Source organism: Phocoena phocoena, chromosome 16 (assembly GCF_963924675.1).
Source record: "Phocoena phocoena chromosome 16, mPhoPho1.1, whole genome shotgun sequence".
NCBI classification, from domain to species: Eukaryota; Metazoa; Chordata; class Mammalia; order Artiodactyla; family Phocoenidae; genus Phocoena; species Phocoena phocoena.
In genome coordinates this window covers 48,135,444-48,239,743 of record NC_089234.1, presented here as the reverse complement: position 1 = coordinate 48,239,743, position 104,300 = coordinate 48,135,444, and the positions used below count along the sequence as shown (strand labels likewise).

General features: G+C 39.3%; 2 protein-coding genes across 2 annotated transcripts; one reads left to right on the top strand and one right to left on the bottom strand.

Annotated features, from left to right (window-relative positions):
* Positions 1 to 11,603: 11,603 nt before the first annotated feature.
* Positions 11,604 to 11,993, bottom strand: LOC136136035 (ubiquitin-like FUBI-ribosomal protein eS30 fusion protein). The gene has a single exon (XM_065893917.1). The coding sequence runs from the start codon at positions 11,991 to 11,993 to the stop codon at positions 11,604 to 11,606; it is 390 nt and encodes a 129-aa protein (XP_065749989.1).
* Positions 11,994 to 48,645: 36,652 nt separating this feature from the next.
* Positions 48,646 to 95,821, top strand: SHLD2 (shieldin complex subunit 2). Its single transcript, XM_065894424.1, has 8 exons — positions 48,646 to 50,173; positions 54,496 to 54,603; positions 69,442 to 69,636; positions 69,973 to 70,107; positions 76,443 to 76,649; positions 89,217 to 89,445; positions 92,810 to 92,925; positions 95,622 to 95,821. The coding sequence occupies exons 1-8, from the start codon at positions 48,646 to 48,648 to the stop codon at positions 95,819 to 95,821; spliced, it is 2,718 nt and encodes a 905-aa protein (XP_065750496.1).
* The last annotated feature ends 8,479 nt before the right edge of the window (positions 95,822 to 104,300 follow it).

The window sequence follows — 104,300 nt, the reverse complement described above, 5'->3', positions numbered from 1 at the left end:
AGAAACTATATCCAAGAAAAGGATCTGAAATTTTCAGGGTTTGTAGTCTTTTTCCTCTTAAAAAACTTCTTTTTTTCTTAATAAATCAAATGTCAGGTATATCTGCTTGGCTAGTTTGGCTAAGTTTTCATTTTGCTGTGTTGCTGAATAATATTCAACAAAGGTTTTATCAACTCTTGCTTAAGGGTTCTTTCCCTGTTATGAGTAAACATGAAAAATCATAGTAGGTTCTTTATCCCTTTAAGCATAGCACGCAAGAAACAGGTGAGGTCTCTTAAAAATTAACCGTTCTAAGGTAGGATTTTGAACTCACGTGTATGTAGTTCATTATATCTCTGTCTCTCTCTTTTTTTGTTGGTTTTTTTTTTTTTTTTTTTTTTTTTTGCTGTACGCGGGCCTCTCACTGTTGTGGCCTTTCCCGTTGCGGAGCACAAGCTCCGGACGCGCAGGCTCAGCGGCCATGGCTCATGGGCCCAGCCACTCCGCGGCATGTGGGATCTTCCCGGACCGGGACACGAACCCGTGTCCCCTGCATTGGCAGGTGGACTCTCAACCACTGCACCACCAGGGAAGCCCCTGTCTCTCTCTTTTTTTAAATTGATGTTAAGTTTTTTGCTTTCCTTACAGGTAAAAAGGATAGTACCTTGAGTTATTCATTATTCAAGATGCCTCACCATTCAGCTCCACTTATTGATGTATGTGGATGACCCTCTATAACAGCAAATCTTTATTCTATCTTTAGCATTTTCTCTCTGGAAATTTTAGATCAGTTGTGATTTCAATATGGAATTAGGGAAAAGAAAGAAAGAAATTATAAGCTAAAAATTGCAACACATTTCTGATGCTGTTAAAAGGAAACATAACTGAAAAATATACGGAAGAAGCAAAAAGTACCTTCCCGTTGGCCATCATGGAGAGTTGCAGAAGAAACAGACTTTACTGTGAAGCATAGATGTGTGTATAATTATACTGAGTTTGCTCCTTAGTGAAAGGCAGAAAAGAAAAACGTGAATGAAGCAAGTGGGATTAAGGTAGAGACACTGGTAATGTAAGCAGATGAGTTAAGGGGTCCCTGGAGAAAGAGAACCAGGAGTGTTTTTCTTGACATAAGAGAAGCCATTTTGTGATCTAAGCCTGGCCACAATGCTTGCCCTTGAACAAGTCTCAGTAATTTTGATCTTAAGGGAACTGAGGGAATGCAGGAACAGAGAAAAGCCAAACAATAGTGCAGTGATAAAGCAGAGTCCTAGTTCCTCCTCAGGGGATAGACATAATAATATATCTTTGAGTTCGGCAGGAACTGAAGTCCCATCCAGGTGGAGGATGGAATGATGTTGACCCTCCTGACTTCGAAACACTGAAGCTTGGACTCTGTTGACCTTTCCCTTAATTTGCCCCAGTTTGTTTTTGTTTTGTGTTTCTTTGGCCATGCATTATGCCATATTCTCCTCTGCTCAAGTGCCTACGTGAATATGCAAGTACCCTTACCTTAAGACTTCCCCACTTTTGCTGTTCTGGGAGACACTGCTTTGGGAAAGATCCCAGGTGTTCTCCTTACTTGCTGCAAGCAGTAATAAATCCTTCCTTCTCCCGATCTTTGGCTTGGTTGTGTCTATTGGCTGGATACCCACCCAGAGGCCAACCCAGTTTTCAAGTAACAGTAATGGCTGGAGTTGGCTTAGTGGCAACAATTTAACTTCCTGATCTGGATAGCATGCAATGAACAGATATTCGTTAGCATTGTTAGTTAGGATGCTTTGGCCCTCGAGTAACAATATCCAAATAAAGATGACTTAAACTAAAGCCATAAACTAACTAGTAACTGTTACTCAACAAGAAGTCCAGAGGCAAGGATGTTCATTGTTGGTACAGAGCTTAGTGATCCATTGCTTCAGGGACCTAGGGCTTTTCTCTGTGTTATTTTTAGCAACTTGGTGATATCTCTCCTCGTGGTTGCAAGATTGCTACAGTGATTCCAGGGGTCACATGCAGACACAACCAAGTATTATGTAGAAGAACAGCAGTTTCCTCCCATACATATCTCTTTATTGGTGAAGAAAACCTTTTCCAAAGGCCTGCCAGCCAGCTCAGCTGTCTTAGGCTCCAGTAGCTAGGATTGGTTATTTGCCCATGCTCTTGCTGTAAGGGAGGCTAGAAAGAGGACTTTCTGGCACTTTTACCTTTTGAAGTATAGGCAGGCTCTAATGGCAGGGGAGAGAGTTGTGGAAGGAATAACTGTTCAGTTGGCAGCCAACAGTGTTTACTGTATTTGCCATCAAAAGTAACATCCTCTCCATGCTATCTTATTGTGATAATACATTTTTTTAGAATACAAGTACAGTTTAAGAGGGGTGAAGCATTCTTAACCATGACACTAGGAATTGTGATGCTTATGGTTTCATGTTCTTTACATTGAGAAATCTGCAGAGTCTAGTTCCCTTTGAAACTATCGTCATTATGTTTCATGTTCTCCACACAGAAATTTGCAGAGTCTAGTTCCCTTTGAGACCTTATATAGTGATGATAGTTTTAAGATTATGCCTCCTTTTTTTGAACAGCTTTTTACCATTGACAGCTTGTGAGGCAATAACTCCATGCTGTGGTGTTTGCTCTGTTGCCACACAAGAGGACAGAACAGAAACCCATCCTCAACTTCTGGGAAAAAAATCTGGCATTTATAATGAAATATCAAGTGCTCAAATGATTTCAACAGATTTTCAGATGGAGCTGCCATCAGTAACTTAATTGTCATTGGTGTAACACATAGGCAAATGGCTTAAATAAGATGACTAATCTAGCATTTATGTTGAAATTAGAAGTTCTTCTTATCTTTGTCCTAAGGTTGGAAATGACAGCCTCATCATAGTCTCTGTTACAGTAACATACTGTCAGAAACACAGCTTGAGATAAGACTGTTTTGAAGATATATGGGTTAGCTATGTAAAGGTGCCCTCTACATAGTTTTGTCCTCCACAGTGTCTTCATCAACTGTAGAATCTTTATGATTGCATTCTTGTAGGCCATCTAAAACCAAAGAAACACAAAGGGATTACATCTTAGATTTTAGAAGTTGATATCTGCCAGCCATACACACTGAAAATTCCAGTCAGCTGTTTAAAAAAAAAGAAAAAAAGAATGAAGTATTGGTGAAAAGGTGTTAATACAGAAAGAACAAATATCTGGACTTCAAGAACATGGGGTATTTCTGATGAAAGGGTCAAATTAAAGCAAATATTTATCCTTCATGTGTTTTTTCTAGGTCAGGTATAAAATGAAATTATTTTGAATAATAATTATCTGGTATTTTTTTATGTCTACTTTAATGAATTATAGACTTTGACTGCCTTCTGTAATTTCATATTCTTTTCTGCCTTTTAAAAAAATACAATACAAACACCAGAAAAGTGAACCCAACCACATTCAGCAAGCAATCACAATTGGCTTTAAATTAATTAGAGAAAATTTAAGTGGAAAAACTAAAAAAACCAAGCCCTGAGAAGTTCCAATTCCTTGCCTCTTATGGTTTTCATTTATTTTAACACTTACTTAGGGAAGAATGAAAAAGTGTACAAATGAGAATAACAGAAGGACTACCCCTAAGTCCATGATACCTTTTTAACTACAGGTGTTCTTCACTGACCCAGCTCTTGGTGTCTGAACTCAGAAACAGGCTAGACAGGATAGCAAGGGTTGCTTAGATTTTATTCCTAACCTATTTCTATAGATTCATGTTGTTTCTAATCTAAATCACAATTTTTTCATATTGGTTCTCAATATGGGACATTTACGTTTTTCTAATTTTTCTCTATAGTTATCAGTGAAAGCAGAAATAACTGGCAAAAAATCAATTACAGGAAATTCCCTGGCAGTCCAGTGGTTAGGACTCAGCACTTCCATTGCAGGCGGCCCGGGTTCAATCCCTGGTTGGGGAACTAAGATCCTGCAAGCTGCACAGTGCAGACAAAAAAAAAAAAAAAAATCAATTAGAATTTTAAAAAGTAGGATAACACCTGAAAAATTTGAAATATGAAAGAATAATGCTTAAAAATATATATCTAGGATCATAAAAGCACTCCGTGATGTAATTAAGGTAGAATACAGGTATCCCCCACTTTTGGAAAGTTCACCTTACTCCATTTCGCTTTTATGAAAGACCTACATTAGTACCGGTTTTCAGTACCTAAAAGAAATCTGAAGAGGACTTTCACTTTATGAAAAAAGGTGAAAAGCAAAAATAGTGCTCGGCGTTTGTCTTGAAGGGAGCCAAGCTGTTATAGAGATGGTGCACCACCAAGCTCCTTCTCAGGAACCACACTCAGCATGTCAGCGTCAAACAGCCATAGCTTTGAACTGTTCCTGTGTGCATCTATGCTTTGTCTCAGTTTATTTTGTGCATCCATTAGCTAGATGTCTCCTAAGGTAATTGCTCTTCACTTTACACCATTTCAGCTTATGAAAGGTTTCATAGGAATGCTCTACTTTCGCATAGTGGGGGAGAACTGTAATTGGAAAAACAGAACCAAAAACAATGACTAGATATTTTCGATTTTTCCACTTTTGAAAATTGATTTTTTATTTATAATAATTTTTCTTGAAATAATTTTTGTTTAGAAATAATTTTAGATTTACAGAAGAGTTGTAAAGATACTACAGAGTTCCCTTCGACCATCTTTCCCTACTATCAACATCTTATATAGCCACGATGCATTTATCAAAACTAAGAAATCAATGTCGGTACAGGTGTATTTATTTTTGATTGTCATTTCAGCCAAATTATCATGTTGACCAACATGCTTTTTGCCAAATTACCTGTAGCTGTACTACGGATCTTAATCAAGATCACTGCTATGTCCTCATAGCAGGACATGCTTTCAGGTGGTCATGTGACCTTAATCCCTTGTTCCTCAGGCTACAGATGATTGATTGCCTTTCAAGAAGGTGCCTTTGGGCAGCAGGTGCCTTTTGGCCGGCCATGTCCAGTCTAAATGCTGGCCCAGAAACCTATGATGTGACTTGGTCAGAAAGATGACTTTCCAGTTTTAATTTCATTTCTCATCTATGTGTATCTTTATAATATCCTTGTCCCCCCTTCTAAATGTGGTCCAAGTGTTTTCTTTTTTTAAACAAAAGAACATCCTGGTCAAAATGGTATGAATTAGGTAGTACTGTCATAGTTCACTGTGGCTGGAGTGTGAGTGTATGTGTTGCGGGGGGAGGGGGAGAAGCAGGAGAAGAAATGGGAAGAGATCAGGTGGGACAGCTCACCAGATGGTGTGTCTCTTCAGAGAACCATTTCATTGGCTTTACTGATATCCTCTGTTGTATGTTCGTTCTTTGTGATTTTTGATTCGAGAGATGAGGATCTTTCATAGTTCTATGAGATTTTCAACTGTTACCTCTTCAAATACTGTCTCTACTCGGTTCTGTCATCTCTCACTTTATCTTCTATGTATCTTACCTATTCTTTTTATGCAACTTTTTATTTTTTTATGTTTTATTCTGTAGGTGCCTGGGGTCAGGCAAAGTGCCGCCTTAATCCAAGGTTTGTAATTCCCGGGACCATGACACAGTTGCAGACCTTGGTTATAGGACTTAAGGGACTGGTTTACTTTCAGATGACTGTTAGTGTGAGGATGTTGCCCTTTAGGGTTACAGATTATTGTGGGGATACTCTCTTACTAGACTCATCATTTTATGTGGGTCCTGTGCTTTGAATTGTGTTCCTCATACACTATGACATCATCAAACAAAAATTTATATTTTCCCTCATGAACAAATGCCCTCGGATCAAAAGCAGCTCCATTGCTAACTTACTCTAGGTTCCTGGTTTTCTCTTACAGTTTTAACTAGGTAATTCCTTACTATCTTGTTATGGCTTAGTGACTTTTAAGGATTTGTTCTTTATATTTCACCTAGTGTTTTTAGTTGTTTTCATAGGATGAGTTGGCTTGACTCTTGCTCATCACTTTGGAGAGCTGGAACTTATGTTGTTATTTACATATTTAAGTATGTCTAATATTGATCATTGTAAACACACACACACACAAGATCCTTTTGTATTCTACTTAAAGTTGCATTACAGTTATAGATTCATATGGGAAGAATTGATATCTTACATTATTGAACCATAAAAGTATGAAGCACCTTCCATTATATTCAAACAGCCTCTATTGTTCTTCACAGTTTTTATAGGCTAACTTTTATTCCTATGGACTTTATTTATTTTAATTTTTTTTTAAGTTTTTTTTTTTCCTGTGGACCATTTTTAAAGTCTTTATTGAATTTGTAACAATATTGCTTCTGTTTTATGTTTTGGTTTTTTGGCCATGAGGAATGTGGGATCTTAGCTCCCCGACCAGGGGATGAACCCATACCCCCTGCATAGGAAGGCATAGTCTTAACCACTGGACCACCAGGGAAGTCCCTATTTATTTTAATTTAAAAGAAACTTGTCTTGATTCTTTGCTGGATTTGTTTCTGTTTTGTGTTTCTGTTTTAAATGGCTTTAGCCTGGAGAAGGCACCCTATGAATTTACATAACTGTCTTTGTAAAACTCTGTAATTGCATTGTTCTTAAAATGGAAATAGGAACTTATTTATGGTCTTTTATTTGACTTTCATATCCAAATTAAAATGTGGGTGTCTACTTTAAATTTTTTTACTCCTTAATACTCAGATTTATTAGAAGATTTTAAGGTTTATTTTCTCTCTCACATTTTACTTAATTATTCATTCATTCATATAGAACTGTTTATTGAGCACCTCTTATTGACCAGAGTCTGCAGTGAACAAGACAGACAAGGACAGAGCTTGGGAAGTTAGATTGCAAGGAGTGCTAGAGAGGAAGTAACAGGGTGCTGTGCTGCTTTAGGTAGGGTGGCCAGAGAGCCCTTTTCAAGGAAGAAACATTTACATTGAAACTAAAGGCTAAGTTGGAGCAACCTATATAAAGAGCTGTGGGTACAAGTGAAGGAAACAGCATGTGGAGAAGCCATGAGAGAGGAAAGACCTCGACATATTTTAGGAATGGACAGAAACCAGTGTGATTTTGGAGAGATAGATTATGTCTGCAAGGGCTTTACCTTTTCACTTTTTGTTCAGTGAGAAACCCAATTGCAAGTGTAACGGGCATAAATTTTGTAAACTACAAATTTGAATGTGCAAACATGTAACTTTCATTATTTCTCTATGACTAAAACTTCCTTAACTCTGGAGCTTCTTATTTCTACTGGGTAATAGAAAACAATCTTGCCAATTTAGGATACAGTCAGTACCTTCTGGTCTAATTTGTTAGTTAATTCCAGGTTTACTCAGACCCTTGGGTAAATAATCAGTCCTTTGGATAAATGTTCAGTTTTTTCACATCCCCCCCCTTTTTTTTTCTGGGGTGGAAGGTATTCATAGAGAAGCCTTATAATATTTTCTGGCATTGAGGAAGTGGCCTCTCATCTTTGTGCCATCCTCTGCCCTTGGCCACTACTAGGTTGTACCTTGTACTGGCTTAATCTTGAGTGGCCCTGTCTGCTATGCTGCATCTGAGGCTGATGTCCCTGATGCTTCCATGGCCTCTGGTCAGCGGGTCTGTGTGTGCTGGGTCCTCCTTAAACCCAGGCTCTTTTGGGCCCACTGACCCAAGGCAAACTCCTTAATGGTTTCCACGTTTTGCTGGCATGCTTGGGACTCTGAGGTAGCTTTTCAGGAGTGTGGTCTGGGCATGTCATTGGTATTGCTCCCCTACTACATTGAGGTAGTGTTAGTTGCAAGCTTTTGCTAAAAGGCTTGCGGTTCCCTGGACCATAACTTGGGAAGGGGAGACATAATTATCTTGTATTCTTGGCCCTTCCCCACAAACATACTGGAGATCTTTCTCACCCTTCCTCACCCTGAGACTTAGCCCCAGATGAGACAGAAGGTAAGAATTTTGAACTTGTATCTAAACTATTTCTAATTCCTCTTGCTTTCTGCACTCCTCTCCCAGGTTTTTATGTCCGCTAAATTGCTGGGGAAGAATTGCATTTACGTCACCACCTGCTACTTCCTCTGTGCTGTAGTTTACAGTATAAACTCTGCCAGCAGAGTTTTCTTGCCGTGGGGTGTGATGTTTAAAGCCATGCTTTTAGAATTTAAAAAGCTCTTTTTACTCTTAAGCCTTCAGATACTGCCATTGAAATCCTTATCTTTCAAGAATTATGGTTTCAGTGGATTAAGGAGCTAACTGTAAGAGTCGAAGCTGTAAAAGTCTTAGAAAAAATGTAGGTATAAATATTTATGATCTTAGACTAGGCAGCAGTTCCTTAAATAGGACACCAAAAGCACAAATAGCCAAAGAAAAAATAGATAACGTTGGACTTTGTCAAAATTGAAAACTTTTGTGTATCAAAGGATATTATCAAGATAGTGAAATATCCAGGTACCAGTATCTTTTCATAGAGTAAAAGGGTCCAGAACTCCGGATAGAATTTTCAGCTGGAGATGTAAATTTTGTCATCATCAGTGAGTAGGTAATGTAAATACAGTCATCCTGGGGTGGATGTTAGAAGAGCAAAGAGAGGAGCCCTGGGGGAGTGTCAGAATCTAAGGGCTGAGTAGAGAAAGGAAGGAAGGATCTGAGAGGTTGAAATATGAGTATGAATTACCATAAAAGCTTCCCCAGCTCGATTTTAAGTTTCTTGAGGACTAAGACCATCATGTTCATCATTTTATCCACAGTTCTTACCATAAAGTAGGTTTTCAGTAAATGTCATTAAATGAAGACGGAGAAGTTTTAAGAAAAGAGTGGTCAGCAGTGTCAAATGTAGAAAACAGGTCAGCTACTATAACGACAGAGCAGCAAGTAGCTGATTGATCATCTTCTATAGAACAGTTTCAGTGGAATCTCCATGGTAGAGATAAATGCCAGGTTGCTGAGAACTAGAGTGAATAGTTGTGAGAGAGTGGAAGCAGTAAGTGCAGGCATTCTTTTCAAAAAGCTTGCAGAGATACAGGATCATAGGTAGAGGGCATATTCTATCAAGATGAGAGAAAGTTCAGCATGTTTATGTGCTAAACAGAAAGAGTCAGGAGGAACGGAGAAGCTGATGATACAGGAAGAAGGAGGTATGTGAGATTGATTGAACATTGTCCTTAAGAGTAGAGGGAACAGAGTGAGGATACTAGGTTTCAGTAGGAATAGGAATATTGTTTCCATTGAAGTAGGAATAAAGAAAGGATGGTGCAGATGGAGAAAAGTGTTTGGGTGGTAGGTGAGGAATTTGGGGTATCAGCACACTTGATGAATTTTTCAGTGAAGTGGGGGGATCACCTCATCAGCTGAGATTATAGAGGATGGTGATGGTGATTTTAGGGGAGAGTTTGAGGGGAAAGGGAGAATTTCATTGAGATAAATGAGAGGGCTAACTGAATGGGATTACTTAAAGGAATTGTAATAATTTTTCATGGCTCTGGTATATATAGTTTTGTGATGATTTTTCCCCCCTCTCTCAGGCCTCACCAGCCTGAGGGGCTGAGCAGACAAGTTGAACAACTGGATTGATTTTGGTTTGAGTTTTACAGGCCAGTGTGGCAGACAGAGTAAGGATGCAAGAAATGATAGTAGTTAGAGCATTTCAAGTTCTGGGCCATTGAGTCTAGGCTCAGTAGTGAACAAATGAAACCAGAAAGTAGCTGCTGGGATATGAAGTGGTCAAGACTGGATATTGGATTTTAAGATTAAATAGGAGCAGTTGCTGGTTATGACTGAATGCAACATCTGGCTATGGATGGGTTTCTGAAGTGGAGAGAAAGTGAAGGTTCCTGGAGTTGAGATAAGGGAACTGTAGAGCTAGAATTTTACAGGAGTCAGCTACACAGGAAATGAGTTGCTCAGACTGGTGGCAGAGCAAGGGGTGGAAAGATTTTGAACCAGGTTCCAAAGCCTTTAGTGAATGTGGGAGAGTGACCAAGACACCAGTGGATGACAAGGAGAGAGAGGTAGCAACAGATGACTTAAACCTCAAAAGACGTACCTTTATCTGAGGGTAAAGAACTGTGATGGTGAACAAGGCATAACTTCCATGCTTCACGTTTGCTGAGTGGGAGAGAATAGCTCGCACCCAGATTAGTTTAGAGAGCAAGACTGCTGGCAACCAATTTAAATTGGTTGGGGTTTAGGGAATTTGTTTGCAGTGAAACAGTGTAAAGGGCTATCAGGAAGTATAGCTATTGGAGGGTGTGTGATGGTCGAAGAGAGAGACAGTACAGAGCAGAAATGAGATCAGAGTGCAGCAGGAAAGAGGGATTAATTGTAGGGGCTTACATTTTGGTTGATTATAAGAATATGGTGATTTTAGCTAATCTCAAAATTTTTATTAATTTTGTGGGAAAAATGTGTTGATGCTGACAGAGGTTCTGGGTTATGCACAAAGCTAGATGAGTTCATTGTTTTCAGGTCTACTTGGCAGTGTTGAGCTGTCTGTGGCCTTTGCTCAGCATGTCATAAAGAACCCTAGCATGGGGCTGTTCTCTTTTTGGCAAGGCTTAGCCCTGGGAAAGGAGGAAGGCAGGGGTGGAAGCGATTGGTGCTCACTTGATTTTTTGGCCTAAGGGGTGGGCATATGGGTAGAGGTAACCCTGAGTCCATATTGGGTCTTGAGAAATCATTAGGTCTTCAGGCCTTTGCACAGCAGACGCCAGGTTAAGAGGGAGTGTAAAACTTTCTGAGTCACAAAAGGAGGGAATGGCAATATAAATAGTTCTTGATCTCTTTAAAGGCATGTAAATTTAGTAATATTGCAGCAATAGTTTAGCCATATTTGTTATAAAGTATAACCTGAAATACTACATGTTAAATGTGTTTTTTGTTTTTTTTTTTTTTTTTTTTGGCCAGACCGTGCAGCTTTCAGGATCTTAGTTCCTGCACCAGGGGTTGAACCTAGGCCACAGCAGTGAAAATAACAAGTCCTAACGGATGGACGGCCAGGGAATTCCCTAAATGTCTATTTTTGGACATTTAGAAAATGTATCAATTGATAAAGTTACAAAATAATATTCTGAGACTTTTACCTCTCCCAATATGCCTTAAAACCAAAGGTTACACTACATTAATATTTGGCATATTTTAAATGTGCTTTCAGACTTCCTCAAGTCACAAAATACTTAGAATCATGATGCATTGTGTTTTGGCAGAACCCTAAGAAATACTGATGTGTGTGATTTCATTGTACAAACTAAGAACAATTTTGCTAGCAGGTAATATGACTTCGTTGTATGTTTAACCATTTCTGCCTCTCACAAAACGATAAATAACCTTTGAAAGAAATCACATTTCATACTTTTCCCGTTTTTGACCACTAGGCCAGTTTGCTTTGTTTTGTCATCGAGTAGAACTTTAGCTCAGAAGGCAAGTGGTATCAAGTAAGAGTTAAGCAAAATTGACATACTCCATAAAAAAAACTTGGAAAATGTAGAGAAGTAGGAAGAAGGGTCACCTATGGCTCAAATCAACCATAGTTGACATTTGGGTGTTTGTTTATTTATTAATTTATTTTTTGTTTCTTGGTTTTTTTGGGGTTTTTTTTGGATTGGGCTAAGTGGCTTTATTAGAGAAAGCCAAGATTACAAAGGACTTAACAGTTGGCATTGGGGCCCTTCTTCTTGCTAAAAGTGGGCACAACATTGACAAAGCACTGGTTGTACTGCATACGCTTCTTGGCCCGGCCCATTTTCTTTTTCTCTTGTTTGGCCACCTTGGGAATCTGACCTCTTACTTTCCTGGCACGGGTCAGGGAACCATGGACTTTACCTCCAAACATGCGGCTGGCTACTTCCAGAGTGATCAGAGTGCTCACAGCCTCCACCCCACACTGGCCCAGGGTAGCCTCATCCTGCAGGAGCAGGACCTGATCTTCTGGAGTGAGGCCCTCCAACGAGGCTACGTGAGCCTTGATCTGGGCGACTGTCACCTGGCCGGTCACCTGGAGAGTGTGTAGCTCCTGCGCGCAGACAAACAGCTGCATGTTGGCAACTGAACAGCTTTACCACTGCCGCTAACGTGAAGATGGAGTTGAGAAAGGAAGGAATGAGGGTGTGCACGTCCTCTCCACCTGCTGTTGTCATGTCACTGGGTGTATTTTCATTTTTTTTATTTATTATTTTTTTTTAAGTTAATTAATTTATTTTTGGCTGCATTGGGTCTTCATTGTTGCCTTCGGGCTTTCCCTAGTTGTGGCGAGCGGGGACTACTCATCATTGCAGTGTGCGGGCTTCTCATTGCGGTGGCTTCTCTTGTTGCAGAGCATGGGCTCTAGGCTCACGGGCTTCAGTAGTTGTGGCACGAGGGCTCAGTATTTGTGGCTCGTGGGCTCTAGAGCGCAGGCTCAGTAGTTGTGGTGCACGGGCTTAGTTGCTCTGCGGCATGTGGGATCTTCCTGGACTAGGGTTTGAACCTGTGTCCCCTGCATTGGCAGGCGGATTCTTAACCATTGCGCCGCTAGGGAAGCCCTTGGCATATTTTTAATTTTAGTTTTTGTCTTAAATTTTGATTACTTGGTGTTTTGTTGGCTTGTTTTAGAAAATTATGCTTATACTACAAAAATAAACTAGTAACTTGCTTTTTCACATAGCATTATTCATAATCTTTCAAATATAATTTGTAATGACTATGTAATGCAAGTAATGTACCACTCTTTGTTTAATCCTTCCACTAAAATTAGACTTATTTATTTATTTATGGCTGCACCACTCAGCTTGCGGGATCTTAGTTCCTGGACCAGAGATGGAACCTGGGCCCTCAGCAGTGAGAGCTCTGAGTCCTAACCACTGGACCACCAGGGAATTCCCTAGACTTCTTTAGTATTTCTAATTTTCCACAATATTAAACAATGAGGCAATATGTGTATTTAAGGTTTTATCTTGTATTCTTATTTATTTCCATAGTATAGATTCTTGGAGATTTGATTTGTTTGATCAAAGGTTGTAAGCATTTCTGAAGATCCTGACACATACTGCTTAGAAAAAATTCTAAATGGAAGGGTAGCATGATCAGCATTCTGGTAATGACTGTAAATTTGCCAAATGGGCACAATAAATACCAAACGGAAAACACGCCATCATTTGAATATTGACTTCTATACAACAGACATGAGACTTAAATAGATGTATCTTGATAACGGAAACTATTCATGTCCTTATTCAAATGATTGCAGGCTGGGTGATGATGAATAGGTTCCACATAGTATCTTGGATAATTGAATGACTACTGTGATGAGATGTGATCACTTGAAGCCACTGAAGGCTATGAGAATGGAAAATAAAACAATGCTCTATTCTACTACATGTATAGGTTCCAGGCACTGAACCCATGTGCTGGAATCTGTAAGGAGATATTACTGGCTTATTAAGGATGCAACTCAGGAATAGCCAAGTGGAAGAGATGTGTAGGGCAAGGTATGGGGGAAGGGGTGTGGAGCTTCCCATGCCTTCTTCCACATGCCACCCTTCCTGCACCTCCATGTGTTCACCAACTGGGAAGTACTAAACTTGTATTTTTTTTAAACATTTAATTTTAGTGATGGAATTCTTTATTGTGTCTCATAGTGGTTTTTGTTTGTTTTGTTTTGATTTTAAAAGACATTAATCAGTCTTGAGGGATGGTCTGTGGAAAAGTGGGTTCTATCATATAAGTTTGGGAAACTGCATACTAGGTATATCCCTTGACTCCTTGGAGATTCATGATGAGCATCAACTTTTATCAGGTTAATAAAGGCTCAGGGAAATGATGTTACTACTAATAATTTAACATTTATCAGGCACTTATTATTTTAAGGCTCTGTTCTAAGAACCCCAGATTTTTTTTTTTAAAACATCTTTATTGGAGTATAATTGCTTTACAAAGGTGTGTTAGTTTCTGCTTTATAACAAAGTGAATCAGCTATACATATATCCCCATATCTCAACCCCAGATGTTTTAATCTTTCTAATTTTTACAACAAATCTGTCTTTGCAATTGTCTCCTTTTTTTTTTTTTTTAACAGGTGGGAAACCTGAGACCCAGAGTAGTGAAATAACATGTTCCAAATCTCATGGCTAGGCCAGGAGGTGGAAGAGCAGGGATTGAAACCCAGATAGTCTGACTTCCGCGGGCTCCGGGCACTATGTTGTACTGCTTGTAACCAGCAAAGAAACTGGTTTAGTGTTAAGTCCGGCATTTCTCAAACTTGTTTGACTGTGGAAACTCATTATCTTTCAATATTTTTATAGGGATTAGTCTTCCATGAAGTTAACTGTGAAAAATGCTGCTTCGAGCCAGCCTACGCTGGTGATCTGCAGTCTTTCAAAAAGTGTTGCTTTAGAATAGAACTATTTTTTTTTTAACTTGGTTCTCTTTTGATAATATTAAATGTATACTTATTTATTTGTTACTTTTTTTCTACTCAAAAGCCTAATATTTTGACTTGAAGGTATTTTATATTCTCTTTCACAGTCACCGTCATAGGAATTTTTAAAAGGGCAACATCACTCTTTAGTACTTTTGAGGTACTAAAACAGTTCATAATCCAAATCATTATTTTACTCTGCTTTCTTTGCTCTAATATTATCATAAAGTTTTAAAAATAAGAAACTGACAGGTATTTAGTGCCATGGAGCATTATAATAATTGACATCAGAGTTTGAATCTTGGCTCTGCCTTTTTATTAGCTATGTAATCTTTTTTTTTTTTTTTTTTTTGCGGTACGCGGGCCTCTCACTGTTGTGGCCTCTCCCGTTGCAGAGTACAGGCTCTGGACACGCAGGCTCAGTGGCCATGGCTCATGGGCCCAGCCACTCCGCAGCATGTGGGATCTTCCTGGACCGGGGCACGAACCGGTGTCCCCTGCATCGGCAAGCGGATTCTCAACCACTGCACCACCAGGGAAACCCTTAGTTATGTAATCTTAGAAAAGGTACTTCATTTCTCAAAACTTCTGTTTCTTCCTCTAAAAGGTTAAGGTGGCTGTGAGAATTAAAAGTAGTATCTGGCACATAGAAGGGTCACAGTAAATGTTAATTACCCTTCTTTTTTTCTTTTCTTAAGTTATCTCGATTCTATATACCATTAATGATTATGAAAATAGTTGGAAAAGAAAAATCAGTTTCAAATTTGAACTGTCTCAGCATTATGCTGATATCAGCTACATTTCTGATAAAGTGATGTTGTCATGATACAGGTTGTATGGGAGTTAAAACCAGTTTCCTTCTGGCTTTCCAACTGGCATAATAAGCAAAACCTGACTAGGCAAACATAGACCTATTTATTAGATCACTTATTATTAATGTTAAACTAGCTTTGGTGCTGACTTTTCCTGTTCTTTTTGAAATTTCACTGTTGTCATTTAAAATCTGACCTTCAAAAGCTTTGTAAAATGCTTAATGGTTTAAATTATCCTTCAGAACATAAGAAGTATATTTTCCAAAGTGGTGTTCTCTATCTAGCAATATGGTCAAAATCATGCAGGAGGACAGAACTGCTTATATTTTCACATTATCTGTTGGAGGCTTATTCAGTTTTTATGGCAATCAACTTCTGGCTTTAGGGACAGTACTTAACATGTATAACCAAAGCATGAATAATCATTTAAAACAAAGCTACTAAAAGAAAAATCTATGGGGATTTTTCAATTTCACAATGATTTACTGCCTAAGCAAAAAGAAGATGGGTTTCGTTTGAGCTGTATGTGGGAGATCTCTAATATTCTATTCTAAGTGCCTCGTATAGCCCTGGTACATAGTAAACACCCTCAGTAAATATTTACTGACTGACTGAATTTGGTTTCTAATCCCAACTATGTGCCTTGCAACTTCTGTAACCTTGGACCTTCTTGCACCTTCTAAACTTCAGTTTCTTATGTAAAAAAGGAGGCATCAATATTTACTTCCCAGTATTGTTGTAACAATTAAGTATTCATGCATTAAAATAGCCAGTCCAGCACATGGCACATAGTAGGCAAACAGTGCACTGCATGTTTCCCCAGGCACATCACTTCATTCTTCCGTAATGTTCTTTTCAAGCACTCTTTTTCTTTCTCATTACCTAAACATTTAGAAGCTGTATTAAAGAGATAAGATGAATGTTTGCCAATTAAATTGAAATTATATTCCTTTGTAGCCCACACTTGGAATGTTTTAGCAAAAATGATTGTATGTCTGACAGACCTTGGTTTGAATCCTGGCTTTGCAGTGTACTAGTGTTGTGACCTTAGGGAAGTACTTAACCTCTCTGTAAGGTATTGTGAGCAGAAATGAGTTAAATATATAAAGCCTCTATTTCCATTGCCTGGTTCGCATAGGCCCCAAATAGATGTTATTATTTTAAGTTGAAACTGTTATTTAATCTCATAATTTACATAATTAATTCATGTAGATTGAGAGCCTACTCTATTCAAATGCCATTAAGAGCAAGCAGGAAGATTGTGAATGGACATTGGGCAAATTATTATGTAGGCGACTGAATTTTACCTTGCCTAGAATCAGGTTCAGCAGAAGTGGTATTTTCTGTTATATTTGAGGTAAAATAAATTAATGGGCTATTATTGCATTTGGCATGGCCTTTTTTTTTTTTGGATGTTGCTTTTCTGTATTGAATATCAAAATTTAAAAAAATGAATGTCAGAGATAGCTTCATGAGGGCTAAAGCAGACCAGGTAAATTTTGCTGTCTAAAAACTTTTTCGGGGGACTTCCCTGGTAGTCCAGTGGTAAAGAATCTGCCATACAATGCAGGGAATGTGGTTTGATCCCTGGTCAGGGAACTAAGATCCCACATGCCACGGGACAACTAAGCCCGCGCGCCACAACTTCTGAGCTAGCACGCCACAACTTCTGAGCTAGTGCGTCTCAACTAGAGAGCCTGTGTGCCGCAAACTACAGAGCCCACGTGCCCTGAAGCCTGCGTACCACAACTAGAGAAGAAGAGAAAAAAAAAAAAAAGAAGAAGAAAAAAACTCTCATGCCACAACTAGGGAGAAGCCCACGCACCGCAACAAAGATCCCGTGTGCCGCAACTAAGACCCAACACAGCCAAGAATAAAGTAAATAAATCTTAAATAAATAAATAAATAATAAATAAAAAGTATTTTGGGACTTCCCTGGTGGCGCAGTGGTTAAGAATCCATCTGCCAGTGCAGGGGACACGGGTTCAAGCCCTGGTCTTGGGAGATCCCACATGCTGCGGAGCAACTAACCCCCTGAGCCACAACTACTGAGCCCACATGCCACAACTACTGAAGCCCATGCACCTAGAGCTTGTGCTCCACAACAAGAGAAGCCACCACAATGAGAAGCCCACGCACCACAAGAAAGGGTAGCCCCCACTCGCCACAACTAGAGAAAGTCCGCACACAGCAATGAAGACCCAGTGCAGCCAATAAATAAATAAATAAATAAATAAATAAATAAATAAAATAAAAGGTTTTTCATCTTTTGCTGATCTTCTTCATTAGAAATAAACATGTTCCTCTCCTGTACTAAAATTCAACATAGCGATATTGGTAAGCCAAATTTAATAAAACATTCTGCCTATTTTAAAACTCACTTGACTTGTTTAGATATTATATAAAATTGATTCCTACCTTGGCAGACTAAGCATTGCAAAGCTGGCAATAAAAGACTTTTATGCGAATTCCTGACAAATAGAAAAGCTTAAGGGTGGTATTGGGCATTATAGAAAAAGGTTTATTTCTGAAAATGTTTCTAGGGACTTCCCTGGTCGTCCAGTGGCTAAGACTCCATGCTCCCAACGCAGGGGGCCCAGGTTCGATCCCTGGTCAAGGAACTAGATCCCACATACTCAACTAAGAATTCGTATGCCACAACTAAAGATCCCGTATGCCACAGCTAAAGATCCTGTATGCTGCAGCAAAGATCCCGCACAAGGCGTGGAAGATCCTGCATGCCACAACTAAGACCTGGCACAACCAAAATAAATAAATATATAAATAAAAATGTTTCTAATGTCCATATCAAAGTAGCAATAAGATTTTTAAAGAAATACCAAAATAATCATCATTTATTTTGGAAGTTAACTTTCTCTGATAAGATGTTAACATCTGTTTTTGGTTTTGTAGGGTTTTTTTCATTAATTAAAGTATAATTCACATAGCACAAAAGTTTCAGTGGCTTTGACTATAATCAGTGTTGTGCAACCATCACCATTATCTAGTTCCAGAACTTTTTCATCGCCCTCAAAGGAAACCCCTCTTAAGTTTTCCCCCTTCTCCTATCCCCTGGCAGCCATATCTCTGTTTATATTTCTATGGAGTTGCCTATTCTGAGTAATTTATATAAATAGAATCATACGATATATTGCCTTATGTGTCTGGTTCCTTTAGTGTAACATGTTTTCAGAGTGTACCTGTGATGTGGCATATCAGTACTTTGTAGCTCTTCTGAGCTGAATAATATTCCGTTGTGAGGATATACCACATTTGGTTCATGCATTCATCAGTTGATGGATGTTTGGGTTATTTCCACTTTTTGACTGATAGGAATGATGCTGCTATGAGCATTCATTTACAGGTTTTTGTGGACGTATGTTTTCAATTCTCCTTGGTGTATACCTAGGACGTAATTACTGGGTTATATGATATCACTATGTTTAACTTTTTGAGGAACTGTCAAACAGTTTTTCCGAAGCAGCTGCATCATGTTATGTAGTTTTTAGTGTTATTTAAGACACTTGGAAGAAATGAGAAAAAAGTTTATGAAAATGTTAACCTAAGCATGTTAGTACTCATGAGAGTCATTCTGGCAAGCCAGGTGGAAGTCTCAATTTGCCTCATTTGCTTTTCAGAATGAAAACATTAAAATATAAACCTACACTATAGAAGTAGTGTGAGTTTTATTCTCTCTTGTTCCTTCACCCACCCACTTCTAAAAGTTTGGAAATGCTTGGAATTAATGCTGTTTACTTTCACCTAAGGATAGGTGTCTAAAAGTGACATATTAAGTTTCCTGCTTTGCTTTTCCTTAATGAGTTTCATATTTTATTATACAGTTTACTAAAGCAGAGAAACTGATCTGGTCTTTCTACAGAAAACATTCTTAATCAAAATTCAACATAAAAAACAATTAAAAATTAAAAGTAGATTTAATTGCTTATGTTTAAATTTTCTTGGATATAAAAATATTTTTCAAAAATACCACATAAAGACCTTACTTAAAAATCTTTGTGTAAAAAATGTTGTGTTAATGTAGTGGATTGCTTTAGAGATGCTTTTGTCTCCTCTGCTGATGATGCTATCCTTGTCTCTTGTTCTCACTAGTCATTATCAACTATTCAAACAAACTCCTAACAAATATTTATATAACCTTCATAAATTTACATGAAATGAAATCATTATAAAGAAATAAAGTATATTGGTTTCATTGGGGAAATAGACTTTCAAAGCAGAAAGGGTATTTATGGAGTAATTTCTAATGCTAGATTGGAGCTTACGTTCTTTTCATACCTTTCTCATTTAAGGTGACAATCTACATGAATTTTATGTTTGGAAGAAGAAATGTGATTATCAGTCATTCCATAAAGCTTGATGTGAACCCTGGCTCTCTAGGATAAATTAATCTTTACTCCTTTAAGGATGTATCATAGAGATTGAGTTGTTTTTTTGAGTAATGAAAAATTAAGGGGGTTCTTTTTTAGGTAAACTCAGGTTTGTTTCTTGGTTTTTTTTTTTTTTTGCGGTACGCAGGCCTCTCACTGTTGTGGCCTCTCCCGTTGCAGAGCACAGGCTCTGGACGCGCAGGCTCAGCAGCCATGGCTCACAAGCCTAGCCGCTCTGCGGCATGTGGGATCTTCCTGGGCCGGGGCATGAACCCATGTCCCCTGCATCGGCAGGCGGACTCTCAATCGCTACGCCACCAGGGAAGCCCTAAACTCAGGTTTTAAACTATGGAAGTCAGCTTTGCAATGTGGACGTCGAATTCATTGTTTACTAAATTCTGTAATGTTAACCTATAATTTTCAGTTGTTTTGCAGTTATTTTTGTTCTTAACATAATTTATGTTATTGGGTTGGGTAATTTTATCTACTTTCATTTCTGGAATGTCTAAGTATAGGTAGTTGGCATTTGAACTAGAGAAATGTTGGATTTTAAACAGAATTTCTCTCTGAATATTGAATCTTGGTTTTTTTTTTTTGGCCATGCCGCACCTGGCATCCAGGATCTTAGTTCCCTGACCAGGGATTGAACCTGTGCCCCCTGCAGTGGAAGCATGGAGTCTTAACCACTGGACCGCCAGGGAAGTCCCTGAGTATTGAATCTTTTAATAAGTGTTTTTTATTACATTTTTTGGTCCATTGTATTAATTTTTCAGTTGATAACCTTTGGTACTGACTAGAGGTAGTATAGAAACTGCTTTCTACCTCAAAAAAATTTTTAAATAAGTTTTAGATTAAAAAATCGACCTCAGAAAATTAAAAATAGAATTACTGTGTGATTCAGCAATTCCACTTTGGGGAACATATTCTAAAGAAGTGAAATCTCTGTCTTGAAGTGATATCTGCACCCCCATGTTCATTGTAGCATTATTTATAATAGCCAAGACATGGAAATAACCTAGGTGTTCATTGATGGCTGAATGGATAAAGAAAATGTGGTGTATGGGACTTCCCTGTGGTGCAGTGGTTAAGAATCCGCCTGCCAATGCAGGGTACACGGGTTTGAGCCCTGGTCTGGGAAGATCCCACATGCCGTGGAGCAACTAAGCCCGTGCACCACTACTGAGCCGGCGCTCTAGACCCTGAGAAACACATCTACTGAAACCTGTGCTCTGGAGCCTGCAAGCTACAACTACTGACCCCATGTGCCACAACTACTGAGCCTGCGTTCTAGAGCCTGTGAGCCACAACTACTGAGGCCCGCGCACCTAGAGCCTGTGCTCTGCAACAAGAGAAGCCACCACAATGAGAAGCCCACGTGCCACAATGAGAAGCCCACGCGCCACAACGAAGAGCAGACCCCACTTGATGCAACTAGAGAAAGCCCATGCGCAGCAACAAAGACCCAACACAGCCAAAAATAAATAAATAAATAACTTAATTAATTACAAAAAAAGAAAAAATACTGACTTGGACCTGGGAGGCCAAATCATTTTTAAAAAAAAGAAAATGTGGTGTGTATATATACAATGGGGTATTATTCAACCATAAAAATAAGGAAATCCTGCCATTTGCAACAACATGGATGGACCTCAAGGGCATTATGCTAAGTAAAGTAAGCCAGACCAAGAAAGACAAATACTTTATGATATCACTTAAATGTGGAATCTAAAAAAAACTGAAGGCACAGAAACAGAACAGATTGGTGGTTGTCAGAGGGGTGGGCCTGGGGAGATAGGGGAAGGTGCTCAAAAGGTACAGATGTCAGTTATAAGATAAATAAGTTCTGGAGATGTAATGTGCAGCATGGTGACTATAGTTAACAGTACTACATTAAATATTTAAAAATTGCGAACAGAGTAAATCTTAAGCGTTCTCATCACAAGAAAAACAATTTATAACTATGTGAGGTGATGGTTGTTAACTTATTGTGGTAATCATTTTGTAATATATTCATATATCAAATTATTATACCCTATACCTTAAACTAATGCAATGTTATATGTCAATTATATCTCAATAAAACTGGGGGGGGGAATCCTCCCAGATAAAATATTGATGGCTGCAATTTTTATATAAGATATTGGTGAAGGGAAAGAAGCAGGGAATTTTGGAGGTCAAGTTTTATATTATGAAACCCAACTTAGTGATTTATACATACTTCAAAACAGTAGGAGTGATCTGTGACCAAAATGTGATTTCTAGGAGAAATGACTATTATGTAGATGGAGTATCTGCCCAGGCTTTATTGTTCTTGGTGTTCAAACTCTGATCTTGTTGCCAAGATAAAGGAAAATGTTCCTTCAATTGCAAATTGTAGTGTATTTCTCCATAAAAAGAGTACAGTTCAAATAGTACTCTTAATTCTAGTTATTCATTTGTTAAATAAATATTTTAAGCTTCTAATAGAAGTCAGGTACTCTGTTACATACTGTTTATGTTTACAAAGATTCAAAGATGAATAAAACAAAGTGTGGGACAACTCTTAAGTAACTATTTTTTTGCTAGTTGTTAGAGCACAAGAGATTGAAAGCCACCTAACATGGTTATATTTATTCTTTTCTTTTTTCCACGGTTCTTAGGTATGTGTGGATTAAATTGGCCTTTATTTCTTGCCCAGGATCTGAACTTTATTTCATACTTTTTTCCTTTGGAAAAATGTTTCTCAGGTTTTATAACAAAGTAGAACTAAACTTGGAGAGCACAATCTGCATAAGTTGGAGACTTTATCTCTTTAGAAGTGGAAAAATGCTGGTCTCAGCATTATTGAGTTAATGCATAGTTAGGACCAAGTTTTCAGTTCTAATTGCTGACTTACTTAGTGAGTGAATGATTGATCATAATCAACTAAGAAGTGTAAGATAAAGCCTGGTATCCTGAGTAGTTTTCCAGGTGCAGTCAGTTCTTCAGAATGATAAGCATCTTTAGAGACAGCCTTCATTAATTGTTTTCTGTTTCTCTTGGGTCATCAGACAGTTTATCTTCTTCCCCCCACAGTGCCCCCCACCCTTTTTGGAGATATGGGAAAGGGTTAGAGGCCTTGATGTTTGAATAGACAAGGTAAGCATTCAAATAAACTTTTCAGTATCATTGTGACAATTAAGTTGAATGATTTGAAATAAAAAATAATTTCAGTTATTTAAAAAGAGTTAAAGTATTAACTGTGTTAATATTTATTTCTAACACTGCTGTAAGCACTTTATGTTCGTTATTGGGTTGAAGCCTCATTACAGTCTTGGGAGAGGGATACTGTTGCACACTATAGACGGGGGAACTGAAGCACAGAAACCTAGGGATTTCTGCTCTTGACGTCACGCATTTGACAAGAGTTATGATAGCACAGGCGTAATGTTGCTTTTTTCTTGCCCTTTTCCACCCATCAAATGCATTCGTTTGTGTTGTTTTCTATTTTGCAGGACAATTTTGTTAGACTTCTTGGTTTCCAGAGGTCACATTTAGTTGCCAAGATGGTTTTATGTCCTTGGGAAATCCTTAAGTACCCTATTTCCTTATCTTCCATATTTTTCTTCTTCAGAGTTATACAGTTTAATGAGCCAAGTAGTTTGTCAGGGATTGTCCAGACAGACAGTACTTCTTGGTCCCCACCTTCACTTCCCCTTCTCAGAGGCAACCACTCTCAGCTCCTAGCTGTTTTGTGTTTACCTGTGATTTTTCAAGTAATGTATTTGATGCTTTCAGTTTGGGACATAACTTGTTTATATGGCTTTTTGTGTCCTTATCACTAACTCAACTCAAAATTTGCTACCAGTTGCCCAAATTTCCTGTTTTCTTTCACATAATTTATTCTGTCAATGTCGTCATCTCAGAGAAGTCCCTCCAGAGTAACGTGCTCCAGTCTGGAGTGGTTTCCATTTTCTCATAGTGCCCAGCTATCATTCTAGGCATTTCCTTTTCTTCTGTTTCTTCTGTTCTATGTCTTCCTCTTTCTTGGTTTACTCCCACAATTTGCTGAAGAAAGGGTGAATGGGAGGCAAATTATTTGATATGTTGCATTTCTGAAAATGCCTTTATTTCCCTCTTAACCTTGATAAATAATTTGGCCTGAGTATAACATTCAGATTGGGAATCAATGCTGTTGTAAAGTTCTTAGAACAGGTTAAGTGGTACTGTCATTCTTTGTTATCCCGGGGGAGTGGTTCCAGGACCTCCCTTGGATACCAAAATCCTCAGATTTCTCAAGTCCATTATGTAAAATGGCACAGTATTTGTATGTAACCTATGCACATCCTCCTGTATACTTTAAGTCATCTCTAGATTATTTATAATACCTAATACAAGGTAAATGCTATGTAAATCGTTGTGAATACAATGTAAATGCTATGTTAATAGTTGCTGGCATGCAACAAATTTAAGTTTTGCTTTTTGGAACTTTCTGGGTTTTTTTTTTTTTTTTGATCTGCAGTTGGTTGAGTCTGCAGATATGGAACCCATGTATATGGCAGGCTGGCTGTATGTTATTTGAAGACTGTGTAAAGTTAAAGACGTAAATTGACAATCCTATAGCGATGGCTAAAAAACCAGTACAAAGCACAAATGAAACAAATAGTAGTGCCATTAAGCACTGTTTGGAGGGAAACATTGCATTAAATTCTTATATTAGGAAAGAAGAAAGCTCTCAAATCAATGGTCTAAACCAGAGATCAGCAAACTTCAGCTTGTAGGCCACATCCAGCCCATTACCTGTTTCTGTGTGGCTTGTGACCTAGAATGGTCTATATGTAATAAAATGGCTGAAAGAGAATCAAAAGGAGACTAATATTTTGTGACATGTGAAAGTAGGAAAATCAAATTTCGGTGACCGTAAAGTTTTATTGGAACATAGCCATGCTCATTTGTTTATGTATTGTCCATGGCTGCTTTCTTGCTACATCCACAGTGTACAGTAATTGTAACAGACTGTATGACCTGCAAAGCATAAAATACTTACTTTGTGACCTGTTGTAGAAAACATTTGCCAACCTTAGCTATGGATCCTAAAGATTTTAAAGCAGTAATATGGATATATATTTCTCTTTCATCACCTTTATTCAACATTGAACTAGTGGTCCTAGAAAGTGTAATAAGTCAAGAAAAAGAACATAAGTAAGCATAAAAATTAGAAAAGAAGTAAAACTGTTATTTACATATGACATGATTGTGTACATGGAAAACCCTATGGAATCTACAAAAAACAATTTTAATAAGTGAATTTAGCAAAATCACTATATGAAAATAATTTGTAGTTCTCAATATTAGCAATGAACTATTTGAAAACTGAAATAAAAACTGTTATTTCTGATAGCATAAAACAAAGTAAATACCTATGAATAAATCTAACTAAGGATATGCTCTCAACACTGAAAAGGTAGAAACATTGCTAATGTAAGTTTAAAAAAAACCCAGATAAATGGTGATATTCCATATTCACGGATTGGAAGACTCAACATTATTAAGATGGAATTCTCTCTAAATTGACCGATAGATTCAATTCAGTCTTCTTTAACATCCTAGTAGGCTTTGTTTGAAGAAATAGATAAGACAATTCTATAAACTTACCAAGATGTAAAGGTCTAAGAATAGCCAAAATAATTTTGAAAAAGACAGTTGGAGGACTTTTGTTTACTGATGTCAGGATTTTCCACAGAGCTACAGTAATCAAGACAGTGTAGTGTTGGCATAAGGATAGACATTTAGATCAGTGATACACGATAGAGATCTCAGAAATAGACTCATACATTTTCCCACCAAAGTGCCAAGTCAGTCCAATGGGAGAAAGAAAGACAAATGTTGCTCTAACTTGATATCTATATGGAAAACAATGAACTATCACCTCAACTCATTCCATACACAGAAACTAATTTGCAGTGGATCATATATCTAAAATGCAAAAGCAAAAACGATACAATTTCTGTATCATCTCTCACTTCATAACAAATTTCCCAATACTTCCTGGCTTAAAGTAACAAATATTTATTATGTTACAGTTAATCTGTGTCAGGAATACAGGAGGAATTTAGCTAGGTAGTTCTAGCACAGAGTCTCTCATCCAGTTGTAGCCAAGATTTTAGCAAGAATGTAATCATCTGAAGGCTTGACTGGGGCTGGAGAATCCCCTTCTAAGATGGCTTATGTCCCACGGCTATTGGCTAGAGGCCTCAGCTCTTCACTGGCTATTGGCTGGAGACTCAGTTCTTCACCACATGAGCCTATTCTTAGGGCTGTTTGAGTGCCCTCATAACATGGCAGCTGACTTCCCTCAGAGTAAGTGATCAAAGAGGGAGCACAAGGAGGAAGTGGCATTGCCTTTTATGACAAAGTCTTGGGAGTCACATACCATCACTTCCACCATATTCTACTCATTACTCCAGCCCATGTTTAAGGGTAGAGGAATTAAGCCTCACCTCCTGAAGGGAGGAGTATCAAATAATTTGTGGACATATTTTTAAAATGTCAAAGCTTCTAGAAGAAAAAAAAAGAGAATATCCCTATGACTTTGGAGTATTCAGATATTTATTGGATAAGATCCTAAAAGAAAAAAGATACATAAAAGAAAAAAAATTGATAAATTGGACCTCAACTAATGTAACATTACTGCCTTTTACAAGATAACACTAAGGGACTTCCCTGGTGGTCCAGTGGCTAAGGCTCCACACTTCCAATGCAGGGGGCCCAAGTTTGATCCCTGGTCAGGGAACTAGATCCCACATGCCACAACTAAGAGTTCTCATGCCACAACTAAAGATCCCCCATGCCACAACTAAGACCCGGCACAGCCAAATAAATAAATAAATATTTTAAAAAGTAATAAAAGATACCACTAAGAAAAAGAGTAGGTAAGTCCAGAGTAGGGAAAAAAAATTTCCAGCATATCTATCTGTCAAAGGACTTATATCTAGGGTATGTAAAGAAGTGCAATAACTCAATAGTAAAATGAGGAAAAGAGGAATAACCCAGTAACAGACTTCCCCAAAGAGGATATACTAATGACCAATAAGCACTTGCAAAGGTAGTCAACAACACTTAGTCAACAGGGAAATAATGCAAAGTAAATTCATAATAAGATATTGTCTCACACACTCTAGAGTGGCTAAAAAGAGAAAGGCTGAAGATACTAAATGTTGGGCATGATGTGATGCAACTGGAACTCATCCATTGCTCATGGGTGCGCCAGATAGTATAGCTACTTTGGAGAGACATTTGGCATTTTCTACTGAAGTTAAACATATATACATCCTATGCTTTAACATTCTACCCCTATATATTTAATTAAGAAAAATGAAAACATATTTCCTCAAAATTATGAATTCAAGAATGTTCATAGCAGTCTTATTCATAAAAGCCCCAAACTGGAAACAACTGAAATGTCCATGTACAGGAAAATGGATAAACAACTTGTGGTGTATTTTGTGTGTGTGTGTGGTGTATTCACAGTACCCAACACCTGATACACCCAACAACACAGGTGAATCTCAAAACCATTGTGTTAAGTGAAAGGAACTAGACATAAATGAGCATATACTGTATTGTTTATATGAAGTTCAAGAAAAGACAAAACTATTCTGTAGTGATAGAAATCAGAAGATAATTATAGGTTGGGAAGGGAAGGAAGCTGTTTAGAAAAAGACATGAAAGAACTTCCTGAGATCATGGGAATGTTCTGTATTTTGTTTTGGGTGATGGTTACATGGGTGTAGACCATTGTCAATAGTCATCGAACACAACTGTTAAGACCTGTGCCTATTATTGAATGTTTAATTATACTTCAAATTTTAAAAATAGTAAACAAGAGTCTAGGGGAAGAACGTTTAAGGCTGAGGGAACAGCTAGTGCACATAGATGCTGAGGTATACCTTGGGGTATTTAAGGTGAAAGGAAGAAAGTGGTTTAGGTCAGGCAAGTAGGTCTGTCATCTATGGTTTGTTACATTTACTCTGTATATTTTAACTTGCTAAGCAACAGGTTTTTATTTTTATTTATTTATTTATTTGGCTATGTTGTGGCATGTGGGATCTTAGTTCCTTGACCAGGGATCGAACCCATGCCCCCTACAGTGGAAGCGCAGAGTACTAACCACTGGACCACCAGGGAATTCCCAGCAACAGGTTTTTAAATTTGAATATTTAATGTCTAGGAAATTTATCATCCCATTGCCAGATGACTAAAGAGAGGGAGAGAGAGGGAGAGGGAGGGAGGGAGGGAGAGAGAGAGAAAATTTGTCAGATTTGAAGGAAGGTATTAAGAAAGAGAAAGAGAGAGAGGTCCTCTTAAAAGCTATTTATTATTCACTTCATTATTAACTTTACAGTAAACCTTCTAAGTGGAATTCTTTGATAATGTAGCTCCTTTATGTTGAAGTTCTTTTCTTACCTCTCTAGATAAGCCAGTGCTTTTTTAAAAAACATAAATTTATTTATTTTTGGCTGCATCGGGTCTTCATTGCTGTGCTCAGGCTTTCTCTAGTTGTGGCGAGAGAGGGGGCTATTCTTCGTTGTGGTGCACGGGCCTCTCATTGCGGTGGCTTCTCTTGTGGAGCACGGGTTCTAGGTGCGCGGGCTTTGGTAGTTGTGGCTCATGGGCTCTAAAGCAAAGCCTCAGTAGTTGTGACGTACGGGCTTAGTTGCTCCGAGGCATGTGGGATCTTCCTGGACCAGGGCTCAAACCCGTGTCCCCTGCATTGGCAGGCAGATTCTTAACCACTCTGCCACCAGGGAAGTTCCACCAGTGTTTTCTGAGTGTGTTTCATATGACTTAATGGCAGCGTTCCGGCTTGGATTCTAGCTCCACAGTTGTGCAAAGTCAAAAACCCAGAGAGGCAGTGTGGTAGAATGGTTAAGGTTTTACGCTCTGCAGTTTGATTTCCTCATTCCAGTCTTGGCTCCACTGCCTGCAGGCTGTGTGACCTGAGGCAAGTTCCCTTCACTTCTATAAACCTGTTTTCTGAGGAGGCAGTAGAATAAGAAGGAAAATCAGGTTACTGCAAATAATCCAGATGATGGTGATTTGAACCAGGGCAGGAGCAGGTGAAGGTGGAGAAAAGTGGTCAAGTTCTGAATGAATTTTAAAGGTAGGGCTAAAAGGATTTGATGACAAATTGGAAGTATGAGAGAAAGAGAGAAGTCAGAGAGGATACCAAGGTTTTTGGCTTGAGGAACTGGGAGAAAGAAGTTGCCATTTGCTGAGATGAACATGGACTTTTTACAAAGGAATGTCAGGACTGAAGTTGCAAAGTTTTTTTTTTTTCCTTGATTTTGTGTTTTTCACCTTTTTTAGGGGGTGGGTGGAGATAAGAGCAAGTAGAGGTGTTGGCAGGCAGACCCCTGGGACCCATGTTTTGCTTGAGATCATGATTACTAATCTTACAGTTTAGTTCTTTTGCAGTTACATAGTGTGGGAGATGGGGGAGTGAAGTGTGACATTTTAGGATTGCTCCTTTGACTTCCCTTAGGAAGGGTGAGTCTTGGATAAGTTGACATCTTGCTGTCTGAGATATTTTCTAGGAAGACTGGATCCAAAAGATTTTATACCTGTATCTGCAGCCTCATTACCCAGAACCTGAAGCTAGATTCTTTAGCTGCCAAGCAGATTAATTCTCTTTTCTACCTCATTTAATTCTTATCTGTGTTGTGAGATTTCTTAAATGCATATTATATATTTTAGATGCAATTCAGCCTTATTTCTATTAGTGTTTTATTTTTAAAAACTTGTTACAGGAAAATGAAAGAGTGTTTCTCTTTATTTCTTAAGTTGTTCCTAACTATTGTTATAATGTTTCTGATAAAATGTATTAGGAGGCACACTCTTCACTAATAGGACATTTATTCGTGTATTTATATGGTTCTTAACTAGGACACCATGTAATTTATTCCTAAACCGAGACATTTTTAAGAGTGAGAAGGGAGACCAACGAAACAGGACACCAGGATAGCATGCTTAAACTAGGACCATACTGGGCAGATCAGGATGTCCGGTCACCCTATTCTTTAAGGCAGAAGAGCAGCTAGATTAATGGTCACTTCCTGTTTAAATACTTACTGGTAGAAGGAAAATGCCTGGAATAGGGGCTGGGAGGAAGAAATTCCTACTGCATTGCAAGCAGGACTAAGAGGCTCACTGCACCGCACTAATCATAGGGTACCTCAGGTGGTGATGAGAACATGATTACAATCTCTCACTTGAAAAACCAAAGCCTGTCGCAAAGGAAATGAGAGCTTATGCAAAAAGATTTAAGAAATCAATTGTCTGCTTAAAGGTTTGTTTTAGTAGCTATTATTTTAGATACAAGAATGAGTAATAGCTTTAAACTTCAATTGATTTTGTTTTTGAGGGGCAGATGGTGTGTCTTATACCCTTTAGTGACATAAAATGTGGCAACATTCTATCTTTTTAAGTAGGAAATTCAGATACTAGCATTTAGTAACTATTGGGTATTTGTAAGAGTGACAAGTTTACCATGAATGTGCATAGTAGGTGGGTTACTAATATTCAATGTTATTTCTTAGCACAGTGAATTAAGATAAATTGGATTGATTGAATGAGGTTAAAGAATAGAACTATTTCTTTTTTGGCACCACTTGTATCAGTCACTATGGAGAACACGTGGAAACTGTAGAAATGGTTTCTAACTTCAATGTAAATAGTAGTAACCTGAATACTGTTTTTTTAAAATAAATTCATTTTATTTATTTTTATTTTTGGCTGTTGTGTCTTCATTGCTGTGCGCGGGCTTTCTCTAATTGCGGTGAGCAGGCTTCTCATTGTGGTGGCCTCTCTTGTTGTAGAGCATGGGCTCTAGGCATGTGGGCTTCAGTAGTTGTGGCATGTGGGCTCAGTAGTTGTGGCTCGCAGGCTCTAGAGCGCAGGCTCAGTAGTTGTGGCACACGGGTTTAGTTGCTCCGCTGCACGTGGAATCTTCCCAGAACAGGGCTTGAACCCGTGTCCCCTGCATTGGCAGGTGGATTCTCAACCACTGCACCACCAGGGAAGCCTCTGAATACTGTTTTTATTTTTTAATTTTTTTTGCAGTACGCGGGCCTCTCACTGTTGTGGCCTCTCCCGTTGCGGAGCACAGGCTCCGGACGCGCAGGCTCAGCGGCCATGGCTCACGGGCCCAGCCGCTCCGCGGCATGTGGGATCTTCCCGGACCGGGGCATGATCCTGTGTCCTCTGCATCGGTAGGCGGACTCTCAACCACTGCGCCACCAGGAAGCCCCTTGAATACTGTTTTTTAAAAAATAAATTAAAATAAAATCTTTCCATATATAATCTTCTATAGTCTCCTTGTTTTACATAGCAGTATATTAAGGAAAATTTTTTGTGGTAATACATATCTTCATGACTTTAAATGGCTATATAGTTTTGCCTTTGTATGGATGTGCCATAATTTATCAGACCTCAGTCGATGCACGTTTTCCTCACTTTTCTAACGTTTTACATGATACTGCTGTGAACATCCTTGTAGATAAATCTGTGAGAGTGTATACGATGTTTTTCTCTTTAGGTTAGATCCCTAGAAGTATAATTATGGGGTCAAAGGGATACAGAATTTTAAGACTTTTGGCATACATTCCCATATTGCCCTCCAGAAGGATTTTACTAGTTTAAACTCTTATTAGTATAAGCTATTGCCCTGCACCTTTGTACCCTTTTCATGAATCTTTGCAAGTTTGATAGGTAGAAATGTTTTCTCATTAATTTATAAAATTTTATTTCATTTTATTAGGAGGTTGAATGTTTTCTTTGTTTTTAACCATGTATTTTTTTCTGTGCTATAAACCTGGTTATCTACTTTTTTTATTTTTTGGCTGTACCATGCAGCTTGTGGGATCTTAGTTCCCATACCAGGGATTGAACCTGGATCCAAGGCGGTGAACACCCGCATCCTAACCACTGGACTGCCAGGGAATTCCCAACCTGGTTATCTTCTTAACCCATTTTTCTATTACTTTGTGTGTCTGTGTGCACATGCTTGCATATTCCCTATATATTAACAATTTTAATCCAAATGTAATTTAAAATTCACTATTTTTTCAATTTGGAAATAATTGGAGAAATGCAAATGAAACACCAGTGAAGTACCTCTATACCCTCACTAGTAAAATTACTTCTAAAAAATTCTATTTATTTATTTAGGCTGCACTGGGTCTTAGTTGTGGCATACATGGGGGATCTAGTTCCCAGACCAGTAGTCGAACCCGGGACCCCTGCATTGGGAACGTGGAGTCTTACCCACTGGACCACCAGGGAAGTCCCAAAATTACTTTTTAATATGCTAACAAAGTTGTGGTAAGACTGGAACTCTTGGCCATTGTTTGTGGTGTTATAAACTGTCCAGTTCTTTTGCAAACAACACGATAATAAATATTAAGAGCTATAACAATGTACATTATCTTTGACCCAATAATTCCATACCTGGGAATTTATCACAAGAAAATAATTGAAAGGAAATGCTAAATTCCTCAAATTATTTATTGCAGCAATGGCTATAATAGTGACAAGTTAGAAACAAATGAGTGAATTAGAGAGTAGTGCTGAACTAAATTAGATTCATTATGAAAATATTAAGCTAGCATTAAAATTGATTAGGAATGGGGCTTCCCTGGTGGCGCAGTGGTTGAGAGTCCGCCTGCCGATGCAGGGGACACGGGTTCGTGCCCCGGTCCGGGAAGATCCCACATGCCGCGGAACGGCTGCGCCCGTGAGCCATGGCTGCTGAGCCTGCGCGTCTGGAGCCTGTTGCTCCGCAACGGGAGAGGCCACAACAGTGAGAGGCCCACGTACCGCAAAAAAAAAAAAAAAAAAAAAAAAGATTAGGAATGGTTTCCCTGGTGGCGCAGTGGTTAAGATTCCGCCTGCCAATGAAGGGGACACGGGTCCCCTGGTCCGGGAGGATCCCACATGCTGTGGAGCAACTAAGCCCGTGCACCACAACTACTGAGCCTGTGCTCTGCAACAAAAGAAGCCACCACAATGAGAAGCCTGTGCACCAAAACGAAGAGTAGCCCCCGCTCACGGCAACTAGAGAAAGCCCACGCGCAGCAATGAAGACCCAACGCAGCCAAAAATAAATAAATAAATTTATTTTAAAAAAATGATTAAGAATTTATAGGTTGACATAAAAGAGTAGCATTACATGGACTGAAGCAGAATACAAAATTATTTCAATTTTATGGTTACAACTATGTAAAAATACACACCAAAAAAAACCCCTGAAATACAATGGGCTGGTTTTTATGTGTCACCAAGTATCAATATGTATGTGTAGAGTTCCTGAGGTTTAAGACTCAAATCTTTATTGAGTAAGTACTCTGTGCCCATCCCACAGCAACACTGTAAGATAGGGATGGATGTTATTCTCATTTGAAACATAAGGAGACAATTCTCACTGGACATATAAAGAAATTAATTTTGTTATTATGGATGTTTTCAACTATATACAAAAATATAAAGAATATGTGTATATATATATATATATATATATATATATATATATATATGTATCTCACCTAGCTTCAACAATTTCAAGTTTACATTTTTAGTAAGTTGCAGAGTAGGGTTTTAACCCATGTCTATCTTACTTCAAAACCCATACTTTTAATTACAATCCTATGCTGCCTCTTCATGTTGTCATTTGATGCTTTTGAGTAACTTTATGATGCTTGGGTTTTTTTTGGTAAAATTGACATGGAAATGCATTATAATGATGAGTTTTTAGGTTGGTAATAAGATGGAGAAAGCACTCCCTTTTAACCACATATATTTTGTAACAAGCATTTTTAGTTGCAGTGTTCTGCAAAGACAAATCTGCTGATATGGTTCATCCTGTTTTATAAATCTTTGACCCATTCATCAGACTCTGACCACTCTAAAGATAAAGGACTATGGTTGCATTGGTCTTTCTGACTAAAGTGGCCTTCTGCCGATTGAGAAATTGTATAATTATTAACTATGGTAATGGATATGTACTTGCAAGTTTCATCTGGTATCTTAATGAGCTTTAACCCTCTGAGTCCACCCAAAAGTTATCCAAGAATCATTGAAATATGTCAGTGTTCACAACTTAACTCTCAGTCAGTGTATTTTTGCTATAAATATTTTGTTTCCCTCTGGCCTCACCACATCGCATCCCCCTGCTCACAGACTCACAAATCCTATAAATTAAAGGAGTTACTAGTTGCAGCCTTAGATATAAAGACTTCTTTAAAAAATTACTCTCTTTTGAATTAACAGGACCATACTTTCACGTCAGTTTTTGTTTTTTTTCTTTTGAGCAGGAAGGGGGAGTCCCACACGTACACGGGTATATATTCAGACAAATAAGTGAAGGCAGACTAAAGTAATTGTTATATACAAATAACCTTGTATTTTATAGACCTTTAATTTATTTCAGACATCTCTCGTCCTGGGAGATCTTGTCTGAACTCTCAATACTGCTTCGTGTCACCCCTGTGTGCTTCAGCGACTTCCCCTGCCTAGAAGGCAAGGAGAGCTCTGAATCTTGGGAACCTGTGGCCTCTGGGCCTCATAACCTTCAACCCTACCAAACTTGAACCCAAGGACTATGGAATCTAGTCGGATATAGGGTCATTTAGTCAGATTTTCCCTTCAAGAAAGAGACTAAATAGAACATTGCTTTCTTTTTTTTAATTGAGGTATAGTTGATGTACAATATTATATGTTTTGTGTGTATGACATAGTGATTCATAATTTTTAAAGGCTATATTCCATTTATAGCCATTATAAAATATTGGCTATATTCCCTGAGTTGTATCCTTGTAGCTTATTTATTTATTTTATACATAATAGTGTGTACCTCTTTTTAAAAGAATTATTTATTTATTTATTTATTTATTTTTGGCTGTATTGGGTCTTCATTGCTGCGTGGGCTTTCTCTAGTTGTGGCGAGTGGGGTCTACTCTTTGTTGCAGTGTGCGGGTTTCTCATTGCGGTGGCTTCTCTTGTTGTGGAGCACGGGCTCTAGGCACGCAGGCTTCAGTAGTTGTGGCATGCGGGCTCAGTAGTTGTGTCTTGTGGGCTCTAGAGCACAGGCTCAGTAGTTGTGGCACACGGGCTTAGTTGCTCCGCGGCATGTAAGATCTTCCCGGATCAGGGCTTGAACCCGTGTCCCCTGCATTGGCAGGCAGATTCTTAACCACTGTGCCACCAGAGAAGTCCCTAGTGTGTACCTCTTAATCCCCTCCCCTTATCTTGTCCTTCTCCCCTTCCCACGCCCCACTGGTAACCACTTGTTTGTTCTCTATATCTGTGAGTCTGTTTCTTTTTTGTTATATTCACTAGTATGTTTTATTTTTTAGATTCCACATATAAGTGATACCTTATAGTATTTGTCTTTCTCTGTCTGACTTCATTTAGCATAATACTCTCCAAGTCCATCGATGTTGTTGCACATAGCAAATTTTCTTTCCTTTATTATGGCTGAGTAATATACCATTGTATATGTATACCACATCTTATTTATCCATTCATCTGTCAATGGACACTTAAGTTGCTTCCACATCTTGGCTATTGTAAATAATGCTGCTATGAACATTGGGGTGCATGTATCTTTTTGAATTAGTGTTTTTGTTGGTTTTAGATATATACCCAAGAGTGGAATTACTGGGTCATATGGTAGTTCTATTTTTAGGTTTCTGAGAAACCTCCATAATAACATTTCTTTTTTATCTACTGTGATTGTGTCAGATATAATGATACTAGAAATATAAGTCTGACGTTAGGGAGAGTGGTTGGTTCAATATAGCCTGGTAAAGCATAATTGGATATTTAGTAGTTAAATGAATGCAACTGGGTGGAATTCTGCAGCGTTGTATGGAATGAAAAGATGGGATGGCCCAACGAAAAAGAGAGAAAGGAAACCAGAGAGGTAGAAGAACTAGTCAGGAAAGAGTAGTGTTCTAGAAACTAAGGAAAGAGTTTCACAGTTGGAGTGGTGAAGTACTGTGGATACTTATTTGACAATTTGGGCTTCACTGTTGTCTTAATAGAGATAGAAAATAGAAGTCAGATTGCAGGACATTTAGGAGAAAATGTTAACTGAGGACCTAGAAGCAGTGAATGTCTTACACTCTTTTTAAACCTTTTGGAGATTACCTATTGCAGGTCTGTCCCTTGGGTAAGACAGTGGAGGCTGCTTTACTGGCTCCGGTGTTGGGATGGAGTGCAGGGATGCCTTGGGACTGTATTGTACTCCGTTTTTATGAATATTATTTAAATTCAGTTTCAAAATTTTGTCACTAAACGTAGTCCAGAGAGCCTATGAAAAATGCAGGTAATGGGCAGTCTTACTTGGTTGAGTTGCCCCAGGCTTCTCCCTCCTAGGGACACCCTGCATGTATTCCTGTGGTTACTCAATTTCTCTATTTTACAGTTGTCATTTTAGCTCTCCCATTAGACTATAAGCTCCTTAAAGCTCTTTATTATTGTTGTTGAATTCCCAGTGCTTAGCGTGATGCCTGGCACACACTACTGAGTATTTGTTATGTGAATGATTGAATTAATAAATCAATAGTTTTCTGGTTTTCTAAGCAGAAAAGAATTCTAATTTGATGGTCTCACAGAATCAAAAAAAGTAGAGTGTTTCAGGAAACAGGAATGATAAACAGTCTCAAATGGCAGTAAGATAAGTGTTAAAAACTGACCTTTGGATTTGGCTATTAGAGGTCATTGATTTCCATAGTAAAAAACGTTATAGCAAAATGATTGGAGTTAAGAGCCATATTTAAGTGGGTTGAAGAATAAATAGGAAGTGAGAACAAAGAAGCAACATGGAAGTTTGTTTTGTTTTTAAAGATTTGAGGCTAAAGGGAAGAAACTATTGGAGAAAAACCCAAAGATTCTAGAGAAGGAAGTTAGTTAGCATAGGAATTTTATGCACTTGATTTGAAAATATATCTAAGTGTTTCTACCTATGTGTCAGAATAATATATTCCTCCCTCTTCCACTTGGTTTTTTAAAATTTTTTTATTTTAATTTTTTTTACATCTTTATTGGAGTATAATTGCTTTACAATGGTGTGTTAGTTTCTGCTTTATAACAAAGTGAATCAGTTATACATATACATATGTTCCCATATCTCTTTCCTCTTGCGTCTCCCTCCCTCCCACCCTCCCTATCCCACCCCTCAAGGTGGTCACAAAGCACCGAGCTGATCTCCCTGTGCTATGCGGCTGCTTCCCACTAGCTATCGATTTTACATTTGGTAGTGTATATATGTCCATGCCACTCTCTCACTTTGTCACAGCTTACCCTTCCCCATCCCCATATCCTTACAGACCTCTCTGGTAGGTCTGTGTCTTTATTCCTGTCTTACCCCTAGGTTTTTCATGACATTTTTTTTTTCTTAAGTTCCATATATATGTGTTAGCATATGGTATTTGTCTTTCTCTTTCTGACGTACTTCACTCTGTATGACAGACTCTAGGTCCATCCACCTCATTACAAATAGCTCAATTTCCTTTCTTGGCTGAGTAATATTCCATTGTATATATGTGCCACATCTTCTTTATCCATTCATCTGATGATGGACACTTAGGTTGTTTCCATCTCCTGGCTATTGTAAATAGAGCTGCAATAAACATTATGGTACATGACTCTTTGAATTATGGTTATCTCAGGGTATACGCCCAGTAGTGGGATTGCTGGGTCATATGGTAGTTCTATTTGTAGTTTTTTAAGGAACCTCCATACTGTTCTCCATAGTGGCTGTAACAATTCATATTCCCACCGGCAGTGCAAGAGTGTTCCCTTTTCTCCACACCCTCTCCAGCATTTACTGTTTCTAGATTTTTTGATGATGGCCATTCTGACTGGTGTGAGATGATATCTCATTGTAGTTTTGATTTGCATTTCCCTAATGATTAATGATGTTGAGCATTCTTTCATGTGTTTGCTGGCAGTCTGTATATCTTCTTTGGAGAAATGTCTATTTAGGTCTATTGCCCATTTTTGGATTGGGCTGTTTGTTTTTTGGTTATTGAGCTACATGAGCTGCTTGTATATTTGGAGATTAATCCTTTGTCAGTTGCTTCATTTGCAAATATTCTCTCCCATTCTGAGGGTTGTCTTTTGGTCTTGTTTATGGTTTCCTTTGCTGTGCAAAAGCTTTGAAGTTTCATTAGGTCCCATTTGTTTATTTTTGTTTTTATTTCCACTTCTCTAGGAGGTGGGTCAAAAAGGATCTTGCTGTGATTTATGTCATAGAGTGTTCTGCCTATGTTTTCCTCTAAGAGTTTGATAGTTTCTGGCCTTACATTTAGGTCTTTAATCCATTTTGAGCTTATTTTTGTGTATGGTGTTAGGGAGTGATCTAATCTCATACTTTTACATGTACCTGTCCAGTTTTCCCAGCACCACTTATTGAAGAGGCTGTCCTTTCTCCACTGTACATTCCTGCCTCCTTTATCAAAGATAAGGTGACCATATGTGCGTAGGTTTATCTCTGGCCTTACTATCCTGTTCCATTGATCTATCTTTCTGTTTTTGTGCCAGTACCATACTGTCTTGATTACTGTAGCTTTGTAGTATAGTCTGAAGTCAGGGAGCCTGATTCCTCCAGCTCCGTTTTCTGTTCCCAAGATTGCTTTGGCTATTCGGGGTCTTTTGTGTTTCCATACAAATTGTGAAATTTTTTGTTCTAGTTCTGTGAAAAATGCCCGTGGTAGTTTGATAGGGATTGCATTGAATCTGTAGATTGCTTTGGGTAGTAGAGCCATTTTCACAATGTTGATTCTTCCAATCCAAGAACATGGTATATCTCTCCATCTATTTGTATCATCTTCAGTTTCTTTCATCAGTGTCTTATAATTTTCTGCATACAGGTCTTTTGTCTCCTTAGGTAGGTTTATTCCTAGATATTTTATTCTTTTTGTTGCAATGGTAAATGGGAGTGTTTTCTTGATTTCCCTTTCAGATTTTTCATCATTAGTGTATAGGATTGCCAGAGATTTCTGTGCATTAATTTTGTATCCTGCTACTTTACCAAATTCATTGATTAGCTCTAGTAGTTTTCTGGTAGCATCTTTAGGATTCTCTATATATAGTATCATGTCATCTGCAAACAGTGACAGCTTTACTTCTTCTTTTCCGATTTGGATTCGTTTTATTTCCTTTTCTTCTCTGACTGCTGTGGCTAAAACTTCCAAAACTATGTTGAATAAGAGTGGTGAGAGTGGGCAGCCTTGTCTTGTTCCTGATCTTAGTGGAAATGCTTTCAGTTTTTCACCATGGAGGACGATGTTGGCTGTGGGTTTGTCATATATGGCCTTTATTTTTTTTTATTTTTTATTTTTTTTAAAATTTATTTATTTATTTTTGGCAGTGTTGGTTCATCGTTTCTGTGCGAGGGCTTTCTCTAGGTGCGGCGAGCGGGGTCCACTCTTCATCGCGGTGCGCGGTGCGCAGGCCTTTCACTGTCTCGGCCTCTCTTGTTGCGGAGCACAGGCTCCAGACGCGCAGGCTCAGTAGTTGTGGCTCACGGGCCCAGTTGCTCCGCGGCATGTGGGATCTTCCCAGACCAGGGCTCGAACCCATGTTCCCTGCATTGGCAGGCAGGTTCTCAACCACGAGCGCCACCAGGGAAGCCCATGGCCTTTATTATGTTGGAGAAAGTTCCCTCTATGCCTGCTTTCTGGAGGGTTTTCTTTTTTGTTTTTGTTTTGTTTTGTTTTGTGTTTGTGGTACACGGGCCTCTCACTCTTATGGCCTCTCCCATTGCAGAGCACAGGCTCCAGACGTACAGGCTCAGCGGCCATGGCTCACGGGCCTAGCTGCTCCGCGGCATGTGGGATCTTCCCGGACCGGGGCACGAACCTGTGTCCCCTGCATTGGCAGGTGGACGCTCAACCACTGTGCCACCAGGGAAGCCTCTGGAGGGTTTTTATCTTAAATGGGTGTTGAATTTTGTCGAAAGCTTTCTCTGCATCTACTGAGATGACCATATGGTTTTTCTCCTTCAGTTTGTTAATATCGTGTATCACGTTGATTGATTTGCATATATTGAAGAATCCTTGCATTCCTGGAATAAACCCCACATGATCATGGTGTATGATCCTTTTAATGTGCTGTTGGGTTCTGTTTGCTAGTACTTTGTTGAAGATTTTTGCATCTATGTTCATCAGTGATACTGGCCTGTAGTTTTCTTTCTTTGTGACATCCTTGTCTGGTTTTGGTATCAGAGTGATGGTGGCCTCCTAGAATAAGTTTGGGAGTGTTTCTCCCTCTGCTATATTTTGGAAGAGTTTGAGAAGGATAGGTGTTAGCTCTTCTCTAAATTTTATAGAATTCGCCTGTGAAGCCATCTGCTCTTGAGCTTTTGTTTGTTGGAAGATTTTTAATCACAGTTTCAGTTTCAGTGCTTGTGATTGGTTTGTTCACATTTTCTATTTCTTCCTGATTCAGTCTTGGCAGGTTGTGCATTTCTAAGAATTTGTCCATTTCTTCCAGGTTGTCCATTTTATTGGCATAGAGTTGCTTGTCGTAATCTCTCATGATCCTTTTTATTTCTGCAGTGTCAGTTGTTACTTCTCCTTTTTCATTCTAATTCTATTGATTTGAGTCTTCTCCCTTTTTTTCTTGATGAGTCTGGCTAATGGTTTATCAATTTTATCTTCCTAAAGAACCAGCTTTCAGTTTTGTTGATCTTTGCTATTGTTTCCTTCATTTCTTTTTCATTTATTTCTGATCTGATCTTTATGATTTCTTTCCTTCTGCTAACTTTGGGGTTTTTTTTCTTCTTTCTCTAATTGCTTTAGGTGCAAGATAAGGTTGTTTATTCAAGATGTTTCCTATTTCTTAAGGTAGGATTGTATTGCTATAAAATTCCCTGTTAGCACTGCTTTTGCTGCATCCCATAGGTTTTGGGTTGTCGTGTCTCCATCGTCATTTGTTTCTAGGTATTTTTTGATGTCCTCTTTGATTTCTTAGTGATCACTTCGTTATTAAGTAATGTATTGTTTAGCCTCCATGTGTTTGTATTTTTTACAGATCTTTTCCTGTAATTGATATCTAGTCTCATAGCGTTGTGGTCGGAAAAGATACTTGAAACAATTTCAATTTTCTTAGATTTACCAAGGCTTGACTTGTGACCCAAGATATGATCTATCCTGGAGAATGTTCCATGAGCACTTGAGAAAAATGTGTATTCTGTTGTTTTTGGATGGAATGTCCTATAAATATCAATTAAGTCCATCTTGTTTAATGTATCATTTAAAGCTTGTGTTTCCTTATTTAGTTTCATTTTGGATGATCTGTCCATTGGTGAAAGTGGGGTGTTAAGTCCCCTATTATGAATGTGTTACTCTCGATTTTGCCTTTTATGACTGTTAGTATTTGCCTTATGTATTGAGGTGCTCCTACGTTGGGTGCATAAATATTTACAATTGTTATACCTTCTTCTTGGATCGATCCCTTGATCATTATGTAGTGTCCTTCTTTGTCTCTTCTAATAGTCTTTATTTTAAAGTCTATTTTGTCTGATATGAGAATTGCTACTCCAGCTTTCTTTTGGTTTCCATTTGCATGGAATAGCTTTTTCCATCCCCTTACTTTCAGTCTGTATGTGTCTCTAGGTCTGAAGGGGGTCTCTTGGAGACAGCATATATATGGATCTTGTTTTTGTATCCATTCATCCAGTCTGTGTCTTTTGGTGGGAGCATTTAATCCATTTACATTTAAGGTAATTATCGATATGTATGTTCCTATTCCCATTTTCTTAATTGTTTTCGGTTTGTTATTGTAGGTCTTTTCCTTCTCTTGTGTTTCTTGCCTAGAGAAGATCCTTTAGCATTTGTTGTAAAGCTGGTTTGGTGGTGCTGAACTCTCTCAGCTTTTGCTTTTCTGTAAAGGTTTTAATTTCTCCATTAAATCTGAATGAGATCCTTGCTGGGTAGAGTAATCTTGGTTGTAGGTTTTTCTCCTTCATCACTTTAAATGTATCCTGCCAGTCCCTTCTGGCTTGTAGAGTTTCTGCTGAAAGATCAGCTGTTAACCTTACAGGGATTCCCTTGTGTGTTATTTGTTGTTTTTCCCTTGCTGCTTTTAATATGTTTTCTTTGTATTTAATTTTTGACAGTTTGATTACTATGTGTCTTGGCGTCTTTCTCCTTGGATTTATCCTGTATGGGACTCTCTGTGCTTCCTGGACTTGATTAACTATTTCCTTTCCCATATTAGGGAAGTTTTCAACTATAATGTCTTCAAATATTTTCTCAGTCCCTTTCTTTTTCTCTTCTTCTTCTGGAACCCCTATATTTCAAATGTTGGTGTGTTTAATGTTGTCCCAGAGGTCTCTGAGACTGTCCTCAGTTCTTTTCATTCTTTTTTCTTTATTCTGCTCTGCAGTAGTTATTTCCACTATTTTATCTTCCAGGTCACTTATCCGTTCTTCTGCCTCAGTTATTCTGCTATTGATCCCTTCTAGAGTATTTGTAATTTCATTTATTGTGTTGTTCATCATTTCTTGTTTCCTCTTTGTTCTTCTAGGTCCTTGTTAAATGTTTCTTACATTTTGTCTATTCTATTTCCAAGATTTTGAATCTTTACTATCATTATTCTGAATTCTTTTTCAGGTAGACTGCCTATTTTCTCTTCATTTTTTAGGTCTGGTGGATTTTTATCTTGCTTCTTCCTCTGCTGTGTGTTTTTCTGTCTTTTCATTTTGCTTATCTTACTGTGTTTGGGGTCTCCTTTTTGCAGGCTGCAGGTTCGTAGTTCCCGTTGTGTTTGTTGTCTGTCCCCAGTGGCTAAAGTTGGTTCAGTGGGTTGTGTAGGCTTCCTGGTGGAGGGGACTAGTGCCTCTGTTCTGATGGATGAGGCTGGATCTTGTCTTTCTGGTGGGTATGTCCATGTCTCGTGGTGTGTTTTGGTGTGTCTGTGGACTTATTATGATTTTAGGCAGCCTCTCTGCTAATGGGTGGGTTTTTTTTCCTGTCTTGCTAGTTGTTTGGCATAGGGTGTCCAGCACTGTAGCTTGCTGGTCGTTGAGTGAAGCTGGGTGTTGGTATTGAGGTGGAGATCTCTGGGAGATATTTGCTGTTTAATATTAAGTGGAGCTGGGAGGTCACTTGTGGACCAGTGTCCTGAAGTTGGCTTTCCCATCTCAGAGGCACAGCACTGACTCCTGGCTGCAGCACTAAGAGCCTTTCATCCACATGGCTCAGAATAAAAGGGAGAAAAAGAAGAAAGAAAGAAAGAAAGAGAGAGAGAGAGAGAGAAATAAAGCAAACAAGAAAGAAAGAAAATAAAATAAAATAAAGTAAGGTAAAATAAAATAAAGTTATTTAAATAAAAAAAATTATTAAGAAAAAAAATTTTTTTAAGTAAAAAAACGGATGGATAGAACCCTAGGACAAATGGTGAAAGCAAAGCTATACAGACAAAATCTCACACAGAAGCATACACATACACACTCACAAAAAGAGGAAAAGGGGAGAAAATAATAAATCTTGCTCTCAAAGTCCACCTCCTCAATTTGGGATGATTCGTTGTCTATTCAGGTATTCCAGAGATGCAGGGTACCTCAAGTTGATTGTGGAGATTTAATCCGCTGCTCCTGAGGCTGCTGGGAGAGATTTCCCTTTCTCTTCTTTGTTCGCACAGCTCCCAGGGCTCAGCTTTGGATTTGGCCCCGCCCCTGCGTGTAGGTCGCCGGAGGGCGTCTGTTCTTCGCTCAGACAGGACGGGGTTAAAGGAGCCGCTGATTCGGGGGCTCCGGCTCACTCTGGCCTGGGAAAGGGAGGGGTACGGAGTGCAGGGCGAGCCTGTGGCGGCAGAAGCCATCGTGACATTGCACCAGCCTGAGGCGTGCCCTGCGTTCTCCCGGGGAAGTTGTCCCTGTATCCCGGGACCCTGGCAGCGGCGGGCTGCACAGGCTCCCCGGAAGGGAGGTGTGGATAGTGACCTGTGCTCGCACACGGGCTTCTTGGTGGCGGCAGCAGCAGCCTTAGCGTCTCATGCCCGTCTCTGGGGTCCGTGCTGTTAGCCGTGGCTCGCGCCCGTCTCTGGAGATCCTTTAAGCAACGCTCTTAATCCCCTCTCCTCGCGCCCCAGGAAACAAAGAGGGAAGAAAAAGTCTCTTGCCTCTTCAGCAGCTCCAGACTTTTTCCCGTACTCCCTCCCGGCTAGCCGTGATGCACTAACCGCTTCAGGCTGTGTTCATGCCGCCAGTCCTCTCCCTGCGTTCTGACCGAAGCCCGAGCCTCAGCTCCCAGCCCTGCCCGCTCCGGCCGGTGAGCAGAGAAGCCTCTCGGGCTGGTGAGTGCCGGTCGGCACCGATCATCTGTGCAGGAATCTCTCTGCTTTGCCCTCCGCACCCCTGTGGCTGTGCTCTCCTCTACGGCTCCGAAGCTTCCCCCTTTCGCCACCCGCTGTCTCCGCCCACGAAGGGGCTTCTAGTGTGTGGAAACCTTTCCTCCTTCACGGCTCCCTCCCACTGGTGCAGGTTTTGTTCCTATTCTTTTGTCTCTGTTTATTCTTTTTTTTTTTTGCCCTACCCAGGTGCGTGGGAAGTTTCTTGCCTTTTGGGAGGTCTGAGGTCTTCTGCCATTGTTCAGTAGGTGTTCTGTAGGAGTTGTTCCACGTGTAAATGTATTTCTGATGTACCAGAAGGGGAGGAAAGTGATCTCTGCGTCTTACTCTTCCGCCATTTTCCCCTAGATCTTCCATTTGGTTTTGATGTAACTTTTCAACTTGAACATTTTTGCTGTGCTATTTGGGGCCCCCTAAGTGGCCAATTTAATAATGATATATAGATAGTAAACTGTCAATTAGATCTAATGTACCAATTATTCTTTATGCAGATTATTCTTTCTATGAGGATTAGATGGGGTCCCACGGGATATGTGGTTATAGTACTTATGATACTTAGCCCTCTTTGTTTTGTTATGGGTCAAGACTTGACACCTAAACTTACTATAATTTTGTTTCCTTAGTAATAATTCACTATTATAAACTGTTTGAAAATAGTGGTATATCTTTGTTTTAGCTGCTAATAAGTTAACAGCTGACATCATTGTTCTCAGCTCTTATTCTCCAATGTTAGATTTAGGTCCATTGTTGTATGTCTATTGGAACACCATATCCAGTTTGAAGATTGTGAAAGAAAAGCCTGAATTACCAAACAAAAAAAAGGTCTGATTATTATAAAAATAATAAACATTCATTATTCTTCACAATAAAACTTTTAAAATATAGAAATCTTAAAAAAATCATCCTTAATATTGCTTCCCAATGTTTTTCTTTCTAGGATTTAAAAAAGTATTTGTTTGGCTGCACTGCATCTTAGTTGCAGCACGTGGGATCTTTCAGTTGCGGCATGTGGGGTCTTTAGTTGCGGTATGCGACCTCTTAGTTGTGGCATGCAGGATCTTTAGTTGCGGCATGCAAACTCTTAGTTGCAGCATGTGGGATCTTTAGCTGTGGCATGTGAACTCTTAGTTGAGGCATGTGGAATCTAGTTCCCTGACCAGGGATCGAACCCCTGCCCCCTCTGTTAGTCATTAGTCATTAGTTGTGGAGATATACATCTGGTGGTCATTAGTCATTAGTAATGGAGATATACATCTGGTGGTCATTAGTCATGCCATCAGATATACATCTGGTGGTCATTAGTCATGCCATCAGATATACATCTGGTGGTCATTAGTCACCAGTGATGGAGATATACATCTGGTAGTCATTAGTCATTTGTAATGGAGATATACATCTGGCCTTCATTAGTCATTACATCAGATATACATCTGGTGGTCATTAGTCATTAGTGATGGGGCTATACATCTGGTAATCATTAGGAGGTATTTAGATCCTGAGACTGAAAGAAAATCACCTAGGTGGTGAGTGCAGAGAGAGAGCCAAGTACTGGGCCCTTGAGTAAGAAGTTGAGGAGATGAGGAGGAGCTAGCAAAGGAGACTGAGAAGGAGTGACTGGGGAGGTAGTGTGAGGTGGGATGAGAATCAAGAGGATGTGGTATCCCTAAAGTCAGATAAAAAGAAGAAAGTGGTGATCAGTGGTGTCAAATCCTGCTGACAGTCCGAGTAAGTTGAAAATGGAGAGTTGACTGATGCTAAGGTGGAGGTTATTGGGGACCTTGAAATATGCCGTTTCAGTGGAGTGGTTTGGACCAATGCTTGACTGGAGTGGGTTTAAGAGAGAATGGGAGCAGAGGGAATATTGACAGTTCTTTCAAGTAATTTTGCTGTAGAGGAGAGCAGAAAAGTGGTGCAATAAGTGGGGTGGAGGAGCTGAGGAATAACACCTTGAGGAGCAATCACAGCATGTTTGTTTGTTGATGGAGATGCTCCAGTAAAGAGAGAAAAATCAAGATTTAGGAGAAAAGGGGAGACTTGGTGAAACCTGAGTAGGAAAGAGGGTATAAGATCTAATGTCTAAGTGAGGAAGAGACGGCTTTGCATAGAAGCATGAACAGTTAGTTCGTCTGTAGTAATAGAAAGTTGGGCAAAGTATATGGGTATGATAGAAGTGGGTAAATATGTTGTTGACAAGTTGTAAATGATCACCAGCTGCACTTGAAGGTAGGGGAGGAGATGCTGGGGATTTAAAGAGTAAAAAGGTATAAAAGAGTTATCTTGGAGAACGAATGGACAGGAAAAGATAAGATTGCTGGGTACTACCTTGAGGTTAGTGGTAATGAACTAACCAATGACTAGTTTTCATTGGGTACAGGTGTAGAGTAGGTGGTGATTGAACTAGGGTTCGAGTTTAGCTGGCCAATACCTTGGAGATGAGAGCAGCAGAATTAGAGAAGTATGATAGGGAACGATTATAATAAGGGACCATGGAATCTAAGCTGGTTAAGGAGGGAAGTGAAGAATAAGGCTGTAAAAATGAAGTATGATCATTGTGTTCAACGTAGATCCCTTGTGGTCAAAGAACTGTTGGAGTTGTGCATTTAGAGGGGGTAAGTTGAAGATAGGAGAAAGTAGAGTTGAAAGCTTAAATTGAAATTAAGGAAAAATATGTAGTTGTTGATAATGGTAGTTATATGATTATGAGAATGGATAACTGAAGTAGGGTGGAGAATAAAATAAGTGGAGGAGAAGAGGGCAAGGAACCAAGAGGCCAGGTTATTGGAAGGAACACCCACATTGATACCGAAATCACAAGAATTATAATTGGATAGGTTATTAGATTTGGAAGAGATGACCATGAACAAATCTTCAAGGAATGATAAGAGTGATTGGGGATAATAGCTGTTGTTTCCTGTATACTGCCATACTTCCCATACTTCCAAATGGACTTTTCATGATTTGAAACTTTCTTACCTTTTTACAAAGGACCCTGTACTCTCATCAGAAGTCCTCAAACATACCATGGTCTTTCATAACTCTGCCTTTTACAGCTGCTCGTTCTTTTGTTTAGATGCTTATAGCCATAGTGCTTACCTTCCATAGGAGTATTGCTCCCCAGGAGACTACTGTTTCCTATTTATAGCTTATAGTATTTATTACATTATTTTTAAACTATGAGTTTACATTCACTACTTTTCTCTCCTTTTTGTTTTTTTAAAACCAGGCTGACAGTTCTCTTAGGCCAGGGACTTAATCTGTCTTTTTGTCCCTGTAGCACTATAAAAAAATTTATCAGCAAACTCTAGGAATAGATCTATTTAATAAATACTCTTTGGGGATTTCCCTGGCGGTCCACTGGTTAGGACGCTGCACTTTCACTGCCAAGGTCATGGTTGTATCCCTGGTTGGGGAACTAAGATCCCACAAGCCACGCAGCGTGGCCAAAAAAAAACCAAAAAAAAAAAAAAACCCACAAACTTTTTGAAAGTCAGTTATTATCAAGTAAATATTGGTATGTTTCTTTATTTTTATCTCACTAAATATGATGCTTACTTAGATTTACTTATATCAAGTGCCACAGTTAATGAAAAACTGTTTAAATTATAATGAGTTTTTTAATCTGTGTAATACAAAGTGACTTTTCTTAATCTGGTGTATTTTAGAGAAGATTAAAAATACAGAAGCAGCTATTGATTATGCTAACAAAGATAGATAATACAGTCACTTGGACATCTTGAAAAGAGCCTTGGTTTGTTGGGGTTTTTTTTGCGGTACGCGGGCCTCTCTCTGTTTTGGCCTCTCTCCTTGCGGAGCACAGGCTCCGGACGCGCAGGCTCAGCGGCCATGGCTCATGGGCCCAGCCGCTCTGCGGCATGTGGGATCTTCCCGGACCGGGGCACAAACCCGTGTCCCCTGCATCGGCAGGCAGACTCTCAACCACTGCGCCACCAGGGAAGCCCCAGAGCCTTGGTTTTTTATTTTCTCTCTGGTTCAAGCCTTCTGTTTTGATCTTGGGAATTGAAACGTGTGTGTGTGTGTGTTTACTTTTTTTTTTTAATATTTATTTATTCATTTTGGCTGTGGGGATGTCTTAGCTGCGGCACTCGGGATCTTCGTTTCGGCACGCGGAATCCTTTATTGCGGCATGCAGACTCAGTTGCTGCATGCGTGTGGAGTCTGGTTCCTGGACCAGGGATCAAACCCGGGCCCCCTGCATTGGGAGCATGGAGTCTTACCCACTGGACCACCAGGGAAGTCCCTAATCTTGGGAACTGAGTTCACAGTTGAAGGAAGGAGGCCCTAAACTTACATAATCAATGGAGTAAAGGAAACAGGAGATTTAAAGGTGACTATAGTGCAGTTGAACAAATGCTGTTTCCCGCCTTCTTAACTAAGTTATTGTTTAAGTGGTGCAAGTTTTTCAACACAAAAAAGTGACCATGCTAAGGATTTACTCGTTTGATGTTAGTATACTGAGCTTTATTTTCCTTAAAGAGAGTCTTTATGTGAGCAATTTTTGTGGATGCTTTGGTTTCTCCTTACGATTTCTTATATATTTCTTACTTTTATAATTAAATGGAGTAATGATGTAAATCACCAATTAATTATGTTTTTGATTCATAGTTTATATTATATTTGCTTTGGGGATATAAGTTAATATCAACTTATAAAAATTTAATGACAAAGGCTTATTTTAGATTTTTAATTTTTTCAGAAACCATGAGTGGAGGATCTCAAGTCCACATTTTTTGGGGTGCTCCAATCAGTCCACTAGAAATGACAGTATCACAGGAACCAACTTCTTTAGTGTCCACTGCGGACCCTTGGAAAGAAATTCAGCTTTTGTACAATCACCATTCCTTACATCTGAAGGATGAAAAATGCAGGCACAAAAGTCTTGAGGATTATCAGGCCCTGGAACCTCTGGACCCTCCAGATCTTCCTCGTGGTCATTTTCCAGCAAACTCTGTGAACAGATCTGTTCACGTGAAAGATGACTTCACACATTGCATTTCTGAAACACAAACTATAAAATCCCAGAAGAGTCACCCCTTGGGGTTGAGTGATAGAACCAACTCCAGTGATCAAATATGTGGATTTAAGGCCAGATTTCAACATTTAACTGAAGAAGAAAAGTATCAAAAGCTTTTCAGTGAACATAAGAAAATCACAGTTGAACAGCCTAAAGATCAATCAAATATACATGGTCAGAATGTTCCAAAAAATTCCTTTCAGTTAGATCATAAGTGTGCAGCTATATTGGATGTGATCTGTCGTGCTAAACAGACTAATACGGGGCCAGGAGCTATGGAAACAAACTGTGCACCAACAGAGCATCATGAAATACAAAACCAGTGTCGGGAATTATTTTCCTCTAGCACAGTAGACAAACCAAGGCCTGAAGGAACAGTTAGGAAGGTCTCAGGCCTTAAAATATCCACTGATACTGAATTTCTCAGTGTAATGACCTCCAGCCAGGTTGCTTTTTTAGCTCAAAGGAAGTATAAAGGGCAGAATTCTATAAATAAAGGAACCATTAAAATGGAGATTGAACCAGAGGCAAGTCATGGGGAAATAAGAATAACTGAAGATAATTTGATTCAGCCCAATGATGATTCTACAGAAGGATATGAAGGTGGACAGAACCAAGCCTGTTCCCTTGAACTGTTTAGTCCTGAAACAAAAAATAGCCACATTCTCTTGAACACCGATAAAGGTCTTGAAGAAAATATAGGATCTCAAGAACTTTTCCATTTTGATGATAAATTGACACCAAATGAGATACGCATTGAGTCCTGTAGCTCAGGAATACTGTGTTCCCAATTAAATACCTTCCACAAAAGTTCTGTGGAAAGAAGTTGGACCTCTGAAGATAAATTAGGCCATCCTCAAGCTCTATCTGAAGTCCCCCACGTCGCTAAGAAAATCAAGTTGATTTCTAATCAGAGAGATCATACTGTAACAGTGCACCAGAGGAATGTGTCTGGATTTAAGGGCATTAAAAAAACATCGTTAATAAAAAACTGTGATTCTGAAAGTCAGAAGTATAATTGTTTAGTCATGGTGTTATCTCCATGTCACGTGAAAGAAATAAACATAAAATCTGGACCAAATTCTGGCTCTAAAGTGCCTTTAGCAACAATTGTGGTAATTGACCAATCAGAAATTAAGAAGAAGGTTTTTCTGTGGAGGACTGCAGCGTTTTGGGCACTTACAGTGTTTCTTGGAGATATAATTTTACTCACGGGTAAGGTCATCATGGTATAGTGGGAGTTTATTTTACAAAGCTGTGGGCTTTTTCCCCCCTCCCACTTCAAGCCTTTGAGGATTCTCCCTTTACCCTTTGCCTCTCAGGGTTCCAGCAATGATCGAGTTCCTTATGGCATCCGCGTTGGTCTCTTCACCCCTTCCCAGGGTCCTGTGCGTTGCCATTTCTGAGCGTTTGTCTGTCCTTCTTAGTTCTGTCCCTCCTTCCCACTCATCTTCTCCTTAAGAAGCCTTCTCTGCTTGCTCCTCCTTTCATTCACTGTGCTAGCATTCATGTCGTGTATCATCAGACTCTTTCTTTGTCTTTTATAGTTTTATTTATGTATATCTTTTTTTTTACCCTTTTCCTTAGGTGTATTAACCATCTTATGATAAAAGGACAATACATCTACTACATAATCCCTAATAAAGCTGTGCACACTACATTCTTATTGAGGGAACATAGAATTTCTATTGCATTTTAAAATTATTTAAATTACTGTAGGGCCTTGAACAACATGGGTTTGAACTGCATGGGTCCACTTATATGTGCATACTTTTCAATTGTAAACACTACAGTACTCCACTGTTTGTGGTTGGTTGAATCCGTGGATGTGGAGGAACAAGGGATATGGAGGGCTGACTGTAAAGTTATAGATGCGTTAAACCCACGTTATTCAAGGGTCGCTATTAATCACATTTGGAAATATGGAAAAGAGAAACTCCTGGTATTATACCAACCTCGTATAACCGCCAGTGGAGTTTTGGAGTGTTAACCTTCCTCTTATCTTCCCCGTGCTTCTCAATCTGTGTCTGCATACATGGGTAATAGATGATATTTATTGGGAACTTACTTAGTGTCAGTCCCTGTTTCAAACTTTACGTGTCTTTCAACTCTATGAGGAGAGCACTGATTATCATCCTCATTTTTCAGCTGCAGGAAATTGGGACCCAGGGAAGTGAAGTAACTTGCCCACTGTCACCCAGCTAGGAGGTGGCAAAGCAGGGTTTCACCCAGACTCCAGAATCCCTACTCTTTTTTTTTTTATATAATTTTATTTTTATACAATGATTTGGAATACAGTGCATTTTAAATTTATTTATTTATTTTTGGCTGTGTTGGGTCTTCGTTTCTGTGCGAGGGCTTTCTCTACTTGTGGCAAGTGGGGGCCACTCTTCATCGCGGTGCACGGGCCTCTCACTATTGCGGCCTCTCTTGTTGCGGAGCACAAGCTCCAGACGCGCAGGCTCAGTAGTTGTGGCTCACGGGCCTAGTTGCTCCACGGCATGTGGGATCCTCCCAGACCAGGGCTCGAACCCGTGTCCCCTGCATCGGCAGGCGGACTCTCAACCACTGCGCCACCAGGGAAGCCCCCCTACTCTTAATATACAATTGTAATCATGAAAAACAGTTTGTATCCTGCTTTTTCACGTGAAAAAAGAAATCTTAACATTTTGTTACATGTCCTTTATTGATTTAAAGATAAACACACCAGTGTATTAGGGCAGAGATACCAGTCATTTTAAGAATGAATCCCAGGACTTCCCTGATGGTGCAGTGGTTAAGAATCTGCCTGCCAATGGAGGGGACGCGGGTTTGAGCCCTGGTCTGGGAGGATTCCACATGCCGTGGAGCAACTAAGCCCTTGCACCACAACTACTGAGCCTGTGCTCTAGAGCCTGTGAGCCACACTACTGAGCACGCGTGCCACAACTGCTGAAGCCTGCGTGCCTAGAGCCCCTGCTCCACAACAAGAGAAGCCGCTGCAATGAGAAGCCCACGTACCGCAGCGAAGAGTAGTACCCGCTCGCCGCAACTAGAGAAAGCCCACATGCGGCAACGAAGACACAACACAGCCAAAAATAAATAAATAAAAATAAATAAGTGGACTTCCCAATCTTAATTAAAAAAAAAAAAAAAGAATGAATCCCAGGACTTCCCTGGTGGCGTGCAGTGGTTGAGAATCTGCCCGCCAATGCAGGGGACACGGGTTCGAGCCCGGGTCCGGGAAGATCCCACATGCTGCAGAGCAACTAAGCCTGTGTGCCACAACTGCTGAAGCCCGCGTGCCTAGGGCCCGTGCTCCACAACAAAGAGAAGCCACCGCTGTGAGAAGCCCGCGCACTGCAACGAAGAGTAGCCCCCGCTTGTCAAAACTAGAGAAATGCCCGCGGGCAGCAATGACGACCCAACGCAGCCAAAAATAAGTGAATAAATAAATAAATTTATTTAAAAAAATAACATGAATCCCAGACCAGGATGAAGTTGATTGAGCTTAATAGCACATCTAAAGAAAATGTGATAGAGAAGAGGTGTGGGTCAGCCTTAGAAGCTTATAAAGAAAAATCAAGGCAATCAATCACTGGTAATTCCTACCAGATGGTTTGCTGGGGGAGTGAGAACCTTAGCTAATATACACTGGTATTTGTGTAAGATTGTCAGGTGCAGTCCCTACTGAAGAGATGAACATGGGATTGTAACAGCTTGGCGTAGTCTTGTCTTACTGGCGGTATCCTTATTCGGTGGCAGCTCAGGTCATCTAACTCAGCTCTGTTCTGATTCAGTGCTTGCTGAGCAGCCCTTTCCGTATGACTTGGCTTCCAAGGTGTAAAACTGCCTACAAGGTGAGAACAGGCTGCAAGTGTTGTTCTTTGGCAATTAATGCCTTGTTGTATATTTAAACAAAAAGATTGTGTTCTGTTTTGGGTTTTTTTGTCTCATTAACTGAGCTTATGCTGCAGAGCTGAAATCTATTTTTGGAGTGCTGAAAAAAATGAGGTTCCCCAGACCATAAAGAGAGGGTTAGACCGTGGACCATGGTTACTTTACCAAGGCATTACTGTCACTGTGTGTGCCTCCCAGGAGGCCTTTACCTAGCAGATGGAGACTCAACCCTGCTATCTCTCTACCTTTTCCTAGTGTCCATACAATTGTTAACAACTAGGTAACATTCTGTGAAGTGATTTACCACAATTTACTTAACCATTTTCCTATTATAGAATATTTAAATTATTTCTATGAACACCTTTTTTTTAAACAGGTTTTTTTGTTCTGTTTTGCTTTATTTTCTTAGGAAAAAATAGTATCTAGTTCACAATTTCTGAATAAGAATGCCTTACGGTATGCTTATTAGCAGAAGGGGTAAATGCATACTGAATATATATATATATATTCATATATTTTTTTTTTTTTGCGGTACGCGGGCCTCTCACTGTTGTGGCCTCCCCCGTTGCGGAGCACAGGCTCCGGATGCGCAGACTCAGCGGCCATGGCTCACGCGCCCAGACCCTCCGCGGCATGTGGGATCTTCCCGGACAGGGGAACGAACCCGTGTCCCCTGCATCGGCAGGCGGACTCTCAACCACTGCGCCACCAGGGAAGCCCGTACTGAATATTTTTTACTCTTCTAGGCACTACTGCTTTGGAATGAACCACTGCTTGGCTTCCTGGCCCTAAATTAGTCACTTTTTTTTTCCTGGCTGCGCTGGGTCTTTGTTGCTGTGCATGGGCTTTCCCTAGTTGTGGCGAGTGGGGGCTACTTTTCGTTGCAGTGTGCAGGCTTCTCATTGCAGTGGCTTCTCTTGTTGCGGAGCATGGGCTCTATGCGTGTGGGCTTCAGTAGTTGCAGCACACGGGCTCAATAGTTGTAGCTTGTTGGCTCTAGAGTGCAGACGCAGTAGTTGTGGCATGTGGGCTTAGTTGTTCCGAGGTATATGGGATCTTCCCGGCCTAGGGATTGAACCCGCATCCCCTGCATTGGCAGGCAGATTCTTTTTTTTTTTTTTCTTTTTTTTCGGTACGTGGGTCTCTCACTGTTGTGGCCTCTCCCGTTGCGGAGCACAGGCTCTGGACGCGCAGGCTCAGCAGCCATGGCTCACGGGCCCAGCCGCTCCGCGGCATGTGGGATCTTCCCGGACCGGGGCACGAACCCGTGTCCTCTGCATCGGCAGGCGGACTCTCAACCACTGCGCCACCAGGGAAGCCCCTGTTCACTGTTAATTTATCAGAAGTATACATTGTACTATTTACCTTAAGTGAATAAAAACCATTAAACTTTTATCTGTGGAGCAGAGCTTCCATATTGATAATGTTTGAATATACAGAAGCAATTTTTTTATTTTACCTACATACAGACATACCTAGATTCAGAGTTCAGATTTGCTAGTTTATCATTTTGTTCCTTTAGGCAGATGATTTACCCTATTTGAACTTCAGTTGGCTAGCATGTGAGAGGCATGCACAGTATTTTGCTATGACAGGTACGTTAACCACAATGTGAAGGAATTTTTGGCATGATCAGAACTTTTTTTTCCCCTTTCTAGATGTTACTGTCCATGAGGATCATTGGGTTGGTGAGACAGTACTGCAATCAACATTTACCAGTCACTTATTAAATCTTGGGAGTTATTCATCTGTCCATCCTGAAGAATGTAAGACACATTTTAAATATAATAATTTCTTAGTATTTGAAGTATATTAGAAAAAAGTAGGGTTAAAATGGTAATGTTACAAAATGTCTTCTAAACAAGTTAGCTGAAAGGTATTAGTTTATTTTCTTTGTAAGAATGAAAATAGAATTTACAAAAATTAACTTGTATAGTATAATCATATTTAAGAAATATTGGGGGCTTCCCTGGTGGTGCAGTAGTTAAGAATCCGCCTGTCAATGCTGGGGACATGGGTTCAAGCCCTGGTCCGGGAAGATCCCACATGCCGCGGAGCAACTAAGCCCATGCGCCACCACTACTGAGCTTGCACTCTAGAGCCCGCGAGCCACAACTACTGAGCCCTCGTGCCACAACTGCTGAAGCCCATGCACCTAGAGCCTGTGCTCCGCAACAAGAGAAGCTACCACAATGAGAAACCCACACACTGCAATGTAGGGTAGCCCCTGCTCACCACAACTAGAGAAAGCCTGCACGCAGCAATGGAGACCCAACACAGCCAAAAATTAAATAAATTAATTAAATAAATTTAATTTAAAAAAAGAAAAAAATATTGAGGTTCATGTTTCATTTTCTTATTTTTCTTAGAGTCAATATAGTCATGGTTCTTAACCTTTTAGCAAGTCATAGACCTCTTTGAGAAGCTAAGGGCCATTTCTTCAGGAAAATAGACTTAAGTAGATAGATATAAAACCTTGCATATCAAAAAAACAAAACAAAACACCTTGCATATCATTCCAAGTGGTTCCAGGGACCTCAGAAGTTCTTCCGTGGAGTTTCTGAGCCTCTGGAATTCTTGAGGTAATGAAAAGAGGGAGTTGTATGGCAGATACATGTTCAGTTTTAAAAGAAACCACCAAACTGTTTTCCAGAGTGGCTCCTACCAGCAGTGTATCTTGTAGTTTCTCTGCATCCTTGTCAGAATTTGGTATTGTCCTGTTTTGAAATAGTAGCCATTCTAATCAGTGTGTAGTGATATCTCATTGTGGTATTAATTTGCATTTCTCTAATGGCACAAGACAGATCTAATAGACAGAATATAACTAAGGAGATAAAAGATCTAAATAACATAGTGAACAGTGTTGATCCGATGAATAGGATAGATCCTATGGATATAAATTGAACTCTACATTCTAATGATAGAAATATGCATTTTTGTCATGTGTCCACAACACAGTCAGGAAAATTGATCCTATTAGGTCATAAAGAAAATGTCAGTAACTTCTATAAAGTGGAATTATTACAAACATGCTGATCAAATGGTATAAAACTAGAATTTATTAACAACAACAACAGCATGTCCTATATCTGGAAATTTTAAACGTATTAAAAAAATCCTGGGTGAAAAAGGAAATACAAACTGATATTATAGAATTAAAAAAAAATAATGACAATGAAAACACTGCATGTCAGAATCTCTGGGTTGCATTTAAGGGAGTTATCAAAGAAAAATTTATTAGCTAAACTCTTTTTATCAATAAAAATGAAAGAATAAAAATAAATGAATTAAATTCCAAACTCAGAAAACTAGCAAAAGAACAACAAAGTAAAGCAGAGAAATAGGAATGAAATAATAAATTAATAAGAATAAGAATTTAAAAATGATAATTTTAATAATAAGTCAAAATCGTGTTTCACAAAAAGATAGATGAACCAACTAGTTAATTTGATCAAGAAAAAAGGGAGACATGCACCCCAATGTTCATTGCAGCACTGTTTACAATAACTAAGACATGAAAGCAACCTAAATGTCCACTGACAGAGGAATGAATAAAGAAGGTGTATGTATACACAACGGAATATTACTCAGCCATAAAAAAGAATGAAATAATGCCATTTACAGCAACATGGATGGACCTAGAAATTATCATATTAAGTGAAGTAAGTCAGAGCACTCATATGTGGAGTCTAATTTTTTTAAAAAATGATACAAGTGAACTAATTTACAAAACAGAAACTTACAGATATGAAAAACAAACTATGGTTACCAAACGGGAAACATGGCGAGGAGGGATAAATCAGGAGCTTGGGATTAACATACACACATAACTATATATAAGGTAGATACCAGCAAGGACCTGGTGTATAACACAGGGAGCTCTACTCGATGTTCTGTAATAACCTATATGAGAAAAGAGTCTGAAAAAGAATGAATATATGTATATGTAAACTGAATCACTTCATTGTACACCTGAAACTAACAAAACATTATAAATCAACTGTAATATAATAAAGTTAAAAAGAAAGAAAAGAAAACGAAAAGAAAAAAGGGAGAAAGCACAAAGATACAGAATAAATGACAAGGAGGAAATAATCATTGAAACAGAAATTAAAAACCAATAAAAGGGAACTTCCCTAGTGGCACAGTGGTTAAGAATCTGCCTGTCAATGCAGGGGACACAGGTTTGATCCCTAGTCTGGGAAGATCCCACATGCCTTGGAGCTACTGAGCCTGTGGGCCACAACTACCGAAGCCCGTGCACTCTAGGGCCTGCGTGCTGCAAGTACTGAGCCCACGCGCCTAGAGCCCGTGCTCTGCAGTAAGAGAAGCCACAACAATGATAAGCCCATGCACTGCAACGAAGAGCCTGCGCTCACTGCAACTGGAGAAAGCCCGCACGCAGCAATGAAGACCCAAGGCAGCCAAAAATAATAATACATTAAAAAAACAAAAGGGTATTTTACAGAACTTAATGCAAATAAATTTGAAAAAGCTAGATATATAATTTTCTAGGGAAATACAGATTGCCAAAATTGATCCCGTTAGAGATAGAAAGCTTAAACTGACCAGTTTCTATAGAAGAAATACAGGGAATTCCCTGGCCTTCCAGTGGTTAGGACTCTGTGCTTCCGCTGCTGGAGGCCCCAGTTGGATCCCTGGTCTGGGAACTAAGACCCCACAAGCGGTGAGGTGCAGCCAAAAAAAAAAAAAGAATTAAGGAACTACCATACAAAAAGGTGCCGGGCCCAGATAGTTTCATAGGAAATTCTACCAAAGATCAGATAATTCCAATGGTGTTAAAGTTATTTCAGAGTATTTTTTTAAATTAATTAATTTATTTTTGGCTGTGTTCTGTCTTTGTTGTTGTGTGTGGGCCTTTCTCTAGTTGGGATGAGCAGGGGCTACTGTTTGTTGCGCTGCATGGGCTTCTCATTGCAGTGGCTTCTTTTGTTGCACAGGCTCTAGGCGTGTGGGCTTCAGTAGTTGTGGCATGCAGGCTAAGTAGTTGTGGCTCATGGGCTCTAGAGTGCAGGCTCAGTAGTTGTGGCACATGGGCTTAGTTGCTCCGCTGCATGTGGGATCTTCTCGACAAGGGCTCCAACCTGTGTCTCCTGCATTGGCAGGCAGATTCTTAACCACTGCACCACCAGGGAAGTCCATGTTCCAGAGTATTGAAGATGGAAAATTCCTAATTCCTTTTATAAAGCAAATATAACACTGACACCTAAACCAAATAAAGACATTACAAATAAAAATACAAACCAGTATTATACATGATTATTGGTACAAAAAGTTTAAACAGAATTTTAGTAAACAAAATCTAACACCACATTAGGAAAATAATGACCAAGTGAGATTTATTCCAGAAATGGAAGATTTGTTCAGTATTAGAAGATACATGAGTATCATATTTCATATTAATAAATCTAAGGAAAAACTTATATGACTATCTCCATAGATGTTGAGAAATCCTTTGAAAAAATTCAACATCAATTTATCATAAAAAGCACTCCAGGAAGTAAAAATTGAGGGATACTTTATCCTTCTATCAATAAGTACAGTTTCAGTACAGTGCTACAGTTACAATACAGTTGATACTGTATCAATAATATAGATATGCTTAGCCCTAATGCCTAATCTTATTTAATGGAGAAACACTAGAGGCATTTCCACTAAAATCAGTAATAAGATAAGATTGTTCACTATCTCTGCTATTCTTCACCATTATATATAGACTTATTAACCAATGCAATTAGACAAGAAGAGACATTTGAATGGGTGAAGAAGAATAAAAACTATCTCTATGTAAAAATGCTTTGATAACATATCTGGAAAACTCCAGGGACTCAAAGATAAAATCAGTTCAAACAATAAAAGAATTCAGTGGTGTAACAATACAAAAATTACTGTTAAAAAAATCAATAATGTTGTATACACAAACACCAAACAGAGGGCATAATGGTAGGAAAATACTCATTTACAATAGTAATAAAGAAGATACTTCAGAATAAATTAAACAAGAAATATGCAACACCTATATGAAGAAAATTTTTAAATACACTAGAAAAAAATGAAGACATGAACCAATGGAAAGACAACATTCCCTATTCTTGGATGGGATGACTCAACATTATAATGATACCAATTCTCCTTAAGATAATTTATAAATTCAATGCAGTCTCAATAAAAATACCAACATGCTATGTTATGGCATATACAACTTGATACTAACATTCATATGGAAAAACAAACATGCAAGAATAGCTAGGAAAACAGAAAAACTAGGAAATCTAGGAAAAAGAAAAACTATGAGAGACTAGGCTTATCAGGCATTGAAACATACTCTAAAGCCCCCATAATTAAAGCAGTGTGATACTGGTGCATGAATAGGCAACTACATCAGTGGAACAGAATAGGAAGACCAGAATTAGACCACATATGTATAATTTAGTGTATGACAAAGATGGTATCTGAAACCACTGAGATAATGGTTAGCTTTTTAATAAATGGTAATGAGGTAACTGGGTAGCCATTTAGAAAAAGATAAGATTATATCCATTTTGGAACCATATAGGGTAAGGGAGTCCCCAGAGAAAGAGAACCAGGCATGGCTTTCTTGACACAAGAGAAGCCATTTTTGGCCTAAGCCATTTTGTGGTTTAAGCATGGCCATTATGCTTATCCTTGAACAGGTCTCAGTAATTAATGATCTTAAGGGAACAAAGGAATGCAGAAACCAATGACTGTTATCAGGGAAGAGAAGTAACAATAACAAAGATAAAATATCCATTGTAAAGATTCCCAGTTCTGTTTCAAAGGTAGAGAGATTAGCCTGAATTGCTGAACCACCAGATCAACTGGAACCTAAGGGATGATGATATTGACCTTTTCCAGCTTGGACTCTGCCAACCGTCCAAGTCCCTTCATGAATATGTGTACACCAGCCCAAACCCCTTCATGAATATGCAGGTACTCTTAGCTTAAAACTTACGCAATTTTGCTGTTCAGGGAGGCACTGATTTGGGAATGATCACCAGTGTTCTCCTTACTTGCTGCAAGTTATAAATCCTGCCTTCTCCCAGTCTTTGACTTGGTAGTGTGTTTTGACTTGACACCCACAAAAAGGTGAACTGAGTTTTCAGGTAACAAATTCTCACAGCAAATAGAAGAATAAACTCCAAATGGATTAAGAATCTAAATATAAACAGATGGAGAGATATACCATGTCCTTGGATTGGAAGAATCAATATTGTGAAAATGACTATACTACCCAAAGCAATCTACAGATTCAGTGCAAACCCTATCAAACTACCAATGGCATTTTTCACAGAACTAGAACAAAAAATTTCACAAATTATATAGAAACACAAAAGTCCCCTAATAGCCAAAGCAATCTTTTTTTTTTTTTTGGCTGTGTTGGGTCTTCGTTGCTGTGCACGGGCTTTCTCTAGTTGCAGTGAGCAGAGGCTGCTCTTCATTGTGGTGCCCAGGCTTCTCATTGCGGTGGTTTCTGTTGTTGAGGAGCACAGGCTCTAGGTGCACGGGCTTCAGTAGTTGTGGCTCGTGGGCTCTAGAGCGCAGGCTCAGTAGTTGTGGCACATGGGCTTAGTTGCTCCGTGGCATATGGGATCTTCCTGGACCAGGGCTCAAACCTGTGTCCCCTGCGTTGGCAGGTGGATTCTTAACCACTGTGCCACCAGGGAAGTCCCAAAGCAATCTTGAGAAAGAAAAACAGAGCTGGAGGAATCAGGCTCCCTGACTTCAGACTATACTACAAAGCTACAGTAATCAAGATAGCATGGTACTGGCACAAAAACAGAAATATAGATCAATGGAACAGGATAGAAGGCCCAGAGATAAACTCACGCACATATAGTCACTTTATCTTTGATAAAGGAGGCAAGAATATCCAATGGAGAAAAGACAGCCTCTTCAATAAGTGGTGCTGGGAAAACTGGACAGCTACATGTAAAAGAATGAAATTAGAACATTTCCTAACACCATACACAAAAATAAACTCAAAATGGGGCTTCCCTGGTGGCGCAGTGGTTGAGAGTCCGCCTGCCAATGCAGGGGACACGGGTTCATGCCCCCGTCCGGGAAGATCCCACATGCCGCAGAGTGGCTGGACCCGTGAGCCATGGCCGCTGGGCCTGCGCGTCCGGAGCCTGTGCTCCTCAACGGGAGAGGCCACAACAGTGAGAGGCGTACTGCAAAAAAAAAAAAAAAAAACTCAAAATGGGTTGAAGACCTAAATGTAAGGCCAGACATTATAAAACTCTTAGAGGAAAACATAGGCAGAATACTCTGTGACATAAATCACAGCAAGATCGTTTTTGACCCACCTCCTAGAGAAATGGAAATAAAAACAAAAATAAAGAAATAGGACCTAATAAAACTTAAAAGCTTTTGCACAGCAAAGGAAACCATAAACAAGATAAAAAGACAACCCTCAGAATGGGAGAAAATATTTGCCAGTGAAGCAACTGACAAAGGATTAATCTCCAAATATCCAAGCAGCTCATGTAGCTCAATATCAAAACAACAAACAACCTAATCCAAAAATGGGCAGAAGACCTAAACAGACATTTCTCCAAAGAAGATATACAGATTGCCAACAAACATGAAAGGATGCTCAACATCACTAATCATTAGAGAAATGCAAATCAAAACTACAATGAAGTATCACATACTAGTCAGAATGGCCATCATCAAAAAATCTACAGACAATAAATGCTGGAGTGGGTGTAGAGAAAGGGGAATCCTCTTGCACTGTTGGTGGGAATGTAGGTTGATACAGCCACTATGGAGAGCAGTATGGAGGTTCCTTAAAAAACTAAAAATGAATTACCTATGACCCAGCAATCCCACTACTGGGCATATACCCTGAGAAAATGATAATTCAAAAAGAGTCATGTACCACAATGTTCATTGCAGCACTATTTACAATAGCCAGGACATGGAAGCTACCTAAGTATCCATCAACAGATGAATGGATAAAGAAGATGTGGCACATATATACAATGGAATATTACTCAGCCATAAAAAGAAACGAAACTGAGTTGTTTGTAATGAGGTGGATGGACCTAGAGTCTGTCATACAGAGTGAAGTAAGTCAGAAAAAGAAAAACAAATACTGAATGCTAACATATATATGGAATCTAAAACAGATGGTTCTGATGAACCTAGGGGCAGGACAGGAATAAAGATGCAGATGTAGAGGATGGACTTGAAGACATGGGGAGGGGAAGGGTAAGCTGGGATGAAGTGAGAGAGTAGCATTGACATATATACACTACCAAATGTAAAATAGATAGCTAGTGGGAAGCAGCCGCATAACACAGGGGGATCAGCTGTGTGCTTTGTGACCACCTAGAGGGGTGGGATAGGGAGGGTGGGAGGGAGATGCAAGAGGGAGGAGATATGGGAGTATATGTGTATGTGTAGCTGATTCACTTTGTTATACAGCAGAAACTAACACAACATTGTAAAGCAATTATACTCCAATAAAGATGTTAAAAAAAAGATAAATTACAAAAAAAAAATCTAAATGTAAAAAATAAAACCATATAACTACTAGAAGGAAACATAGATGAATTCCCCTCTAAACCTGGTGTAGGGAAAGTCTTTCTTACTATTACGTAGAATCCAGAGACAGTAAAATACAAGACTAATACATTTTCCTATGGAGAAATAAAAATTTGAATAACTAAAAACAACATAAAGTCAAACACAGCTGGCATACTTGGAGGGAATATTTGCAACATACATCTAAGACAAAAGGGTAGTATTCCTAATATGTGGAGAACCCTTAAAAATTGAGCGACAGCGGACCTGATGGAAAACTGGGAAGTAGACGTGAGAAATTCAAGTTAAAACAACACAGATGTCATTGTTCGCCTATCAGATTGGCAAAAATTAAAAACTAGGACAACACATTCCGTTGATGAGGCTGTGGGGGAGAAGGCCCTTTTACACATCGCTGGTGGGAAGGTAAATTGCCACAACCCTTCTGGAGGGATATTTGGTGATACCTAACAGAATTACGTATGTACGCGGCTTTCAACCCAACAAGCTTACTTTTAGGAATCCATCCTGAAGATACAACTATCAATACAAAAATATGAAAATACATCAGAACAAGGTTATTGTTTGCAGTATTGTTTATAATTATGAGACATTGAAAAAATTGAAATGCTCATACATAGAATGGTTGATTAAATTATGGTACAGTCACATAGTGGAATACCATGCAGATGTAAAAAGAAAATGAGTCTATGAAGTGATATGAAGTGATTTCCACAACATATTGTTATGTGAAAAATAAAAAGCCCCCAAAAGTGTATGTAGTATGCTATCCTTCATCTAAGAAAGAAGGGAGGAATTAGAAAATATACATGTAATTCCTCATTTGTGCAAAAAAAAAATGCGGAAAGGATAAACCAGAAATAACAAGATTGGATACCTGCAATCTTGGGAAAGGTTGGGAAAGGGGTAGAAAGAAAGAGGGAATGGAAATAGGGTAGTATCGATGAGGGAGATGAAAGAGGGAATGGAAATAGGGTAACATTGATGAGGAGGGAGCGACACTTCTTTGAGTATGTCTTTTTGTGTGGCTCTGTCTCACAGAACCACAATGATGTTTCATATACCCCCGAAAATAAATGATTAAAACCAATTAGAATCTGGTGGAGGGGGAACCCAAAATGGAATGAACATTGACAAATGAGCCTAACAGTATTACAGATGAATAAAATAACTACACAGAAGGGTGGGGGGGGGAAAGAACAAACTTAAGAAACTGGAAAACAGTGTATTGACTGGATTCTGTAAGGCTAAGGAAAAAAACGTACATAAATGCTGTAATCCAGTTAGTAAAACTGTTTCTCAAAGAGGAATGGATTAGCAACCACTCTGTATATGTACTAAAATTGAACAAGTAAGTAAATAAATTGTAGATAATGAGAATTGGGTTTCTCACTGTTAAAGAGAGAAGTTATATTTAAAAAAGAGGGAAGGGGGTCTTCCCTGGTGGCGCAGTGGTTGGGAGTCCGCCTGCTGATGCAGGGGACATGGGTTCGTGCCCTGGTCCGGGAGGATCCCACATGCCGCGGAGCGCCTGGGCCCGTGAGCCATGGCCGCTGAGCCTGCGCGTCCGGAGGCTGTGCTCCGCAACGGGAGAGGCCACAACAGTGAGAGGCCCGCGTACCACACACACACACACAAAAAAACTACAAGCAAATTATTAGAAATGATGGGAAAGTTTAGCAAGGTGGCCAGGTATAAGGTTAATATACAAAAGTCAATTGCATTTCTAGACCTACTGGAGAACGGACTTGAGGATATGGGGAGGGGGAAGGGTGAGTTTTGACAGGGCGAGAGAGAGTCATGGACATATACACACTACCAAACGTAGTAAGGTAGATAGCTGGGGGGAAGCAGCCGCAAGGCACAGGGATATTAGCTCGGTGCTTTGTGACAGCCTGGAAGGGTGGGATGGGGAGAGTGGGAGGGAGGGAGACGCAAGAGGGAAGACATATGGGAACATATGTATATGTATAGCTGATTCACTTTGTTATAAAGCAGAAACTAACACACCATTGTAAAGCAATTATACCCCAATAAAGATGTTAAAAAAAAAAAAAAAAAAAGTCAATTGCATTTCTAGAGTGGAGTGACTAACAACTAGTAACATAAATAAAGAGAAGGCACCATTTACAATATTATCATGTGGTACTAAATATCTAGTAAGAAATTTAACAATTTTGTTGTTAAATGAAAAAATTAAAAATTAAGAGAAATTAAAGAAGTAAATACACATACTTTGTTCACTGAAAGGTTTAACATTGTAAAGATTTCAGTTCTCTCCAAGTTGATCTTTAAATTCAGTAAAAATCCAATCAAAATCCCAATAAGATTTTCATGAAATTTGATAGGATTATTCTGAAAGTCAGTAAAAATCCAATCAAACTCCCAATAAGATTTTCATGAAATTTGATAAGATTATTCTGATAGGTAAAAGAGTACGTGGTCAAAAGCAGCCTGGGCATTTATTGTATTTATTTATTTATATTTATATATTTTTTAGCCTGGGCATTTTTGAAAACGAAAAGCAGGAATAATTTGCCCTCTTAGATACCAGGATTTAGTGTGAACCTATAGTAATTAAAAGCGGTATGGTTTTGGCCAGTTGAAGTCAGCCAATTTTTAATTTTGGGATTTCTTTAAAGAATTAAAGTTTAGAAAAAAAAGATTAAAGTTTAATCTTTTATTATGAGCATTCGAAGTTGCTACATCTTCGAAAGCATATTTCCAAGGAGCTAAATGGCTTTTTATAAATGTTTTATAGATGTTAATAACAATGGAAGGGTAAATAATGTTTTACAATAATGAAAATAACATGGTATGTAAATATTTTGCAAGGGATTTGAGAGACAGATGTTGTAGATAGTTCTGGTTTTAAGAACCAGATATAGTTCAAGTAAGATTTGATATAGATTCAAGTAAGATTACTCTAGTTCAGTAATTTCATAAAAATCTTAGGATCTAATTCTGGATGGAGAATATCCCATGGAACCTGGGGAGCTTCAGGTTTTGTAGAACAATGTGAAAAACCTTGAGCTAATTAAATAACCTTTAGAGGTTACTTCAAATTTGTTTTTATACTTATATAGGAATTTATATTGCCTTGTTTTTCACAGGTTACACAAGTTAGTAGCTAAATAAAGTATGTTCTAAGGCTTTTTTTGTTTGATTTAGGGAAATAGTTAACAGTTGATACTTTGATAATATTGCAGTTGTTTTTCTTCTGAAAGAATAAGTCAATTTGGTTAGTTTAGTTAAGAGCTTTTTTGTTTTTGCAAGTTGTTACAACTCATGAGAGCATTCTTACTTCTGATCCATATGTGTATTGTGCTCTTGTTCTTTTCTCATTACAGTAAGGTGTTATAAATTTTACAAACCTAGTCCTGATAATGTGACAGGATATAAATTTATCTTAAATATTATTAAATTAAGTATATAAATCTAAGTTTTAACACAGTGTTTTCATGAAGTAGACTATTTTATTTGAAATCTAAGTAATCAGATGTTTCTGTACAAATTTTTATGAAGTAAGAATAAGTAAATAATTTGATATTAGCAATCTATTTTCCCCCCAGAAAGCTCTTATTGTAGATAAAGAATAAAGCCCAGAGATGTTAAGTACAAGTTCAGAGGAGTCATTATTGACAAAGTCAGAATTGAACCCAGTTTTTCTGATTCCAAATGTGCTGTAAATATTGTGAAGGAGGAATCAGGAGGCCTGGTGAATAAACTGGAGCTGTGGAAGGAGATATCTAGAGTTGGGTTTTGCTGTAACCTAATTGGTCTCCTTATCCCCACTCTTCCCCTTTTTCTCATTCATCTTTCATACTGTCTGTTCTTTTCTCTTATGCTCATTATCTTTGTTATGCTATCATATAGTTATTTTATAAAATTCATTTAGGAATTGAGTAACCTTAATTAGAATAGATTTCATTTTTCAGATTCTAAACGCTTTAGAACATTTGTTTTTATACATCCACTCAGCTGTGCCAGAAATCTTGATGTCTTCTGCAGTCTTTTCTTTACCCTCCACATCTAATTGCTTCTTGGATTCTACCTCAGAACTAGTTCACAAATCTATCACCGTTTTCCCCTTCAAGCAGTCTTGCCTGGTTTCTAGCCCTTTCATCTGCTGGATGGTCACTAGCCTTCTAAAAGTTCTTCCTACTCTTTCATCTATGAAAATTGATTCCTCTACATTAAAGCATCCATAAACTTGGATGGGAAGACATTACATCCTTTTTTCCCTTCCAGTTTTATTGAGATATAATTGACATACAGCACTGTGTAAGTTTAAGGCATACAGCATAATGATTTGACTTACGTACATCATGAAATGATTATCACAGTAAGTTTAGTGAATATCTGTCATCTCATATAGATACAAAATTAAAGAAATAGAAAAATATTCTTTTTCCTTGTGATAAGAACTCTTCGGATTTACTCTCTTAACCATTTTCATATGTAATGTACAGCAGTGTTCATTATATTTATCATGTTGTACATTACACCCCTAGTACTTATTTATCTTATAACTGGAACTTTGTACCTTTTGACTGTCTTCATCCAGTTCCCCCTTCCCCCATCTCCATCTCTGGTAACAGTAAGATATTACATCTTTATTTTCACTAATTGCTTATTGAAAATTAGCATTTCCTTCCATTATGAATAAGGTGACAATCCACAGTAATATTATCAATACTTGTGGCTTGGTCACCAGTGGAAAACACATATATTTTCATATCACATTACAGCTGTTGAAGATAAGTTGAATATCATTTATGCCCATGATACTTTGGCATACTTTGAAATTATAGTAGTTGCTGCATACTCTGCTATATCTTGTTATTTAATGTTTTAATGAGGCTCATAGGTTATCCCCAGTTTTTAAAATATTTTGATTACTCTATTTCCATATAATTGGTTTTACTATCCTATTTCATTTCGTGAACTTAAAAATATTATTCTGTAATAAAAATGTTCTAAAATTAGATAATGGTAATAGTTACACAACTTTGTAAAATACTAAAAAAAACACTGAATTGTACACTTTCAAAGGGTGAACTTTATGTATGTAAGTTATATTCCAATAAAGCTGTTATAAAAATATTATTCTGGGGACTTCTCTGGTGGCGCAGTGGTTAAGAATCCGCCTGCTACTGCAGGGGACACAGGTTCGAGCCCTAGTCTGGGGAGATCCCACATGCCACGGAGCAACTAAGCTTGTGAGCCACAACTGCTGAGCCTGCTCTCTAGAGCCCATGAGCCACAACTAATGAAACCTGCGCACCTAGAGCCCGTGCTCCAAAATAAGAGAAGCCACCGCAATTAGAAGCCTGCGCACCGCAACGAAGAGTAGCCCCCGCTCGCCACAACTACAGAAAGCACGCAAGCAGCAACGAAGACCCAACGCAGCCAAAAATAAATAAATAAACTCTATTCATAAAAAAATAAATTATACTGATAATGGGTCTCTATGCTTTATCAGAATATCAAAAGCGTCTAAGGTACATAAAGGATTACCAGTCCCTTCTCTGGAAATATACTATCCTTCCCAGTTACTACCTAGAAACCTTTTTTATTAGGCATTTTTCCAAAACCTTGCTAAATATTTCCTCAGTAAAGCCTCTTCCAATTTCCCGGGGCAGTTCTTTTGGTGTGCTCTTAGGAATGCTTACATATACTGCATATACCCTAAGCCCATTGTTGGTATCAATCTCTAGGTTGATAATTTCTTCAGCCTTGGGTTCATGTCTTTGTGTCCGTAGCACCTGGTATAATGCCTGGCACATAGTGGATGGTTTACTGATGAGTGAGTGAATAATGAGGCTTTAGTGTGGCACAAGAAATACATTAGGATGAAAATGATACTGAGAGAAGGAAAGAAGAATCATTTATTTTTTTCTATTGAAATCAGTTAATAGACTCTGCTTTTTAAAAAGTACTCCTGTTTTTTGCTATGATCTTATTTTTCGTCAACAATTAGTCATTTATTCAAACATACCTCCCTTTCCTTCAGGGAAATTAAATTTTAATCAGCAAAACTCATCAATCTGTACATTTAAAATGTGTATTTTATTGTATGTAAAGTACATACAAAAATAAGGAAAAAACTTGAGACAGGAGAGAAAAAACATCTAAGTAGCATAATGACTTAAGCATTAAATAATCGATCTAACAATCAAGAAAAATATAAAGTAGCGCATGCACAAATGCCAAATGAGAGTTAGAGATAAAAACTAAGTTCAGGGGAAGGAGACATCACTGGGAGTCTATAGTGGTCGTTTTTCTGTGTAGTTGGATGCAGAGAGAGGAGGATGACAGCATTATAGCCAGTGAATATAGTGAAGGCAGAGGCTTAGCAGTGAGAAGGAATAAGGCATGTTCTCGGAGAGCCAGTTAGGGGAGTCTCCGAGTATTTCAGATGAGAAATGCTAACAGTCTTGAGGAAGAATAGCAGTTAGGGAGGGTGGGAGGGAGGGAGACGCAAGAGGGAAGACATATGGGAACATATGTATATGTATAACTCATTCACTTTGTTATGGGGCAGAAACTAACACACCATTGTAAAGCAATTATACCCCAATAAAGATGTTAAAAAAAGAATAGCAGTGGCTGGGATAGTTGAGGAAGACGTGATCAGATCAGACTCCAGGAGTTAGGGAACTGGTTGGATACAACAGGGTAATGGAGAAATCAAAAAATAATTGAAATATTGGTCTTGGTTAAGTGGTGGAAAAATGATAGTATTAACAAAATAGAGAAGTAAGGGAGCAGGGCAAGTTTTCTGGAGATGGTAAATAATTCCATTTCCATTGGTTAAAAATATCAAGCCTATTTTGTCATCTAAACTGATTCAAGAATAAGCTACATGTTTTATAGAAATGAAATCATGTTTTACATTTAATCACACTTTACAACATAAAAAACAGTTCTAAGAAGATATCATGTTATTAGGAAAATATAATGTTTCCATGTTTTGTACATGTGGTCTTTTTTTTTTCTTTCTTTCTTAGATTCCAGTATGGTTAGTGATATTGTACTTCAAGACTTACTGGCATATGTGTCTTCAAAACATTCCTATCTCAGAGATCTTCCTCAGAGGCAGCTTCAGAAAATGAGCAGTATAGAATTTGTAGAATTGGAGCAGCTTCAGCCAGACGTATTAGTCCATGCAGTTCTAAGAGTTGTTGATATCACTATACTGACAGGTAAACATTTTCGGTTCCTCCTTAATTTTAGGTTATAAAAAAATTAAGATACAATAAGGACCTACTGTATAGCACAGGGAACTATACTCAATATTTTGTAATAATTTATAAGGGAAGAGAATCTGAAGAATATATGTATGTATATTCTTCTGAATCGTGCTGTACACCTGAAACTAACACGATATTGTAAATCAACTGTACTTCAATTAAAAAAAATTAAGATACAGGACCATCTTAGTGTACCATTTGGTTATCAGTAGATATCATTAGACACTGAAGTACAGTATCACATGTAATAGAGTAATGCCAACTAAAATATTCCTTTTCCTTTTCCAGAGGCATTATACAGTTATAGAGGACAGAAGCAAAGGAAAGTTATGTTAACAGTGGAACAGGCCCACGGTCAACATTATGTGCTTGTATTATGGGGTCCTGGAGCAGCCTGGTACCCTCAACTTCAAAGGAAAAAAGGTAAATACACCAAAAAGCATTAAATCTATTTATAGTTAGGTAAATGATTAATGCTTATGAGCCTAAGATGAAGAGACTCTGGAGATCAGACTACGTTTGAAATATAATTGATCATGATTGAATATTCTTTTGCAGATTTCTTCTGTTATAATTTTACACCTCCTGTAAGCAACTCAGTGATCTAAAAAGTCTTCTATAATTAATGGTAGCAAAATAAAATCTTCTGTTTATTCCCAGGTATACTACTTTACCTTTATAGTGAAGATCTTACCTTCTTTGGATAATGTTGTTTAAAAATTTAATTCTGGAGACGCTTCTACAATTTTTATTCAGCCAAAGTACTCTGATAAATAAACTTCTCTCTGGTTATAGGGCAGATGTTAGGGGAGTTGCATTAACTCTTTCAAGTCGCAGTGTTACTGTTTAATAAATTACTGTGCCCCAGGTTTTTATTCCAGTTGTTTTAAAAGTGTGGACTATTAGCCATCCATAGAATGTTCATGTTTACAGTATGACACATGATTACATTTTTCTTTGAAGCATAAGTTAATCGCTTATGATGTATTGAATTGAATGGAATTGATGTTTCAATAAAATAGTATAACATCTTCCTTTTGATATTGTGAGATCCTTTAGCTGTAGCAATCAGAGACAGTTTAATTACTGGCTTATGAGTTATTTTACTCTGCTAAATTAATGCAAAGATTAAGTATGTGACCCATTCTTTTTTACCTGAAAGAGTTAATGTTTCTTTCAAACGTCTATTTCAAAATAGTTATCTAAAGATCTATCACAAAAATAAACAAACAAAAAAATAAAGATCTATCACACTGTCTCTCTTAATCATTAATAGCCCATAACTAGGATTTAACTTTTGACTTTTTTGTTAAGATCAAACAGTGACAAATATTTGTTTGGTTGAGAAATCTGAAACATGTGTCAATGATAGACAAACCATCATTGTTGACCACCGTGCCATGGCCAGGAACATGAGTTTACTGCATGTTGAGCAGAATGTAGGTCGAAGGTGTCATTCCAGTGACAGTGCAGCTGTAGCAAAGCAGATTGCTCCATGCTTAATATGAATATTCTTTCAAAACTAATAGCTATTTGGTTAATAGAAGAGGAATTGTAGTTATCCCTAGATAATTCTATGATATTTAAGTTAATATTGAAAATTTATGAATCCAGGAATTAAGGTGTAGTTGTTCTTTGTTCATTCATTCAGCATGTTTATTTATAATCATTGTTTTTTAAGTTTTAATATCCACCTTAATACCTCAAGATCATTCTTTCTAAAATGGGAAAATACCAATTTTGAAGACTCATTTAAGTAAGTGATTCTACTTTCACAAATTGTTAGCATTCTGTCTATTCATTTAGTATTTCTTTTTTTTTCTTAAGGCATTCTCTGTATTATTCTTTCTGTACTGGGCCCTGGTTTTACTTGTTCCCAAGGAAAACAGACTCACATGTAGGTGATATAATCAGAAATGATCGTCAAGCAGTCATTACTGAATACTGAAGATAACAGAGTCAGTGTTTTGGAGAAGAATAATAAGAAACTAATCCCCAATTTGCATTTTTTAGAAATACGCGTTGTTAGTAGGAATTTGGTATGCCTCATATGTAGCAAGCGTTGGTCACAGTTTAGGTCCTAATGAGGGTGGGCTTCTTGGGAACTGGGTATGCATAAAATAGGCTATTCAGAACTAAATGCCTTGCCAATGCAATATTCTCCTGAAATCATTTAATAGAAGTCTAATATTTTAAAAGTATAACAGATTACAATAAAGCACTCTCGTGACATTACTAATTAAGCACAGAATAATACAAGTGATCTCAACCTTTATAATTATACTTCATGCAAAATCACAGTTATGTCTGCACGGAGGTTTGATATCCATACATACCCTTAATTCATGATTCAAATACAGAATTGTATCACGAATTGTCTCAGTACTGGTCAGTCTCCCTCAGACCTACTAGCTTAACTCCTTTCTGTTACTTGAACATGCCAGCCTTTTTCCTGCCTTGGGATCTTGAATTTACATGTTTCCCCTGCCTAGAGTGCTTTTTCCTGCAGCTCTCCCACACGGATGGCTCTCCAATTTCATTTTTCCAGAGAGGCCTCACACATGAATATACATAATCACTCCCTATCAGGTCACTCTTTGTTTTTTTTTGTCTACATTGGGTCTTTGTTGCTGCGAGGGGGCTTTCTCTAGTTGTGGTGAGCGGGGTCTACTCTTTGTTGAGGAGCGCGAGCTTCTCATTGCGGTGGCTTCTCTTTTTGCGGAGCACGGGCTCTTGGCGCATGGGCTTCATTAGTTGTGGCTCGCAGGCTCTAGAGCACAGGCTCAGTAGTTGTGGAGCACAGGCTTAGCTGCTCCGCAGTATGTGGGATCTTCCCGAACCAGGGCTCAAACCCGTGTTCCCTGGATTGGCAGGCAGATTCTTAACCACTGCGCCACCAGGGAAGATTCTTAACCACTGCGCCACCAGGGAAGTCCCAGGTCACTCTTTGTATAGTACTCATGCCACCTAACGCAGATAGATGATCCAGCTTATTTGCTTGCTTGGTAATTAACTAAATTTCCCAGTAGGTTGTAAAGTCTGTGAATAAAAGCACCCTGACTAGCTTGTTCACCATTGTATCCCCATCACACAGCACTGCCTGTGCTAGTAGATATTTTCTTTATGAATGAATGAAGAATAAAGTACAGAGGACTTCCCTAGTGGTCCAGTGGGTAAGACTCCATGCTTGCACTGTAGGGGGCATGGTTTCAGTCCCTGGTCGGGGAACTAAGATCCTGCATGCCCCTCAGCATGGCCAGAAAAACCAAAAAAACCCAGATCAAGCAGCCATTCAAGGTTCCCACTGTCTTTAAGGAGTAAAAGACTCAAGTTTGAGGAGGAAATAACTTGGCTTGTTTCAAATGATAAGAAAAGAATCACAAAGTTAAAAATGCACACACATGAAGGTTTTGCAATCCATTGGATGTATTAAGAAATTATATTTGAACTTGGACACTGAGGGCTTGTAGTTAAAACTAGAACTCTATTGTGGTTAACTTAAACAATTAAGGGGGATATATTGGAAGTATACAGGAGTATGTCATAGTACATAGGACAAGAGTGATGGGTTTCAGGGGGACTTGGAACTAGGAGCTGAAAAGCCTTTTGGGTCCCAGGCACCATTTCTGTGGATCTGCCTTATTCACTCAGTCTAGACTTTCCCTGCTTATCAACCTTACAGAAAGCAGATGGTTACTCTGTAGCTCCTGTTTTACTTTTCCTTTTAAGAGACCAGTTCCATTTCTAAGTTCCCAGCAAAGAGAATCTGATTGCCTAGGTTGAATTTGATTCAGTCAGCTGTGGCCTGGAGGACAGGGTCAAAAAGTAGGCAGTTCCCTGTCAGTCCAGTGGTTAGGACTCTGCACTTCCATTGTAGGGGGTATGGGAACTAAATTCCCTCACGCTGCACTAAGCGGCCAGAAAAAAAAAAAGAAAAAAAAAGTACCAGTTGGAATATCTGAGCTTATTTCAGAGGGTGGGGGAACAGTTAGTTAAGGGGGTTATTTGTGGTCTGGTAGACACACAAAGATATTCACTATCAAAGATATGTATGTTCACTAGCCTGGAGAGATGTATGTTATAGAATATTTAGTTTAAAAAACTAGGTTATAAAACTTCATGTGTAATAGGATCTCATTTTAATAAAAGTGAATATGTAAGTATGTATATACACATTAAAAAATCTGGAAATACAGGGACTTCCCTGGTGGCGTAGTGGTTGAGAATCTGCCTGCCAGTGCAGGGGACACAGGTTTGATTCCTGGTCTGGGAAGATCCCACATGCCGCGGAGCAACTAAGCCCATGCGCCACAACTACTGAGCCTGCTCTCTAGAGCCTGCAAGCCACAACTGCTGAGCCCACGTGCTGCAGCTACTGAAGCCTGCGAACCCAGAGCCCGTGCTCCACAATAAGAGAAGCCACTGCAATGAGAAGCCCATGCACCGCAACGAAGATTAGCCCCACATTCACCACAACTAGAGAAAGCCCGAGTGCAGCACGGAAGACCCAACACAGCCAAAAATAATTAATTAATTAATTTTTAAAAATCTGGAAATACAGATACTAAAATGCTAGCACTGGCTATTTCTATATAGTAGTATTATGTGGTTTTTATTTTTTCTTTATACCTTTAGTTTGAATTTTATGCATGTATGGAGTCTGCATTTATTTTTTAAACCTTTTAGTATAAAAAACTTCAAACTGGGACTTCCCTGGTGATGCAGTAGTTAAGAATCTGCCTGCCAATGCAGGGGACATGGGTTCGAGCCCTGGTCCAGGAGGATCCCACATGCCGTGGAGCAGTTAAGCCTGTGCACCACAAGAACTGAGCCTGTGCTCTAGAGCCCTTGAGCCACAGCTACTGAGCCCACGTGCCACAACTACTGACACTTGTGTGCCTAGAGCCCGTGCTCCACAACAAGTGAAGCCACCGCAATAAGAAGCCTATGCACCGCAACGAAGAGTAGCCCCTGCTCGCCACAACTAGAGAAAGCCTGAGCACAGCAACGAAGACCCAATGCAGCCAAAAATAAATAAATGTATAAGTATATTTTTTAAAAACTTCAAACATATAGACAGAATAATATAATTAACTGAGGTACCCATTATCCATTTTATTGAAACATGGGCAATCTTATCTTACCTATTACTTTTCTTTTACTGTCTAAATATTTTATGAAAAGTATATTTTATTTTATAATTTAAAAATTAAAGCAAATTTTTTTCCTTTAAAAAAGAGTAAATAATATTTGGAATATCTGGCTAACAATTTGAGAAAAAAATAAGAATTAAACTTATACTTTATATTTGTGCCAAAATAAATTACAGGTGCATTAGAAATTCAAATATTTAAAAAAGGAACAACTAGATGGCCACTAAAATATTAACTGTGTTTATTTTGAGGTGTTGATTATAGCTGCCATTTATTTCTTTGCTTATCTGTGATTAAGCATGTATTTTATAATAAGGCAAGAAAGCTATTTTAAAATAGTGATTGGTTTTAAGCAACAGCTTGGAATATATATGCTTTAGTTCTTTCTAATGATGCTCTGTCTATACAGATGTATTGACTTGTTTTAAGATTGTCCACAAAAAAAAAGCTGTCCAATGAAAGAAACTGAGGAAGCCGGTAGGGTGTTGTGAATTAGATTTATGGCCTGAAGTATGTGGGAAACTAAAAAGACAACTGTCATTAGAAAACTTAGTGCTAAGAGACCTCTTTTTGTTTTGATATAGTTTTAAAGTTGAATCTATTAATTTATAGTCTGATTATTTGGCAAGAAGGTCTGTGCTACTGTGGTTCAGAATTATTACTAAGGGAATTAAAAATAGGAGCAACTGAGTCTAAATGCTTTTTTTTGTTGTGGAAAAATTAGCTAAATAAGAAAACTAAGGGGACTTCCTTGGTGGCACAGTGGTTAAGACTCTGCACTCCCAATGCAGTGGGCTCAGGTTCAATACCTGATCAGGAAACTAGATTCCCACATGCATGCCACAACTAACAGTTCGCATGCCACAACTAAAGAGCTCTCAAGCCACAACTAAGGAGCCCATATGCCACAAGTAAGGAGCCTGAGAGCCACAACTAAGGAAGCCCACCTGCCTCAACTAAGACCCAGTGCAACTAAATAAATAAATAAATAAATAAATGAATAAATATAAAAGGAAACTAGGGTGTTGAAAAATCAATGAGTAATATTGATTATGGCAGACGTCCATTTCTATGCCATTATTTTAAAAAATCTTTTCTGTAGATATCAAAATGAGAGTTTGCTACTTTGAAAAGCAGTTGGTTATGATAAATTATGACTGTTTAGGAGACCAAGTAATCTTTAGAAAAATTTTTGTTAAAATTATCTCTAGGGCTTCCCTGGTGGCGCAGTGGTTGAGAGTCCACCTGCCGATGCAGGGGACACGGGTTCGTGCCCCGGTCTGGGAAGATCCCACATGCCGCGGAGCGGCTGGGCCCGTGAGCCATGGCCGCTGAGCCTGCGCGTCCGGAGCCTGTCCTCCGCAATGGGAGAGGCCACAACAGTGAGAGGCCCGCGTAACGCATAAAAAAAAAAAAAAAAAAATTATCTCTAGCATTCTTATCTTATTGCCTTAATACAACATTCATATTTTGCATCTTTATATCCAAATTCCTTCATGTGATGAAAGTTGTATTTAACTGATTTAATCAGGTCAATCTATTTAATCTGATTTTGAGCCTAGATTATTTCCTTTTTGGTAACTTTTTGTTTTTGTTTTGTTTAAGATTACATTTGGGAATTTAAATATCTTTTTGTTCAGCGCAATTGCATCCTGGAGAACCTAGAATTGCATACGACACCATGGTCATCCTGTGAGTGCCTGTTTGATGATGATATAAGGGCAATTACATTTAAAGCAAAATTTCAAAAAAACACACTGTCCTTTGTGAAGATGTCAGATTTAGCGACACACCTAGAGGATAAGCGTTCAGGTAAGACCTTTATTTATATAAGACATTGCTAGTTTGTTTTTTTAAAATAAATTTATTTATTAATTTTTGGCTGCGTTGGGTCTTCATTGCTGCGCTCAGGCTTTCTCTAGTTGCGGAGAGCAGGGGCTGCTCTTTGTTGTGGTGCTCGGGCTTCTCATTGCAGTGGCTTCTCTTGCTGTGGAGCACGGGCTCTAGGCACACGAGCTTCAGTAATTGTGGCACATGGGCTCAGTAGTTGTGGCTCGTGGGCTCTGGAGCGCAGGCTCAGTAGTTGTGGCACATGGGCTTAGTTGCTCCGCAGCATGTGGGATCTTCCTGGACCAGGGCTTGAACCCACGTCCCCTGCACTGGCAGGAGGATTCTTAACCACTGCGTCACCAGGGAAGTCTGCTAGTTTTCATATAAGCAAAGAAGCTGCCATTTGTGGGGAAAATATGTAATTGAATATAAAAGTGAAATATAGATCTCTGTAAGTAGCTGAAACAGATACTGACATCTTCCTAACATTTTGCCTACAATCCTTTGAGGTTAATTTGTAATTATTAGGGATTACCTAAAAATATTTTTTGCATGTAGTTAAAAGCAGCTTATCATTTAATAAGCCAGAAATAGAAAAATGACTCTAGCCAGAATCACTGTTGAGATAAACATTTTATCAAGTTACTAAGCTATCATCTATCACATGAGTGTTAAAAGTTAACATTGATACAGAATTTATGGAATTTACTTACTGCTTTGTATAATGTAATAACATACTTCCTGAACCCAAATATGTGTGTGTGAGTGTGAGTGTGTGTATAAATTTCATTCTCAGAAGCATACTACATGGAAGAATGCCTGATGAATTTTATACACACACTCACACAATTTCCATGAACTAAATATAATTAATTTATTTTGAGTGCAGTAGTAAAAGGCGTATGTTTTAGGTTCAGAATGCTGTACACTTTGGAATGAAGAGAGAGTAAAATAGTGAAAATAACTAGATAAACTGCTACAATTTTAGTGGGAAATACTTTTCACTAAATTGCATTCCTAACTACAGAAATGATGCTAGAAAGATGCTAACTCCTGGTTGAAGGTATAACAAATTAAACAGCATTTAAAGCTATAGTTAAGCTTGCTAAATGCCAGTAATGAGTAAATGTCAGTGATTATCAGTTTGGGAAACTAACAGAAAGTTTTCCAGCGGCTACTATAGCAAATGTATTTATTTATTTTAAAATATTTATTTATTTATTTTTGGCTGCGTTGGGTCTTCGTTGCTGCATGCAGGCTTTTCTGTAGTCAAGGCAAGCAGGGGTTACTCTTCGATGCGGTGTGCGGGCTTACTCATTGCTGTGGCTTCTTTTGTTGCGGAGCATGGGCTCTGGGTGCGTGGGCTTACCAGTTGTGGCTTGCGGGCTGTAACGTGCAGGCTCAGTCGTTAGGACGCACGGGCCCAGTTGCTCCACAGCATGTGGGATCTTCCCAGACCAGGGCTCGAACCCGTGTCCCCTGCATTGGCAGGCAGATTCCCAACCACGGCGCCACCAGGGAAGTCCATAGCAAATGCATTTAGAGGGCAAGTAAGGGTTGAAAAAACTGAGATGTATCTGCAGGTTTATTGTTACATAATTTAAGTGTTTTAATGAAGAAGAAAAATTTGGTCAAAAATTTTCCTCAGAATTTGTGTAAGATTACTATTTTTGGTGCTTTTATAGGTTGAGTTATTGAGAATAACTCAGGAACTTTGGATCTTGATACTGAATTTTAACTTTATTCTCCAGTCTGCATAAATAATTTTCTGAATTCTTATAGATTTTGTTAAATGCTAAATGTGTTTTAAGTGGACTAAGATTATTTTAACAGTTTTGCTAGCGAAAAGAATCTGGTCCTAAATAAAATAAGTTGAAGCTCCTAAGAGATCACATGCTAAGATTCTCAACTATATTTCTTGGGCTTTTTTACTAGCATGCTATGCCCACTTTTGGTTCATCCATAGAAATGTAAGAGTTGTGTCATATGCAGTTAATAGGATACTTCAGAGTTAGTGGTTTTCTTTTTTTTAATTAATTATTTATTTTTGGCTGCATTGGGTCTTCATCGCTGTGCGTGGGCTTTTCTCTAGTTGCGGAGAGCGGCGTCTACTCTTTGTTGTGGTGAGCGGTCTTCTCATTGTGGTGACTTCTCTTGTGAAGCACGGGCTTTAGGCACGCAGGCTCAGTAGTTGTGGCTCACAGGCTCTAGAGCGCAGGCTCAGTAGTTGTGGCACATGTGCTTAGTTGCTCCGCGGCATGTGGAATCTTCCCGGACCAGGGCTTGAACCCTTGTCCCCTGCATTGGCAGGCACAAACCACTGTGTCACCAGGGAAGTCCAGAGTTAGTGCTTTTCAAATGTGATTCAGAGTGTCAGATTAAAAAAAAAATTTTTTTAACAGGGTTTTGGGGATGTAATTTTCACATAGGAAATTACCCTTTTTTAAAGCATGCACATTCATATTGGTGAGTTTTGACATGAAACCCGTGCAACCGTCACCACAGTCATGAAACCGTCAGCTGTCTCTCTGTAATCTCTTCTGACTCCTCATCCCTGCCCCAGATCCTTCCAGGCAATCAATCTGCTTTCTGTCAGTAGAGATTACTTTGAATTCTCTATGGTTTTATATACATGAACTCATGCAGTATGTACATTGTTTTGTTTGGCATCTTTAACTTAGCAAATTCTTTGAGATGTATCTATGTGGTTGTGTGTATCAGTAGTACATATTATATGAATCTACTGTGATTTGTTTATGTGTTCAGCTGTGGATGGACATCTGGGTTGTTTCCAGTTCTTGGCTATCATAAATAAAGCTTCTATAAACATTCAAGTATAAGGCATTATATGGACATAGTCTTTCTTTTTTCATGAAATACCTAGGAACTGAGTCAATAGCTAGATTATATGGTACGCATGTATTTAACTTTTAATGAAACTGCCAAAAAATAAAAATAAACCACCTAACTGTTTTCCAAAGTAGTTGTACCATTTTACATTTCCACCAGCAGTGTATGAGAGTTCTGTTTTTTCCACACCTACCTCAACACTTGGTATGGGCATTCTTTTTAATTTTGTTCATTCTAATAGGTGTGTAGTAATGGGTCATTGTGGTTTTAATTTGCATTTCCTTATTGACTGATGGTTTTGAACATCTTTTATGTACTTAATTGCCAACTATATATCTTCTTTGATGAAGTGTTGATTGAAATCTTTTGCCTACCTAAAAAAATTGACTTGATTGTTTTATTGAATTTTGAGAGTTCTTTATGTTCTGGGTAAAAATTATTTTTCTTTTTTTTTTTTTTTTTTATTTGGCTGTGCTGTTTGCAGGATCTCAGTTCCCAGACCAGGGACTGAACCTTGGCCACAGCAGTGAAAGCCCAGAATCCTAACCACCAGGGAACTCCCTGAGTAAAAATTCTTTATCAACTATAAGCTTTGCAAAAATGTTGCTTGTCTTTTGCTTGCCTCTGTTGTAGTCTTTTACTTGTCTTTTCATTATTTTACCCAGGTCTTTTGAAGAGCACAAGTTTTACATTTTAATGAAGTCCAGTTTATCCATTTATTCTTGTATGAATTGTGCTTTTGGTGTCATTTCTAGGAAATCTTTGCCTAACCCAATGTCACAAAAATTTATCTCCTACGTGTTATTCTAAAAGTTTTAGAGTTTTAGGTTTTAAATTTGGGTTTATGATCTATTTTGAGTTAATTTTGTATATAACGTGAGGTATGGCTTGAGGTTGGGTTTTTTTTGTTCGTTTTTTGCTGTATGACTATCCAGTTGTTCAAGCACTAGTTGTTGAAAAGATTATTCCATTGAATTGCCTTTGCACCTTTGTCAAAATCAGTTGTCCACATGTATGGTCTATTTCTGGACTTTCTTCTGTTTTATTGATCTATTTGACTATCCTTCCACCAATATAACACTATTTTGATTACTGAAGTTTTATACTGATAAGTCTTGAAGTCAGATATTGTTAGCCTTCCAACTTTGTTCTTTTCAAAGTTGTTTTGGCTGTTCTATAACCTTTGCACTTCCATGTGGATTTTAGAATCAGTTTGTCAATTTCTACAAAAAATGCCTACTGGGATTTTGATTGAGATTGTGTTGAAGCTATAGATCAATTTGGGGAAGAACTGAAGCATCTTAACACTGAGTTTGCCAATCCATAAACAAGATGTACCTCTCCATTTGTTTAGATCTTCTTTAATTCCTTAGCTGTGTTTTGTAGTTTTCAGAGTATAGGACTTTCACATTGTTTGTCAGACATATCCCTAGTTTCTATTTTTGTGCTATTATAAATGGTATTTTTAAGAATTTCAGTTTTCATTGTTTATTGGTAATATGTAGAAATACAGTTGATTTTCATATATTGACCTTGTATTTTGTAACTTTGCTACACCCACTAAGCTCAATAGCAACTCTTTGGTGGATTTGGATTTTCTACATAGATGGTCATTTTATTTGTGTTAAGACAGTTTTACTTCTTTCTTTCCAGTCTGGATGCCTTTTATTTATTTTTCTTTCCTCGTTACACTTGATAGCTCCTCTAATACAATATTGAAAAAAAGTTGTAAGAGCAAGCATTTTTACCTTGTTTCTGATCTTAGGGAGAAAGCATTTATTCTTTCATTATTAAGTATGATATTGGCTGTATGTTTTTCATAGATGCCTTTATCAGGTTGATGAAGTTCCCTTTTATTCCTAGTTTTCTGAAAAAAAAATTGTTTTTTAATTCTTTTTTTTTAAATTTATTTTTGGCTGTGTTGGGTCTTTGTTGCTGTTTGCAGGCTTTCTCTAGTTGTGGCGAGCAGGGGCTACTCTTCGTTGCAGTGCACGGGCTTCTCATTGTGGTGGCTCCTCTTGCTGCGGAGCACGGACTCTAGGCACACGGGCTTCAGTAGTTGTGGCACGTGGGCTCAGTAGTTGTGGTGTACACGGCATGTGGGATCTTCCCGGACCAGGGCTTGAACTTGTGTCCCCTGCATTGATTGGCAGGAGGATTCTTAACCACTGTGCCACGAGGGAAGTCCTGAAAAAAAATTTTTTTTAATCAGAAATGGATGTTAGAATTTTTCAAATGCTTTTTCGCCATCAATTGAGATGATCATCGTTTTTTTCCAATCTTTTAATATAATTAATTACATTGATTGATTTTTGCATATTAAACCAACTTTGCATTTCTGGGTTTTTTGTTTTTTTGGCCACGCCATGCATGGCTTGTGAGATCTTAGTTCCTTGACCAGGGATAGAACCTGGGCCCTTGGCAGTGAAAGCATGGAGACCTAACCGCTGGACTGCCAGGGAATTCCCACTAACACCTGTTAATAAGAATTTTTATGTCTGTGTTGTCTGCAGTTTTCTTTTCTTGTAGTAACTGTAACCGAGTCCAAGCTTACTTTGCTCACCGCGTGACAGGCCAGTAAATCGGGAGATGAGGTGTTGAGGCAAGGAATACGACTTTATTTGGAAAGCCAGCAGACCATGAAGATGGTGGACTAGGGTCCCCAAAAGACCATCTCATCAGGGTCTGGATGCCAGTTTCTTTTCTAGAGTCAGAGAAGGAAGTAAAGTAAAAAGGCAAACTAGAGAGGGAGAGGTAGCAAGGAAGTAAAGTAAAAAGTTCCATCAGTCTTGCAAAACATCTCCTGGAATGGCCAGCCTCAGTGAGGGGATGTGTTCATTTCTTCTTTCTTGTAGCCATTCACAGGTGGGCGGTGTTCCCTGAGGCAGGCCATTATGTATGATTATAATAACAAAAGCCAACGGAAAGCAAAGGTTAAAGTCAAAGAAACAGATCCAACATGGAGTCCCATTTAGCTCTTCCCCATTACATCTTTTTCTGGTTCTGGTGTTAGAGCAATGCTCATAGAATGAGTTGGTATGTAGTTTTTCCTCTTCAGTTTTCTGGAAGAGTTTGTTTAGAATTAGATTGATTTCTTCTGTACATGTTTGGTAGAACTCAGGGAAGCCATCTGGGCCTGAAGTTTTCTTTATTGGAAGGTTTAACTACAAATTAATTTTATTTAATAGATATAGGACTATTCTGGTTATCTGTTTCTTCTTGAGTGAGCTTTGGTAGTTTGTATCTTTCAAGAAATCTGTTCATTTCATCTAGGCTGTTGGCACAATAACAGCAACAACAATTTATTGGCATAAAGTTATAATACTCTCTTATTATCCTTTTTGATATACGTAGAATCTATAGTAATATTGGTAACGGGGAAGAGGTAAATCGGACTCAATGTTGGATCTGTTTGACTTTAACCTTTGCTTTTCGTTGCTTTTGTTATTATAATCATACATAATGGCCTGCCTCAGGGAACCCTGCCCACCTGTGAATGGCTGCAAGAAAGAAGAAACTAACACATCCCCTCACCAAGGCTTGGTCGTTCCAGGAGATGTTTTGCTAGACTGATGGCCCTTTTACTTTACTTCCTCACCACCTCTCCCTCTCTGATTGTATAAAAGAAACTGGCATCCAGACCCAGAAAAGATGGTTTTTCAGAGACAGTATTCTGCCGTCTTCTCGGTCTGCCAGCTCTCCGAATAAAGTTGTATTCCTTGCCTCAACTCCTGGTCTCTGATTCATTGGCCTGTCTGGTGGTGAACAGAGCAAGCTTGGACTTGTAACAGTATTACCTGATATTGCTAATTTGTGTCCTGTCTCTTTTTTTTTACTGATCATTTTCGCTAGAGTTTTACCAATTTTATTAATATTTTCAAATAACTACCTTTTATATTCATTAATTTTTCTCTGTTTTTCTATTTTCTATTCCATTGATTTCTTGTCTGGTCTTTATTTTTCCTTTCTTCTGCTTTCTTTTTTTTTTTTTTTTTTTTTCTTATCTTCTGCTTTCTTAGGTTTCACATTTTTACCTTTCTTAAGGTGGAAATTGAGGTTGTTGATATGAGACTTTTTTTTTTTTCCAATGTAGGAGTTTAGTGCCATAAATTTTCCTCCAAGTACAGCTTCTAAGTTCTCTATCCAGTGCCCTATGGATTACAAGATTTTCCACTCTAGCTGGTGGGAAAATACACTACTCCCAGCTCTGTGCAAGCTTCAGTGATTGTTCCCAGTAATCCTTTTCCTTGGTTCTTTCCTTGGCCTCTGGTCACATATATTGGTTAATACTCAGTTGAATTCTCCAAGGGGTGGACCCTCTGCATTTCTCCAGAGTTCTCCCTCTGCATTTCTCCAGAGTTCTCTCTCTTTGTAGCTCTCATCTTTCTAGTACTCTACCCTGAGAACTCTAGCCATACTAGCCTTCCAGACTCAAAGCTCTGTCTCCTCTCAACTCAGGGAAACCACCAGTCTCTGCCTGGGTACCCTTTCCTGCACCACAGCCAGGAAACTCTCTTTGTAAGCTGGGACAGTCACCAGGCTTACATCTTTTGCTTCTCATCTGTTAGGGATCACTGTCCTTTGTTGTCTGATATCTAATGTCTTGAGAATTGTTGTGTCATACATTTTGTTTGGTTTTTAGTTGTTCAAGTGTCTGAACTATTTTTATACACAACACTTTTGACATCAAATGTATGGGGTTTTTTTGTTTGTTTTTGTTTTATTCACACCAACAGGCATTTCTCTAACTCTGAACAGCAACTCGGTGTCCTACAGTTCAATTTTGATGCTACCTGCCTGGAGTTAGTATCAGACTCCACAGGTTTAAGAGCTCAGTCCCACAGGACTGTCCTCACTTCAGATGCCAGTCTCAAGTATTAGGTACCCCGGGTACCCTTCTGTCTGACTTGGCTACAAAGTTGGGAGTTCCCACAGCCCTCCCCACTTTCAGGCTCAGTAATTTGCTAGAACTGCTCACAGAACTCAGGCACTCTCTTTATTTACATACCAGTTTATTATAAAGGATACAACTCAGGAATAGCCAAATGGAAGAGATACATAGGGCAAGGTATGGGGGAAGGGGCATGGAGCGTCTATGCCCTCTCCGGTGCACCAACCTCCCAGCATCTCAATGTGTTCATCAATCCAGAAGCTCCTTGAACCCTGTTTAAGGTTTTTAATCAAGGTCTCATCATGTAGGCGTTATCAATTAAATCATTGCCTATTGGTGATTAGCTCAATCTCCAGCCCCTTTCCCCTCTGCAGAGGTCAGTGGGTGGGGCTGAAAGTTCTAACCATCTAATCTGCCTTGGTCCTTCTGGTGACCAGCCCCCCTCCTGAAGCTACCGATGGGCCCCAGTCACCAGTCATCTCATTAGCAAAGAAAGATACTCTTATCACTCTGGGAGATTTCCAAGAGTTTTTGGAGCTGTGTGCTAGGAACTAAGGACAAAGACCGAATATTTACTTTTTATTATATCACAAGGTAGGAGCATAAATCCAGTCGCTTACTCTACCTTGGCCAAATGCCAGGTTAAAATTTGACAAGTTGTGTTAATTCAGGTATGTGTGTTTGAATATTTTCCAAGATGTGATTATAGGTTAGCATTATTACATTATAAAACTAAGCTAAGGAGAATGCAAGTAGAAAACAAAAACAACAGCCTCTCAAAAAAATCCACCTTTTAATTGAATACAGAGATTTATTCTCAGAGAAGAACTCCATATACCCACTTCTACATGGACACATTTATTGAGACTGTGACCAGATGCAAGTTCATGTGCCAGATGCACAGTGAGGCCAAACAAACCAAAATGTCAGAGTTTGGAGCAGAGAAAGGTTTACTACAGGGCCAAGCAAGGAGAATGGGCAGCTCATGTCCAAAAAATCCCAACTCCCTGGTGGTTTTCAGGGAGAAGTTTTATGGGCAGTATTTGGGGTGAGAGATGCAGGGTGGTGCTCTGGGAATCTGTGTGTTCAGCCTGAAGTTACCATCCTCCACTTGGGTGGAGGCCTTAGTTCCTGCAGAAGAGCTCAAAGATACTGTTATGTATATTCCATGAGAAGGAACCAGGACCCTGCCCCACTGCTGTACTACTATTGTTTCTTGACTTCTCCTCCCTTGTTTCTGCATCCCCTCCCTTCGTTGATTAACAACTGTTTGAATCTGCTCTTCGGAACTCAGGGAAGATCAAGGAGGCTGAATGAAGCCTATTTCCTACAAACAAGAAATGAAGACACAGAAAGGATTTGTACCTGGGAGAGCCCCACAAGATCCTGCTCTGTTTCAATACTAACAGTTAAGTTAAATTAATAATACTTCTGGAAAATAAACACAGATGATAGAAAATTTACAAATTTTTATATCAAACAAAGTTTTGATACAACTTTCAAAAATGGAAGTAAGTGGCTATAGAAACTCTAGATTTATACTAGTTGGTGAAATCTTGGCTAGTGTTGTAGTGCCATGTAAATTTCTAACCCAGTTTCATATTTATATGTCCTTCCTGTCCCCACCCCCCAGCCCCAAAACCCCACAGGCTTGTGGAGCTGGTCACTGCAAGAAGAATGCCATAGGCAGTAGAGGGGATACATTTAATTTGGTGTCACAGAGAAGTCTACTCTGTTATCTACCTTTTACATATAACATCTACTTGCTGGGATTGGAGACCTAGAATTAGATTTAAAAATAAAAATAAACAACATTATGGACAACAACAAATTAGGTGGCTACAGTTTTGATGATTAATGGTACTAAGTATCTAGACTCACCAATTTGGGGGATGAGGCTGGGAATTGGGACTATTCTTGCATACCCTGGAGATGTACTCCCCAGTGGGAAACCATGCAAAAACTCCATGCTGTTATAGTCAGTCCCCGGTTGTGAAACTGAGCAGGGCCCTGCGGGGCCTTCGCAGGTAAAAAAACCTTTCTATGTCCCCAGTTTCTTATTTGCAGGATAAAGGCTTCAGCCTCCTAGACTTTCCTGAATACCAAAGAGTAGATTCCAACAGTTACTAACCAGGGAAGTAAGGGAATGCAGAAACAAAGAAGGAGCAGTCAAGAAATGATAGTGCAACTATTAAAGCAGGATCCTGGTTCCTGCTCAAGTAATACACATCACAGAATTTTTGAGTTCTTCTGCAGGAACTAAGGCCCCCACCCTGGTGGAAGATGGTTAACTACATGCTGAGACCCCAGACTGGTTGAAATCAGAAGTCTGATGGTTGACAATCCTGGAACACCACCCTGTTACCTCACCATTAACCAATCAGAAGAAAGTCACACCCTACAGCCCTCATCCCAAATTTTGCCCAGCAAGACTTCTCCCTAAACAAGTTCCTAATGTATAGCATAGGTAACTATATTTAATATCCTGTGATAAACCATAATGGAAAAGAATATAAAAAAGAGAATGTCTATATGTGTATAACTGAGTCACTTTGCTGTAGAGCAGAGATTGGCACACTGTAAATCAACTATATTTCAATAAAAACAAAAACAAAAACACTTCTCCCTGAAAACCATCAGGGAGTTTGGATTTTTTGAGCGTGAGCTGCCCATTCTCCTTGCTTGGCCCTGCAGTAAACCTTTCTCTGCTCCAAACTCTAACATTTCGGGTTGTTTAGCCTCACTATGCACTGGGCACCTGAAGTTGTGTTTGGTAACAGTATCCTGTGTTCACAGAGGCCCTTTTAGCTATTTTCAGTCTCTTGATGTTTAGCTATGAGGGTGGAATTCATAGTTTTTATCATTGTTTATGTGTTTTTAAGACAGACATGGGGAGAGCATGTGGAAATACAAGCAATGTTTTTCTAACCTATTTCATAGTTAAATAAAAGGCAGAAGAAAGGGAGATTAACAGGGGGAATTTCCCAAGAACGTCTGCTTCCTTAGTAAAAGCCAGAGGGGTTGAGGCTGTGCCTGACTCTTTGTAAAGAAATGAAGATTCTGGGAATTCTCTGGAGGTCCAGTGGTTAGGACCACGCTTTCACTACAGTGGCCTGGGTTCAATTCCTGGTCGGGAACTAAGATCCCTCAAGCTGCATGGTGCAGCCAAAACTTAAAAAAAAGGAAGAAAGGAAGGAGGGGAGGAAGGAGGGAAGGGAGGAGGGGAGGAAGGAAGGAAGTATCCTGCCATCAGTAGAATATCAGTGCCCAGCAGGCCATGAACCCCTTGAAAGCTGTATCCACATTCATCATGAACTTTTAGTTCTTTACAAGAGTTGTGTAAATTTACAAAATGTTAGCAATTATATTAACATTCTTCTAAAATTATTGGGACTTCCCTGGTGGTCCAGTGATTAAGAATCCGCCTTCCAATGCAGGGAACGAGGGTTTGATCCCTGGTCAGGGAACTAAGATCCCACATGCCGTGGGGCAGCTAAGCCCACGCACCGCAAGTACTGAGCCTGCACACTCTGGATCCCACGCGCCACAACTAGAGAGAAGCCCACGTGCTGCAACGAAGAGCCCATGCACCTCAACGAAAGAACCTGCATGCCACAATGAAGATCCCACGTGCCGCAACTAAGACCCAACGCAGCCACATAAATAAATATTAAAAAAAAAAACATAGGTGAGCTGTGCTTTAATAAAAATAAAATTACTGAGTTATTTCATTAAATAATTTCTTAGTGATTCATCATGTCTATGGAAAGGTGTGATGAAGAGTCTGCTATAGTTTATTAGGTATGCTGACCGCTACACACCCTTGTAATTTGTGTAGAGATATATGACATGATTGGAAGAGATGATGAAACTATCTTCAGGCACTAAAAGACTGAAGCAAACTGAAGGGTTTAGGAATAGGAAAGTCGCCATTAATGAGACCCCTGCAGAGATTACCAGGAAAGGGAACAGGATACTGAATGATGAGTTCTTGACCTGGAGTGTACTAAAAGGATGAAGAGGAACAAATTCAAAGCCTTAAAAAAGCCTTTAAACTGAACATGGAGAGGAAAAGAGAAGGTTGCTCAGATAAACTCATCAATCTCACTAGTATACAGTAAGGCAAAGATAAATTAGAAAAAAAGAATGTCTGGCAGATAAGAGATACTCAATATTTGTTGAATGGGTGAGTGCATGAGCCAGTGAGTAGTGAATGAACATGCTTGAGGTGCCTGGTGAGTCACACAGAAAATATTTAGTACGTGAGGACCCTCAGGGCTCACGTGGCTATGTAACCAACACCCAGAGTGTGGATGATGATGGGTGGGAAATTGAAAAAAAAGTTTAAAAAGACGGTAAGCTATGGTGTATTATTTTTGGACAAAGTAGAGAATAGAAGAATTACTGACCTCCTATTTGACTTTTGATGATGATTAATTAAAAGAAAAGAAGAGATGGCATGTTAGTTTCAAGTGTTTAGAGGGATTTCTTCTAGAAAAGATTAAACTGATTTTTCATGATTCCAGAGGACAGGGAGGAGGAAAACATCCACCTTTTCAGCCAAATTAGCCAAAGAAATCTTTACTCTAAGTTGCAGGCAGATCACCCCTTACACTCTAGAGTAAATACGGAAGTCCTACGTGAGTGAGACTGTCTAGGAAAAGAGTAGAGAAGAGCAAGAACAAGACCTCGGTGTATCCTTTACTATAAATAACTGTGAATCAACTGTATAATTAACCATGTTTGTAAATTAAATTATGTTTTTGGCCTCCTAATTTGTGATATTTCTTTCTGTTTGTCTTTTACAGAAGTGATTCTAATCAAAGCCCAGATTTTAGAGCTAGTGTTTCCCATTACAGCATCTCTGAAGATAGCTCTAAATGCTCACAGTTCTCTGAAGATTATTTTTTCTTCTCTTCCCAATATTATATATACTGGCTGTGCAAAATGTGGATTGGAACTAGAAACAGATGAGAACAAGATCTACAAACAATGTTTTAGCTGCTTGCCATTTACCATGAAGAAAAAATACTATAGGTAAGGCAACTAAGCAAGCCAGCGGGATGGAAAACGTTTAATATTATAGGACTGGAAGTGACCAAAAGATCACATATATCAACTCTTTCTAGTGAGAACTAACTAGAGCTAATCCAAGAGAATAAATTGTTCCTCCTGAGTGATAAATAGCTATTTATGAAAGCAGAAATTGCCCAGTAATCATAACAGGAATTTTTCAAAAGCAGTAATTGGGAGATTTTATTGTCTTTAAGCAGCTATACTGAAGAAAACTTTTACTTGGTTTACATTTTTAACCAAGTTCTAAATGGCTCATAAGAAACTCATTTCCCCACCTTAACATATTATTGGAATTTAAAGGTTAAAAGTAATTATATGATCTAACCTCTGACTTGTGGAAGCTAGTAAGGTGTTTAACCTTTCTGTATCTCAGTTTCCCCAACTTCATATTAGAAATTAAGGATAGCAGACTAGCACTCAGTGTTTTATTCTCTTTTCTATTTCTAAATACTGCAATATCTAAAAACCCTATGCAAATATATTCAGCATGTTATAATGGAATACTTTAAGAAAATTTACAGAAGCTTAGTCCATAAGCTTTATTTCCCTTTACATATATTTATGTTCGTTATAAATAAGTAAATGAACTTTGCTCTTACTTTGAAAGTTGCTTGTCTGGAAAAGAAAATTGGATTCAGATGCATGGTCCCCTCCCTTCGCCTCCCCCCAGTCCATTCTCCACAGCTGACAGAGTGACCACTCCCTTCCTTTAAAACCTTTCCAGAGTTTCCCATCACACTCGCCTCTGCGGTCTCATCTGCTGTACTCCTTGCCTTGCTCACAGGGCTGCAGCTGTACCGTCTTCTTTCAGTTCTTTAGACACTCTGACTTTTTCCTCCTTAGGGCTTTCTCACATGCTCTTTTCTCTGCCTGACTCCACGAGGCTGGCTCCTTCGTGTCTTAGTTCAGTGGCCGTTCATCAGAGAGACCTTCTTAGTCACCTCCTTTGTTCTCTGTTAGAGTGCCGTGTGTGTTGTGTGTACCTGGAGTCGTTTACTTGCACATTGTCTTCTAAAAGACATCGTTACTGAGATATAATTCACATCCCATCAGATTAAGCCATCTAAAATGTACGATTCCATGGCTTTAGTATATTCACAGGCTTGTGCAACTGTCCCCACAATCAATTTTAGGTCATTTTCATCTCCTCCTCCCCCAAAGCCCCATACCCATAGCAGTCACTTATTCTCCCCTCCCACCAACCCATAGCACCCACTAGTCGAATTTCTGGCTCTATAGGTATGCTTAGTTTGGACATTTCATATAAATAATCATACAGTGTGCAGTCCTTTGTGACTTAACTTTTTCTTAACATGTTTCAAGTTTCATCCATATTGTAGCATGTATCAGTACTTCATTTTTTTTATTGCCACATAATATGGATATGCCACATTTTATTTATCCATTCATCAACTGATGGATATTTGGATTATCCCCACTTTTTGGCTATTGTAAATAACACTGCTCCGAACATTCATGTACAAATTTTCGTGTGGACATGTTTTCATTTCTCTTGGATGTATACTCAGGAGTAGAATTGCTAGGTTGTATGGTAACTTTTTCTTCCTTTTGAGGAGCTGCCAAACTGTCTTCCAAAGCTGCTGCACAATTTTACAGTCTCGCCGGCAATGTGTGAGGGTTGCAGTTTCTCCATGTCCTTGTCAACACTTTTTATTATCTGTTTTTCTTTTTGTTGCTTGTGCTTTTCAAGCAACATAAAGAAACATCATATCTAAGAAAAGTATCATTCCTAACTCAAGATCATGGAGGTTTACTCCTATATTTTCTTCTAAGAATTTTATAGCTTTAGCTCTTATGTATAGGTCCATGATCTATTTTGAATGAATTTCTGTATGTGGTATAAGCAAGGGGTCCAACTTCATTCTTTTACATGTGGATATTCAGTTGTCCCAGTACAGTTGGTTGAAAAGACTATTCTATCCCCATTGAATCATCTTGCCACCGTTGTTGAAAAGCTTATTGTCTTTCTATCCTATTAAACTCTTAAGTTCCTTGAGTGAAGGAACCAGATCTGTCTTATTCACTAGTGTATACCCAGTGCTTAGCACACTGCATGGTACAAGATATCGAGTATGTATTTGTTGAAATAAAGAATGGAGGAAGAAAGATAGCCTGGGGAAAGAGTATAGAGTGTAACAGAGGAAAGAAACTAGAATCATCGTGTGGATAAAGGGGGAAGTAAGTTTTCAGAGGGAAAATCAGTAGTCATGTTTTAGCTGTTACACTAAATTCCCCTATACTAGTGAGTCTTTCTAAATTCTGTTCTCAGTTAATTTTTTTCCCCCCTCTCTGGGTATATGTATTTAATTCAAGCTTTATAATTTAGATTCAGCATGAATCACAATAAATGGATCATCAGCAGAGTTACTAATAGAAAAATTATCATTGCCATTGCCAGAAACATAGATTTTAATTCCTGTACAATCATTACCAATTTTATCTCCAGAAATAACATCACAATATGTACCAGCAGGAAGACCAGTTTGCAAAGTTGAAGATAATGCCCAATCATCATTGTTAAAGACAGTGAATCCTCTGTTTCCTCTTCCAAAAGTTACTTGGTTGCTACCATTGTGTTTGTAAAAGGTTGGCCCTCAACTACATTACGGAACACAACCATGTTCCTTATTTGACGCCATTGATGTTCACAGACCCAGTCATTGACACAAGTAGTACCTTGATTTCAATTTATTTTTTAATAATTTATTTTTAAAAGAGGTATATCCCTGTCTTTAAAAGTATATAGATAGAATAATATCATCCATATCGTTTTGTTCATATTGTTTGTTCCTCAGAGTGTATCATGGCATTCCTCTCCTAATAGCACTTATAAATCTTCCTCATTCATTTTAAGTCACATAATATTCCATTGCATGAGGTACTGAAAACTGTTTACCTAGTTCCTTGTTTATTGACATGCAAAACAGTTTGTTTTTGATGAGAAAGAATCCAGTGGAAAAAAATAATTTGAAATTGTGATTGTGAAATACATGATTATCATCTTTATTTTATTTCTAGAAATAATTTACACAGCAGTGTAAAATAATGTCTTCTTACATTAGTATCTGAAAATTTTAAATGAATATAGAATAAATAAAATTTATTAATTTATCACTTGAAACTCTTTTTTTTTTAAAAAAGCCCTTCTTTTATTTCTGGGATATTTCAGGACATCCTAGAGTTGTTTTGGTAATTAAAATTAACCCTGCATAAAAACCCAGTGATTTTTGAAATTATATTGCATTTAAACATTTCTTTAATTGAAAATCTTTTTGAGGGTCCTGTGCTGTTTACTCTTTTGTAGGCCAGCTTTAATGACCATAGTTGATGGAATATATAAGGTTTGCGTCCATGTAGGATCAAAGCTGATAGAGAAGATTCTTCTCAACATTTCTCCTGACTGGCTCAACAGAGTTATCGGTAAGATATCAACACGCCATCAAGAGGTTGTTCTTGGTGAAACCATTCATTTCAGGAGTGTAGATAGTATATTGGAACAGAAGGAACACTATACTGTAAATTAAGAGGGTTTTTTTGTCAGTATATAAGCTTAAGTGAAACACAAGACTATACACACTACTATATATAAAATAGATAACCAACAAGGACCTACCTGGTGTCCAACACCAGGACCTTAGTTTTATAATAGTTAAGTAAATGAATGTGCGACACTATATAAACATATAAAGATTGTCCAGTGTCAGTGGTGTGGATATGTAGGATCTTCAGCTCTGATGATAGGTCTAGTCAGTGGCTAACAACAAAGTGAAAATGACCCATTTGTCAGATGCTCAAACTCCATCCTTTTCTCATTCGTCTTAGACTCTCGAAGCAATTAAGTTAATCTGGTTCAATTGATTGCTCTGTTAATAGTGGATTATTTTTTCTGGCTTTCATTTTTGCTTGAATACTGAACATTGCATATAGAACAATACAGACTGAGGTAAATAGTATTTGTACCTGAAGTGGGCATGCCTGTTTTCCTAGACCTTTACTGGGAGTTGGGGGTGGGCAGAGTAGTTAATCTTGTCAGACCATGAGTCATGAGTCGGATTTGAGTTTTTTTTGTTCTGGTTACCTTCCGGTCACCACTGGCTTCCAGTTATCTAGCATTATGTATGCTCATGGTGGGGAGTGGTTCTCCAGAGAGTTTTCCCTAGTACTCCTGCTTCACCAGTCAGCTTTAACCCTTCACTCTGTACCTGGGCCTCAGAGAGAGTTTCTCTTCATGTTCTTGTACCTCCCCAGGTTGTACCAGCTCTATTCGTTGTCATTTGGTGCATCCCAGCCTGGAGGGAAGGGCAGGAGTGATTCTCTTTGATTCTGGTCCAGCCTTAGTCTTACACAGGCTCTGCGTGTCTGGGTCTTAGATGTGGTGCTTTCTCAGTGACCCTGCCCCTCCTGCCAAGTCAGCCAAGCTCTGCCTTGTGTCCTTGGTGGGTATCTTTGTGTGGTCCTGCCCCTCTCTCAGCAGCAGGGCACCGCTAATGGTCTTGATCCAGGGTGGTTTTCTGCCCCTCCCCCAGGGTTAGAGGGATTTTCCTTTCACCTTTCCTCCATCTTCATCCTCACCATCTGTATCTTGGGGCAGTAGGACTTGAGGTCTTCCTGCAGCAGTTTAAGGCTTTTGTTCCTTAAGGGAGCCGTCCTGAGTGGTGTTTGTGCTTTTCCTCCTGGCAGCTTCTCCCCTTTCCCAGGCCTTCACCATAGCTGGAAGCTTTCTCTGATGTCTTGCCCTGCATCCAGCCTTGTGAGTACCTGGTGAAGATGAGAAGAGCACGTGCCCCCTTGTCTTTGACGCTGGTCCACGCTTGGCTTTTAGCAGTTCGTTGAAACTTTAAGCACATTCTTCATTCTTGCTTGTTTGGTGGACTGTCTTCTTTCTGAGCTCGGCCCCAGGTAAACCCGTGCTCCTGTCCTGTCTCTCCTTACACTGCAGTCTTCTTGGCAGCCGTACAACCTTGGCTCACTTATAGGTCCAAGAAGATTGTGATTTTGTAGTTTATTCAGCTTTTTCTAATAATTGTTAGGGTAGGAGACACACTCTTCCCAGCATTCTACTTCCTAATCAGAAGTCTCTCTGTTTTTTAAATTCACTTTCTTTATTAATTTTCATTCTTTCCGCTGTTTTCATGCCTTTTCTCATTGTTCTTTGTTTATTTTCAGTCTTGTCTTTTCATTTTTTGCACAATGGCAGTTAGTCTTTATTTCTCAGAGAAGCATCATTCTCGCATACAGTATCGACCTGTGTTTTGCCCAGTCCTGAGACAATTAAAGTCCTCCTTCTTGGCATTAATTAAATTGTATCCATAAGTGAAGATGTGGGCACCGTTATAAAGTGTTCATCAGATCATTCAGGTTATCACTAAACTTGTTTTTTTTAGCTTATTAAAGTGAAAATTCAAAAATTTTAAGTGTTGTACAGAATTCTCACACCTCCAGGAATATGTCATGGGCCCTCCAGGAGTCTGTAGGCTCAATCCAAGAAAGGTTGGTGGTGTTGGTCAGGGAACCAGTAGAGTCTGAGCATAGTCAGTGGTGCCTTGTCTGTCTAGTGTTGAGCAACTTGCTAATGGCTTGATTGGATGTCCTCAAAAAATGAGAGGAAGCATATAGGACAAATGCAGAATACAATGACATATCCCCCTATAATCTTAGTATTTGTATATATTATCAAGATTTGATATTAAGTAACCAACTTAGAGTCCTGTTATATAAACAATAAATATGTATATATGTAACTGTGATAAGAGCTATAGACTAGGTAAATATGAGTACTTTTCTGATATGGACATGCCCTTTTTGTTTCAGCCTTAATTTAGGAAAAGATTAATCTCAGTTCTTCCCTCGATTCTTTGAAGAAGCCAGGGGCTGTACCATAACAGGAAACACCATCAGTCTGAACAGTGCACTACTTGTGCCTTCTCTCCAGATCAGCAGGAATTGGGCCTCATCATTCTAGAGTAACCTGTGACTAGAAAGAGAGGGGGTAGAAAGAGACATTTAGAGTGGGTTTGGGACTTGAGAAACCAAGGGAAACAATGAACCCTTCAATGTGAGCATGTCCACACCCCTGGAAGGGATGCTAAGAGCCCTTCATGTTTCCTCTTCCTCAGCCCCTCCCTCAGACGTCACCTACAACCTGGTTGCCGCAGACCTGCTCCATGCCTTGCTGGCGGGCAGTGGGGCACCTTGTGTCCTGAAGGTGCAGAGCCTCTTTGTGTTAGATGAAAACAGCTACCCGCTACAACAGGATTTCTCCCTCCTGGATTTTTATCCTGACGACAGGAAGCACGGGTCCCATGCCCTTCGCTAAGACCAGAGGAAGAAACTGCAGGTGCTTCAAGGAAGAACACTGAAATGATTTGTCTTTTGAAATGAATGACAGGGCTTTTGCTCGGGGTTTTAAAATAAGTATATATTTTAAAGAGTTGTGTTAAAGATATTAATTAAAACTTTTTTTTCCCTGAGAAAATTCTTTGAGGTTTTTGTCTTTTGGTCTTTCCCTTTCTTGCTTCTAGAAAAATGATCTAGCAATGAAGGCAACATGCAGCATTTCATCAAGATGAAAGGCTCTCTCCATTTAGTCCCTGCTCCATTCCAGGCACTCTCCTAAGTACTAGGACACAGACCTGAGGCATTTCCTCAGGAATTGCTTTTCTGCTATGGTCACAAACTCTAAGTGCTTTCCTTACACCTACATTAATAAACCATAGATGTGACATGATTTCCTTGATTATAACTATACATGACTATGGATTAGTTCATATAAGCCTACGTTTAGACAAGTTCCAGACGAGCGTGTCTTTCGATAAAGAGGCATTGAAAATGCAGGAAACATGGTCATGTTTCAACTCTTTATCAGGGGAGGCAGAGAGTCACATTGTTCATTTCTAGGATTTGAGTGCCTCACTGAATTTGCTTGCCAGCAGACACTTTGCAGTTGGTTCTCTCATTACGACTGTAGCAGCAGCTCATAGAGAAGGGTAGTCACCAATGAGGAAATAGGGAGCGGTTCTTAACCTGGAAGTTTGGAGGATTACTAGGTTAATCATATTGTTTGAACATAACTAAATCCATGATAAAATGAACAAGTTTATTTTACTAGGTGTGTTTTTAAAAATTCTTTTGGTTCATTGAAATTGTTTTCTCTAATTCAGGCTTTTTTTGTTTTTAACTTGGCTTCCCTAAAAATGGACCTCAGGAGTCTTGTGATTCTCCTCAAAACCATATACAAAAATGATTGTATGAGAGTGCACACACACAAAAGTACCTTTTTCTGTGGAGAAGGGTCTGTAGTTCCCAACAAAACCTTTTTATATAGTATATGACAATTTCTTGTCATGGGAGATCAAGCTCCTGCCTGATCTCTTCCACTCCACAACTCCCTCCAAATAGTAACTCCTCTCTCCATCCTGATATCTCTGATTCACTTCACTCCATGCTCAGATAAGCTCAGATAGCAGGTCAGCAAATTGTCTGCATAATCAGATACTAGACAAGCTAAGGAATTGTCCTTATTTGCATATGTGTATAGTACAATGTATGCAGCACTGTGAACATACTGTCTGGAAGAATCTTGCCAAAATCGTGTAGTGATTCCCCTGGGTGGGAAATCCTAGTTTTACTTTATTCTTTATTTTTACTTGATGGAATTACTAGGAAAATGTCCCTAACTTCTAAAGAATATAAATTCCCTATATTAAAAAAGATAACTTCACTGGGAATTCCCTGGCAGTCCAGTGGTTAAGACTCTGCACTTCCACTGCAGGGGGCATGGGTTTGACCCCTGGTTGGGGAACTAAGATCCCACAACCCGTGCAGTGCGGCCAAAAAAAAATAAAAAATAATAAAAAGATCACTTCCCAAATATAGAAAAAAAAATACATTCATGTAACCAATACCCCAATTAAGATTTAGAACATTTCCATCATTCTAAAAATTTCTCATTTCCACCTCCAGTTAGTCCCCTGCCACTCATGACAGGAAACCACTGTTCTGATTTCAATTACCATAGGTTAATGTGACCTGTTCTTGAACTTCATATAAATGAAATTATATAGCTTATATTCCTTGGTGACTTGCTTTTTTCACACAACATTTTTGAGATTAACCCAAGTTTTTATGTGACTCAATAGTTCATTCTTTTTATTGCCAAGGAATACACCAATTTTATAAATATATTACATTATCCATTTTCCTATGAAAGGTCACTTTCAGTTTTTGGCTGTTATGAATACCTATAGATGTGTGGCTATAAACAAGTCTTCCTGTGGATGTATGTTTTCATTTTGAAGCTGGGGGCGTGTGGTAAATGCCTATTGAGATTGCTGCTTTATGGGATAGGTGTATATTTAACTTTATAAGACACTTTCAGTGCACAGTTTCCAAGACTGCACAGTTCTACACACTCACCAGTCATGTATGAGGATTCCGGTTTTACATCCTTGCCAACAATTGGGGGTGCCAATCATTCTCATTTTAGCCATTCTAATGGGTATAAAGTGGTTTAAAAAATCAGGTTAGTGGCTATTTTGGTGGGAGAGGGGAAGGTAGTCTTTGGGAGCGGGTGCAAGGGAAGATTCTGGGAGGGCTGGTTTACCAGTTAGCAATTGCCTCACAGCTCTGAGGTAGGAGATAGGCCCCAGGCTGAGCAGCTGCAGCTGATCTCCTGCCAACGTTTTGAGATGGGATACCAGCAAGAGCAGTGGGCCCTGGTTGGGTGCGTTCTTGTGGCTTTCCTGGCCTCACACAAGCTCAGAGAAGGCCCTCAGTTTAGGGGAAGGACAAGAGGGAGAAGATGCCTGCTGGAACCCATCTTGGCTGAGTGATGTGCCCCACACCAGGACCAAATATGGAGACGATTGGCCAAAACCAAAACCCAGAAAACTGACCAACCTAAGCAACTAAGCTTAGGCAACTAAGCGACTAAGCTATAAGCAACCTAAGTTGCCCCTATTGCGCGCAACTCACTCTGAGCCCGACTGTGTGCTCCTCCAAACGTATTTTGTTTTTTCCACACATACACTGCCTCTTCCACACGTATTTTGCTTCTAATAAACGCTTTTATCTTTTTCACAGCCTTGGTCTCTTTGCTAAATTCTTCAAAGAAAACAAGAACTGAGGTCCTTTTTCCAGCTTTTCACCTCCAAAATCAGCTCCAAATTCATCCTTCAATATATGCTCTGCAGACGGAATTCCCTTAAGCGTCTCTCCTTCGCAGTGAGTGTGATGCTAAACAGTAGAGGGCGCTAGAGATACATTGAGGGAGGCAGGCGCTTTTCTTGCTGTTTCAGTAGCCGCGCATCAGTCCAGATTTGAGTGCGAGGACACCGACCGGGTGGCGCTCTGCTCCGGCCACATTCCCTGGACGCCGCCGGTCCCTCCACCAGCTTGCGGCCGGCCTGGCCCGTCAATCATGTTCCCATAGCCCTCCTGACAAGGAGGCCACCAGCTCCAGCCCCTTATCCGGTCTGCACCGGTGTGCCACCCACCCATCATCTACTCCCTGCGTTTGTCCTATCAGATTTGTCAATCAGCAAACCGGTAAAAACATATTACCAAAGGACAGATAGAAATCAAATCTGGTCACTTGCTGGATTATACTTCATCAGTGGAGATGAACAGATAATTTATACAGACAGGAGTGAAAGAAAGGAAAGAGGAAAGAATGGAGGGCGGGAGGGAGGGAAGAGGGGAAAAAGGGAGGATGAAATGTGGAGAAACGCACAGCCACCAAAGGTGCACAAACAGAAGCGGCTCTATCCAATAGGCCCTTAAAAGTCCTTTAAAGGATCCCAGGCTGTGGGACTGTTTTGGCACTACACTGTCGCTTTTTTGAGGTTTCTCTGGCTATATGTGATAACGACACCATTTTTAGACATCTGGAGTCTGATTCAAATTCCAGCTTCACCACTTCCTAGTTCTGGGGCCTGAGAGATGGCATCTCCTCCCTGATGTGCACTTTCCTCACTTCTAAGTGTGGGGCAGTTTCTCCTGGACTGCTGTGGAGTTTAACAAGCTGATGATGTGCAATGACCTAGTACAGTTCCTCAGAGCTAGTGCCTTTCTCCCCACGTTGACAGTCATTCCACTCTGAGAAACCCAACTCTGAAATTGAGAGGGGAGAGTGATCTGAGCAAATAATTCCATACTTGAAAATTAGGGGAAAAACCCCATAATAAGTAGATATTCCAATCTGTCTTCATAAAGGCATATTAAATTCAATTAAGGGGCTTCCCTGGTGGCGCGGTGGTTGGGAGTCCGCCTGACGGTGCAGGGGACGCAGGTTCGTGCCCTGGTCCGGGAGGATCCCATGTGCCACGGAGCGGCTGGGTCCGTGAGCCATGGCCGCTGAGCCTGCGCAAAGAGGCCACAACAGTGAGAGGCCCGCGTACCGCCAAAAACACAAACAAACAAATTCAATTAAGAAATATATCCATTTTGTTGAAAGATCCAGCCTTATAGAATGTAATCAGCAAAATACTTGATCCTTTTTTTCCCCAGTCATCCATTCAAACCTGCTTGGCAGGTAGCTTCTCCTTGCCATTTGGATAAAATCTAGGGCAAGCCCCATGACTTTTCTGAGCACTCTTATGTAACAATAAATTTTTCCTATAACTTCTACTTGCAAAAACAGGTTATGTTCAGCACTTGAAATGTCCAGTCATCCAGTGATCCAAACCTCCAACTTCATTATTTTTTAATTTTTGTTTTAAATTTTTTATTGGTGTATAGTTGCTTTACAATGTTGTGTTAGTTTCTACTGTACAGCAAAGTGAATCAGCTATACATGTACATATATCCCCTCTGTTTTTGGATTTCCTTTCCATTTAGGTCACCACAGAGCATTAAGTAGAGTTCCCTGTGCTATACAGTAGGTTCTCATTAGTTATCTCTGACTTCATTTAAAGTGTACGCCTCCCCCTCACTTCTGCCCTGACCTGGGCTCATGCCTATAGCAGGCCACAGCAGAAGATCGGCTTGGAGCACTGTTTTCCTGTTTCTCCAATTTGTGCTCCCACTCCTCTTTTCCCAACTTGCTAACAGGGATTTCTGATCATCCACACAGGGGCAGGGAGGGGGTGTGGGAAGGCCACCTAAGGGGCAGGAGAGGTTCTAACATGACCAGTTATGAGCTAGAGTACTCACGAGGGTTCTTCAAGAGCCTCCTTTCTCTGCAGGTTCCTGTGACTCAGGTTTGCCCGAGTGTGGGTTGGCACACAGCCCCCTCCCCATCCCCTTTAAAGGTCTTATTACATTTTTTGGAAATGGAAGTCTGGAAATTATGCTTCCTGACACTTACGAACAGGGTTCCAGGATGAGTTTACCAAATGTGAGACACTCAGGTGAAGCTAGAGAGTGGAAAGAAGGTAAAAAATCATCCTTTTCTCCCTTTGACTGTGACATTTATGACAGCAGGATGCTCAAGGCTCTTGCAGTAATTTGAGCAAAGAATCTGTGCAAATTCTGCCCAGTCATCATTATGGGATACCAAATAGGCAGCAATGGCTTTGAGACGTGGCAGCAGCTATGAGGCAGGGAGGTCTCCTCCTCAGGGACTGCACCTGCACAGCCAAGCACAGGGCCTGGCTTTCCCCATTTCTAGGGAACATCAGTATGGTGCACTGAGTTATCACCCCAATCCTTAACCCCCCCGCCCCCCGTAGCTGTATCCATTGCTATGGTGCTTTGCAGTTCCTCTCACAAAAAGTGTAGTTTACCTCCCTGCCCCTTGATTTTGAACTTGGCCACATGACTTACTTCAGCCGATGGGATATTAGGTGACACAACACAAGCAGAGGGTAGAAATGTGTTTGCCCTTCTTCTGCCTTCCCCATGAGAAGAGCTTTCCCTGGGTAGCTGCTGCCCCTTCAGCTGGAGCTCAGAATGAACAAACATGGAGCAGGCCTGGATGAGGACCCAAGCCTGGCCAGACCCACAGCTTGAAAGTGAGTTGCCTAACCTAGATCAGCCCACACTCAGCGGACCCACAGATGTGTGAGAAATAAATGCTCATTTTAGTATAACACCGAGATGTTGAGATTGTTTGTTATGCACCATTATTCCAAAAATAGCCAACTGATACAAGCAACTTTTCTCCTTTTAGCTTCATCAGCCTCCCAAGAAGGCTGTGTAACTTGTGTCATCAAATTCCCTGTATAAAATCACTCTTTGCTAAGAATTCTTTTTCTGGGAGAAGAATTCTTAGAAAATAATTATTTTTCTGCTTGAGTCAGAGTTATGTTCATTGCTGAGAACAACTGGAAAACCTGAACAAAATACAGAAAACTTCTTTGCTGAAGAGCTGCCAAGTTGACAAGCATTTGGTGGACCATGATCTCAGAAGAAGGAAAACACAAGGAGATGAGCTGACATTCTGTGAACCACTTTTCCCTTCAGGAAACTTGCTGATTCTAGTTAAGAGGCTGAGCATTTGGACAGAGGGCCATGGCTAAGAGGCAGAAAAGGCAGCAGACACTCTGCAGCTGGAGAGACAAGACACTGGAGATTGGGGTTGCCAAGGCAGCTGGGGCTGGAGGGGCCAAGATGTCAGATAAAAGGGAGACACAGAAAAGAAATTCTAGGGAATTCCATGGCGGTCCAGTGGTTAGGACTTGGCACTTTCACTGTGGTGGCCCAGGTTCATTCCCCATTCTGGGAACTAAGATCCTGGAAGGGATGCTGCGTGGCCAAAAAAAAAAAAGAAAAGAAAGAAAAGAAAAAGAAGTTCTGAAATGTGAATAACATTTTAAAGCCGTTGAAAGAAAAGGAAGTGTCAACCTAGAATTCTATATTCACAAAAGTTTTTGGTGGATTTCTTAGGATTTTCTATATACAAAACCATGTCATCTGCAAATAAATATAGTTTTACTTCTTCCTTCATGATCTGGATGCCTTTTATTTCCTTTTCTTGTCCAGTTACCCAGCCACTGCAATTTGGCAAGAGATAAAGAAGGCATAAAGATTGGAAAGGAAGAAGTAAAACTACCATTCACAGAGGCCATGACTATATACAAAGAAAGTACAAAGAATCTACAGACAAACTATTACAAGTGACTTGAGCAAGGCCACTCACTAGGTACAAAGTCAACATACAAAAATCAATAGAATCTCTCTATATTGGAAACAAACAAATATAAAACACCTAAGAATAAATCCAAGAAAAGAGGTGCAAAAACACGTTCCTGAAAACCATGAAACATGTTTAAGGAAACTTGCAAAAGACTTAAAGAAATAGAGGGATACATGTTAATGGGTTGAAGATTCAACATTGTAAAGATACCAAATGGCCACCAAACTGATCTATATACTCCATGAAGAATCCAACCAAATTCTAGCACATTTTTGGTGTGGAAATTGAGAAGCTGGTTCTAAATGTTTTATGGAAATGCCAAGGCCTTCATTCTGCTGGGGTCACCTTGTGGACAGTATTGAGATAGCCCAGGCTGGCTGTCGTCTCTGGTCTACGGGAGGCACTTGTGTATTTTTTACCCTGACTGCATCTGTAGACGGGGGCCAGTCCAGTATATCACCCCCGCCTCCCCATCAGAGCAGAGAGCCTGCCTGTCTCTTGCCATTGAGATTTTTCAACCGTGAGTAGGCCATACCCGTCCATTCTGTCCTGCAAAGGGAAAACTTACCAACTTTTCCAAGTGGCCCTGGAAAGGTCACTGACAGCCATGAACCTCCCCTTGAAATGTGGAGGTGGTTGGCACCTGTGGTTTCATGACCCCAGGTGAAAGCGGAACAGTTCCATTTTAGTAGCTGGCTATACAAACACACAGAGAATGCCTATTATGTGTGTGCTACAGCACTATTAGAAATTCCTGGAGCGTGGACTACATTAAAAATGTACCCGTGAAATAAGTGAGGAAAAGCAAACACAAGGTATTCTGTGCGTATGGACCACCACCAGCAAAGCTTATATTTGTGCATTGGCAGACAATGGAGGTGAAGTCAAAGAGGCACAAACCGACGTCAACATTCACTACTTGCTTTTGCAGAAGTTGCTTCACTGCCTAAGAAAAGAGAAGATTCTGTTCTAAGTGTTGTCCGAATTACACAGTAACGAGGCTTGGATCTGCAAGTTTAGTAGCATTTGGGTGACAACACAAACTGCCTGATAAGTAACAGTGACAAGCACAAGGGCTGCCGGTGACCTTGAGTACATCTTCACGGGAAGTTGAGGGGACTTCCATCTTAATGAAGTTTACACCGACACCTACCACAACACAATAATCATAGTGGAATTGCTAGGTTTACGGGAAAAGCTTTCAGCCCTATGGGCTATGCTTTGGCCACATGCTTTCACCATTTCATGCCCAAAGTGAGAGCCCCAGGAGCGGACGCCCAGAACCCGTCCACCACTTGGTACCTGGTGGGCTGCTTTCTCCTGCAGGTGTGAAGCGAGTGAGTCGCGATCCCCAGGAGCCTTTTCTCCCAAGCCGTGCTGCCCAGGCATCCTGGGGACTGTTCCACACCTACATGCTGATCCAGTTTCTCAGATTGTGCTATTTATTGTGGACCAACCGAAATAAACGCTTTGGGCAGTTCATTTTCTCCACCAGGCAGAAGGCAGAGAAACCACAGAGGAAAAAAGTGGAGGCTGAGCATCAACACATCATCAGTTTTCCAAGTTTCCCTGGCACTCCATGCAACGTGCACAGCTATGCTTTCACTCTAGAGAGTATTTCTTCCCAATGCCTGAGATTCCGGTCCAATTCGAGACTGGGATGACCAGGAGCCAGGATTCCAAGCCCAGGCAGCCCCATGGGTAAAGAAGGATGGAATGA

Excerpts from the sequence above, each read along its gene's own strand:
- SHLD2 (XM_065894424.1), top strand. The coding sequence starts at position 48,646 with ATGAGTGGAGGATCTCAAGTCCACATTTTTTGGGGTGCTCCAATCAGT. Across the intron at positions 69,637-69,972 it reads TGATATCACTATACTGACAG|AGGCATTATACAGTTATAGA; the intron begins GTAAACATTTTC and ends TTCCTTTTCCAG. Across the intron at positions 92,926-95,621 it reads CTGGCTCAACAGAGTTATCG|CCCCTCCCTCAGACGTCACC; the intron begins GTAAGATATCAA and ends CCTCTTCCTCAG.
- LOC136136035 (XM_065893917.1), bottom strand. The coding sequence starts at position 11,993 with ATGCAGCTGTTTGTCTGCGCGCAGGAGCTACACACTCTCCAGGTGACC.